Here is a 144,179-nt window from a genome sequence, read left to right on the forward strand (position 1 = left end):
CATTGTCACACCTGCACCCTCCTCTCCTGTCACTCTCTGGCCGGCTTCCCTTGGCCCTCTTCCTGCTCTCTCCTGTGAGGCTAAGAATCTCAGGGTCATCTTTGACTCCACAATCTTCTTTTCTCCTCATATCTCTGATGTCTCTAAGAAGTCAAACTAACAACTGCAACTCCTCAGAGGTAGTCTTCCTTTCCTCCCCTTCCCCCAGAAGCTCACTGTCTCTAGAGCTCTGGTTCTCTATAGGCTATATTACTGCAACAGACTCTTTCTAAATCTGCCTGCTTCTACTCTCAGCCCTCTGCAACTCATCCAGAACAGGACTGCGAGACGTGTCCTTGGCCTCAAGCACTGAGATTGTATCTCTCCATCCCTGAAATCTCTTAATTGGCTCCCAGTGGCTGCAAGGATTAAATTCAAGACGCTTTGCATTGTCCGCAAGGCCTTCTGGGGCCTGGGTCCACAATACCTTCAACTCTACCTCCGTAAATACCTTCGAGCTCTGCACTCCTCCACCCCTAACTCCCTCAGGGTCTGTCACTTCTTCAAGCAACAAGTTGGGGTTAGATCTCTTTCCTCTGCTGGGGCTTCCCTCTGGAACAGCCTCCCTGCCTCTCTGAAACTTGAGGAGAACCATCTCTGGTTCCAGAAGTACCTCAAGACCCTCCTCTTTGCTTCTGCCTTCTGCCTTCGCTCTTCCTCTTCCTTCTGCCTTCGCTCTTCCTCTCCCCTGCTGATCTGTCTGCTTTGGCATCGGGCACCGGTTATGCTCTGATTTTCAGTCCCAGGTCCCTGCCCACTCAGCCACACACCCGCACTGCCTTGTGGCAACCTTTGCACTTGGGTCTGTGTCTGTAACCCTACAATCCCCTTACTTGCACTTATCAATCATCCCCTGCCTGCGCTTTAACATTGCACTTGCCACCTTGCTGGCTGCACTACCAGTTGTTGTTGTTTTATCCCTTGTCAGCACTTTCCACTCCCACCCTCTCCTTTGCACTTTCCCCCTTCCCTCTCCTCTGCACTTGCGCATTCTCAGTGTCACTGGCCCTAGTAAGATTGTTGTTTTGCCCTCCCTTGCTCCCCTTCTTTGCCTTGTCGACCTCTGAAAAACTTGTGTATGAGCGCGATACAAATAAAATATTGTATCATATTATAAGGAAGGGAAAGGACAGGAGTGCTAGGGGGAAAATTAGCAAGTAATGAACCAGGAAATGAAGGGGAGAAGGAACCTATTGTGTCATTGTCATGCTTGTGATACCGTGCCTACCCTACATATGGTGTCAGGAGTGGGTTGCGACTCAATTGAGACAAATTGGGGGACTCTAAAATTTAAAATTTCAGAAACATAGTCACAGAGCCTCAAACCCCTCTAGTGCCACAAAAGAATCCATAGGCTTTGATATTTGTAGCAGCCGAGAAGCCTCTATCCCTCCTGGGAAAAGAGGGATGATTCCCACAGACTTAGTCCTAATACCCCCTGTGGGTTGTTATATAAGATTGTCCCCAAAATCTGGCCTGGATTTTTGGCCTAGAAGTCCTAGCAAGCATTATAGATCCAGCCTTCCGGTGAGACATGAAGGTTGTCTTACAGAACTATGGTGAAACCCTGTTTGAAATACACCGTGGGGACAAAATTGCACAGGGAATACATGAGAGGATCTTTTTCCCCATTTTAAGGAAGAAAGTGAACCATAGGAAACTGAGAGAGGTAGCTTAGGCTTTGGAGAGGCCGATGAGACACGTGTCCCTAAGGCAAAAAGGAAAGATGAACCTACCATCATTCCCGATCTAGCCTTCACCCAGCAAAATGATCCAGCACTCGCAGAGGCTTTCTTACAAGTGAGTCCCGAGGGAGAAGGACAAGAAAAATTGAGTCCCTTCTTCTTTCTGAAACAGGGATTGCTTTATAGAAGGTAAACCACCCAAGAAGGCCTAAGTAAAACTCAGTAATACCCAAAACCCATCGCAAGATCGTGCTAGAGATTGACACTCTCATTTGACAGGGGGACATTTAGGTCAGTCTAAAACCCAAGCTCACATCAGTGGGAAATTCTACTGGCCAAGTATCCATGGTGTAAGGAACTCATGGTGGCCACAGTAAAGACAGACACAAGTGATCAAAGTTCAAAGGTGTTTATTGAATCTTAGGATGGGTGAGATAAACGCCTAATCTAAACCTAAATCTAAGATGGGAGCAAGCTATGACCATCAAATAATATTAAGGCAGTCCTAGAGGTGTCATGTAAAAAAGAAAAAAGGACCTATGCTAAAAAAAACTATTGCCAATCCTTACTACTAAGTTACAAAAAGAGTATGGGATAATGTTCACCAGAAAAGAAAGAAGTGTTCACAAAATGATAAGTCAGGATGGTATGGCTGAGTCTCCCTTCCCCACGTTTTAAGCACGGGAAAAGGCGGGACTCCTCAGCATGAGGTTCACAGTTCCAGTTCAACGATATCAAAAACCTTCAGAGGCTAAGTCTCTTTCCTGAAAAAGTCTCTTGCCTTGGAAAGCCTGCTAATTCACAATGATAAACAAATAAAGATTCTTCTTTGGTAGCCTTGCACTTTGGGCGATTGCTCTTCACCCCTAGGATCTCCCTCTGCCGGGCTCAGATCCTCCTTGCAACTTGGGCCTCCCTCTGTTGGGTTCACTGCAGACTCTCTTTAACACAGTTCACAATCTTGTCAGAAAGCGTGGTTCCTTTCCCCTAGCTTTCTCCTGGCAATGGATCAGAGACTTTCAATTGTACAAGGGATTTGACGTGACCCTTGTAGGACCACACTGACGCTTCACGCCTCCCTTTCTTGGGGCCTTCTGGTCTTCGTAGTTTTCAACAAACAAAACAAAAGGGGCGAGCGAGAGTCCTTCAAATGAGCACTCATACGGCACCTGACCACTCTGCAGCTGGCCCGTATTTGGGCTTTCTTAACAGTTCAAACATACACATACGTTCTTTCTTGCATTCAAAATGTTGCTACTTGCAACCCCTTGGGCTCAACACAGTTCGGTGTGCTATCAGCTTCCTCCAACTCACCGGCTGTGCTGAACCCATTGGCTTCTCTGATCTCTGGAGTCAAGAATAGTACCACGGTAGCCAGCTTGCCTCCCCGCCTGCTTCATCTATGCGGGAGGCCCTAGTGCACCATTCACATCTGCTGCTGCGCACGCCATCTGTAACTCCCGGTCTTATGATTTCCCTTTAGGCGGCTTGACAGGTCTGAGTTGAAAAGGGCAAGGGCACCTCCCCCTTCGTTGTCCCGCCAGGTCTCACCGCATTTCTCCTCCTCTTGAACTGACGGTTTGGTGTAGCTGTCTCCTCGTGCGTTCGGCCTTGCTCAAAGGGTGTTTTTTGTGCTCCGCCTTTTATCCTTGTGGGTAAGATAAAGGGCCGTCAGGTGTGCCTGGTTATTGTCAAATGCCTGACTCTGCCTGACCCGTGTGTTGGGACATGTCAGGAAAATGGCTCTGATCTTAGTTTGTTTTCTGTCACTGTGTAAGAGAGTGATCGTGTTGGAAAAGGGGGGGTAGTACTTCTAAATATTCTACAAGGTAGGAAAGGGGAACAGTGTTACAAGAAAGGGGATACAGCGTCTCAACCCTCAGTGTCCCACTTCCACTCTCCGAAGACCCCTCATCCAGGTGATCCTCCCCCACTGGTCCACCCCCAGGAACTGGATCCAATAGCGATGGCCGTGTCCTCGCCACCTGGATGACAGATCCCCAGGGACTAGCGGGAGAGACACCTTCAGGTTATTCACAATGCTGACATAAAGAACTTCATTCAGACACGTGAAATATGCCAAGAAACCAGCTCACATATTCCCTTACCTGCCCCTCTAAACCCGTTACCGATAATAGAAGTCCCTTTCTCCCGAATTGGGATAGATATTATTATACCGCTGGAAACTACTAGACTAGGTAATAAATATGTACCCGTAATCGTTGATTACACTACCCGGTACCCAGAAGCTTTTCCCATGCGTAACAACACAACCCAGCAAATTTTAAAACACCTACTACCATTCTTTTCTAGGGTTGGTTTCCCCAATGAAATTCTGACAGATCATGGATCCAATTTCATGAGTAAGCTTATATGTGAAGTCAAGGAATTACTATACATTACCACCTTAAAATCTCTGTTTACCAACCCCAAATGGATGGATTGGTAGAGGGATTTAATAAAACCCTTTAAATTATTTTGAGAAAATTGGTGAATGAGGATGGGAAAGACTGGGATTGCATGATCCCGTGGGCCCTATTTGCAATAAGAAAGACCCCTCAGGCATCCATTGGATTCTCCCCTTTTGAGTGTCATGATCTCTGCTTCCAAAAGGTCAGGGTTTTCCCAACTCCCTTGGAAGCAGATCCATAACCCAGGTTCCGAGTGCCAACCAGTCCCAATTGGGACCTTTTGGACCCAGTCCTGGCGCCAGTGGCACCAGGCTCATAAATATGCCCAGTCCCAGCGCTGGAAGCGCCAGGCTCATAATGCTTGGGTGGACTTACCTGCAGCAGACCATGCTGCTTACTTGCCTGCCAGTTGAGCCTCTGATCCTCTTCTGTTTGGAACTACTTTTCCTGTTGGGTGGGGCAGGAGCCACTCCCTAGGTTCAGAACACTGGAACTCTTCTGGAAAGCAGGAACTCTTTTCTTACCTAGGCGTGGCTGTGGAAGGAGACACCTAAGCACTACAGGAGGCTATTTAAACCACACCCGATGGATGAATCTTGCTTTGCGTTATTCTGCATCCTCTGCAGCAGAACGCTCATCGTGTCTTCTGCATCTGATCCTGGGCCTAAGGAAAAAGGCTTACCATCCTGAACCCAGTCTTCAGCAACACCTATAAAGACAAGAAAGAACAGGTTAGCATTACGGTCTTCAGTGACAGCGCTTCACTTACCTGGTCCATCGGCTGTCACCAACGCCTCGCGCTGCATTCCGGCATCTGAAAGACAAAGGCTTACCTACTCTTCGTGCGCTCCGGAGGTCTTCGCACTGCATTCCGGCATCTGAAAGACAAAAGCTTACCAACTCTTCGCACGCTCCGGAGGCCTTCGGCGCTGCATCCCGCATCTGAAAGACAAAACAAGGTGCGTTTAAAGACATTGGGGAACTTTAATACTCACGTGCCATTACTCCTTTCCACATCTAACCCAGTGGATATTCCGGCACCCTGCAGCCGCTCCGAACTTGTACCTGCAAAATAAAAAGACAGTTAGAGCGCATCGTGAAGCAGGCAACAAGCGCTTACTTACGTGCTTCCAGGCGCTTCTATTCATCACACGGGCTCCATCTTCAACTCACTTCAGCCCGTCATCCGCCATCGCCGGAACCCTGAAAAACAAGAGACATCATTACTAAAGACTTTTAAAGACATTAGAATTACTCGAAACTTACCGTTCGTGCAGTAAACGACGGACAGCAGTCCTCTGAAGTCAAGAGGCCTGCTCCCCTTATCCAGTGAAGAAACTGGTTACAGCACCCTGCCCCGAGGCAGATGGAGAGCACGGCGTTCACTTACCTAAGGTGAGAGCGTTAACCTTTGGGGTTCTACAGGAGAAGAGAAAGGGAAGAAGAGAGAGACATTCAATAACCCAGTTCATTAATCCCATATTTTCTATCTGCAGACATCTTACCCTTCGAGTCAGACATACAGTGCACAGAGGTCCAGCCCAAAGAGCCAGCCGTTTGTTACACATCACCTTTGAAGATACGGTATACGCCCAGTCAAGACCGGCGCCTCTACGGGAATCAGGTGAGCGTTACATTGAGTTACTCTATGGTAGAGAACCAAGAGATGTCCTAGACATGCTTTGGGAGACCTAGGAAGAGAGAGAAGAGGCACCCATTCCCCTCTCACAGACAGCTACCTGATTGCAGGAGCACATGAAACTCGTCTGGAGTCTAGTCCACACACACATGGAGAAAGCTGAAGCCCAAAGGAAGTCCACCTGTGACAAGAAGGTGAATTTAAGATCTTTTTCAGTAGGACAGAAGGTATTAGTCCTTTTACCTACCTCTGAAAATAAACTTGTCTCAAAATGGCATGGGCCCTATGAGTTGCTAGAGCAAACAGGAACCTGTACCTATAAAATAGCCCAAACTGATAGAAAGCAAAAGACCCACCTCTACCACATAAATCTCCTAAAGGAGTGGAAAGAAAATCCTTCCGCAGCTTCTCCTCTATATTGTCGTCCTTGGTACCCGAGGAGATAGACAACTCTGAACTTATTCCCCAAGAACTATCTATACAGAAACAAGAAAATTTTAACCATCTTATTATGGCATTCCCCAATGTAGTATGCGAGAAGACAGGTAGAATACATGGTACTTATCATTATAGCAGAACTGCAAAGGGAAACGTGGTCTATTTGAAACCAAATAGACTACCAGAAGCACAAAAACAAATAGTCATTGAGGAAGTTAAAACAATTCTGAAGTCCAACATTCGAACCCTCATTGAGTCCATGGTCCTCCCCTATTTTGCTGGTAACAAATCCCGATCATTCTTGGAAGTTTTTTGCATAGACGTCAGGCAGGTGAACACAATCTCTGCATTCAATGCCTATCCTATGCCATGCATCGATGAGTTAATAGATAAACTTGGAAATGTCATCTTCCTGTCGAACCTAGATTTAACCAAGGGATATTGGCAGGTCCCAGTAATTGGACCTGATAAGGAAAAGAGAGCTTTCTCGACACCAATGGGACTATTCCAATACAACGTCCTCTCTTTCAGACTGCATGGGGGACCAGTCACGTTCCAACGACTTATGGACAGGTACTACAGCCCTACTCCGATTTCTGTGGGGCCTATATTGACGACATAGTCATTTATAGTAAAACTTGGGAAAACCATCTTTTTCATCTTTCTACTATTATGAGAACTCTCTGAGAGGCCGCCTTAACTGCAAATACATTCAAATGTAAGCTGGCTCAATCGGCCGTGAAATACCTAGGCTTCTTTGTAGGGAATGTCAGTGTCCAGGCCCAGCAAGAAAAAGTGAAAGCTGTCCTAGATGCCCTCACATCCAAGACCAAGAGAGACCTCAGGGCATTCCTAGGATTAATTGGTTATTACCGTAGCATTATCCTGAAATTTTCAGATAGAACAGCTAGATTAACAGAGAAGCTGAGAAATGCTTAATCCCAGAAGATTCATTGGAATGATCAGGATGATGCATGTTACAAACCTTGTGTCAGAACCCGATCCTAAAAGTAGTAGACTTTTCCAAAGAATTTGTGTTATATATGGATGACTCTCTCACAGGATTCCGAGGAGTTTTATCATACGTATGCAATGGATTAGAATACCCCATCCTATTCACTAGTCGTAAACTCTTCCCTCATGAGAAGAGCTACTCTGCATTGGATTTATAGGCCCTTGCCATCAAATGGGCAATTGCCCATCTAAGGTTCCACCTTTTAGGGAGAAAGTTCACACTTGTCAACGAACACTCACCTTTAGTATGGAAAAGTCAACGAAAGTACTCTAACACTTGAGTCATGCAATGGTTCTTAGACTGGCAACCCTTCTGTTTCACTGTGGAACACCGAAGAGGTAAAGAACATGGCAACATCGATTTCCTTTCCTGGTTTCCCTGTGAAACAGATGCGGCTACATCGCATAGGGGAAGGGTATGCGATGGAGAAACCAGAGGGGGGTCTCACCTGCTAGTCCCCAGGGATACATCTCTCAGGGTGCCAGGGCACGACTATCACCTGGCACTGACACACTCTGAGCAAGGCGGAACACGATTACGAGCAGGACTTCCCAGGCAAAGGCAAACCTACTTGAGCAGAGCGACGGACCAAAGGGCGAGAGCAGCGGGTCAAAAATCCCAAGAGTTCCATAATGGAGGTTGTTGCCTCTGACAGGCCCCGAAAGCCATGTGGGGAAGGCCATGATCCTCAAGTGAAGGATGCATTGTGTTTCAAGGACTCCAGCGACCCTCCCGGGTGAATGGCAGAGTGGGGGAGGCAAGGCAAAGCCTGTGTTACTAACCTTAACTCATGAAGTGGAAATTGTAAAACTAAGAAAGAAACACACACAGCCGATGAGTTTGCAAGAGACCTGGGAGACTGGTTTGTGTTAAAGAAAGTTTGAAGTGGCAACATTATATGACAAGTGAAGGCTGCATGCGTCTGGTGGAGACGCAAGGAAAGACAGACCTGTTAAGGAACTTTGAAGTAAAAGACAGCTGTCGCGCCGTCGATACTGAGTAACGGAGTGGTCCGGCAAAGGGAAGTAGCCCACTCGAAAGTCTATGTGAAAGGTGCATTGTTTGTACAGATAAAGCAAATGAAGTGAAAAAGCCAAGTAAACAGAATAACCTCCTAGAGAAGGGGAGAGTGGAAGTTGAAATCTTGAACTTTTAGTCGAAGTGGACCTGCAGAGATCTGTAAAGAAAGCCACGCACATTCGAAAGTCTTCGACACCCGAAAGTGGTCTGAGCCTGGCTGAGGGAGACCCGAAGTGTAATAAACTTGGGGAAGTGAGCCCCTTTGTAAGTTTTGCTGAACTTTGTCTAAAGAGGTTTGAGCCCAACAGAGGGGGACCTATTTGAACTTTGTGTTTAAAAGGTCTGAAACCAACAGATGGGGACTCATGTGAACTGTGTTTGAAGAGGTCTGAGCCCAACAGAGGGGGACCTATGTGAACTTTGTGTTGAAATATCATTTGGAGGTTTGGACAAGAGACTTTAACGTGAAAGGCCAGGTGGGCCTCAGCCCATGTTTTGGAATTGTTTAGTATGCTGAAAATCCAAGCCAGAGTGTGTCATCCTGCCTACGAGGATTGCCTTACTCTGTGTGGTCTCACATGGGAGGAGAGCTGTTTTAGCTACCTTTTATTAATTTGAACACTGATTTTCCTTTGCATACATTTCCCCTTTATACACTATTTTGTACAAGATATAGGGAGGGCATTAGGTTTTGTTAGCATAGGCCATTTTCGTTTGACGGACTCTTCTAGCACTGTTTTGTTTATTATTTGATGGTCGAGACTACTCCCATTTTAGTTATAGCACAGAGTAGGAGTTTTCCAACCCCAGAAACTTCAATAAAGGTTTTACACATTGTACCTACTGTGTCAGTGTCATACTTGTGATACCATGCCTTCCCTACAGTATGGATGGACAAGGTGGGGAAAATTGCAGCTTGCGAGTCTGAATGTGGGATTGGGCATCTGTGTGTGAATGAGGGATTGGGCATCTGGGTGTAGACGGGAGCATGTAGGACTGGGGGCATCTGCGTGAATGGAGGGATGGGGCATGTATGTCTGGAGAGAGGGATTGGGCATCTGCATGTGAATCAAAGGATGGGGCATCTGGGTGTGAATGGGGAGATGGGGGCATAAATAGCTGGAAGGATGGGGCACGTGAATCTGGAGCACCTCTCTGGAGTGATTGATGGGGCATTTGCAAATGAATCAAGGGAGAAGGGTATCTGTTCATGGAAGCATGGTGGCATGTAGGTCTGGAGGAAAGAAGGCAGCATCTGGATGTGGATAGAGTGATTGGGCATATAGGGCTGTATTCATCTGCATGTGGGGGGAGGGGTTGGGAGGGTGGGGTCTGGAGGGAGGGCTGGAGCACCTATGCATTGGTCTGGAGGGAAGGGTGGGGCATCTGGGTGTGAATGGCAGGATGGGGCATGAAGGTCTGGAGGGAGCCATGGGGGCATCTAGGTGAGAATGGAAGGTTGGGGTATGTGAGCCTAGAGGGAAGGTTGGTTGGATGTGGGTCTGAAGGGAAGGATGGGTCATGTGTGTGTGTGGAGGGCGAGTTCATGTGGGGGGGTGGTGCTGTGGGTCTAGACGGATGGATCGAGGCTTCTGGGTGTGGGGAACCAAAAATAGTTGCTAATCAACTAAGTTCTCCCCCTCTACTCTGCTCATGGATGGCCCTCACACAAAACTATTCCCTTCCCTGGACTTTTGATGCTAGGTCTAAGCCCAATGCGTTGGCCTGCCATCACTCATCGTGCAAGCCTGCTGGCACAATGATGTGTAAGGTTCAGGCTCCTGATGTGTAGGAATGAACTGCACTTAATTGTGCACTTTCTTCTTGCTGGCATAGGAGAGCTTTGTGGGATGAAGCACTAGGTTTCGTCACTTCACCCTGAGGGGGAGCACCTTCACATGAGGCCAGGGAGGTGAGACCACTACCCGATATAGTCCCCCTGGGGTTGGTATAAGGACGACCACCTAGGCTACAACCCTTATAAACACATCTCACCCCCACATACTCCAGCTCCTCTTTCCTCTTCTACCTTCTTCATAGAAGTAGACCTATGTACTGTGGTAAGGTTGAATATCTTGATATCCTTGAAAGTATTGGGACGAAGAAGAAACACAGTAGCCCATGTAATCTAAATGCTGGGACAAGTGGACCCCACAGAGTAATGAAGATAGGACCCGGTAAAGAAACAAAGGACTAGTGAGCCTGGGGACAGATGGCAACATTGTATAAAGGTCGACAATGGACTAAACACAGGAAGACGGTCACGGGCAGCCACACAAGGTTGCAGGTGTGCTGATCAGCGAACGCGAGAGATTCAAATCCATGTCACCGATCCAGAGGGAGAGCGCTCCAAGGGCGCTAGTGGTCAGCTGCGTCTTATGGCTGGAGGTTTTGTAGGAGCAGATATTTGCTTGCCGCTGTTGAAAATGAGTACGGAATGTGTACAGCAACTGGGAACGCTGTCAAGGAGCTGCAGAGGAAACAAGACGCTGGCCCAGGAAGCCCTGGTGATGTGCTGAGACCCCAGACAGGGTAGGAAGTGTCACAGGAGATCGGCAGGGGATGCTGGGGCGCTCAATAAGAGGGAGCAAGCAGTTGTCCCACAGCCTTTGGGCAAGCACTACATTTGAGTGGCACTGCAGGTGCAGGAGGCATACCAATCCCCTCGTCCTCGTCACTGTGGCAGAATAAATCCTGCTGACCACCAGAGAAGGGGCAAAGACCACAAGCATATTAAAGAGACCCAGGGAGGGAGAATCCTTCACAACAGTGGCAGAGAGGAGCCAACTGATAACCAAAGGAGGGCTAGATTCCCTCACCAAGAGAAAGAGAATCTGAGAGGGAGAGTCCCTCACGACAGGGGTGTAAAGAAGCCCACTGACAACCAAGGGCGGGTTTGACACCCTACCCAAACTGTGAGTTATGTTTCTCATGGCAGTACTTGGCAGGAGAGTGAGATAGGTCGGCCAGAGCAAAGAAAAGTAGAAGCTGGGGTGTGGAACCCAAAATAAGAGTGCAAAACATGTACTCCTTCTCGTTGCAGTTCTTGGCAGGGAAGGGTACCAAGATAGGCAGACAAAAGAAGGAGATTAGTAAGGGTCGTGGACCCCTCCAAAAGCTTGGATATTAAGAGTGAAGTTGAAGAAAAAGAAGACAATTCCCCCCGCTCGTAACTGATACCAGGAGAATGAAGACATTCTCTTGGTAAACAAGACTAGTAGGAAAGTCCAGAAGTCTGGGGAAGAGTCCAATCCCCCAGACTGTGTGAAACCGAACTCTAGGAGAAGGGAGACACTCTCCTGGTCCATCGAGAAGGAGTATAAAAAGTTGTGTTGAGAACTTTACTGGGCCTTGGAGACATTCCCCCAGACTGTGTGAAACCAAATACCAGGAGAAGGGAGGCATTCTCCTGGATCATCCATGTTGCATGTGAATCCCTCCTGGGAGCATGGTAGCTCCCAGGATGTTGTAATGGGTCACGTGGCAGTAGCCACGCGACCAACATAATAAAAGAGGCGAGCCGCTTCCGGCTCGCCAGTCACTCCCATCCTGGCTCCAGCGTCGTTCCTGTTCGGCACCAGGCTGGTGCTGCGCTGTGTGTGCTGGGCCTACGGACGGGGCCCAGCTTAAGGACGGTGCCCCTGCCGGGCAACGCCGTCCGGACGGTGCCCCTGCCGGGCAACGCCGTCCCTGTGGGTCCCCCAGCCATGTGAGGCGGGTTGGGGTTGCGACCCCGGCCTGGGTGCCCCCAGAGCCGGGGCCGCGGTAAGCCGGTTGCCAGCCGGCCATGTGTGGAGCTCCGGTGCCCCGGAGCGGGTGGGATGAGCCCCCACCCCTGAGTATGCGGCATGGGCGCCGCCAAGTGTCTAGGCTGTCGGGTGCCACCCGACCCGAGTACGGGGCTGCCCGGTGATCCGGAGCAGCCCCCAACAATGGCGACGAAGGAACGGGCCCGGTGTGCCCGGAGGATATCATGGTGTGGCGGGCCCATCTATACCTGGGCCCGCCGAGAAGAAGTGCCGTGGCAGACCCACCTCCAACTGGGCCTGCGAAGTGCACATGGGGGCGAGCTGCCTGCCCGTCCCCTGAGGGAGATGGAGGAGGTCCGCGGCATCGGCCGCGTGGGTGGCTGCGCCCCTCCCCGCCTTGGATGCGGACTCTGCCGCGTCAAGGGGGGGAGAGTGAGATGGGCGGCATCGGCCGCGGGAGGAAGGCAAGCAATCGGCCCCCACAACCATCAGGAGGGCAGAAGACGTCCCCCCTTTCCCGTGGGGACTGGAATGCCCGCGGCATCGGCCGCGAGGAGGAGCCGAGCTGCCCCTCCCCCACCTACTGGCTGCGGCGATGGGCGATGCAGGAAAAGAAATGAGGCGGGCCCAACACCAACTGGGCCCGCGAGGAGAAGGATGCCGTCCCCCCCAGCTCCCCGTGAGAGGGGAAAGTGCTCGCAGCACCGGCCACCGTGAAGGTGAGCGGCGGCGGCCGCACTGTGTGGGCGGCGGTGGCCGCATGAGGTGTCCCCCTTTTTCCATCTGAAAGGGGGGGGGGGCTGCCCCGCGGCCTCGGCCGCAAAGAACAGAAGGCGGCAATAAGAAAAGCCTGTGGCAGTGCCCCCCAAGAACAAGGGCCTGCCGCGAAAAAAAAAAAAGAGAAACGAAGATACAGGCCCGAATCCAACGGGGCCTGCAATGGGGAGGCGCTGCCCCTTCCCCGCCCGCAAGTCAAAAGAGTGAGGAGCGGCAAGAGGACCGCCAAAGGAAATCCGGCGGCCGCCAGGGAAAGGGGTGAGGCATCCCAACGCCGGGGCCCGGCGGTGACCCATGCAAGTCGCATGGTGCCCGAAGTGTGATGAGGAGGGGCGAGGCCGGAGAACACCTGGGCCTTCCAGGGTGAAACTATCCATGGGCAGCAGGGCAGATATGGAGGGAGCTACATGTCCCCAAGCCATGCAGGGGTGCAACAGATGGGCTTCAGCGTTTGGTAGTGGTCCGGTGCCCATCCGGGCCCTACAGCTGAGGCACCTTGCGATTGGTTGTACATGATGTCTGCCTGTGACTCCGTCATGAGTGCCCCCCCCTCAGACTGTGGACACGGCCGATGTGGCCCCTGGGCCTCCCCAGGTGCGGCTTTGCCGGCCCCTGAGTGGTGAACTGAACTGTCCTGAGGAGCTGCCCACGTATGATGTCCGACCGGTCTCCTGCAGACCTGCAATTGCTTAATATGGACTCAGTGGCCATCTCCATGAAGACTGGGACCCTGCAGACCCTGGACTTGCTTAAATTGGCCCATTCAAGTGGCGATGTGAAGCTGTGATCCTGCATATTGTGGCCATGCTTTAAATGGTGCCAGGGGGGATCAACAAGGGCGGCGTTCAGCAATAGTGAAACCACTCACCCAGGTTAATAAAGGGTGTATTAGTAGAGTGGTTGTAGGAGTAGTAGTGAGCAAGTAGCGGTATGTGTTTTGTTTTGTTGTTTATTAAAAATAAAATGGAGTGGTGTTGCATGTGAATCCCTCCTGGGAGCATGGTAGCTCCCAGGATGTTGTAATGGGTCACGTGGCAGTAGCCACGCGACCAACATAATAAAAGAGGCGAGCCGCTTCCGGCTCGCCAGTCACTCCCATCCTGGCTCCAGCGTCGTTCCTGTTCGGCACCAGGCTGGTGCTGCGCTGTGTGTGCTGGGCCTACGGACGGGGCCCAGCTTAAGGACGGTGCCCCTGCCGGGCAACGCCGTCCGGACGGTGCCCCTGCCGGGCAACGCCGTCCCTGTGGGTCCCCCAGCCATGTGAGGCGGGTTGGGGTTGCGACCCCGGCCTGGGTGCCCCCAGAGCCGGGGCCGCGGTAAGCCGGTTGCCAGCCGGCCATGTGTGGAGCTCCGGTGCCCCGGAGCGGGTGGGATGAGCCCCCACCCCTGAGTATGCGGCATGGGCGCCGCCAAGTGTCTAGGCTGTCGGGTGCCACCCGACCCGAGTACGGGGCTGCCCGGTGATCCGGAGCAGCCCCCAACAATCCAGAAGGAGAATAAAAGTTGTGTTGAGAACTTTACCATCAGGGAAGGGAGTAATTTCCCTTTATAACATCTGAGACACATGACTATGAAAAATGGTTTTGACAAGCCAAGTCATTCTCCTGGGAAAAGAACACAGCTGCTTTATTTTATAGTTTGTAGTGTGAGGGATAGGAGTAAGGTTTTCTTGGCACAGGACGGAGGACACTTTTGATTTGACAGCTACCCTGACAGTCACCTTATCTCTTTAGTGAAGGTAGGGAAATCCTCCCGACCCACTCATCCAGGGATAGGCATTGTCAGGTTTTCTCTTTCCTTTTACATGAATAAAAGTCTTTAACCCCAGTCAATGCTATCTTTGTGTCAGTCTCCTTCTACACCCTTACACCTAGAATCCCCCAACCTCCTATCCAACCGTAGTGCTTGTCAATAACTGCATTTCACTTTGACTACATATCCGCTTCACATCTTTGGTCCGTTGTGTTGTTTTTTGGGGGCTGTTCCAGAAGTGAGCTGGTGACATAGGAAGCTGGGATGGCAGCACCAAGAACATGGGTACCTGGTGATACCAGACTGACTCCCCACACCACATGGTTGCTTCCCTTGATTACCGTGAGGCAAGGACAGTGCGAACACTGACCGGGGAAGCAGAATGTTCTTGCCACATGATGGAGGTGGAGGCTCTGATGGATGGTATCAGGGATCCAACTGAAGCGACAGCAGACATGCAACAATATAATGTGGAAAGGAACTTGTACCAACAGGAAGCGGGGAAGGATCTAGGACAAGGAAGGGGCAAGATCCAAGTGCGAGCAGGGTGGCAGGAGAGAAGGGAATAGGAGGAGACCATGTGGCAATAGATGAAAAAGCTAGGCTAATCAAGTCAGGACACTGCAGACAGGGAACTGCCTGAATGCCTTAAGATGCGCTCAGCCGAGGGAGAGAGGGTTTTAAGAACCACTTTCTCCCTGAAAATGAGAACAGCAGCACAGCGTTGCTGTGGAGGGCCCCGAGGTTGGCATACACCACACATGCATGGGAGCTGGGCCACCACGCATGTGCGGTGAAATGATCATGACAGCGCCCAGAGAGATCTGCGTTTCTGGGCAGCCAACCTCCTGGGTCTTGCTGGGTGCAGGTGCCAGCAAGGATAAAGATGTTTAAAAGGGGTCAACATTGGGATTTGTTGACCAGGAGCAAAATGCAGCTCCTGGGCATCGGGCATAACCAGTTAGGCAGGAGCTACCTCTGGAAAACCAGGAGCTAATATATATAGTGCGTAGGAAATCTAACTTTGTTCCAGATGCAAACTCTCTAACTTTTTCCCAGTTCTATACTATCCAATGTGTTAGGATGGACGCCACAACCGTAAGGACTATTGAAGATATGTGTATGACTACAAGTGCGTGTAGATCTGAATGGAGATGTGTGGGAGTGTGTGACAGTACTGCCCTTCCGCTGCCTCCATACATCACATTGTAATCGCATACAGAGCTTCGGGACCCATTGGCTGCCTTCCAGCCATTTTACTCTAACATCACTCCTGGTAACTTAATTGTCAGTCTATCCAGGAGTAAATCCGAGTTACTATGTATTTGTGAATAAGCTCCTATGCCTTTAGGAAGTTAATTTATTGAATGCTACCTAAAGAAAAGTTACATAAGCAAGTCATTAAAATAATAAATAAAAACTCTTTCAGATGTGCAGGTGGACATTACATCCAGAGTTTATTGGTTGAAAAAACGAATGTTTATCATGGCGCATCCATTCTATTAAGTGGTGATCTATGTGTTTGTTGGTCGCAAATGGCTCCATTGCCATTTAGTATATGTGATGGGGCAGCCCGCCACAAATAACCACTCTAACGCTGTCAGGCAGTCCAATGGTGCTTATTGGTGATTTGTACAATGAATACGTGGTTAAGGGTTCTTCAAAAATGGTCTTTAGGGTCGAGTCCCAAGATGGCCGCCGAGCAGGGAAGACGTGCGTGAGCGGTGCTCCGTCTCCCGGCTCGGGGCCGACGCAATAAAGACAGACAATAACGCAGCTGTGGTCCCCCGGAAGAAAGGTGTCACCGGTGGAGGATACGATAAAAACGGAAGGGGGACGTAAATGAGGATCCCGAGCCCAAGCACTGCCGTGACCAAGAGGCACCACACCGAACACTGAGATACGGTCCCGCCATTTCAGGCCACGGAGAGCTAGCCGGACCAGGGCTGAAGGCGAATCGGAGCGCTTACTCCTACATCAGAAGCAGCCCGGCAGGCGGCGAGAGAAGGAGATCCTCCCCGACGCCTGGTGCGGTCCCAGTCCTCGGTGACTAACGTGGTGCTCCAAGCCGCCGGCCCACCCTGGGGTCTCAGGAGCAATGGGAGGTGGTGCGGGCCGGCCCCCGCTGAGAGAGGGACCAGCAAGAGCCGGGAAGTGGAGGACCTTGAGCGGAGAGGCAGGCGCGGTGAGGGGTGGCTCGAGTCAGCACGGCCCCCTCTGCCCCCTCCGCGCACAATCGCTGCGCGGAGAAACCGCCCCAGAGAACGGAGCCGACCAGAGGAGCGCCACCCCCCCAGCGACCCACAGCCCGACCCCCAGTGAGGAGTGAAGGCATCCAGAGACACAGCATTCCACCTCTGATCACCGTAGACAGAAGGTGAGGAGGCATCAGTGGGGGATCCCTGGGAGGTAGGGACGCAGCAGCGATCCACAATCAAAGAAGCCACACGATCCCTCCCCCAATAGACTGGGGATTGAGACGGAGAGCCTAGTAAGGGCCAACTCACGGCAGCATAAACCATAATGGCATAGGAGGGGTACAGGAATCCGTGCCCCACCCCCCACATTCAGCACACACAGGCGACAGCCCCCAACGGACCCACAACTAAGCTCAACACACAGTGGGAAAGCGGAAGAGACTCAATAATAGCCCCAACCTGACCTACCGATTCCACCCTACTGCTTGCGAATACGCAGCAAACACCAGGACACGGGCAAGGAGTAATAGCGCGCACACATGTCAAGGTCCAGGAGCAGGAAATCCCACGCAATAACGCAGAAAGGGAAACAGGACCAGAATCTGGCTCAGCTTTGGGGGGCGGAAGTACAAAGCAAAGGGAAAGCGCCCACCCCGGAGGACAAAATTAGGTCCATAAGCGCGGAAAAAGTTGGACTGGATATGGCAACCAAGGAAGACATGAGAGACTGGTTCAAAGAATTTCAGGACCAATTTATGTCCTCAATGCACACACAATTTGAGTCCATGAAGAGCGAGCTGAAACAAACAGTGCAGGAGCTGAAAGTAGACCTAGGCAAATTGGAAGAGAGAACGGATGTCCTTGAGAGAACACTCCAGAACCTGGATGAAGAAACTCAACAATACGCAGAAACACAGGAGCACCTGGCCAGACTCTCACACAATCTGGAGATACAATGCGAAGACTTGGAAAACAGGTCGCGGAGATCAAATATTCGTATCAAGAACATGGTGGAATCGGTGGGGGATAAAGATTTAAAATCCGCAATACAGCAAGTATTCAGAGACATTATTGGCGAAGAAGAGGAGACAGCGATCCTAGTGGACAGGGTTCATAGGGTGGGTCCGCGACGGGAGGGGGAGCCAGGAAGTCGCCCAAGAGATGTGTTAGTAGCTATGGCATCATATACACAGAAGGAGCAAATCCTGAGGAAAGCAAGGACAATGGGCCAGATAAAAATGAATGGAGTCAATGTCGAACTATTTCAAGACTTGGCCCAGTCAACTCTTCAATGACGTAGAGAAATGGCCCCAATCACTAAAGAACTCACCACGAGACAAATCCGCTACAAATGGACCTTCCCGTTTGGACTCCTGTTCACATGGGAAGGCGCACAACAGCGAATAACAACGTGCAAAGAAGGCAGAAGAATCATGAACTTGCAAGATGACACGGAAGGGAGCGCATGACCGAGAGACTCCACGAGAGGGCGAAAATTCTTAAAAGGCTGGCAAACTATTGCACCCAAAGGGCGACGACCCAACAGAGACCGGGAACACAAAGATCCATCTCCCCCGCCGAACCAGGGATCCACCATTTAGAATCACCGAGACAATCACAGAGATCAAGTTAGGTCATGCCGGACCGCGGCGACCAATAAGGTCGGCCAGTTCCGGGAAGCACAGAAACACGACGAGAATCACAAGTGGGGTTTAGGACTCCCCACGTCTAGAGTACCTGAGTACAGAGGGCATGGCACGAGTGGCAATTCGCCGCAGCGATCATAGGGCCCAGAGCCCTCCTCAGGGTTGTTATGGGGGGACGGGGGAAGTTGAGGGACTTGTGGAAAGGGAAGTTGGGGGGGGAGAAGAGTTACGTCGGAAAGCAGAAAGCACACGCCTAAAGACCTCGACGGGTCATGCAAGACTGTAGAACTTGTACAAAAATGGGCTTAGAAATACTTACGTATAACATACGGGGACTAAACTCCCCAGTCAAATGGAAAAAGGTGGAACATTATCTACAAAAAGAGAGATGCGACATTCTGACACTACGGGAGACCCATATTCAGAAAATAGACAAAAAAAGAACCCTCCAAGCAAACACCTTAGTAAAGAAAAAAGGAGTACTGATAGCTTTTGCCAACGCCTTAAACGTACAAATTCAGGAAACGCTATCGGACTCAAATGGTAGATACCTCTTCGCAAATATACGAATTGAAGATCTCCCATTAACAATTGCAACAATATACGCTCCCAACGTGGGCCAAGACGGCTTCATCAGGGATATCATAGACAAACTGTAATCTTTTGCGAAGGCAGAGATCGTCCTGACAGGAGATTTCAACTAAGCATAGGACCCAAACACAGATAGCTCAACTCCAAGATGCATGGGACAGGGCACACCCTCCAAAGCTCTCCAAAGGGCAATGTCAAAACTGGCGCTAGAAGACTTGTGGCAGAGACTTAGAGGCTCAACACCAGGGTATACCCACTTCTCACATGTGCACGGGACTAGTGCCAGGATAGATTACATCTGGACGTCCTCGAGCCTACTGGGGAAAATTCAGGAGACAGAGGTGAGCAACATTTCCCTATCGGATCATGCCCCCCTGTGGATCACCCTCCCCAACATGTGCAAACAAGCATGCCTATAGAGATGAACACTGCCGAGGGAAATAACACAAGACCCAGCTATGCGAGAGGCCATCAGAGAAAGAACCATTGAATACTTTAACGAGAATGATTCACAGGAAATCTCCAAATCAACCCTGTGGGAGGCATATAAAGCGGTGATACGTGGTCATATTATAGCGCTCACGGCACAAAGAAACAAACTGATAAATAAATGGGAGGCGGAACTAGAGGCAAAGAGCATGGAACTAAGAACGGAAATGGCACATAATAACTCCTTAAAAGTAAAAAGATCATATAGACACGTCCAGGGCCAATTGGAGACTCTACACACCAAACGAGCTGAAAGACATCTCCTACACCTGAGGCAATGGTATTATATGAAATCGAACAAGGCAGACAAATTATTAGCCAGACAACTGCGGGGTAAACAACAAGCCCAATCGATAAAAGCTCTGTCAGACGAACAAGGACAAAGATACACCTTAACAACGGAAATGGAAAAGATCTTCCAACAATATTACCAAAAGCTGTATGCCACAGATAATCCAAGAGAGGCGGACCAGTTGTCATACCTGGGAAATGTGACACTGCAGACGGTGACGCAAGAGGAGAAGCAGAGTCTGGACGAGCCTATTACAGAAAAAGAAGTGGAGGAGGCGATAAGGGCACTACCAAAAAATAAAGCACCAGGCCCAGACGGATTTACAGCACAATTCTATAGAACATACACAAGCGAACTGACCCCGTACCTAACAGAATTATTTAATACCTTCAAAGAAGACACGGACATCACCCCCTCCATGAATGAGACAAAGATCCTAGTCTTCCACAAGCCGGGGAAAAATCCGGAAACCCCAAGCTCTTACCGCCCCATAGCATTAATTAATTTGGACGCTAAATTATATACCAAAATCCTGGCCAAACGACTAGCGGCGGTACTCCCCAAGCTAATTCACCAGGACCAGTCCGGTTTTATCCACAACAGAATGACCCACGACAATGTCCGTTGGATCACCCATTTGATAGAAAAGATCGGACACACCAAAGCAGAGGCCATTCTCCTGGCACTCGACGCAGAAAAAGCGTTCAACCGAGTGGAATGGTCCATGTTATTTCACATCCTAGGGAAAATGGGATTGGGAAAGGAATTCATAAAAATGATTCGAGCAAACTACAACAATCCATCGGCTCGGATAGCGGTGAATGGGGAACTCACAGAGTCATTCAAAATCCGAAGAGGCACCAAACAGGGGTGCCCGCTTTCCCCGCTTCTCTACGCCATCTTTCTGGAACCACTCTTCCAGAGGATCAGAGAAGTCCCAGAAATACAGGGAATCGACATGGGAGGCATTACACACAAAGCAATGGCATATGCAGATGATATCCTCCTAGCTCTCTCGAACCCGAAGGAATCCCTCCCTTGTCTGATGAGGGAAATAGAGAACTATGGCTCCATATCTGGATAGAAAATCAACAGACATAAATCGGAAATCTTAACCTTAGCAGGAAGCTATGAAGAAATCAGAAGTCTGGCGGCGGAGCTACAACTGAAAACATCGGAGAAAGGGATCAGATACCTGGGAGTCACCCTCACAAACAAAATCGCCAATCTCTATGCAGAAAATCTCCCCGGCCTCCTAGAAAAGATCAAAGGAGATCTGGCAAAATGGAATCCACTTTCAACTTCGTGGTGGGGAAGAATGACGGCAATCAAGATGACAGTCCTACCAAGACTGATATACACCTTCCAGGCACTCCCGATCCGAGTTCCCCCCTCATTTTTTAAAGCCCTCACAAAGGCAACATCGAGATACATTTGGCAAGCGAAAACCTCCAGACTATCGAGACAGTATCTAACAGCGCCAAGAGAACGGGGGGGAATGGCGTTGCCACACTTCAGACGATACTACGAGGCGGCCCAGCTATGGGTCCTCAAAGAATGGATCCCCGATACATCTCAAAAGATTTGGGAGGCACAAGATAGAGCGGTGGCCAGAAACCGACTTTGCAAACTACTATGGATGAAACCGGAGGATAGACACCAGAACGTACGCATTAGCGAGGTGATGAGTACTCCACTAGATATATGGAATAATTTAACCCAAAACGAAATATTGACAATTGATCTGGCCCCCTTTATGCCGATACTAGATAACCCGGAATTCCAACCAGGCATGGAGAAGGGGTCCTATCACAAGTGGGAGGTCGCAAATTGCACAAAAGTTGGGGACATGTTCGTTGGGCAGCAATTGAGGACGTTCTCGGACTGCAGTTCCCTATTGGGGTTGTCGTCGAAGGACAAATACAAATACGATCAGCTATGTCACTGGCTTTCCACCCCCCGGATAAAACTGGCAGTGAGCAGAGACTTGACGCCATTCGAAAAGTACATCCTGACAAACTCCGGATATAAAAAATTCTTATCAACAATATACAGATTTCTCAACACGCCGACAGAAAACGTCAAATGGGTATATATGAAAAAATGGAAGATCATGCTGGGGAAAGCGATTCCAAAAGAACATTGGGACTACTTATGAAACATCATCCCAAAATGGTCTAGGGCCATCCAGGTGCGAGAATTAATTAAAATTATGGTCCAATGGCACTACACCCCCGAAAAACTTCATAAAATGTATCCGTCCACACAAGATAAATGCTGGAGGGGCTGCCCCACAGCAGGGAACTGGAGACACATCTGGTGAGATTGCCCGAAGCTATCACAATACTGGACGGATATAAAAACCCATATGCAAGCCATGTTCGCCGGGGCCGAAAACCTGCAGGAAGAAGTATGGATGTGTGGTTTGTGGAACCATAAAGACAGGACTATGACGATCCCCCAAAAAAAGAACTTCATGGGACTCTTAACAGCGGCCTGGCTAGAAATAGCACAAAAATGGAAACAGCAATCTCCGCCGACAGGATTGGACTGGCTAAGACGAACCTGGTCCCATATCGCCATGGAAAGAATCACATACAACATTCAGAGAGAAGCCCAAAAGTTCCACTCAACCTGGGGTCCCGCATTGGAACATCTACATAGCGACTATATGCTCCAATGGTGCCCCCATAAAATGTGTATATTGGACATGTTTAACTAATCCAGAACTCTAGAGACTTGTACCGCAACAGAACACTATCTGCATTCCGACGGCAGGGGAGGGGAAGGAGAGAGGGGGAAGAGTTAGGACTGACGTTCGGTCCTTGGTTTGTCAGTTATCATATAACACTACAGAACAAATGGGAAATGTATGTCTGTAACTATGCAAATGCCAATAAAACATGTTTAAAAAAAAAAAAAAGTGGTCTTTAGGGTCTACCGGGTTCTTAGGGGATGTTTGGCTTTAGGGCCGTCCCTTTCTCACTATTGCTTCCCCGGCCTTCTACCCACCTCCCTAACCCAGGCGTCCTTAAATTGGATGTTCATTGCTGTCCAAAGGTGGCCCCTATCTGTCTGATGTTCTGACTAAGGCTGTGAGAGGTTTCCCTAACTTGATGGCTGACTGCCTCCCTAGGGGCCTTTCAGTCTTGCCCTGGCATATCCTGCTTAGTGTTCTGGGGAGCTAGGGATGTTGCCTTAATTTGCTCCGTGCCACCTGATCTCCTTGCGCACACATTTTCGCGTGCCCTCCTCTATACTGGGTGTCACATTGTCCTCCCACCAAGTTCCAATCCCTCTGATCTCTCACTCCCCATTTCCACCTGCAACCTTTGTGATCTTACTTTTCTTCTTACTCCTGTTCTTCTATCGCTCATATCTCAAACTTCCCCGCTACGTCTACCTCCGCGGTTATCTTCTCTTCCCGCCTTCTCCTCACTCTACTTCCTTGCCTCTTGCTATTCTTCTGTTATAATCTCTCTCTTTCTCTCTGCTTCTACCACCTCTTCTATTCTCCCACTCCCTGTTGCTCTTACTATTCTCCCTCTACTATTATTCCTACTCCGTTATTTACACTATAACTCTACAATTTGTTGTCCCTCTAGTCTTATTTTTCACGGCTGTTACAACTACTACTATCCCTACTCCCAACTACTACTAACTCCCACTACCAATATATCTTTACTCTATCACTATTCCACCCATTCTTTACTCTCTGTGGTGGGGCAGAAGGACACGGGCACAATGTTGACCTTTCCAGAGAATATTTTATTAAACTATAAGAAAACTGCATTTATCTGTTGGTGAGGTCTGGTATGCCAGTGGTTTGGGGGTTACTACGAGCTTACCCATTCAGCTCCCAGGGCCTAACAACCCTTCCCTCAGAACAAATAGAGGACTCAGCCAAGGGAAAGTTAGACTGTGGTTTATTACAAAAACCGACAGGGATCATACAGGACATTAAAAAATCTACAGAGTCACTGCTCCAAAACCTGTGTCAAGCCTATTTCTTGCAGAGTGTCGTCACAACATGAGCTCTTTCCCGGAAAAATCCATCCCACTTTCTGGTTGGGTGATCAAAGTGGTATACAGTATAGGTTGCCCCTATGGATCTAAGTTAATTTGCCCTCTCATGTCAGGTTGTGCACCTGCCCCTTCCCCATGAAAATATCTAGTACATTATTGCAGGGGTGCAGGATTACCATTGGCACTTGCCCTCTACCATTCACCCCTGGATTTCTGTCCCCTGATTGGCTGTAATTGGTCTCCACAGGCCTGGCACCCAGTTCTGTTCTCAACACTCTGTACACCTCTTCAAGGTGTTGGGAATGACTATGTGTTCCCAATGTATCTGTTAGCAGTACCACTTTTACCTGTGAGAGTGCTTTCCACGTTGCAACGTTAAATTGTTCATGTTTCACTTCCTGTCTGTGGTGCTGAGAACTGTTTGTCTTCCCACTGCGGGTGAATAACCATTGTCTAGCTCGGCCGCATCACGTGATCGAGTACCATGAAATCGAGCTCTTCTGGTCTGCAATTTATGAGGATTTATTTAGTTTTTCTGCAGATGGCCCCTTGTCGTATTACGTTTGGAATGTGCTGCTTGCCTCTGACCTCGGCTGCAAGCCCTGGCGTGTGAAAGGGAATGCAAGCCCCGCCTCAGCTAACATTTGAGGGTGGGGGGGGGCGGGCTTCAATCACCCAGAAGCCTGTTCCTGACGCTTTAAACTGTTAAAGGGCACAGAAGCTCCGCCCCTCAGATAACATTTGGGGGCAAGGGGCGGGGCTTCAGCCGGTCAGCTCAATGACGTTGCGCGCCTGGTGTGGTTTGTTGTGATAGCGAGAGATGTTAAAATAACCTGCAGCATTTTTTATGCCACAAAGGAGGAAAACTGGTCTGGCCTCAGTTATTTAGGGGTGGGGTCTACACGGCAGGTCATGTATCTTGCCAGGTGGGGGGAGCTGTACCCGACTGCCCATGTTAGTGCATTAGTACGTTCAGCTCGGTCTTGCACTAACGTCAGAACAAGCGACAATGAATGCTTTGCGGGTGCAGCAACAGATACAACAAGAAAGACTCTTCTACGCTGTCCAAAACCAAAACGTTACCCTCTTTTGGTTTAGAGAAGTTGCCATGTATGGTACCATACATCTTATTTGAGTGCTTGCCGCTTACTAGTTTTGTAGCTACAGGTTCCCTGTTATGAACTTTTCTGGGAAAAATATGCCCACACCTTAAAAAAAAGATGAGTAATTTTTGGTGCCCTATGCTGGAGGGTATGTCAAAAGTGGCCTCAAAGGCGGTGTCTTCGTTTGCTCATGTGGATATTATTCTGTTATTTTGTTGGCTTGTGTGCAAGAGTTTAGCACTAGCTTCAACCCTAAGAGGCTACAAAATGTCAACCCAAAAAGCTACAAAAGCAGACAGCAAAATTAAGGGGGTTAAAATGGGGTCTGTCTGATAGCAGAGGTGTGGCGGTCCTTTCCTAGCAACAACACTCAAAACAAACAAAACACGAAATGCCTAACTAAACCGAAAGTACGTCCGGCTCAGTGACTATGCCATCTCCCAGAACACCAGTGCGTGACTGTTTAAGGGAGTTGTAGTTCACAAGTTGGCAGCATGCTCATGCATTGCTATTTTTCACAGAAGTTGCAATACATCTCCCGACAACTATTAGCTTTTGGTTGGGCACACGAACTCGTGACGTCATTCAGTAGGCGGTGGCAGAAAAGCAGGAAATGAAAACTGGTTCGGTTGCGACTGACATGTGAAGGGTTGACAGTGACAGGTAAGTCTTATGGGGCCTCGATTTAACACGTCCCACTATGGCATTATCACCATCCTATCTGGCAGACGCAACTTGTGACTCGTGTTACTATATGTTTGATAATAACGGCTCCACTGTGACTCCACAGGACACATCTACAGTGGTAACGTGAGAGGGACAGTAAAGTCTCAGATCCGTCCAGCCTGAGAAATTAAAGACCGAGAACCTAGAGGATTCTATACTCTTTCTCTACCTGTGGAGTCCCTACGTGAATGGGTTAAATTGTAGAATGTATGTGTCACATTTCATTCTGTGGTTCCTTATGTAGTCCTGATTTTGCTTTGCAGTCTGGGTATTGTAGTTCTGCTTTCCCCAGTTCTGCTTTCCCCATTGTTAAGCCAGACCTACAACTAAAACAATGCAAAGAAAACAAGCAATGGCAATGTCAACAGTTTTGGCGTTTGTGAAGGCATGCTAAATGTTTTTGCCAGGCATTGCTGTAGTGGTATTAACTCACAGTCAATGGTAGCAGCTGCCAAATGCTGAAAGTACATAGACATATAATATCAGGTCCTGGCAAATGCCTAATACTTATACAAAAGGCAGAAATGTTGGCTTTGCCAGTGGTCGTTTTTAACGTGAAGGACATTTATAGTGCTTATAAATCGAGTGCCTGATGGCAGACCTGGTTAAGACAGTTTTACTACACCAGTAGTGCGTTTTCTGCTCCAATTAAGTCATTACCTCGCAGAAGACTGCTTTGAAAAAACACTAGTATGCACTTCGAGCACCGTTTGATGGTAAGTTTTGATAATGTTAGCTCAAAGAGATCCCAGGAGGATGTGTTTTGGCCGGAGAGTGGCAGAAAGTGGGTGATAATGCCTATAGAGATTAGCATGGCCATGGACAGTCAATTGGTGGATCAATAGCCAAGCAACACCTACAAGCTTTGTGTCCCTCCTCGTATGCCATGTCTCCCTAGCTGTACTCTAACGCAATAGTTTCGCCTTATAGGTGGCTCTTTAGCACCGCCTAATAACCTAAACAAAAAAGCAGGACTATAGACAAGCATCTGCCAAGTGGAAGTGGGCATGCTGGAAAAATGCTGAGGGAGATTGTGGTGTCCTATGATAAACTGTGAACATTTTCGTTTAGGAAACTGTGATAGAGGGCTGCAATGCAAAGCCTCGTTTTCTGGTATATGTTTGGAGACACACCAAAGGTACTCTGTACAGTCTGATTTATTACAATTTTAAATTCCATGAAAGTACTTTTTATGGTTAAGTTGGACTCCCCATAGAGAAACCTCTTTTTAGGTGTGTACTGTCCAGAGGACCTCTCTGGACGCTTACCCACATGGCCTCAGGCATGCATACTGCAAATCACAAGGCAGAGACAAGAGATTAAAGCACATCTTTATTCTCAACTTGTAACATGTGAACTGAACTTCCCGCCGCCCGCCCCTCCCCTTCTCGTTGCTACTGGCCCCTTACCACGTGATGTGAGGATCAGCCTTAAAGTGACAATATCACCACCGCGCCCCCTCCCCCCGTACTAAACACAATGATGTACCTTAGTCCATTTCTTCAATCAGTTTTTGAGGTCGAATTCGAGCTCTCTGTCTCTGAGGTCGCACAATCATTCTCTGGTTGGAGCTGTCATCATGAACCTCAGGACATGTCCTGACTCTCACTTCACAAGAGTCTTCGCCGTCACCTTCATCTGATGGGTCCCACCTTTGGGACAGAGGGTCTGATAGGCGTGTTCTCAACAGGATGACACCTGGTATTTTTCTGAAATGAGAGGAGTTTCGGGTAATTCTTCGATGTTCACCTTCAGCTGACACAAGGGAGCCTTTCACACGGGTCATCAGGGGTTCTTCATCAAACACAGCCATGTTCTTTCTGCTCTGAGGTTGTCGCACTATGACTACATCTCCTGGCTCCAGGTCATTGTCTCTGGCTCTTCTACTTTCATCAGCTTCTTTTTTCATGTTCACAGTTTGTCTGGTATCCTGCATTCTCATTTCAGCATCTCCTGGATAACTCTCCTCTAAACTGGTTGTATGTGGTAGTCTCGTTCTTATGTTTCTACCAAACATTATCTCTGATGGCAGCTTTCCCGTCTTGCTGTGCGGTATTCTGGCAGCAGTTGGCACAATACCTTCTCGACCGGTTCCCCAGTCAGCCGGGCAGTTTGTATATTCCTTTTTACGTTGCACATGAAACTTTCAACTGTACCATTGGCCTGTGGCCATAACGATGTAATTCTGCGATGCATGAAACCCATGTATTCCGCAAATACTTTGACGTCTTGTCCAGTGTAAGGAGGTGCATTGTCAGATTTTAGAACTTTGGGGATGCCATATGTGGCGAAAATCCTCTCAAGGGCAGGTATGGTGTGGATTGCTGATGTGGACAGTACCAGCTGTAAGTCTGGGAACCGCGAGTATTCGTCCACTGCTACTAGAATGTGTTCACCCCCTTCCAGTGGTCCAAAGAAATCCACTGCGATTTCGTCCCAGGCATTTTCTGGGAGATCTGTCATGCGCAGGGGTTCTGGTAGAGTGTGGGGATTCAGTACGGCAGATGTGGGTCATTGTTTGAGTAGACTTTCGACTTGGGAGTCTAAGTGAGTGAACCATACCTTTTGCCTGAGCATTCTCTTCGTGAATACTATTCCTCTGTGACCTTCATGTGATAGTTCTAGTACTTTCGGGCGTAGTGTGCAAGGGATCACTATTTTGGTTCCTTTGAGCAGTAACCCTCACTCTGTTTTGGTGAGTTCCTCCTTGACGGCTAACAGGCAGCCAATGTCCTGCTTTGCTTCCTCACAGGTGCTCTCCCCCGCCTGTTTAGCTTGTTTCCAGTGTCCCTTTTCAAGGCATCTGAGTATCACCTACAGACCTTGATCATTTTCCGTCTCCTGTGCTATTTGGTGAGGGTCGAGTACTTTTGGCATATTTTCCTGCATGATGTAATGTATATATTGATCCGCGATGGAGGTGGCGGGCTGTGACTCTTTGCAGGGATGATGTGACAGAAAATCGGCTGGGTTGTGACCTTTCACTGGTCGATGTGTTATTTGAAAGCTGTAGTCCTGTAATCTGAGTGCCCATCGTGCAATCCTCGGCAGCATTTTTCCTTGCAGGTTTCCGTATATGAATTACAGGGCCTGGTGGTCGGTGACCACTGTGAATGGTTTAACGTAAAGAAAGAGGTGGAAGTGTTCACAGGCCCAGGCCACCGCCAGGCCCTCCTTTTCCACCTGCGAATAAGCCTGTTCCATTTTTGATAGTCTCTTGCTGGCGTATGAAACAATATGTCTTGTATGGTTTTCCTTGGAATCCAATTGCGTTAGGATGGCGCCAAGTCCTACCATGCTGGCATCTACTATGAGTTCTGTCTCTCTTTTGGAGATGAAATATTCCATGTTCTTTGCATCCGATACGCGTTGTTTTATTGTTTAGAATGCCTGTTGGCATTCACCGCTCCACACAAACTCTGTGTCTTGCTTTGTTAGTGCTCTTAGGAGTTCGCTAACCGATGCAAAGTCTTTTATGTAACGAGTGCAATAGCTGGCCCACCCCAGAATAGAGCGAACGACCGATATGTTTTTTGGTGGTTCTGCGTCTGTGAGTGCAGTGACCTTTTCAGGGTCTGGGGTCAGACCACTAGATGAAAAGAGGTGTCCAAAGAATCTGTGTTTTGCTTTCTGAATTCACACTTCTCTTTGGTCAAGGTGAGATGAGCCTCCTCGAGGGCCATGCAGACTCGAGTTAGCGTGTTGTCATGCTGCTCCTGATCTTGTCCGAATACTAAGATATCATTGCTGTAATTCAAGCAATTTGGTATGTGTTTTATGACATTGTGGATTTTGGATTGAAATATTTCTGCTGCGGATGAGACTCCGAAACAGAGGATTCTGTATCTAAATAAGCCTAAATGTGTGACAAATGTGGTGATGCAGCTGGAGTTTTTGTTCAATTCCAACTGGTGGTACCCTTTGTTGAGGTCCAACTTGGAGAACACAGTGGCGCCATTTAATAAGTGACCTATGTCGGTGATGCGTGGTGCTTGGTGGCGTTCCCTTAGGATGGCCTCATTTGGTCAACGCATATGCGGATGTCAGTGGAATCTTTTTTTGGTACTGGGACAATCCGGGATAGAGGATGTGGGTCCTTCGGCAGGCTCGATAATATCTGCTTCAAGAAGTTTGTGGATTTCCTCTTTCACTTGCTTCTGTATATTTATGGGGTTACCCCGATAGTGTTGTGCTACAGGTGGTACTTGAGGATCAATGGGAAATTCAATTTGCCTTTCTCTGTTTCCCCAGGCCCTTGAATAGTGCCAGGAATAGTTGCTCGATCTTGACAGCTGGGTCGACATATTTGTGGGCCATGAGCCTGTATAACACGTGGATGAGGCCCATGTCAATAGCGGCTTTGTAGCTCAGGAAGCAACTGCTTTTTGGTGGCTGCCTTCAGTACATGCATCGGGGTCCTTTTGTTTGCCCTTTGTAGGAGCACACCTCCATAAAGTATCCCTTGCACGGTAGGGGTGTTTTGGACCCATACAGGTAAATGTGGACTTCTACTGGTCGAAGGCGGGTAGCCTGTGGTAGACTGCCGTATACTTCCTCGCGTATCACATTTACGGTCGCTCCAGTGTCCACTGGGAATTTGGCTGCCAAGTTGTTCACTTGAATTAGGAGGATTGGACTGTGTTCTTTCGCTGTTGGATTCCCAAGTGCATATAGATAGCCCCTTTTCTTGGGCTCATCACAATGTTTTTCCTTCCTTCGGATGTCCTCTTCTGAGGATGCACTTGATCTGCTGTTTGGGAGTGTTCAACCAGGTTGACACATGACAATAGACTACCTAAAGTACATAGTCTTGTATTTGCAAACTTCTTAAATAGATAGAGTGGTTTCCACTAAAATGACGAACCCCATATGAAATATATTGTGTTTTTTAATAAGTAAGCGAGAAGAAATTGGTGATGCACCATATTTATGCCTGCATTGTTGATGTTCTCTCGGTTCTTCTTTTTTAACAAATTTCGAAATTGGTCTTTATACTGAATAAATTAATATAGAAGATGTCATGTTGTGATTGTTTGTTAGTTTTTGAATGAGATGGTTCTGTTCTCTTCTGCTCTTTGCCTTGTGCATTGGTAAGTGAAAGCTCTGTCCACCACGACTCTGTAGATCACCTCGCCTGACCTGGTAGTACAGAGAGAGGGGTAGCCGGTTCTCAATTTTGTATTTCTCAACCAGGTAGCGTACATGCCTCCTGGGCCTTATCCTTGATCTTGATGACGTTGGCTTGTTATCCCGCCAATCTCCTGACTTCCTCTCTTGAGGTCTTGTGTCTCCTCTTTCTTCTCTTGCCCGCCGTTGAGGTGGCTCATATGGGTGGTTCGACTATCTGGCCGCACTCTGTGCTTGCCACTCTTTACCTGAGGGTGGTCTCCCTCCTGCTCCTTCCCCTTTCATTTGACTCCGGTATATACAACACACCACTTTAAAGTGATTTTCTCCCCCGCAGGCTGAACACTGTTGACCCATTGCGGGGCACGGACCTTCGTGCAGGAATAGCTGCATAACAGAACGACTGACCATTGCCTTTGGTCGTAAAGTCCAGTTTATTGATGCTGTCACATTTGCCATGGGTAATTTTGATGTCGCCTAGACTTTCAATTTGGGATGCCAGGGCTGCATCTGAACATGCAAGGCGTAGTATTTCTTCTAGTGAGCAAGATTTTTGCAGCAGTCGTTTCAAAAGTCTGCACATTCACAGCCAGCGATGATTTGAGACCGTAGGGCGTCTTCATTGGAGTAGTTATTGAAGTTACATTGTTTCATTTTTAATCTCAGTAGCATGACGGATTTGTCCATGGATTTGTCTTTAATCTGTTTCGTCGTGTGGAGTAATATGCCTCTCATAATCCACATTTGTGTGAGGGGTGAAATAGTCCGTTAGTGCGGATTTGAGGTTGTGTAGGTGTCTGTTGAGTCAGTGGGGAGTTCCTCCCCTATGTCCCTGACATTTGGGCCAATGGACAGTGTGAGGAGGCTGTGCTTTTTTTCTTCATCCACAGGACCAATCGTCTTAATGCATACCTCAAAATCTCTGACCCATCTTTTCCAGCGTGGTCCCAGGCTGCTGGATTCAGTGAGGTTGAAGTGTGTGGGCAATTGAGTAATGAGGCCATCTTGAATCTGGGACGGTAGTGTCGGGCCGGAGTGAGAGGATCTGTGAGCGTATCATCCCCAGACATGGTGCTCAGTAGTTGCTTGTTTCTCTGAGATGGTTTGAAGATCTGTTTTCTTCCCTTTCCCTCTCTTTATTTTACTCGAGTGTTCGTGGTCCCCTTGCGTAGCATGAGTGATTTGCACTGTTTCTGGGTACGGTTGGGTTTGATTTGGCCGCTTGATCTCCTTTTCGTGGTGGAAAATGGCCTTTGTTCCCGTTTTGTGCTATTTTGTGCTGGATGTGTGTTGCTGGCCACGTGGTCAGATACTTTTGTGAATGTGCGCCTGCGGCGCTTTTCGCCTAGTTCACTTATGCTGTGCGTACTAGCCTTCAATTCCTTCCGCGCTCTTAATGGGCTGGGATGCGCGCAGTTAACCATTTGGTAAATACCTTTTTATGCGCACATGTGCGCTTGTGATGCCGTAGTTTTGTAAAAATCTGGGCTGGGCTGATGCCAGGGCCTGGTTTCCCTCTCCGTTGGCCTCTCCTTTGCCTCCGCATGTGGGCTTCACGTCTGTGCACTTCAGTGTGCATAGACCGCTCTCGCACGCCCTATTCAAAGTGGGAGTTGAGCAGGCCTTGTTAATTCCTTTGTCGGCACTGACGCGTCGAGACCGCTCCACGTTGGCCGCTGCTGCTTCGGGCGTTTCTTGCGCCGCGTGCGAGTGCTTCTCCCTCTGCAACTAGCTCGGTCACGAGGAGGGTTTATTGCACGCGGGTTCTTTGGACCTCTTTGTCGCCAATGTCATGTCCAGAGGACCTCTCTAGACGCTTACCCACATGGCCTCAGGCATGCATACTGCAAGTCACGAGGCGGAGACAGGAGATTAAGCCACGTCTTCATTCTCAACTCGTAACATGTGAACTGAACTTCCCGCCGCCCGCCCCGCCCCTCCCCTTCCCGTTGCTACTTGTACCTCCCCACGTGATGTGGGGATCAGCCTTAAAGTGACAATATCACAAGGTGGATTATAACTTTGGCAGTGTTCCATGAATCTGTGCAAAACATTCTTTAAAAAAAAAGACCTGACTGACATATTTGGGAAATGCTTGTGCGGTTTTATCGAGGGGGAGATGTTTGTGTTTTTATAGGGGGAACAAAAGCGCAGATTAAGGATAAACCGAATGTTTTCCCCTTCATTCTCCATCAAAGAATTCTTTATGCATGTCAATATGCCCCATTCCATTCGGGTGATGCTAGTCCAGTTCTGATCTTAACTTTGTATTCTTGGACTTGTAGACCTCGGTTTAAAACGGGGAAATCCGGAACTACGTGTCCCAGGATGCAAAGTTAAAACCAAGACTATACTTGCATCTCCCAAATGGAATGGGGTATGTTTGCATGTATGATTCTTTGGTTACGCCTGCAACCTGAACGGCTGTACTGGTCCAGAAAGTGTGTTTTCACAAATGTGTCGTAAATCTTCAAAACGATTTATTTACTTATTAAAGTCTGAACAAATCAGTCAGTTATCCGGGTTCATATATACCATATTTACCATCCTCTTGGCTATGTTGGGTTCGGGTCCGTCTATTACTCTTCCAGGTTACAGACTTGGGGGCAGCCAGATTGGCTGTTTGAAAAAATAGACAGTCTGATTGCGGGATAGCAAAAGTTTTCAAATAACTGCCATTGCAGAACTTGGTAATTTATCGTGTACGTGCATACCTGGAACTAAAACAAGGGCAACTTGTGGCTTTCTAGAGGTGCCTACGACCCAAAGGAGCATGAGGGGGCCACAGAGGTGTCAACTGTGCCCCAAAAACCAAACAAAATGTTTATCTGTTACCAGTAGCTACGAGTCTTGACAAAGTAGCCAATAGCCATGGCCAGAGACAGATAGACCTATAGACCCAAAACGGAGCAAAGTGGCCCCTGAACCTGACCGCAGGCCAGGACAAGTGGCCACCTTGGGTTGCATGGTGGGCCTGGGGTACGCATTGTGGTGCGTCGGGAGAAGGACACAGACTCTGCTGATTCATTTAACTGGATTCTGGATTAAACAAAATAAGAAATGCCTACCTTTTGCCTATATTATGAGGCGTCCATTCCTAACAAAACTAGCTACAGTGCTTGTCAGTCGTCAGTGAAAAATCTTAAATGAATCCACCCACTGTCCAAAACTAACCCTATCTGACCCTACCACTATCCTAATAACTAAGGACAGGAGAGTGACTGCCTTCCCCGGATGTGTTTGCTGCTTGTGAACTTCAATTGAATATGTTATCTTCAAATAGTCTCTGGTGACTACTTTTATCAATTCACACAGTTCTTTCAATAATTTTGTTTTTTTTTCTCTCCCTTCGCTTGGTTTATGAATTTCCAGTCTTTTATTATTTTCCTTTTGACTTTTCCTACTAATGATACTGTCTCTCTTTTTCCCTGGTAGGGTTATCCGATATTTCTGAATTTCTCCCTTAATATTTTCTTTGTTTCGTGGTCTCTCTTCTTTTCTTAATCTTTCCTGATTGACCTGAGAATGGAGATCCCAACACTTGTTTCTTCTGGCCATTAACTTTATATTCTCTCTTTCACTGGGACGGTTATGAGTCTTCCAGTAATAATGCTCATTAGATTCCCTTGCTTTTAATGTTATGGTATCTTCCTTCACACTTGGATGAGTATGAGCTTTCCGATAATGCTTCTCCTCAACTTTACCAGCTTTTAATTTTGTATTTCGTTTCTCCACACTGGGACGAGTATGAGCATTCCAACAATGGTTTGCCTTCACTTCACTGGCTTTTAATGGTATAGTCCTTTTCTCCACACTGGGACTAGTATGAGCGTTCCAATAATGGTTCCCTGTCCTCCTCCCGGGTTTCCCCTCTTCCGTGGTACATTTGGCTCTTAGGGATAATGTCACCGGGTTCTCTGTCTCCTCCTGGTCATCTGTCGGCTTTGTGAGGTTGGCAGTTGATTTCCTGCACATCATTTCTTACGTGCCACTGTAACTGAAGGGTGTCCAGTCAATTGGTCGAAAAAAAACTGGTAGACTGCAATTTGGTCGACGCAATTTGGTCGAAAACCAAATGGTCGAATTTTTTTTTTATTTATATATTTATTTTTCGGGTTTTCGTTTTGTAAAAAAAGGGGTTTTTAGAGAAAAAAAGGGGGTTGGGGGGGGACACCCCCCCAAAAAAAAAAGGGTAAAAATAAAAAATTCGACCATTTGGTTTTCGACCAAATTGGTTCGACCATTTGTCTGGTCGACCAATTTTTTTCGACCAAATGTCTGGTAACCTAACTGAAGGCACTCTTGTTTCCCCGTTACCGGGTTATTCCGGTGCGCTTGAGTGGTATCAGCTTTGTTAATGGGACCATAGGTCCATCACAGGTTGCTTGTGGTCACGCCACCACTCTTCTCTCATTTGTCTCCCAGCATGTAGGACGCTGTGCATCCAACGGTACTTCTTTCCTGCTCGTCCTTGCAAGATGCCAATCGTCTCTCTCTCTCTGATTCCTGCTCTCTCCCGAGTTGACAACGCAGATTGTCCAGTCTCTGATTAACGCTGGCGAGCGAGCCAATTCTTAACTTGCAGACTTCTCTCTGTCCTCCCCAGACTCCTCCCCTTTCATATCCTACGTAGCCATGGGATTTCCCTGGCACAAATCCAAAGTCCTTTCTCTCTGTTCTCCATGACTTCTCTTCTCCATAGGTCATCTTCTTTGTCCCAGTCAATGAGGCTATCTCAGTTAAGGAACACTCGCAGTTTCCTCTTAGCAATAGCACATATTGACACTTCCTTCATGTAACTCTTTACAGGATATGTTTGACGAGATGATATTGGCAGGTTCTCTAGGGAGTTCCTCAGAGAAATAGGAGACCTTGTCCCTAAAGGGGAAGTCTCTCCCGGTGAGGTCCCACTTGCCTCTGCCCTTAGGAGGGTTTTGCAGAGAAAGTTCAACTCCCTAGCCTCACAGGCTGGGGCTCTCCCTTGGGGAGAAGGTACAAACTCCCTCGATTCACCGCTGTATTCATGGGATTTATAAAGCCCAACCAGTAACAGAGCGCTTCACATAGTGGTGCACCATAGAGTTATCATTTAGGGTGCTTGGGCAGCAGGTGGGCTGGGATGGATCGGGTAATTGGGAGAGGGTGAAGTTCCAGATAGGGTGATTTAGGGTTGAGCTAATGATTAGCAACATGTTCTATGTAGAGTAGGGTCTTCAGATTGTTCCTGAAGTGCATTGGGAACTTGTTCCAGAGGCACGGTATGTTGCATGAAAAGGACAATTTCCTGTTTTTTTCTCTTGCAGTTCTTAGTTTATAGCCTGGTGATGGTGTGGCTTCTGGTATCTGGAGATGTCAAACTTCATTGGCCCGGGCAAAGGTGGCTACTGACCACAAGCTAACGCCAGTGGCCCAATGACCCATATGGGTAAGCTTCCACTGGGCCTAGCATGGGGGTTAAGTGACCAATGCACTAGGTAGCTTGACTGGCTAAGCTGGGCTTGGGGCATGGCCCAAAGCCATGTCCCAGGCAGGGTGGCAACTGGCCAAAGCAGTGGCTCAGTTATGGTTGCTTTACAGTGGCGGCGGCTCAGTTATGGTTCCTCTAGAAACCATAACTGGCAAATTGTTGGTGGATTTTTTTTTGGACCTCAAAAATAATGTCCGTTCAAGCACGTTTTTTACTGAATTTCATAGGTTTTTATCAGGTCAACTATTAAGATCCATCACGTTCTATGTTTATGCTTTAAAGCTATATCGGTTGCATGAGAACCAGAATAGGGTCACAAAGGGTCTGTCACAGACCGTGGCTTGTTACGTATGATGGAGCCATCTGACACAGGTGGAGATTTTGTAACATGGATAGTCTGATGATCGGTTAGGAAGTATATTGGTCAAATGTCACTGACTGAATGTATACCCCTGTCTTATATATTATGCTCATTGTGTAAACCCATATAAAAACCCTGACAAATCTGTGTTTGGGTCCATATTTTTGAGACGGAAATACTCTGCCAGTTTCTGTGTCCATTTCTTTACAGCTGTATCAGATACCTGTCTCTCCATCCTCCACCCTGCTCCTCAAACCAAGACGTTTAAGACACCACGACACCCCCTCCCTGCCCGACATGTTTTCTAGTTTGTTTCTTGCATTTGCTGGACTCTGTATTTTATTTTTTGCCTCACAATGTAACTAGCGCCTAGATACCCACGGGTTCAGCACACTACAACAAATGCAAAAATAAATAAATAAATCGTACTGCAGATTGTGACAATGGTCATGGAAGCTTTACCCAAGTTCGTCTCTGGTGGATTTTCACCCACCCTGCTTGGTAACACATGTAGCTTCTCAAATGTTTCGGAGTTGTTTAGCTGCATCAATACGTTTCATTTTGATTGCTGAGGCACACAAAGCTAGTGAACGATATTAACCCCCACTACTTGCCAAACATGTTTGTCGATATTTGCTCCCTGGCCTACAGTTTACATATTCCCATGCATAGGTGTCATGGCCTGGGCATTCTGGTTGCTCTGATGCCTGTTGAGGAGGGCAACATATATGTCACGGGACACAATCTGTCAATTGCATGCGCTTTTGCAAATCCTTGTCCCCTCGTTTCCACACTTGGCCAAGTCATGTGATGCAGGGAAAATTGTTCTCTTGTCGTTCCCTTAGCTCTCAAAATTGTATGAGCCCTGCAAAACATGCTGTATGTGGACAGCACGTGCTACCAAAAACTGAACAGCGCCAACAACATGATAAGCCTAAACTTGGGTTGAGAAGGCAGAGACTCATTACCCATCCTTCCCAATCCCCCAAGATGTGTTCAGGTGGGTACGTTTCCAACCTTCACACTTTTCCAAAAGGTATTACCCTCTGCAAAGTCCAGTGGACGCTTACCCCAGATGGGTCATTGGGCCACTGGCCTTGGCCTGTGGTCATTAGCCACCTTTGCCCGTGCCAATAAAGTTTGCCATCTCCGGATAACGGAGGACGCACCATCATCAGGCTGGAAACAAAGAACTGCAATAGAAAATACTGGTGAAACTAAGGGTACTTTGCTAGACAAATCTAATGCACTCCTTTTCATCACTAGACAAATGTCATTTTTGTAATGAGCATCGTACCACTCTTCCACAGTCTTGCAAAATAGTGCACCAAACATATGTTCATGCTTCGCAGAAAAGCTTTTGAGTATACAAAACGTAGACCTATTGGCTTGGCAAAACTTGTGTCATATTTTCTTACAACAGGAAACACATGTGGCACTTCTTCAACACCTTTATATGTTTGTTATCTTAGTGGGAATTGTTTAAATAAGGTCTAAGGCCTATTGGATGGGAACCGATTCAAAAGGAACGTTTCAAGACAGCCAGGAGGTGTTGGTGGGCGCGGGGGTCTAGGTGGAGCACCATATGAGACAAGTCATTGGCTCGCTTCGCTGTAGCCTGTTGTCTCAGTCCTTCATTTACCTTTCAGAGCTCAGAGGGAGGGGGGCTGAGAGAGACACAGGCACCACTGAGCTCCAGGTCCATGGGGTTCACTGGTTCAAATAGGCAACCGCCTGAAGCATGGATTGAGGCCCGGTGTGGGCAGATGCAGCCAGCAGCCCCTCATCGAAGAGGTATCAGGTAATATTATCCCCATATATATGGTCGCCGTACATAATATCGCCGGGAAAAGGTTGTGGCGATATTATATGGGTGGCCATATATATGGGGATAGGGGCAGCCAAAAAGAAAAAAGAAAAAAAAGGGTTTGGGGCTTGCGGGCGTGTCCCCCGCATGTTCCATGCAATAATGTCCCCACAAAAAACGGCCATTTTTCGGCGATATTTTTGCATGGCGATATTTTTGTGGGGACATTATTACATGGAACCATCGAAGATGGTGGCTCCAGCTGTGGGAGCGTGCCGGCCTGGGACAAACCAGTAGATTGTGTGGTTACCGCTGCAAAGGGGCGTCACACCAGTGGTAGAAGTGTACCAAAAAAAGTAGTGGAACTGTGACCCCAGCCGCTAGCAAAGTGCAACATGTTTTGAAGGGTTGCAGCCATGCTGCTTGACAGCCAATTGAGTAGAAACTGATTTAAGTTTAGCTGTAACTGCTATTGGGTGTCAAAGTGGAGAAATGTACTGAGCTGATCTGCTGGAACACCAGGGGTAACTCCTATCCCTTTTGAGGGAGACGGACTGATGAAAAACATCGACCAATACCTCCTGGTGGCCTTACAGGAGACCTGGCATACTGACCCAATTGTTGTGGACGACTGGCATTTTCCTTACAGACTAGCAATCCAGGGCGACCGGGGTCCCCCAAGGGAGGGCTATTGCTGGATGTTAAGGAACTAATGACTATTGAAGAGCTAGTTTCAAACTCTCTGAACATTCTGGCCAGAAAGGTATCTGGCCCGGTAACACTCAATGGCAACAAAATCGTTTTTATTGTCGTCAACATCTACGACCCACCATATAGCCATGTACGTAGAACTGTCTTGGTGGAAGTGGAAGCATTGATGGTTAGCCAAATAGGAAGCCTCCTCTGTAGCATATGTGGAGATTTTTACTCGAAAATCCCTAAGGAGTTTGTGTCATTATTACAGGAGCGCACCTCATCCCTGATGCTAGAGGAGGGAGATCTTCTTGAAAAACATTGCAAACGGGGACTAGAGTGGGCAAGTGTAACATATCCCTTTGGATTCACAATGACCAATGGCTCGTTTCCATTAGATTCCCCACTGCAGTATACCAGGATTGGCCAAAGTCCTGTAACGTTTTAGACTATGCCTTTTTGGCTAATATAGCTACTTCGATTGCTGATATTGTGGTTATGCATAGGCTTGCGAGTGATCGTTTTCCCTTGGTCCTTAGCCTGAATGTATTGCCCCCGCCCTTGTTGCCAATTCTTCCAGGGGAACTGGTTATTAACGCAGCACAAAATTGCATCACTTGGAATAATCAGCGCCTCAACAAGGTCTCTACTAACATATAAGCTGCCCTAGGAGTCTTTGTCAAGCATAGCCAAGAACGAGCCGCCAAAAAACTGCCAAACTCCCCTTAAGCTGCTATCAATGAATTCAGCTATATGGTTGCATTGATCATTGCAGGGACCTTCGCTAAGAGAAACTCTAGAGCTCGTCAGACAACACGAGCTACGCATTACCATTTGTATGATGTGTATATTGTGAAAAAAGAACCCTGAGTGAACTCTCAAGATCACCTCTTAACCAAGCCGCTCTTGCTTACAGTACTAAACTAGCTAAGAGTAAATATCAAAAATGGCTGAAGGGCCATAGATACCACCTAGCGTGTGCCTACCAGCGATCTTTGGTTGGGCTGGCGTTAGACAAGGATGCAGGGAAATTTCAGAGGACAGTTTAGGGACATAGTCCAGTACAACGCAACATCATTGTTGTCCCTGAACTGCTATGGGCCGCTTTCCTTACTAAAACCTTAGGAAACGGAGGGATTCCCCTGCTTATGCCACCCGTTAAACCGGCTAAAAGGAGTTGCTATAAAGGACCCTCCCTCCACCCACCCCCCTGGATATCTTGGAGCTGATTACAGGCAGTAACTCTTAGAGAGAGCCAGGCCCAGATAGAATCTGTAGCACGTTGATCAAGAAGGATGCTACCCACTGTGCTGTTGAGCTCAATTGGCTGTTCCATTGGATTGAAGAATGCCAGACCATTCCAGCATCATGGCACGATAGTATGATTGTGCCGATTTGGAAGAAGGACGGCCATGAGGACCCAAGTAACTACCGCCTGTTTTCAATGCTAGATGCCTCATCCAAGGTCTTTTCCCGCCTATTACTAGGTGAGCTATGGAAGTGGGCAGAAGTTGAAAATCTTATCCCCTTAAATCAAACTGGTTTTCAAAGGGGATAAAGTACTACTACGTTGCATTAACATCAGTTAGACAACAGGCATGAGGTATTCGGAGAAGCATAGTCAATGTGGCATTCGTCAACTTTAGCATCGCTTTTTGATACTGTGAATACGCGCCGACTATGGAAAAAAACTGTCATACTGGAACATTCCTGCTGGCCTGCTCTCAATGATGCTTGTCCTTCACGAGGGGAAACGGGTCGAAATTCGGCTAGATCAAACTGGGAGCACTTCATGTTGGATCGCCACTTGCCAGGGATTAAAACAGGGATGCAACCTGGCTCTGCTTCTTTTTTAGTTTGTACCTAGCGGATATGGTGCTGTCGTTGAACAATCCCATTTCAATTGCACCTAAACTGGGCACCTCCCTATTATTATGGATGGGGTATGCTGATGATATAGTTCTCATGGACCACAGGCCTACTTGGAGTGCTGGAGGACATACTCGGACAGCAACTTCCTGGCTATTAACATCAATAAGATAAAGGTTATGGTCTTCAGCCCCCTTCATACTAAAATCAAAAAAACGGGGTGGAAACTGGACGGCATTCTGCTGGAGGTGGTCCACGAGTACAGTATCTTGGCATTACACATGATTGAAATTTATCTGGCACTTGCCATATGGATCATCTTAAATTGAAAGCTGCCCAGTGTTATAGGGCGCTTGAGTAAGTTGGCAAAAAAGGGTGGCGGCCCTTCCAACTGCAGAGTGTTGCTGTCAGGCAAATGTGTCAGTGTACTGCATACCGATACGTGGGGGTAGAGTCAAAGGCTTCCCAAGCCAATAGCGTGACAGGAGGACAACGTCAATGTGTTGTGATAAAAAACAACACAGAAAATAGACTGTCACCACTGTATACTAATCCTTCACAATGCAGATTTAATGTATGCATATATGCCAGATTATGGCACAAAAATGTCTTCCTGTTTAATAAATTTATAATGTTTTATTCATCCACGGTGATTGTTTGTTCTGAGCTAGCAGTTATCTAGCTCCTTTTGCAAGGCTATAGCGACCTCCTGTCACGCTATTGGCTTGGGAAGCCTTTGACTCTACCCCCACGTATCTGTATACTTCTCAACCCTCTCGAGTCAGGCCCCCTAAAAAAGAGGGTTCGCCCATTTTCTTTCTCTCCTCTTCTAGTGTACTGCATACAACATGAACTGCATCTGCAAAGGAGACGGCCTTGTGAAGATATGAAGAAGGTACCTGTGAATAAGGAGGAAGACATGGATGCACAAGCACATATCAATACACCATGCAGTGTTCAATACAACAACATTCCCCACTAGGGATGTCCACACAGTTTTGACTACAGACTGCCCACACAGCTCATGGGAGCCCAATGTCATTGTGTAAGTCACTGTCACTTGGTCACACCCTTTGCAAGCCCATGGAAAGGGGAAGCAGGAGGGGTGTGTGTGTCATGAACCCAAGCATCTAACCCAAAGACAGAACAAGCCTGCATGTGCCCAGCTGGAATACGCAGTGGATGCCCACGGGAGCCACACAAGGCAACACAATGTAAAAAAAAAAAAAATACAAAAATACAAAATGACCATGTGTGGACCAGGGCTGGCGGGGAGGCCCCCCAGGAGGTTCGAGGACAGGGTGCACACCAACAACCACCTGCGTGGATGTTGCGAAAAAAAAATAACTCCATGGACTCATGGCCTGCACGGCTACGCCAATGTGGGAGAACTGCTGTCACTCTCTTCACCCTCTGCTGCTACATCAGGAGGTGGCGGTGCTATGGGAGGCAGCCCACGCAAAGCCCTGGTATGGTCCTCCATGGCAGCAAGCATGCGGGTGTGGAAGGTCTGGTTCTGGAGGATGATAGTACGGAGATCCCCATGCAGCACCTCACGGGTTGCCTGCATTTCTGCCCGCATGGCCTCGCGTGATGCCCGGATCTCCTCACGAGTTGCCTGCAGCTCAGCTGAGAGCGAACGTGTGAGCTGCTCAGCTGCTGTTCTGACCTAAAATTTCGGGAAGTCTCAAGTTCACCCAGACTCTCCCTGAGGAAATGGAGTTCTAACCTCAGGGCTTCCCTGTGGCCCTGTGTCTCTACAGATATGGGTTCGCGCAGAGTCTCCAGTGCCGCCCGTCGGTCCCTGTTGGACGCCAACATGTCTTCCCTGTGTGATTGGCAAATGGAGTCTGTTTCCTGCTGTTGTTGCTCCATCTGCCTTTCAGGGGGGAGAATGGAAGTGGCCTCCCTCTCCATTGCCTGAGCCATAATTTCAACCGATGCTCCCTGTTGTGCTGCTATACTGTAAATGGAATTTTCCCATAGAGTATTGCCTGGTGGCGTACGGCCACCGCGTCGGCGGGCACCACACCTGTTTGGGGCAAGGCGATCTGCACCTTGCTGTGCTGGGACTGCCTGAGGCTGCAGGACTGCATTCCCCCTCTGATCTGCTGGCCCAGGAACAGGATCAGATGTAGTGGAGTGTGACCCTGCATCCGTAACCACCAAAGGCGGAGTTACCAACACTGACATCCCCATAGAGGGGCCTACCCCCGGAGCAGGTGGCTTGGACAGAACAGCATCCCCGCCAGAAACACTCACCTGCGACAGCACATAAGTTCCACTGTCCGATTCAGCACCTGAATCATAGAGGTCTGGGGAGGTGCACCCAGAGACACCCGTGGACATTATGGTCTGCAGGAGGATAGGGTTTTCACCCACTACCACACCACGTCATCCACTGGTGCCCGGTCATGGCTGAGATTCTGTTATGCTCACCTGGCTCCCACAGAGGCGTCGATCTGAACTGGACAGCTGCGGTCTCCACCAACATGAAGCGTAGGGCCGAGATGACGGACTGGACTGGCCCACCTAGCTTCGTTTGCTTGGCCCGTAGGAATATCCTTCTTCAAATGGAGAAAGGGAATTAACCACCCGTGGAGTCGAGTGTAAATTCCCCCCACCCCCGCTGTTCTCCCCACAGATCACCTTTGATGTCCCCTCCTATAGTCTCACCTGATGTTTTGAAAAGATGAGCTCTCCATCCTGCATTGCGTGCAGGGGCGCGTTGATAACCAGTTGCTTCACAGGCTCGAAGTAATCGGTGAGTTCCAGAACAATAATGACTCCAAAAAATATGTAGTTCGTAAGAGTTCACATGTCTGACTTTCACACTTGTCTGATTCCTTGCAGTTTGCAGCTTGACCCCAGCGAAGAGTTCCTCGTGGTAGCTGACGAAGTTCAGGTAAGGATTTGGCTTATCCTACACAGTTCAATAAAATAAGGCCAGAATGTAAGCTGCCTGTTCCCTTATTCAGGTGTGGCGAGAAAATATGAAGTTCGAGGAATTATGCTCCGGTGGTAACATTAGGTAAGTCTATTGTGGTGAGAAGAGTTCCCCTTATTGTCCCGTTGTCTCACCTTGTCGTCCTTTTGTTCCCCTTAAGGGGCGGGGTGAGGCGAGGATGCAATGGAGACTGCGCCGACCCATGAAGAGGAATAGTACCCCCGGCGGTAATCGGGTAAGTCTATGGGGGTAGTTACTATTGCCTCTGTTTATTTCTGTGGCTCACCTTTGCTGTTCTTGTGTTCCCCTTAGGTGCCAGAATGCGGCGGAACATGCAGATGGATGCGGTGGATCGTGAGGATGCTGCGAGGGCCGGTGAGATCAGCACGGCGCTGCAGCAGGCGAGGCGGCACGCGTAAATGCTTCTTTCTTCCAGTTCGAAGGTGCAGTGGATCTGGAATCCAGGTTAGGATCGAAGGTTTGCTCTTATTCTAACCTTTCTCCTTCTGTTCCTCCCTTTTTCTAGGAGCTGCAGACTCGAGGCGGGCGTGGCAGAAGACTGGATGCAGGCTTGCAGACACGGTGAGCGTTACGCTGCTGGATGCAGAATAACGCGAAGCGTGTGCTGCTCTTTGGGCGTGGTTTAAATAGCCTCCAAAGTAGTCCAGGTGAGTATTCTTCCCCAGCCCCACCTGAGTAAAAAAATAGTCCCTAGGTAAAATAGTCCCTTCCAAGCCTCATTTGGCTTGGAGCTCTGCAGCATGGTCTGCACCAGGTAAGCGTGCAGCATGGTCTGCATCAGGTAAGTTTACTCTATGAGCCTGGCGCCATAGGCGCCAGGACTGACTCTCCATATGAGCCTGGCGCCATAGGTGCCAGGACCGCACCCAAACAGCCCCTAACAGGGGCTTTTGGGCTTGCTCAAAACAACTTGATGCCTGCTTCTGGGGTTGCTGGACCTGGTCTGGTTCCCTGCGGGTAGGCATCATGATAGATTCCTCCTGGTCTGCACCATCACCTCCACCTCAACAGCATCAAGTGCGTCATCACCTGCAGAAACATGAAAGACAACAAATGGAAACAGGCATGAGCATCATAGCACACACATAGGCCTGACAAGGCAGAGATCCAGTACATGAACAACACATGTCCCACACGACTATAACCCTGGCATGCATGCACTGTCAATGAGTTGGAAGGGGAGGCAAAAAGCAGACACTGAGGACTCCAAGATGGAAAATCAACACGTGCTAGCACTGGCATCACAGATTAGCCTGTGAGTGGCATGGGCAATCCACATACATGACACATGCCAGCACACAGATGGCACGTAGCATAGCCATGGTACATTTGACAAGTACAACCATATGTCAGTGAATGAGTACTGTCACCCATCCATGTGAGATGGACATGATGAGATGAAAAATGCAAAATAGTGTGACAAAATACGCATGTGCCACACAGTGCAACACATCCAGTGTGCAATTAAACAGTGATGGCAGGCAGATGGATACATCAATGGTTGGTCACTTCAACATGACAGGAAACAACAAACAGGCCCCACAAATTAATGTGAGCAGGCCCTTACTCAATCAGCCTGAATGGTCAAATCATTCCCATAACAAGGTAATACATGTGGGCCAATGTGGGTTGTAATCTATGCCAGAAGCATGTCACATATGTGGCATTAGGGCAGAAAAATGTGTTGCAAAAATGGGAGGATTGAAACAATCAGGCTGAATGAACACTGAAAAATCAGAACAATGTTGTTGCAAGATGACAGTTCATGGGCAACTGCAGTAATGTGGCGCTAATTGGCTACTGTGGTCAGAAGGGATACTGTCATACCCAAACCCAAGGCCGGTGAATGGAGGAAGCACATGGGTGACCCATACAACTCAGGAGTACACACCCTCACCTGGCATTCAATCATTACACATCACCCAAGAAACATACACATGGATTACACAAACTTGCATGGCCACTCACCGGACAATGCCTCATAATCTGGTAGGTCTCCCACGCCTTGGATCTGTTCCTCTGTGACGAAGGTTAGATCAACATACTCATGTTCAGTGAGTTGGTCGTCCTCTGGTGGAGACCCACCGCCAGTCACCAGAGTAGAGGCATGATTGGAAGCCAGCAAGTTCTTTGCTCTGCGTTTAAGGTAATTCCACCGCTTGTAGCAATCATCAGCTGTGCGCCTCATAAATCCAAGGGCACTAATGTGGTCCACGATGGTCTGCCAGTGGGCCCTATGGTGAGCAGCCGTAGTCTTACAGCCTGCAGTCACCAACATTTCACGGCTATGTGCCGACACATAGGCCACAAGTGCATCAAGTTCGTCGTCATTGAAGCTAGGCTTCCTTGACGTGCCGGAGTGTGTAGCCGTGTCTTGGGTCTCAGCCTGTAGTGCAAGAGCACCCTTCTTCTTCTTCGTGTAAGGTGGTGCAGATCCTGAGTGGCTTACTACGCTCTGGTCAGTAGGGGCAGAAGCTCAGGTGTACTGCGTACTAGAAGCCTGTAAAGGCATAATGACCATAGGTCTTGGTGCAGGCATTGGCTGCAGGGTGATGTCCGCAGGGCCAACGTCGGTGTGATGTACCTGGACCAACACTGTCCCGGCTGGGAGACTCGGAGCTCGGGTGGATTGAGCTGCAGCTGCCCCTGTAGCCTCCCCACCCTGCCTTCTTGGGGCAGCAGATGACATTGCTGCCCCAGATCCACGTGGCCTGGTGACAGCAACTTTCACCGCCACACGTGGATTAGACTTGCTGACCTGGAAGTCAGCCTGGGAGTCATCCTGTGCCGGTTCAGGTGACAAAATGGGCTGGTCCAACAAGGGCTGAGCTGGGATTCTGTCAGCTATGTTTCCCACATCCATTGGGGGGGGCATAGGTGGCCCCGATTGTCCCTCCACACACGGGGCTCAAGGGTCACCCTGCAAATACTGGCCACGTCCCCTACCGTGCCCGCCACACCCACCTTTTGGAGGTCGGCCACCTTTGCTTCCCTTACTGCTTGGTCGCCTCCCAACAATGGCATTGATGTTGTTGTGCGTATGGGAGTTGCGGTAAACAATTGTCTTGGGCAATTGGGGTGAAAGGGGTAGGGCACTAGATGGAATTCGTACCCTAGTGCGCTAGCAAGGCTGTATGTGACCCCTGGGGGAAGATGATGGGTCACGCAACACACAGGCACCTCAAAAACAAAAAAAAACGTGCACGCAACCCCCGGTAGACCACGCACGTGGAAAAATGAACACGCACTACGCTGTGGCACCCAGAAACACAAAAATAAGCGTATGCGTGTTACACAGAGCCTACAATGACCTCTGAAGGGGTACGCGACACACGGGGGCAACCACAGTTGGAAAATACGTGCGCCACTCACCGTCTGCCTTGAAAAGGAACGTGAAAAAGACACGCGTGTGCGTGTTGGCAACACCTCTGCCAAAAGAAGAAAAGAACGCAGTCTGAGGAAACAGGGAGTACGAACTGGAAATGTTGTGAAGTAATTGCGTGTGAACTGACAAGAAGTACAAGAATCACCCGCTCGCTCTCCACAAAAAGCGCGTACAAGAAAATAGCGTGATACTTGTACCTTTTAAGCCAGCCCACACGTGCAACATCACTTACGCGCTTACGCGCTAAGGCCCTTTCCTCCAATAGCACAGTGACGTGCAGTTTTCTCACGTGCTGATTCACAATGCACCCATGTTGTGGGGAACGCCCGCGCGCGTAACGTCACTTACGCGCTTATGCGCTAGGGGCCTTTCCTCGGATTTCATGCTGACGTGCACTTTTTTCACATGCCAAATCACTCCGTATAAAGCTGGCCAGGCGAAAACACACGGAAGACCACGCTCCTGCCCAAAAGGCCATTTCCTGCCTCCAAGAGCCCCGAGCACGCTCCCACCAGCCATCTGCTGCTGCCTGCCTGCTGCCCAAGTGCCCTGCTATTTGGTGCCTGCACGTCAGCCATCTGCAGGGGTCCAGTTGCTATGTCATCCCCTGCTGCAACAGAAGACTCCCGACTGGGATACCATCGCTCCACAGCCCAGCCCCAGGACCCAGGTGCCCATCCACGCCTGCCTCGGGGGTCGCCATGTCGGGGCAAACACCATCTGAGACCACTGGTGACCCCCAGCCAGAGAGGCAGAGGGCCACCAGCTTCAGTGAGAAGGAAGTTGGTGTCCTGGTGGCGCATGTCCTGGGGCATTTTGATGCCCTCTTCGGAACATCACGCGCCAACAAGGAAGGACGGGAGAGGATCTGGGAGGACGCAGTGGTTGCCACCAACGCAGAGGGGGTGGCAACCCTCGACATCAAGCACGTCCGGAAGCGCTGGAAGGACTTCAGGTCCAGGACCCTCTACAAGGTCCGGCACCTCACAAAGGCAGAGGATGCAGAGGGGTGCCGGGTCAGCATGAGCAACATCCAGATGAGGGTCCTGGAATGCGTAGGCCCAGCGCTCCATGCCCAGATCCTTCGGAGGCAGACCCGTCTGGAGTTGAGCGGTAAGTGGCCAAGCATTGCTTTGTGAGACAGGGCATGTTGCAGTGTGCTGGTAGTCTGATACTTGCCTGTATGTGTGACATAGGCCATGTATGGATGTGTGTGTGCAGGGACATCATGGTCATGCATGTGAGACCAGTAATGTGTGAACCACATGGATGGTGCATGTGTTCCATTGCAACATGGGGAAGCTGTATGCGGAATGCACACATGAATGCATGCCAGTCTCTGTTCTTGGACATGGAGGGGGGTGAGGGATGGGTGCTGCTCTCATGTACATGTATGGTGCACATGTGTGTGTGTTTGAGAAGTGTGTGTGTGACTTTGAAACACCATGGCTGCATGACACATGTCTGTTAAGATGTGTAGATTCACTCATGCAGTGCGGTCACCGTTGTATCCACTGTGTCTATCCACTGTGTCTGTGGTGTACAAGCCATGATGCATGACCCTCCGGTGATGTGTGTGCATGGGATCAGTGTGAGCCATGATGCATGTGAGTTTGATGGCAAAATTGTGGTTAAAAGAGGCCCTTGTACATGGATGCAGATGTTGATTGCAGGCGCCGTGCCTGTTTCTGCATGTGTGTTGCGTGCATTCACCCATGTATTGTGGAGGGACAGGATGGAAATGACATTTGACAGTGCCACTCATGTGTTATTTCTTCCTGTCTAGGGGAATATTGTACTGTACCCTGATGCTTGTGTTCTATGTCTCCCTCTATGCAGCGTCAAGTGACGAAGAGGGCGGAGACGGCGCTGTGGAGCCAAGCGGCAGGGATGCCTCCACCGGGCGGCGACGCAAGGCCCAGCCACCCTCCCAGGAATTGCCATCATCCGGTAGTGAGGGGACTGGTGCCGCGTCTGCCACTACGGCTGTAGCGGAAGGGCCGGGTGAGCCCTCACAGGGGCTTGCAATGGCAGAAGACGGTGTGGAGACATCCAGGTTGGTGGTCTCCACAGAGGAGGAGGAGGAGCCCGCTACTGAGCCACACATGGGGCCTGGTGGGGATAGTAGCACTGGTGCAAGTGGTGCAGTCCAGGGCCAGGGTCAGGAGGCAGCACAGGTCACCGCGGAGGGGCCTGTGCATGTCGCTGTCCTTGACCCTGTGACTGCACCACCATGCACCAGCAGGGATGCCCCATCCCAGGCCCGTCCGCAGGTAGGGGGGAGTGCCACGTCATCTGCTTCTCCACTACCTGCGAACGAGGGGTCCCATGAACGTATGGGATCCGTCCTGATTGGTGTCGCGTTGCGCATGCGTGACATTCGTGATGACGTGCATGCTTCCAGGGTGGAGCACGCACGCCATCACGAAGAGCAGCGTCGCGACATGGCACTGTTGGGAGGGGTCCTGGTCGGTGGGTTCCTACATGTGTCGCGCACTCTGGCGGACCTCTCCTCCTCTGTGGAGACTATGCGCCAGTCGTTCTCCATGCCGTCTTCCGGCCAAGATTCCACCAGGGCCCCCTGTGGACCTGGACTGACCAACAAGCCAGCTTGGTAGAGATCCCATCCCTGCCACAGTCGGGAGTCGGCGGTCCAGCAGGGGTGGACACCACAACAACTGGAGACCAGCTGATGGAGGATGTGCAGGCATCATCAGACAGGGCACATGGACAGCAGCAGCAGCAGGCTCTAGGTGGGAGCAATGATGGCTCTGGGCCATCGACATCAGAGGGGCAGGTATCGGCCAGAGGGCAGGAGGACCCTGGAATGGGTGTATCTTCCGTGTGGCTGCGGTTGGCCCAACATATAGATGCGGAGCGGCGGCGGGCAGAAGAGGCACGGCTCACAATGGTCAGGGTGGAGAACTCCATGCAGAGGCCACTGAGGCGGGTGAGGTGCCTCAAGGCTATTCGCAGGGAGTTGGAGTCCAACATGGCATCGTCCCTGCGAACCCTCGGGGCCATGGAAGAGGACCGCCTCCAGGACATTGAGCAGGAGTTCGATGATGCCCTGGTCCGGGAAATCGGAAAGTGAGCCGTCAGACTAGCCCGCCGCCATTGTATATAGTTTTTAGTGTTAGGTTTCATTTTCGTTTTCCTTTATTTTGGGTTGTTTGGACTTTGCACCACACATTTGTATATAGTTTTTTTATTAGGTAGTTTTTTTCATAGGTTTCTATTCTTTCGTTGGGCTCATGGACCCTTGACAATTAATTGTACATAGTTGGACAATGGATTTATTGGAACTTTTTCTTTGAATTTCACCATGGATTAATGGATTTTGCTTTTTACGTTTCCTTTGGATTTGCTTTGGTGGTGGGAGAGTTTGTACTATTTTTCTTTTGGATTTCTTTGGATTGGTTATACTTTTCATGTACTCATCTTTTGGACATGCTTTTCATTTCATGTTTCCAATTTTTTTAAGCTTTCATTTCATTGCTTTATTTTTGTCCAAAATACATTTTGATATTTTACTTCCATGTGTGTAATTCGCTCTTTGAGTTCATGCATGTGAAAATGTGGGTTTACACAATCAATGCCAACCAGTGTGTGTGTGTGTGACGGACATGTGTTGATGTACATAGTTGACTTTTGGTTTGTGTCTTGAGCTAGGCATGTCAGTGTGGGGTGGATTGGGAAATCATTGTGTCTCAAGACTGGGGTGGCGTGCTGTGGTATTTTGGTGGAGATGTGGGCCATGATTGTGCATCTTTATGTCATGTGGGGGGGACATGATTCGGGGCCTGCTGGCAGGTGCCCGTCAATGCTGGGTGGGTGGGGGTGCTGGGGGACATGAGTCGGGGCCTGCTGGCAGCTGCCCCTCACTGCTGGGGGTGGGGGTGCTGGGGGACATGAGTCGGGGCCTGCTGGCAGGTTCCCCTCACTGCTGGGGGGTGGGGGTGCTGGGGACATGAGTCGGGGCCTGCTGGCAGCTGCCCCTCACTGCTGGGTGGGTGGGGGTGCTGGGGGACATGAGTCGGGGCCTGAGGCTCACTGCTGGGTGGGTGGGGGTGCTGTGGGACATGAGTTGGGACCTGCTGGCAGGTGCCCGTCAATGCTGGGTGGGTGGGGGTGCTGGGGGACATGAGTCGGGGCCTGAGGCTCACTGCTGGGTGGGTGGGGGGGTGGGGGACATGAGTCGGGGCCTGCTGGCAGGTGCCCCTCCCTGCTTGGGGGTGGGGGTGCTGGGGACATGAGTCGGGGCCTGCTGGCAGCTGCCCCTCACTGCTGGGGGGTGGGGGTGCTGGGGGACATGAGTCGGGGCCTGCTGGCAGGTTCCCCTCACTGCTGGGGGGTGGGGGTGCTGGGGACATGAGTCGGGGCCTGCTGGCAGCTCCCCCTCACTGCTGGGTGGGTGGGGGTGCTGGGGGACATGAGTCGGGGCCTGAGGCTCACTGCTGGGTGGGTGGGGGTGCTGTGGGACATGAGTTGGGACCTGCTGGCAGGTGCCCGTCAATGCTGGGTGGGTGGGGGTGCTGGGGGACATGAGTCGGGGCCTGAGGCTCACTGCTGGGTGGGTGGGGGGGATGGGGGACATGAGTCGGGGCCTGCTGGCAGGTGCCCCTCACTGCTGGGGGGTGGGGGTGCTGGGGGACATGAGTCGGGGCCTGCTGGCAGCTGCCCCTCACTGCTGGGTGGGTGGGGCTGCTGGGGGACATGTGTCGGGGCCTGAGGCTCACTGCTGGGTGGGTGGGGGGTCTGGGGGACATGAGTCGGGGCTTGCTGACAGGTGCCTCTCACTGCTGGGGGGTGGGGGTTCTGGGGGACATGAGTCGGGGCCTGCTGGCAGCTGCCTCTCACTGCTGGGTGGGTGGGGCTGCTGGGGGACATGTGTCGGGGCCTGAGGCTCACTGCTGGGTGGGTGGGGGTGCTGGGGGACATGAGTCGGGGCCTGCTGGCAGGTGCCCGTCAATGCTGGGTCGGTGGGGATGCTGGGGGACATGAGTCGTTGCCTGAGGCTGACTGCTGGGTGGGTGGGGGAGCTGGGGGACATGAGTCAGGGCCTGCTGGCAGGTGCCCCTCACTGCTGGGGGGTGGGGGTGCTGGGGGACATGAGTCGGGGCCTGAGGCTCACTGCTGGGTGGGCGTGGGTGCTGGGGGACATGAATCAGGGCCTGAGGCTCACTGGTGGGGGGTGGGGGTGCTGGGGGACATGAGTTGGTGATCACTAGTGCAAGGTGACATGTGGGCTGGCTGGGGGGCATGCCCATGGTGGATGGGCTGTGTGCGGGACATGACCAGGGGTGCTGAGTAGTCCCCTGTGGTGTGGGCTGCCTGCAGGGGCTGTGGAGAGGGTAGAGGGCACACCTGGGAGGACCCACACTGCCAATTCACATGTGGGACTCTCCGCGCACCCCACTGGATACACGTACCCCGCTCTGACAGCGAAATCACGTGTGAAACTGCCCGCGAACCCCCGAAATACACGTACCCCGCACGCACAGCGCCAATCGCGTGTGAAACTTCCCGCGAACCCCAGTAATACACGTACCCCGCTCGCACAGGGCCAAACGCGTTTGAAACTTCCCGCGAACCCCAGTAATGCACGTACCCCACTCGCACAGGGCCAATCACGTGTGAAACTTCCCGCGCACCCCCGAAATACATGTACCCCGCTCGCACAGGGCCAATCGCGTGTGAAACTTCGTGCGCACCCCCGAAATACACGTACCCCGCTCGCACAGGGCCAATCGCATGTGAAACTTCCCACAAACCCCAGTAATACACGTACCCTGCTCGTACAGGGGCAATCACGTGTGAAACTTCCCACGCACCCCCGAAATACACGTATCCCACTCGCACAGGGCCAATCACGTGTGAAACTTCCCGCGCACCCCAGAAACACACGTACCCCGCTCGCACAGGGCCAATCGCGTGTGAAACTTCCCGTGCACCCCAGTAATACACGTACCCCGATCGCACAGGGCCAATCGCGTGTGAAACTCCCCACGAACCCCAGTGATACACGTACCCCGCTTGCACAGGGCCAATCACGTGTGAAACTTCCCGCGCACCCCCGAAATATACATACTCCGCTCGCACAGGGCCAATCGTGTGTGAAACTTCCCACGCACCCATGAAATTCACGTACCCCGCTCACACAGGGCCAATCGTATGTGAAACTTCCCACGCACCCCGAAATACACATACCCCGCTCGCACAGGGCCAATCGCGTGTGAAACTTCCCGCAAACCCCAGTAATACACGTACCCCGCTCGCACAGGGCCAATCGTGTGTAAAACTTCCCGCACACCCCCGAAATACACGTACCCTGCTCGCACAGGGCCAATCGCGTATGAAACTTCCTGCGCACCCCTGAAATACACGTACCCCACTCGCAAAGGGCCAATCACGTGTGAAACTTCCCACGAACCCCCAAAATACACGTACCCCGCTCGACCAGTGTTCCAGATCCACCAACCAGCACAGAGACAATGATTCTTTACCCTGAGCCGCCGTGTAGGCCAGCCAGCAGCCGTCCATCCAGCCTCGCTTGCCGAATTGCCTGCTGACTGATACCCACAGCTGTCTCCCATCTTGAACTCTGTTGCAGGAGCTGCGAGGCATCCTGGAACAGACTTGATGCTGTCGAGCATCAAGATAATCTCAAGCACCAAGTACATTGTGGTTCTGTCCCCCGGGTGCTTCTCCGAAGGCCCCTCATGGCATTTACGACTCTTTGCTCCCTTGGTGATGAAATCAAATAACCTTGAACAGTTAAGACTGATTGCTTTACCGACTATCCTCCTGTCAGTATCAAGAGTGCATCCCTTTCCTTCGTGAAGCTGTCAGTCCTCTGAATTCCTTTACATGGTGGGGTGTATTTTGCAGTGTGCTAGAACTGTCTGTTGTCATAATAATAAAGGAGCTATTTTTATACAACCTTGACTGGACAGTCCCTTTTACCATTGGGTAATAATTGTATTTTCACGTTGTTGCAACTAACCAACGATCCACGAACTTGCAGAGATAAGCCTGTAGAGGAGCGGCTAAATGCCTCTACAGGGAGTCCCGCCCCCTCCTTCCAGTATGTTGGGAGCCTGAGATTGTGCCAAACTTGAAACCAGCAGTTGTGACCATACCACAGCGAATATTCGAGAAAATGTATCCACTGAGAAAACCATACCAGATGTATGCCCTAAGAGATGGGTTCTCCTAACGTGAGGAACTGGCCGAAGGAATATGAGAAAGAGCAAAAGAGGAGCTGGTGACGTCACAAGAGATGAACGTGACGCCCTGAGAAGGTTGATAAAAGAAGAAGACATATGGACTTTCTAGAAACTAGTGACAAAGTAAAAAATCAAGCACACTTTCATATGCAAAAAGAAGATTGTACATGTGAACAGCACTGTAGAACATACAAGCCATTTAGTAATTGTAAAGATGCAGCAACGAAAGAAGACTAAGTGACCTTAGAAGCTGGAAATACATAGTGAATAGACTGCAGGTGGAGCCGCCATTGTATAGAAGCTAGACATCGGTGTCATGAATTAGTAAGCTCAGACTCGCGGAGAAAGAATGATTGAGAGTTGTGTTGCAACAAAGAATTAGCTGAGATCGCGGACTTGAATGGTGAAGCTGTTTGGCCTGGTATCAAAGTTGAAGCAAGCCAAGGCCGGTTATCTATTCTCAAGGCAGCAAACATGAGGAGATGAATCACTCCTTGTTAAGGTGCAAAGAAAGACCACCATGCATAGCAAGTTTTATTCAGTTAAGACATTTAATTATGCAAAATTGACCATGTCATGGTCTCCTGTCATGTGAGTCAAGGATGGAAATAGAGTTGGGCATGGCCTTCCAGGACTATGATAGCGCATGCTCACACTCCCTTATATTCCCAGAGGCACGGATACTCTGCAAGGCCAAGTTCAAAGACAATCTTCATGGCAGAAGGCATGGATGATGAGAGACGTTGGGCTAATTAGGCGGGGAGGCAAATTTATGATCACCTCCTAGCACCTGGGTATGAGCTTACATGCTACGAAATGAGCCGAATGTTGCAGACTGGCACAAGCATGCCAACCAATTGTAGCGGACCATATAATAAAGGGCCTTATAGTCTGAGAGCCAATGAGATACTGTGTACTTAATAATGATGAAGATGACTTGCACTAGAGGAGGGCATAAGTTGTCCACCTGAGAGTAGATATCCAATCACAACCCAACCCCTTAAAGAAAGTATACTTCGATGTTCCCCTTTATCCTATCACAACCCGTCATAGTTTTTTATTTGCCACGTAGTATGATGTCACCTATGGCAAATTTTTAGTATGAAGATGTGTTTTTATGCAAACTGTTGGAGAGCTTGTGCAACGTCAGTTGATATCTGTTGTAACTCCCTGTTTTAGATCATTGATATTAAAACATAAATACTTTGCCATCTTCCTGAGTTGGTTATGTTATTTGGTGTAAGAGTTACTCTGCCTCCCATCCACTGCATGACATGCTACCCAAAGGGCCATATGTTCAAGCCTGCCGTTCCGTCCAAGTTACCAAAATCGGACAAGGAGGTTTATAATTTACTAGTGTTTCCAATCTGTTTTTTATCCCATCTGGTGTACTAGAGGTATGGGGCTGATTGATGGTTTAGACCACTGGTGCTCTGGAAGTAGATTTGTTACATTGGTGGCAAGTGGTCGGATCAGTTGGAGTCTTGCGCACAGCTTAGTCACCCAACGATAAAAGTACTGTTGCAAGCAACGTTTAGTCACTGCTAGAATTAGTAATAGTCATGGATCTTGACATTGAGACTGTAAAAGGCATGACCATGGATGTCCTGCGCATCTTATGTCAAGCAAAGGGGCTTCCCCACAGCACTAAGATTAATAAACCTGAGTTGCTGACCAGCCTGCAAGCTTGGGTAGAAGCGAGGGCAGCTGGGGAGAAGACCCCAGGGGACAGGCTATGCCCTGTATACCCGAATGAACAAGACCTTCCAGTCGGGGAAAATGACGAGGAGGACCGCATGAGCAGTGTTTCTTGCCAATCATCCTTCCAGGGGGGCAAGTGTGGTTTCTCAACACTCAAGAGTGTTAGCAAGGACAGGGGCTAGTGCGGCATCCAGCAGGTCCCAGGCCTCATCACAGTCTCTAAGTGGCCCAGTAATTGTTCTGACTGTTAATGAGATAGCATCTAGAAAGCTCCTGCTCAAGGAGAGGAGACTAGCGCTAGAGGAACAGAAACAGTGGGACATGGTCAACATAGAGCTGCGCAAGCTGGTGCTTGAAGAGAAAGAGGTCAACAGATCCACCTCTAGCAAAAGCAGCAGTAGTGGTTCAAACCAGAGTTGCTGGGATAAGCCCCAGAGGCACATCCCCAAAGACTTAGTGCAGGCTTATGAAGTGGGGAAGAATATTTTTGACTGGTTTGAAGGAATTGAGCTGGCTTTTCGGGGATCCTGCTTGCAAGGGCTTACCCAAGCAAGCCATAGTGAATGTTGGACTCGTGGAAGTGGCCATCATTAGTGTGAGCCACTTAGAGGAGGACTTCCAAGTAGGCCAGGGAGTGGGCGAATGTGGATTTGTTACACTGAGTAGAAACGGTACTGTGTCTCCAGAAGAGATGCCAGTTCCCAATAATGCTCAACTCTATCTAGAACATGTGTATATCAATGGACACAAAATTCCTGTAGTCTGAGATACGGCGGCTAGCGTTACTGCTGTCACCCAGTAGTGGGTACAGCCAGGCCAGTATACTCATGGGCCTGATTGTAGTGTAAGTGGGTTTGATGGAAAGAGTAAGTGCCCCTTGGCGATAGTAGAGTTCAGCTAGCGAGGTGAAACGACCCATCGCTGTGTAGCGGTGTACTCAGGAGTCCCCCGGCTGGCCCATAGAGCCGAGGTTTGCTCTGAAGTACTTTAAGACGAGATAGCTGCACCTTGAGATGGATGGCAGTGCAGATTTATTACTCCAACACCAATCAATAAGGACAACTCAATGGTTTGGCAAAGGGAGTCCGTTTAATGACAAGTACAAAAAACGGGGAGTCATGGCAATCAGCAGTGATGCAATAGTCTGTCTCGCTTCAACTCCAACGAACTTCAAACAAATCATAACTTTTATACTCAAAACGCATCATAATTGACGTGTAACACTCAAAAGTTAACATGCAATTCCATTGGCTAGGAAAAGGTAACTTTAATATAGGTACTATATCTGTATATGGTAACGGAGTGAGGGGATTGGGTAAACACTGTCAGGTGGGCATCTAAGCCCTTCCTTCAAAATGACTACTGTAGACGTCACTAAAAGTAGGACCTCCCATTGGTTATACTAACTATAGGACCCTAGATTATTTGGTCCATTGTGATTGGGTTGGCACCAACCCCATGCATACATTTCCACTTTACTTAGCAGAACGCAGAACGGTAAGCCAGGTGCCCCCTCAGCTACCCAGCCTTCCTCCAATTAAGGTTACAATCAATCATCGCTTTAGCAACTATGTGTCAACTATTTTACTGTTGTTGGCCACGAAACTGCATCCTCTGTCTGGAAAAGTTCTGATATATCTGTCTGGGCGGATGCCAAGCGTAGGTGTGAACCTGTGCTCCTTCTCGTTCGGCTGGTCACGTACTACCCACACCGTTAATTTGTCTATGTTGTCTCAATTTGTGCATTTAATTCATATTGGGCTTGCCACCTGCCTACGCCTCTTTATCTCGACCTTTCATAGACAGGATATTCTGTTCTTAAGTCTCAATTATGTGTAGCTACTGTTCGTTCCTTCTATTGGTATGACCATGGCTCTCCGGGCATGAGTTGCATCTGCTGAGTTTCGATTCAGCCGTCTTTTCTCCTTTTGCTTAGAATGTGAATCTTGTCTTGTTTGGTCTCTAGTAACCTGAGTTGATTCTGCTTTTCGTGCAAAGTGAAATCGCACTTATAGCATTGTGCTTCGTTTTGAGGTAGATTATGTACAATGGCGCTTTCTGTGCTATTCTTCTACTTAGCATAGCAAGCCGCACTGTTTTCTTAGCTTTCTTGCGGTTCCAAGCATATGTACAGGCGTTATCTGGTTGAATATCTTCATCCTGCTTACAGCTTAAGCTTCTTTGTGTTTCAACATCGTTCTCTTCCTTTGGGTTCACAATATCTTTATTCATGGTGTTTCGTCTCTGTGTGTTAATTTTTGGTTGTCATTTCTTCTATCTGTGAGTCTGTCCGGGCTCTCGTGACGTCACCATTCATCTTCCATTAAGGCCTTTTTGGTTTCATCCGGGACGTTACTTAAGAGAAATCTTCATTTCGTCTAATTTGTTAGTAGGGTTTTCTCAATGGATACCTTACTGTCCATGGTTGTCTGGGTATTGGTACTTCAATAGGTGTTGCTCTTCTGATGGGTACTGAGCAGAGCCCTACTGCGGCTCTTTGCTGGTTTATTTGCTCATCATAAGTCACATATTTTGGTGTGAACGTTCCTGGTACTTCAAAAGGTGCGATTGGAGTGCAGGCTTTATTTGGGACCTCCTCTACACTCCCCACTCTGGGCGATTCATCAACCACTTTCAGCTCCTTTTTTGGAGGCAATTCACTTGATTATTCTATATTTATCTTCACTCCATCGCCTGGGTTCATTCCTTCTTCATCTTCTGGGTCTATACATGATGGTTTGAAGAAGTGTCTCTTTGGAGTCCATATCTTTATTACTCCTTTCAGGCTTCCTGCCGTCCTTACATGTTCGTCTTTATTCCATGTCATTAGTTGACATTGTCCATTTGGGCTACAGTAAACCCATATTCACACATAGTTTCTGTGCTTCCTGGGATAGAGAAACTTTGTTCCTTCTGGTCTGTGAATGCTGGCCTTCTCAAAGTCTCTTATTTCTTCATCAGTCTGGTTTTTGGGCTTCCATCCTGGCTTGACATCAATCATGATCTTCATCCCAATGGCTTTCTTCGCAGTTTTCTGGCATTGCGAGATTATTATCTTGATAACACAAAATCCTAGTAATATCATCACTGGTAGGGCTCACAGAAACTTGAATATGTCTGCCATCTATTGTGGGACCCAAAAGAATAGTGATCCAAACCAGCTGTCATCATCAACTTCCTCAGTTTCGTCGATCATCTGGTTCTGTAGCTTCGTCAGCATACCTATGGCTTCTGTTAAAGTTCAATTTTCTTTGTCGTGAGAAGGTATAAATGTGCAACATGATTCCCCAATTTTTGCACAAACTCCTCCATCCATAGCTGTGATCATGTCAAGGACATATCTGTTCTGGAGAGTCATCAGTCGGATGGCTCTTAACTCTTCCTTGATTGTATTGAATCATTTTATGGTCGTGTTGATGGTCTGCAGTAACTCCCATCTGGTTATCTGCACCCATTTAGTATTTACTCCAACTTGGATTTAGCAGAGAAGTAATTTTCTCTCTTCATTCGAGTTATCAGTTCCACAGATCTCTTCTTTCTCAGGTGAGCATCTGCTTTCGGGAAACTGTCAATATTTAGGTCACTTTTCAGGATCACCAATGCTGGAACGTGGACGTTCACTATCGTGCATATGCCTCCCCAGTCTCTTGGCAGTCTGATGTATGCTTTGGATCCACATGCCCAATAATGATCCATAATTACTGCAGTTCCATGTACCATTCCTGGAGCATCGAAAATGTGTCTGCAGTTCTGATTCTCTCCCATCTTTCTTATGCCATTATTCCTGAAGCACAATTTCGGGCTTTCCAATGGTACTATCTGTAAGGGTCCTCCTCTGTCTTTGACCCATGTCAGTAGTTTTGCAAGCTTTGGCCAGTCTTTGTGAATTTTCAATTGCTTCCTTGCAGGCTGCGAGGACCATCCATGCTCTGAGGATTACTACTCCTTTCTCCCATCCGTTTGGTGAGAGCATTGTTCCCAAGATCTGCATCTGGCCTCTGTTTTTCCAATTTTTAGCTTCTTCTGGAGTTTTCCATTGGACATTTAGTCTCGGGTTCACTTCCCATCTTATTCCTGCTCCTTTAACTTCAGGCTTCTCGTTCCTGATCACATGATTCCTCGTATGAGCTCTATTTCGTGTCTTGATGTCTTGGACATAATCTTCTTCATCGGGATGGGCTGTTTCAGTTGCCCATATTAACGAGGCATCACTTCCCATGAACTGGCCTCTGGTCTTGCACATTGCTATGTGTGAGAGACAGTGTGCTGTCGGGACATCAATTTCTACAGCTACGAAGATCTTGGACTTCCCCATGCTGTTTGTCAGGAGTGCACAAACAAAGCATTCCCCTTCTGAATTCCGTCTTCCAACTTCCTTCATGTGCTGGTACCAAATGGTGTTTCCCAGATGTGCTGTGCTGTCCAGGTAGTCGTTGAATTCGTTGTCATCTCCATGCATGCTTCTCTTGATTCTTAGTGTTTTCCTGTAGTTTGCTATTACTACACCTCTGAATGCATCTGTATGGCTCTTGCTTGCTGGGGGATTTTCAGGTATCCCGGTCCATGGTGCAAGCTTCCTCATCTGCACCATTTGAGTGGACAAGAGTCTGGCAGCTCTTTCCATCTCCTCATACATCCTTCTCCTGCTGGTTACAAATGCCCATGCCAAGCTGCCTGACACTGGTCCGGTGTATGGTTGTATTGTAGAACTGGTACTTGTCCCTGGCGTTGGAACATATATGCTTGGCAATACAGTTTCTGCAGTTTTGTTCTTCAGTTCCTCTTGCAGTTTCCTTGCTCTGGCTATGTGCAGAAATAATTGGTCTACTTTCAGTTGTGTCCGTGCATAGAGTTTCTCTGAGGTGGCCCTTGTTTTCTTAAGAGGTTCTGATATGACTGCTTCTGTTGGTTTTTCTCTTAACTCTACTTGTTTTCTCATAACATCTTCTGTGAAGTTTCTTATGGCAGGCAGTCTCTTCTTTTCTACTGTTTTGGTTTGTGGTTCTGCAGTAATTGACACTAAGCTTGTTTCGTGTGCATTCAGTGTTTGCGTGCATGTAGTTGTCAGTGATTTTACTTCACTCATTCTGTGTCGACCCTGTCTCCGGCTTTTTTGTTTGTTCATGACCACAAGTGTGTGTGTGTCATTGCTAATCACATCCATTTCAGGTTCATTCACTCCACCATCAGATCTTCTAGGGACTGGAATGACTATGTAAGGTCTGGGTGCTTTTGTGAGTTTTATGCGTGCATCATTAGGTGGGTTAATGACAGTAAAACAATAATGAATATGATGCAAAGGTACATTATGCCCCTGTAGGTCAGGCGGCAGCATTTTCTTCCAGAGAAGCGGGGGTGCCTCTCTTCTTGTGGGAGGACCAAATTGCTGCTCTGGACCCCCATCTCGATCATTCGCCAAATGTCAATGTTATTAGTCCCTTAACCAATATCGTCTTCCGCGTTCTGAGTTTAAGAGTGTCAGGTGTACCACAAGTGTCCCCCCCTCTCGCGAGTGACAAATTGTCTCTTATGTCAGGATACAGTTCCTTTGCTAGACTATGGGAAAAATCAAAATAAAATAACACTGTAGTGAGTCCCTTTACTGTGCATGTTCAAAATAGGTAAACTCCCAATCCACTCCTCGGATTTGTTTCAGTCCTGAGGACATAGTGTACGTTGATCAGTATGGAGAAATAGGGAAAAATAACAACAAATATAACAAGTATAGTTCTTGCCACTGCTCCCTTGATCTGTCCCTCGGCGAAAGGCTTTTTAGAATCTCCTCACATAGCTCCGCTGATGGTTAGAGAGTTCCACTTGGAGCACAATTCCCATCTGTACAATATTAGCTGGATCTCTGATAAATGTGAGGACGTCAACATTGATTGGTCTCCCCACTAGGTCTGGAAAGTCAGTGACTAGGTGAATATCACACTCACCTGTGTCTCTGCAGTGGCGATGGACGTGCCTCCCTTGACGCAGAGTCTTCACTTCCCCTGTTTCACCCGGAGGAATACCTGTCAAATACAAGGTGTACACTCAGACCTGAATTCACCCGATTCCCCTGGGCCCTTCCCTTCTCTTTACTGTGTGCTGTGATGTCCCCCTATGGGCTTACCTTGATCTTTAGTAGGGTGTGCACTCCATCCTGCATTTGCAGGGGCGCGATTCACTCTTGTGATTGGTGCCAATGTCTGTAGGCTGAGTTCAGATGCCAAACGCTGTTTTATGCCTTCACAGCGAGGCCAAGAGTTCTAGGCACCAGTTTCTTCACTAGCTAGAAAGTCCTTCCACAAGTGCACGTTGCGCAGGGAATTTTGAGTGTCCAAAATGTTCCGTATTGTCTTTGTTTGCCAGTATTTTTGTGGGTGAGTAGCGCTGCGGGTAGAAGCTAGCTGCTGGTAGGTTTGCACAGCGCCTTCAGTTCGAGCGCACCTGGTCATGTCCCTTTCCCTTGCAGGAGAAATTATGTGGTATTAGCGCCTCGAGTCCGGGTTCAGCGCTACTGGAGACTTGGTGGTTAGGTAAGTTTGCACGGAAGCTTTTGGTAAGTATGCACCGCGTAGAGAGAGAGAGCGCAGGGAAATAAGTGTCTGCGTTATTGGAGCGAGCGCAATGAATAATGTCTCTTCTTTATTTTACAGGGGTTTTTGCGCTCGTACAACTAACCTGGATTCCAGCGTTGCGGGAAGATTCTGTGAGTATGCGCAGTGTTACTGATGTGCGCGTGTTAACGCTGTTCTTCTTTGTTCTTACAGGTGCCGGTGTAGAAGTCCTCTCTTGACTGGAGATAGCTGCGGTGTGGAGTAAGAACCAGGTAAGCTGAAGCTGAATGATCCGGAGCGGGTAAGCAGAAGCAGGATGATCCGGAGCAGTTAAGCAGAAGCAGGATGATCCGGAGCGGGTAAGCAGAAACAGGATGATCCGGAGCAGGTAAGCAGAAGCAGGATGATCCGGAGCAGGTAAGCAGAAGCTGGCTCATCCAGAGCACGCCAAGTGTGTTGCTGATACAGCTCACAGTAAGCAACACGAAGCACTGGAAGAATCTTGGGTGTGGCTTATATAGCCAGCCACACCCAAACACTAGAGAGCTCATGAGTTATCATGCACTTCCTGTTCGGCAACAGGAAGTGGTAACCAGGAAGTTACTACAAACACTAGGAAGGAATGAAAAGAGGGTTTTGTTATGGGTTCTTTGTGTGCCTATGCCAGGCCTGCCAAGCCTCCACCCAGCTTGCCCCAACTACCTGACTGATACCCATGACAGCGATAGAGGACATTGTGTGCCAACCTGCTGTCTTCTGGTGACAAGGACATCTGTCCTGTTTTTGCTGGAATTTGGGATTATGTGTTCTTTTCCTTAATGTAAACAATGTCTGCATGTCCGGTCGCATGGAGTGTGACTAGAATTACGATTTTATTTAGAAGATGGCTTAGGTGTTCTGTATTTGCTGGATCTCGAAGAAACGTAAGTGTGTCTGTTGTTCTTCCGACAAGAGTTGGACAGTCTTCGATTATACGAAAGAACAATGTGTTGATAAGCTCATTGATTTCCACCTGTGTTTCGGACATTTGGTTTCTCCTCACTGTACTCAGGGAGTAGGATAATTTGTTGGGCAATGACAGTGAGCAGTTGTCTTATTGTCTTTTCGTTTTCAGGATCTTGAAGAAAGTCTGTGACACTGGTGAGCATCCCTACCAATGACGGGTATGATCTTAGCACTAGATCAAAATAGGTGACCACATCCTTGGCGATGTCCCTACTGCGGGACACCATAAGAGATTCCGAATAGGGTCTCAGTGTGGAACGAGTCAGGATACTGTATTTGCTTCCAATGTAAGTGTCCTCGGTCAAAATGTGGCATATTGTTTTCCCATCAAGGCTTAAGTACGCCTCAGTCCAAAGTTCAGCAGTTAATAGACTGTGTTGTGCCTTGTATGTGCAATGTTCTTCTTCACCCTGCAACTAGGAAGCACGGAGTGTCTGTTTTTTATCTCCTTATCCCCTTTTTTGCTTAGAGGAAGTGTCCAATTTAAGCCACAACTTGCAAAAAGTTCTTTGTCTGGCTGGTCATGCTTCCTTCTTCCGTGTCATGGATCTGGTCTGCACGTGCTGTGGTTCTTCCCCGTCGCTCGTCGATTCCTCTTGTTGGGGTGCAGGCAGGGGGCCTTCTCAGATGTAGGGTTTAATATCGCAGAGAAAAATCCAAGCTCTCCTGCCTTGTAGTTTCACTGCACACGGAGTGCAGTCCTCTACTGTAAAAGGACCGTTGAACCTTGGCTCGTCCCACCTATTCCTTGTATGATTCTTCACAAGGACGGCGTCTCCAGGGAAGACGGGTGGAACACGTAGACCTTGAACTTGGTCTGTTGTAGTGTCTCCTTCTGTGTTCTGTGCTGCTCTGCACCCTTTTCATCGTCGTTGCAGCTGGCCTGAAATTAAAGTAAGGCAAGATGTCATGCAGTTCAGATAGTTTTGCATTTTCAGACCCTAAAACCTCTCCTGTTGACTGGGCATCACATCTAGCTCTATCTCAGGGTGTCAGAGGAGTTCTCATTCTTCTTCCTGTGGCTATCTCATGTGGGATAAGATGATGGTTGGACCCGGGTTGGTTCCGAAGTGCATACAGTGCCAGTGGAAGGCAGTGCAACCATCCCTTCTTTAGAGTAAGCTTCGACTTGGCTATCCTTTTGTTTAACAAGCCGTTGAGCTTCTCATAGAACCCATTACCTTGTGGATGATACGCCGACGAGAACTTGTGCTTTATACCAAGCAGCAAGCTAATCTGTTCGGACACTGCATTGACAAAGTGAGGGCCATTATCTGATCTCATGATCTCGCACACCCCCCACCTGGGGAACACTTCTCTCACTAAGAATTTGGCCGCACAGGTAAAGTCTGGGTGTGTACATGGACCTGCCTCAATCCATCTAGAGAATAGACACACCACAACAATTGAATATCTGTACCCGTTACATACTTGAATCATGTGGACGTAGTCGACATGCAAGTGCTGAAGAGGCCCATTTGGCCTTGGGATGATTCCTCTCATTGCCTTTAATGTGTGCCCAGCTGTGAATTGCTGACCACAAAAGTGATGGGTGGAAGGTTTCGAATGAATCTAAACCACTGACAATTGCTCTGGGCAACCTTCCACACCACCGTTTTTTAGCCTGTCTGCGCCATTGCAAAAGGGGACCAGCCATGTGCAAATCAGTCAGCAGCTGCCGCCACCGAAGGTAGCAGCCCAGCCCGAACTGCTAGGCCAGATCCCTTCTGCAAAGAAAACCAAGCAACCCCAGACATGTTTCGGCCTTGTTGGACCTCCTCAGTGAGGTGCAGCCTGGTTCCTTGTGGCGCAGCGAGCAAGGGACCCACGTCAGCCGTGAATTGCTGGCAGATTATACAGTTTACCATAAAGAATGCAACGTGCTCAGCTAAATTCGGTATGAACCAGTCTTCTGCAAGCGTTGCTGCAAGATTCTCTTTTGTCATATGCGCCGGGTAATGTACTGCTCCAGCACTATTTTTAATAGGGCTACAGGCATTACTGGTTTACCAGTGCTGTCCTGTCACCACAAGCTGCCAAAGGGGTTTAAAGAACACCCTCGACGTTACCACAGGTTCTTCTCTTCCTGTGGTGGCTCCGCTTGGAGTTCCATTAGCTGTGTTTGTCCCAAATTACTGTAACTTTCAGGTGCAGTTCGTGTAACCATCATTCGCTCGTTGGCATGGATAACTTCCACTGCCATGATTGTCTCACGTTAGGATGCCATATGCTTGGCTTCCGTGTCTGCTGCTTGATTTCTGCGTGAGATAAAATCTGTCCCTTTCATGTCGGCGGCGCATTTCACGACCGCTATGCCCACTGGGAGCTGTAGTGCCTTGATCAGCCTGTCTAGTAAGGCTGTTTGCTGCACTGGTGAGCCGTCTGCTTGGAGGTAGCCCCTCCTTTTCCAGCACGCTAAACCTGCGTGCACTGTCGACATCACATAGGCGGAGTCACTGTACACCGTTACTTCCTGGTCTGCGTGATTCTCAATGGCGAGTATTAACGAGCAATAATTCTGCAGCCTGTGCTGAATAATGAGATGGTATTCTTGCACTAAGAAGCACTCGAAACTCTCCATTTGTTGTGTGCTTCATCACAGCAACGCCTGTGTATCTTTGCCCATCACTTTGGTCGATCATTGAAGACCCGTCAATAAAAACGATCTCTCCTTCTGCCAAGGTCTCGGGAGGATAGCTCAGCGGCAACGTGCTTGCCTTGGAAGCAAGACGACATGGAGCAACACAGGTTCGATCCCTGGGTCTGCGCTTAGAAACCTCTGGATATTAAGTGCGTTATAAATAACCTATCATCATATCATAAGGCATTTTCTTTTACCCTGGGGATTTCATCATAGAATTCTTCATAAATTGCACAGTCATGTATGGGCTCTCCTTCTGTGACTGGCTCTGCTATGAACATAGCTGGGTTTACTATTTTACATCGGACTATTTTAATCGATGGATTTTATATGATCACTTCATAAGCAGAAGCTCTCTGAAATGTCAATGTGCCCTTTGGTTTCTCTAGAATGGCAAATAGTGAGTGCTCGATGTACAACGTCATTGAGCATCCCATTACAATGGTTGTAGCCTTCTCTATGGCGAACGCTGCAGCAGCTAAACTTTGTTCGCACAGGAAATTACCTCTCATTACTGGGTCCAAATTCCCACTGTTATATGCCAGGGGCTTGTACCCCAACGTGGTTCTCTGGGTGAGTACTGCTGTCATAACACTGCCATTTGTGTGCGAAAACAGGTAGAATTCCTCTGCATAATTGGGAGTCCCAAGAACGGGAGTTGTACAAATAGCTCTTTTGAGTTCAGCAAACCCTTTCTCCATGGTCTCAGACCATTCAATCTTTTCTTTCATCACTTGGGCCTCTTTATGGCCTGAAGTAAAGGCTTGGTGTAAGAGCTGTAGTTGAAGACCCATGCCCTGACATAGTAGCATAGACCTAAAAAGCTCTGCATCTGCCTTCTCGTGTGTGGCTTAGCCGTGTTAAATATGGCTTCAGCCCTTTCTGGGGTCACTTTCTTTCCCTCGTGTGGGATCAGCTGGCCTATGTACAGCACTTCTTGTTGACAATATTGTAACTTTTCTTTGTCAACCTTATATCCTTTCTCAGCCAGTATAGTCAAAAGCTGAACAGAATTGTGCCTGCATTGTTCTTCTGTTGTGCTACAAATTAAGATGTCATCCATGTATTGCAGGACGACACTTTCTAGTGCAATATTGCTCAAGTCCATCTGCAGTACTCTGTTAAAAATAGAAGGAGACTCACAGTACCCCTGTGGCAGCCTTGTGCTTTTCAGATGCATTTGTCTGAACGTGAATGATGTTAGATCTTGTGAGTCACGGTGCAACAGGAAAGAGAAAAATGCATTTTTCAATTCCATCACCGTGAAATTTTTTGCCTCAACGGGTATGTTACATAGAATTGTAGACGGGTTAGGGACTAGAGGGAACTCGGCCTCTACAATATCATTTATTGGGCGTAAATCCTGGATTAAACGCCAAGACCGCCCTTTACTTTTTTTCACAGGGTACACTGGCCGTATTGCATGACGACTCTGACGTCACTAAGATGCCTTGCTCTATCATAGCCGAAATTGTCTTACAAATCCCCTCATCTGCCTCTCTGGACATGGGATATTGCCGTGCTCTTGGGAGGATTGCTCCTGGTTTCAGTTTAATCTTCACTTCTCCAACCCCCTTCAAGAGGCCTACGTCATAGGGTCCTGTTGTCCATACTGAGACAGGCACCTTGGCCATATTGTCATCAAAATATTCAGGACGATTTAGTGCCAATATCATTCTTTGAGGTACTTCTCTTTTAATCACTTTAACCCAAAAGGTGAGACTCACTTCCACCATTCCAACACTCCCTGTGTTCTCATTCTGCTCGATCTCTCCTCTGCCTTTGACACTGTCAACCATGCCATCCTGCTCAACTGTCTCCGTGATAACCTGGGTATCACTGGTCAGGCTCTGGCCTGGCTGACTTCTTTCCTCTCCGGTCGACCCTCCCAGGTCCAAATGGGCTCCTTCCTCTCTGACATCTTTTTCTCCACCTGTGGTGTCCCCCAAGGATCCAACCTCTCTCCCTGGCTTTTCAACCAGTATCTGGCACTCCTTGCCCACCGCATCGCCGCTCTCTGCCCCTACTTCCAGTGCTATGCAGACGATACCCAGCTCATTTTCAGGCTACCCTCGGCCTCCTCCTCTCCTTCCCTCATCTCCGACTGTCTGTCTGCTATCCAGGAATGGTGTGCGGCCAATGACCTCTGCCTCAATGCCAGTAAGACTGAGATTCTACTCATCGGCATACCCACTCCCTCCTTCCCTGCAGCTCTCTGGCCGGCCTCCCTTGGCCCCCTTCCTGCCCCTACCTGCAAGGCTAAAAACCTCGGGGTCATCTTCGACTCCACACTCTCCTTCTCTCCTCATATATCTGACGTCTCTAAGAAGTCACACTACCAGCTGCACCTCCTCAGAGGTATTCTTCCCTTCCTCTCCTTCCCCCAGAAGCTCACTGTCTCCCGAGCCCTGGTTCTCTCAAGGCTGGATTACTGTAACAGCCTCTATCTTAATCTGCCTGCCTCCACTCTCCGCCCTCTGCAACTTATCCAGAACAGAACTGCGAGACTTGTCCTTGGCCTCAAGCCCAGGGACCGTATCTCTCCAGGACTGAAATCTCTTCACTGGCTCCCAGTGGCTGCGAGGATTAAGTTCAAAACGCTCTGCATTGTCCACAAGGCCTTCTGGGGCCTGGGACCTAAATACCTTCAACTCTCTCTTCCTAAATATCTTCCTTCACGAGCCCTTCGCTCATCCGTCTCCAACTCCCTCATGGTCAGCCGCTTCTCGAAGCAACGAGCTGGGGGTAGATCTCTCTCCGCAGCAGGGGCCTCCCTCTGGAACAGCCTTCCTGCCTCCCTGAAACTTGAGGAGAACCATCTCCGGTTCCGGAAGCACCTCAAAACCTTCCTCTTCGCTTCTGCCTTCTCTCTCCCTCTCCCCTGCTAATCCTGCTTAACTCCCCACTGAATTCAGCACTAAACCTGCATCTGGGCCACTCTCAGCAACCTCGGTCCAGGGCCCAGCCACTCTCCACTTGCACTGCCTCCCTGGCTCCCCCTGCACTGTGGGACTGTCACTGTATCCCTACAGCCCCCTTCCCAGCACTTTCTCTGCACTTACCTCGCACTTGCCACCAGCTGGCCCTTTTTATTTATTATTTATTATTTTTTACGCTACTTACCTTGTACTGCACTTCCCCCCCACCTCCTCCCCCTGCACTTCCTCCTTTTCCCCTTACCTCTGCACTTGCGCGATCTGAATGACACCTGGCCTAGTAGGATCGTTTGTCTGTCTTCCCCTTGTTTCCCTCCCTCCCTGCCTCGTCGCGCCTTGAAACACTTGTGTATAGGCGCGTTACAAATACCATATCATATCATTGTGTCTCCCATATCTGGTTGATCTTCAAACAGATCGTTATCGGTGACGTCAGTCAATCGATAGCCTTCTTCAATGGCAATTACTGCGCACCATTGTCGGCCCTCGTCATCATAACCATCAATCAAGGCCACTCTCCCTCGCACTGCAGCCGTGTGTATCATCAAGGGAAATACTTGTGCCTTCTCCTCATGCATCGGTATTCTGGGTCTGAATAAGAACTCATTAGGGGTTCTAATGATTTTGTCTGCAAGGCCTGGCAATCCTGCCATAAGCACACGCATACAATATGCGAAGATTTCTGGCTCTAATGGTATGGCCCTTATGGCTATATGTCCTGCGTATGCTCTAATCATTTTGCATACATTTGAGTAGTGCATTCCTGGAGTGGAACATACTATGCCCTCCTCCGTGAACGAGATTGTCATGTTTAATTTTGTCATTAAATCTCGACCCAAAATGTTTACTGGGGTCTGCCGAGAATATAATAAAGGTACATTAATTTCACATTCTCCTATGGAGACTGGAAGTGCATTTGTGAAGGGAACACGACTGGTAGCTTCTGTACAACTCTGAGTATCTATGGCCTCGCCGGCGAAGGAAAACTTGCCTTCACGTATGCACGAGCGTGTTGCACCCATGTCAACTAAGAAGGAATATTCTTTATCCCCTATAACGACATCCACCCTAGGTTCCCTGTGAGGGTCTGGTGTCACTGATAGGATAGAACACATTAGGGTACCCAGTGAGCTGTCCTAGTTTATATACAAATTTCGCCCACTGTGCGCTTGTGAATTTCCCCCATTCCCATTGTTACTTCCTATTCCAGGGTTTGGAGTCTGCCCCGTGCTCATCGTCTGTGGTAATTGCAACGGAGCCTGTTGGGATTGTCCTTGTGGAAAATTTCCCATGCTCTGAGGTTGCACACCTTGTTGCATTCCTGGCGCTTGTTGATGCACTGTGTGATTCTGTGCAACACCCTGTTGTAAAACTGCAGGTGGGTTTGTCATGACTGCTCCTGTCCCTTGGCCGTTCTGCATCATGCCTTGATTTCTGCATGTGCGCGCCAAATGCCCTGTCATCCCACACAACCAACATACTGGCGGTGGTTGGATCATTTGCCCATTTGACATGTCTTGGTTACCATTTTGCATATTTTGAAAGCCTCCTTGATTATTTTGGAAACCTCCCTGATTGCTCTGCCATCCTCTTCCCCTTAATCCTCTTCTCCTGGTATAAAACCCTTTATTGCCCTGATTATTCTGCTGTGGACTAGCCACCTTCTGCATGCTTGATTCAGCTGTGCTAATTATCATGGCTCCCAGAAGAGCATATTTTGACAATTTCTTTTGCACCAATTTTGCTTCCTCACCCTTTCGAGCAGCTTCCTTTTTGCAATTCTATTCTTGCAGCAGTCTACAATAATGTGCGATGGTCAACTGTATTTCTGCCCAAGGCTTGGCTTCAATTCTCACCAATTTCTTGAGTTTCTGCACCAGTTTGGGCAGCTCTTTGCACAATATATGGTAAAACACAGGTATAGATTTTGTCCAAGATTCATGAGTCTCGAGCACCCATGCGTCTTGAAAATTCTGTATGTAAGTTAACGGATCTTCAGACTACTTCATTTTTTACGTCATTATAGCTCCCATATTGGAAATATCTGGGTACAGCACTCGTAGCGCTTTCCATACTGCGGCTCTACAATTGTTAAATGGAGCTCCGTCGTGCGCAGTATTGTGGTTACGCCAGGGTAGCCTGCTCGTGCCCACACATCGTCTGCTCTCTCACCAAGTATGGTGATTAGGGGACCCTTTATGTCCCCTATAGCTAACGTGTTTCCTCCTGTCATTTTTTCTAACTCATGTATCCACTTTCCGGCTCCCGATGTCAGCATTGGCAGCTTGTTTTTCAAATGTTCTCGATCCATGTGTGGCCATGGAATATATTGCGGTCTTACTCCCCCCTTCTCCAGCAACGGAAATTGGGATGCATAGCCCTCTCTCTCTTCTCTCATTGTTCTTCTGTCTATTGCAGGGGTAATAGTCCTGCATCATACACAGGAAATAATTCTTCTATATCTTCCCAGTCTACTACTGGATCAGGTTTTGTAACCTCTCTCCCCAGATATTCAAGATCGCATGCTCTCTATCTTCGCTTAGGTTCTATATCGTCATCGAATTCTTTGCGTTTCTGTTACGCTCACCTGGTCTTTGCGGGAACGTTGGGGCACGGTTGGAGCCCTCCCTGGGTCTAGCTCCCTCTGGTCACTTCTCTTCCCCAACTGCTGCCTTGCCAGGGATCCTGAAGGCTGGGCTTGTTCCTGTTTGTATGTAAAGATGAGCTGTCCGTCCTGCTTTCTTCAGCAGGGGCGCTGCAGATGGACACAGTTGTGTCACTGGTCCAAGTTGTGGAGGTCCAGATTAGCTTATAATGATGGTTGTCGTCCGTATTCTTGTAACAATACTGTCTCAAGTTAGATTGTTTGTGATGGTATATTGTTCTCTCTCCCCTGCAGATGATGAAGATGACCCAGGAGCGCGTGATGGAGAAAAGAGTCTGCTCCGGATGGTCCAACCACTGGTAAGTAGGTCGTTTTTAGGAACTGCAGCAAGTTCGTGACTAGTGCTGCTTTAGCGAGTTAAAGTCTGTGTGACCGCTCACCTTGTGTCTCTTATTCTCTTGCAGGCGCTGCAGAGCGGCGATGGCTGGCGGCCGGTGTCGGACTCCTTCAGGTTGCCGGAGATGAAGATCCGCGTGGAGGCTGCGCCCGATGAAGGCCCTGTGTTGGTGAAATTCGGAGCAGGTAAGGATGCTGGGCGGTACCTGCGGAGGATTCCGGAAGGCAGGTAAGGTGTATGCGGCTGCGGCAGAGTCGGGAGCAGATGGCAGCGCTTCCAGCGATGGTGTGGCCTCAGATAAGAGAAGCGGATGCCGAAGCTTCTGACGATGGTGCGAATTCAGGTAAGGCGTGCGTGCGCAGCGACTGTAGAGTGGAAGCAGATGGCAGTCTTTCCGGAGATGGTGTGGCAGAATTCAGGTAAGATGGTCGAGGTATCCGGAGACTGGAGATGCATGTGTTGAACCAGGTAGGTGTTATAGGGTTCCGGAGACTGAAGGCGCACATACTGAATCAGGTAAGAGTCCTCTGAACGGCGGTAAGTGTTAGGCTGCTCTCAGCAAACTAACGCGAAGCGCCAGTATGCGGGTGGGGTCAGCTTATATAGCTTGGCCCCAGCCACTCCACTTAGGCCCTGCCTTGTGGCCCCACCTAGCTCCTCCCTCTGTCTTCTGCATGTGCCTTCCCAGTGATAACAGGGCCCCGCCCGGCCTTGCTGCACGTGCCTTGGGTGTTCTGTGTGCCATGCACACTTTGAAATGAGCTTGGTGCCATAGGTGCCAAGGGTTGCCAGACATTTCGTCGAAAAAAATTGGTCGACCAGACAAATGGTCGAACCAATTTGGTCGAAAACCAAATGGTCGAATTTTTTTTTTTTTTTATTTTAACCCTTTTTTTTTTTGGGGGGGGTCCCTCCCCAACCCCCTTTTTTTCTCTAAAAACCCCTTTTTTAACTAAACGAAAACCCGAAAAATAAATATATAAATAAAAAAAAAATTCGACCATTTGGTTTTCGACCAAATTGCGTCGACCAAATTGCAGTCGACCAGTTTTTTTTCGACGAGTTGACTGGACACCGTGCCAAGACCGGGTCCATTGGGACCCTGCATGAAGTGAAGTACTGGGCTCCTGCCCAGTGGCCATGACAGTTTCCTCGCCTCTTCTCTGACCCTATCTTCTTCCTTTCTCTTTTCATTTCTACATTCATCTGCCCTTTGAATTTCCTCATCTCTTCGTCTCTTTATTCTTTTCTCGCGTATTTGTTGTTCTTCCTCTAACCTCTGTTGTTTCTGTCTGTCTTGTTCATTGGCTGCTCTTGGGTTGCGATCGAGCGGTCTCTCTTGTTTTTCACGATATAGCTGTTCTCCCCTTTGTCTGTCTTTCTTTCTTATTCTTTCGTCTCTTAACTCCTTTTCTTTTCCCTTTCCCTGTACATCCTCTATCCGTTCCCGTGGTTTTGCGTCATCAATGCCTTTGCCATCAAGTTTTAATAAAATTTGCCCTCCCATCCATTAGTCTTTTGCGAATGCTATCCCATCAGTTCTATCTTTGTTTCCCTTCCATCTCTTCCCTTCTCTCTCCTTGTCGAGAGATGCACTTGTCTGTGCCTGATCTCTTCTTTCGTCATCACGTCTCCCTTTTTCCCCGTGGGATTGTGGAGGCAATATTATTATCCTTATCTTTCCCTTGATTTTCATCACTACTGTGTGTAGGTGACTCATATGCGGGGTTGCTATACCCCGTGGCTGCCTTGAGTTCTCTCAGTGGGTATAATCCTCGTCCTTACTTTCTTCAACTTTCGTTTCGGTTGCGGCAGGTGTCTCACCCCACTCTGTGCATACATTAAGTATCCAATCTGTTGGCGGCTCTTTCTCCTTTCCCTGTCCATACATTTTCCAAAGCTCCAGAACAGCGAGGCATTTTTCTAGCTTTTTGCCTGTGTATGGGGCATGCAAATATATCGTCATATGGTGCAAGACGGCTTTAGATAAAGACCCACCTTTTCACCATGGCATAAACATCTTGTGGGCAGTCCCTTTAACCCACTCTGTACTATATTTCTTCAGTTTGGGTGCGTGCTGCGGCAACTGCATAAATGTGTCAATGGAGTTATGTCCTCCATGCTTTAATCTATTCCCTCTCCTTTTATATAACACTGGTCAATATTTTCGTGTGCCTTAAACAGTTCCAACAATATGAGCGAGCACCAAACACTGCAAGCTCCAATCCAAATTTTTTACAAAATTTTATACCTTCTGATTTACTGAAAAAACATCAATTCATATGCGATTTTATCTCAGCTATTAAATCGCATACATTTTAAAACGGTTTTCTGCCACACTCACCTGGGTCTCTGCGGGAGCGATGAAGCCTTCCGGACCCCTTCCCCACTTTCCCGGGGTTAGTAGAGTGGTACTACAGGTATCAAGAGAGAGAGGTGAGATGCTTAGTCTACCTGAATTTGGACCCCGAACACTATTTCTCCCTCCTCCCCTTGTGTGTACTGTGATGGTGAAGTGTAGGAGTATGGCTCACCTTTAGGATTGATAAGGCAAACTCTCCATCCTGAACTAGGCAGGGGCGGTGTGTCTCTGGGACCCTTGGATCGGTACTTCGTTAGACCCTGGGTAAGTCTCTGTTCTGCCACTCACTGTGTTCCTTCACCCAGTGATGATATAGCAGATAAGTTCGGATTCCAGTTGCTTCACTGGTGCTGTTTGCAGGTAAGTTCGGATTACAGTTGCTTCCCTGGATCTGGTGCCTTTGTAGGTAAATTCTGGTTATTCTGTGTGTTCGCTGCAAATTCTTACAATGCGGCGAGTACTGCGCGCGGAAGGAAATTGCAGATACTAATTCTAATCCTGTTCTTTCTCCACAGGTTGTTTTCAGAAGAGTCAGCTGAAAGAAGACGTGAGCGAGAACTCTGAATGCTGCTTTGAAGTTTCCAAGAAGATTGGGTAAGTGATGCTGCAGATTGCGTGCGTGCTTGCAAGAAGAAGTTGGTTTTCAGCGCGAACGCTTACAGGTACTGACTTTCTTGTGTTTTCTTTTTCTCCCAGGTGCTGAGTTCAGGAACGTGCGTGCAGAGGAAGCCAAGGTAGGTGCAGGTCGAGGATCGCGGTGAGCGTGTTGCTCGATGCCACAGATGCAACACAAAGCACGGGTCTGTCTTTGGGCGTGGCTTATAAAGCCAACCACGCCCAGAGGCTAGAACGTGCTACTGTATGCACAGGAAGGCTGCCAGAGACCATCTTGGGTATATAGGAAGTGTGGCTGAACCAATCAGATACCCCCATGGGGCCGTGGCCAACTGTGATGTGTACCTGATTGTGAGAGGGTGGAAAGGGAGTGTTGGATGCCTGCAAGGCATGTTTAGTCTGCCAGGCTCTAACCCAACTTGCCCCTGCCTGCTCTCCAGTATATGTGACATTTCTCTAAGAATTTCTTTTATTTACATATGACGTCACAACAAAAAACATGTAAGACAGACGCTTCACAGACTAGACAGCTGTTCAGTTATCTCTGCCTCTAATCATTACCCCTTCATGGAGTCTAAACATAACCCTTTCACGACGTCTTTAACCGTTGTGGTAGTCTAATCATTCACCCGTATCTGGGATTTTGGGTACACGTTTCTTCTAGCCGCTTGAATTAAAAGCGTAGGAATAAGTTGAATCCTCTCACTTCTCGGGTGTCTGCCCCGGTAACCTCTCTCTTCTCAGGTGTCCTCCCCGGTAACCTTTATTTATTTAATTATTCCCGAGTCATTATCCCCTTATAGATATATATATACAGTCTTCTCTACTTCTAACTATATTTAGTTTTTTCCCACCTCCCTCCGTTACCTTTTCCCATTACTTGTTCTAAAGCATGCACTTTTGCCAGAACATTAGTCTTTTTCACTCACCATTTGCATGTTTCCTCTCTGGACCCTCAGGATCACCGCCTTCGTTACAACCTTCTTCGGTTTTTCGCCCGTTCTGCTGCCCGTAGGAATGGGAAGGGATGCGTGGGGAACACGGATTCCTTCAGGCCCTGTCTGCAGTCTCTTTTACACTACCACTGTCAACGGGGAGCTTCACGGTCTACTCAGCCAAATGGCAAAGGACTTGTGATTTTGCCCGAAGACCTAGAGTTACTTTATGTCGACAGTCAATGGGTGTCTTATTCAAATCAATAATCGATAATCGATAACCATCCTCTGCTACCAAGTGTACTTAGGAGACCCCATGCCGGCCCATAGAGCCGAGGTTTGCTCCGAAGTACTTTAAGATGAGATAGCTGCACCTTGAGATGGATGGGGGTGCAGATTTATTACTCCAACACTAATCAATAAGGACAATTCAATGGTTTGGCAAAGGTAGTCTGTTTAATGACAAGTACAAAAAACGGGGAGTCATGGCAATCAGCAGTGATGTGATAGTCTGTCTCGCTTCATACAAATCATAACTTTTATACTCAAAACGCATCATAATTGACGTGTAACACTCAAAAGTTAACATGCAATTCCATTGGCTAGGAAAAGGTAACTTTAATATAGGTACTATATCTGTATATGGTAACGGAGTGAGGGGATCGGGCAAACACTGTCAGGTGGGCATCTAAGCCCTTCCTTCAAAAATGACTACTGTAGACGTCACTAAAAGTATGACGTCCCATTAGTTCTGCTAACTATAGAACCCTAGATTATTTGGTCCATTGTGATTGGGTTGGCACCAACTCCATGCATACATTTCCACTTTACTTAGCAGCACGCAGAACGGCCAGCCAGGTGCAGGGTGCCCCCTCAACTACCCGGCCTTCCTCCAATTAAGGTTACAATCAATCATCGCTTCAACAACTATGTGTCAATTATTTTACTGTGGTTGGCCTCGAAACTGCATCTTCTGTCTGGAAAAGTTCTCATATCTCTGTCTGGGCGGATGCCAAGCATAGGCGTGAACCCGTGCTGCTTCTCGTTCGGCTGGTCACGTGCTACCCACACCATTAATTTGTCTAGTTTCTCTCAATTTGTGCATTTAATTCTTATTCGGCTTGCCACCTGCCTACGCCTCCTTATCTCAACCTTTCAAAGACAGGATATTCTGCTCTTAAGTTTCAATTATGTGTAGCTACTGTTCGCTCCTTCTATTGATATGACATTGGCTCTCCTGGCATGAGTTGCATCTGCTGAGTTTCGATTGAGCCGTCTTTTCTCCTTTTGCTTAGAATGTGCTTCGTTTTGAGGTAGATTAGGTACAGTGGCGCTTGCCGCACTATTCTTCTACTTAGCATAGCAAGCCGCACTATGTTTTCATAGCTTTCTTGCGGTTCCAAGCTAATGTACAGGCGTTAGCTGGTTGAATATCTTCATCTTGCTTACAGCTTAAGCTTCTTTGTGTTTCAACAACGTTCTCCTCCTTTGGGTTCACAAAATCTTTATTCATGGTGTTTCGTCTCTGTGTGTTATTTTTTGGTTGTCATTTCTTCTATCTGTGAGTCTGTCCGGGCTCTCGTGACATCACCATTCGTCTTCCATTAAGGCCTTTTTGGTTTCTTCCGGGACGGTACTTAAGCAATCTTCATTTCGTCTCATTTGTTGGTATGGTTTTCTCAATGGATAACTTACTGTCCATGGTTGTCTGGGTATTGGTACTTCAATAGGTGTTGCTCTTCTGATGGGTACTGGGCAGAGCCCTACTGCGGCTCTCTGATGGTTTATTTGCTTATCATACGTCACATATTTTGGTGTGAACGTTCCTGGTACTTCAAAATGGGCGATTGGAGTGCAGGCTTTATTTGGGACCTCCTGTACAGCAGTGAAAGACTCCATCCCTGTCCCATGTCTGTTTGGTAATGATCTTCCTGATCCCTAGATAGTCGGAGCGGCTACACGATCGAGGGCCAAAGAGATCGCCAGATTGAACACTCTGAGAGTCTTAGATCCTGGAGTGCTTCCAGAGGGCTTGTTGGAAGGACCGGCATGGCCCGTAGCCCCTAGTCCACTTTACAGACTGCTGAGTCACCATCTCCTGCAGGAGAGGGGCCAGTAGCCACTGCGGACCCTACTTTGGTAGCAGGGGACTCAGTGACTTGAGTTGCCTGGCACAGCGCAGGAACATGAGGTGGAGGACCAGGTGGGCGCAGATCTGAAGGGCCTGCCAAAGCTGGATGAGTATGCATCTGTTGAGGCCCCAGATCACACTGACTTCTTCACAGCCCAGAAAGAGTGTGCCACTGTGGCGGGTCTGTGGAAGCAGGCAGAGGAGCAGGATAAGGGTGAGGCCCCTGGCCTGTTCAAAGTGTACTCGGAGGATGGACTCCAGTACAGTGAGCCAAAAGACTCTGAGGGTGAGGGCACCAGGAAGTTGGTGATTCCCCAATGCCACCAAAAGTTCCTTTTGGATTTGGCTCACCAAATTCCTTTAGCGGGTCACTTGAGAGTGACTAAAACATCAGACCGGTTGTCTGCGCACTTTTACTGGCCGAAGTTCGGCGTAAAGTTTAAGAAATGTGTCCGGTCCTGCCTGGTTGGTTAAGCTTCTGGGAAGTCAGGTGGTGCCACCAAGGCCTCCTTAATTCCACTACGTGTGGTTGGGCGGCTTTTGAGAAAATAGGAATGGATATTGTGGGTCCTTTGGATCCTCAAACCAGCTCAGGGAACAGATACATCTTAGTGGTGGTAGACCATGCCACAAGATACCCAGAGGCTTTCCCTCTGAGGAGCATCAGACCCCCCTTTGATGAGTGGGATATTCTCCCATGTTGGATTCCCCATGGAAGTCATTTCTGACAGGGGATCAAATTTCATATCAGTGTATATGAAGGCCATGTGGGAACGGTGTGGAGTCACCTCTGGGTTCTCTATATCCTTCCATCCACAAACAAATGGGCTTGTTGGGCGTCTCAAAAAGACCCTGAAAGGCATGATCGTTGGCTTGGAAGGGCACCTCAGGAAAAATGGGATATTCTCCTGCCATGCCTTCTGTTCGCCTACAGCGAGGTGCCACAGAATGGAGTAGGGTTTAGCCCCTTTGAACTACAGTTTGGACACCCTGTAAGAAGTCCACTGAGTCTAGTGAAAGAGGGATGAGAAAGCAAACCCTCATCCCCTACACGAGATGTGGTGGACTATGTACTCAGCCTTCATTCTAGAATGGCAAAGTACATGGAACAGTCGACAAAGAACCCAAAGTCCATTCAGGAGCTGATGAAGCACTGGCATGACCAGAAGGCCACAGTGACATTCTATTCTCCAGGCCAGTGGGTGTGTATTATGGAGCCTGTCCAACCCAGTGCCCTTCAGGACAAGTGGACTGGGCCTTACTGTGTGCTGGAAAAAAATCAGTGAGGTTAATTACCTCATTGACGTGAAAGGACCTAAACAGATGTGCAGGGTCTTTCACGTCAACCGGCTAAAACCCCATTATAGCCGGGATGACTTGTTCATGGCATTAGTGACTGATGAAAGACTGATCCCCTCCCAGATCTCCTGCACACTGAAGCCACAGATGGGTCAGTTAAAGGTGTCAACCTTGCAACAGACTTGTCAGAACAGCAACTGACAGACTGTCGCCGGTTTTCTCTGATTCCAGGTTGCGCAGATTGGTGCACCCATGATGTGGACACTGGAGACAGTAAACTGGTGAAGAGTAGGATTTACTGGCTGTTCCACCAAGGAGGAAGTTTCCAAGATGCAGTCCCTAGGAGTGATAGAGCCATCCCACAACCCCTGGGTTAGCCCAGTGGTAATGGTTCCTAAAAGGACCAGTGGTGGGAAGACTGAAGTTCACTTTTGTGTGGACTTCAGGGAGCTCAATTCTATCACAAAGACAGTTGCTCACCCAATTCCTCGGGCAGATGTACTAATTGACAAGCTCAGCGCTGCCAAGTACATGAGTAGCTTTAACCTCACAGGGGGGTATTGGCAAGTCGACTTGACAGATGGAGTGAGAGAGACGTCAGCATTCTCAAACCCAGAAGAACATTATCAGTTCACTGTGATGCCCTTAAGATTAAAGAATGCCCTTGGCACTTTTGAGCAGATGGTTAACCAGGTTTTGTCTGGTCTGGAAAACTGCAGTGTCGCCTATTTAGATGACATTGCTGTGTTCAGGCACACCTGGGAGGATCACTTATCCCACCTGAAACACGTGCCTCAGGCACTGCATAATGCAGGTCTGACTATCAAGGCCACAAAGTGCCAGATAGTGCAGGGCACAGTGACTTACCTAGGCCACCTGGTTGGTGGGGGAAAGAAACCTTCTCTCGGACCAAAGGTACAGGCTGTGAAGGATTGGAACATCCCCACCACACAGACGCAGGTGAGAGCCTTTCTAGGTCTCACTGGGTCCTACCAGTCGTTCATCAGAGGGTATGGGACCATTGCCATGCCCCTCAATGATGTAACCTCCAAGAAAATTCTGAAGAAGCTAACTTGGACCCCCGCCTGTCAAAGCTCCTCTCAGGATTTAAAGGACGAATTGTGCAAAGGCCCAGTTCTGAAAGTGCTATGGTCAAGAGTTCATTATCCAGACAGATGCCTGTGATTTTGGGATTGGAGCAGTGTTAGCGCAGCTGAACTCTGAAGGGGTAGAGCAACCTGTTACCTACATTAGCTGGCGATTGACAAAAAGGGATAGGAACTGGGCTGTCATAGAAAAAGAGGTGTACGCAGTCGTGTGGGCCGTAAAGAAGCAAAAACCCTACATCTTTGGGTCTCACTTTACGATCCAGACAGACCACCGGCCTCTGCGATGGGTAATGGCCATGCATGGGGAGAACCCTAAGCTTTTGTTTTGGTCCATATCCCTACAGGGATTAGATATGGACATCCAGCACATGCCATGGAAATGCCAATGGTCTCAGCCGGTACTTTCACCTTGATGTCTAACCAGACCCTCAGTAGGGTGGTGGTTCACATCTTGAGGCTGGGGGGCATGTGACGAATTTGACCAATCGCACAACGAGTGTGCACTCGTCTGAGCTTTTTTGATCAACCTTGAAAAATGAGTGGGGCTAAACTGTGCACATTTTCCTATGCTCGCCGCACAACAAACACATAGTCATGTTCAGCTGGAATGTGACAGCCACGGGTACATCAAAGCATCTCAGGAAGGGGGAATGCAACACCTTCCTCCTGCCATTTCCAGCCTAATTAAATATCAAAGGCGCCATAGATCCGCCCTGTCTATTGTCAAAATTCTGTTGGTGGCAGTGAATACTGATGAGAGTTAATTGAAACAAGCCTGCAAGAGGCCCAATTGCAGAACTGACAAAAGGGAACAGGAAACCAACACCTCTTTGATATGCAATGTGTCATCATGAAGCTAGATCCCACCCCTTTTTATGAAGGGCAGTGAGTTGCATGTCTGGGACAACTGTTTACAGTAGGCAACGACTGCTGGGGGACCCTCTTTCAGAGGGAAGAAGTATGTGATTTGATGGAGACAGAAAGATTGTTCTCGCCACAAACCTCAAGGGAGACCTGCCCTTTGATCAGGAGCCACAGAGAGCTCAATTAACCAGAGAGACACTTTTATCCGCAACAGACAGGAAGATGGGTGGGACTTAGTTGTAGATTTTGTCACCCCTTACCTTTTCTGTTGCAAAGCACTCTAGTTATGACCTCACACATAACAGAAGATTGTTGGTAATGAACATGTATTGGTTCATTAATGTACCAATCACTGGGGCTCATTTGGCTTTAAAAGAGGGCTGAGCCCCTCTCTTAGCGGATCATCCAACGACTTTGAAAGGAGCAAGACGAAGGACTCATTTGGACTCTGGCTGACATGATAAAGGGCTAGAAAGGGAGGTGGAGGCCAAAGAGAAAGAGCATAAGCACAAGAAGATTTCTTTAATAGCATTGAAGGAATTCCGTCTGGCCAGAACTAAATTGGAAGCCCACCTCGCCGATAGGACATCCCAGCCCTTACTTAATATTAAGCAAATTTATTACATCTGCAGAAAGAAAGCCAATTGTATGTTTGCCTATGAATTGGTAAAACTCAAGACAAAACAGGGATTTTAACTGAATATTTTGAGACCATTCTGGGAAGAGGCAACCTAGAATCAGAGGAACAACAAACATACTTAGACTCAGTGGTCATGTACAAATTGGAAGAACAGACTCTCCTAGGCTTGGTATAGGTTATTACAGCAGGGGAGATTAATATTGGAATCAAGGACCTCTGAATCAATAAAGCCCTTGGGTCAGAAGGCTCCATGGCCCTGTTTTATAAAAACATTTAAAGCATAACTTGTAGTTCCACTAGAGAAGCTCTTTAATACCTTCCAGACAGCAGCTAACATAACTCCAACAATGAGCGAATCTGTTACATCATTTCTTCTGAAACCAGGGAAGGAGACAAATGACTGTGTCTCATATCACCCCATTAGCCTATTGAGCATCAATGCTACTATATGCTCTCAAATCCTCTCCAACCGTCTTCCCCGGTCCTACCTTTCTTGGTGAATATGGACCAAACGCGATTCATAATGGACTGGTGTGCACTAGACAATATTAGAAGAGTTGTAGACCTGGTGGAGCGGAGACAAGACATGGGGATCCCTAAGGGGTTGTTAGCACTTGATACCAACTAGGCATTTGAAAGGCTAGACTGGTACTTTGTGCATAAAGGGCTGTGACGAATCCAAGGAGATCATCTCCTCTCCCTAAAGAGGATCCAACCGCTTTGGGACCAGGGAAGTTAGCCCGCTACACTTGTCACCGCCTAGGGGACCTGGGTAAGCAGGATCCCTCAGGAGTTGATTCCCCCTAAGGGTAGAGGAAACCCCCAGAGAGGGGTATAATTCGCCATTCCTCCCAAGACACTAATACCTTTAAGGCTGCATGAAAATGCTATAAATCCTTTAATATTGATTTTAGGAGGAAGGTAAACTCTAAACTATCAAACAGTTGCAGAATGCAAAGAGACCTTCTGTCTGGGGAGGAGAAGAGATTCAGATATATATGCACATTCAGCACTAGATCACCGACTGCCATGTCAAGAAAGCAGGTTCGAGGCAGGCAAATCCACTAGAACTCACAGTGGAAAGAGTCCTGCAGAAAGGGAGGCTCACACGACTATATACATGATTAGACATGCTCTGCTCAATATCCATGGACAACAGCAGCAATGCGAGAAAAGCAGCCCCTTAGAGGAGCGTCATGGAAAGAACCAATCAGGATACAGCTTCCACGAAGCCTGCAGAGCTAAACTACGCCGACACATCCACAGGAAACACGTCCAGCAAGGGAGAGAGGACGCCAGACGCACAATCCCTGCCCACAGTGCGAATTATGGAAGTGTGACTAGGCACAGCAGGCGAGCAGAGGAGAGGAGCTGCCATGGTCGATGCAGAGTCCAGTGAACAAGTAAGCAGCTCCTCATTGAGAAGATGGCAGAGTAGACTTCAGATCCAAGCACTGCTCAATCCAAACAGGTACTTCAAAGTCAATGTTTTGATTCTAGGTACATTATTGAGGACAGCCAATGTATGGAATCTATGTGCATTACTGAGTGTAGCCAATGTATTGATTCTAGGTGCATCCCTGAGCATAGCCAATGTATTGAATTTAGGGGCACTATTGAGCGTAGCCAATGTATTGATTCTCATCATTGAGCTTAGCGAATGTATTGAATCTATGTGCAATTTTAAGAAAAGCCAATGTATTGATTCTAGGTGCATTACTGAGGACAGCCAATGTATTGAAACGAAATACATTACTGATCGAAGCCAATGTACTGATTCTAGGTGCAGCATTTAGGACAGCCAAGGTATATAATCTAGGTCCATTTTTGATCATAGCCAATGAAGTGAAGCTGAATATGGTACGACTGCCCTCTTATCCTGCCACTGTGCAGCCCAAAAGTGCCAGCCACACCACCCATGCAACGCACACACTGCACACTGCCTAAGTATCACACATGCCAAAAGCAAAGCCACACGACACACAAACCCCACATGCCCGCCACAACAAACATCCCAGACACTGGGCGTGTTACTCCTCAGGTTACAACAAGCTAGTACATACAATCAAAGCACACTCAGAAAGCCGAACGCACAAACACCAGTTTCTCCTGGTTCTGCAAACATCAACAGAAGAGCACAACCTTTATCCTATCCCCCTTCCCTCGCTAACCTACCCCACCCTCTTTATTACAGAAGCACTGGAGTGCCTAGAGACCATGCTAATGCTAAAGGTGTGTGATATAAATCAACTTTTAAAAAAAAAATTTTTATTTAATACTGGCATAGCATGTTACAACATAGATGACATCACAATATCATTGTAGAAATAAGTCTGTTATGTATGAAAGGGACATTGGCCGGTTCTGATCAATTAGGTACGGGGCATGGAGGGGGGGGGGCTGGAGGGAGGAAGGGAATTGGGGGCTAAGTAGTCTTTGATGTGGTTGCTTCAGTTCTCTTATATCTCTTCTGCATTCAGCCCCACATGTCCTTGGGTCTGGAGGTAGTTTGTATACCTCTTACATATGTCTCTTCACATTCTTGTGTGTTTACCAGGTCTCGAAGCCAAGCTTCGTGTGTGGGTGGAGTCTTGGATTTCCATTTCCTGAGGATGTTCCTTTTGCCCACTGCTCCTCCCACTGCAAATAGTCTGCGGGTTTTGACAGATGCCTTCCCGATGTCCCCCAGTAGGTATTTTAGTGGCGTAGCCGGGATGCTTGTGTTTAGTATCTCGTTCATGGTTTCTGCTATTTCTTCCCAGTATTGCCTGATTGGTGGGCACTCCCAGTAGGTTTATAGTGAATATGTCGAATGCAAAAATGTCGACAAAAATAATGCAGAAAAAAAAATGGAATGTTTTTTTTAAAAAAAAAATTTAATGGGGGGGTTCCCCCCAGCCCCCTGTTTATTTTTACTAGCTAAACCAAAAAATACATACAAATAAAAAAAAAACATTCAAATTTTTTTTCGGCATTATTTTTTTCGACATTTTTGCATTCAACCATTTTTTTTCCACATTATAAATGGATACCCTCCCAGTACATGTGTATCGCGTTTGCGTTTGTTGCATTACACTTGGGACATGTCTTTTGCTTAGTGGGATTCAATTTTGAGATTTGGCTAGGGGTAATATGTAAGTGGTTTAAGATTTTGAACTGGATAAGTCTGAGGTTGGCACACACGGAGATGGATTTAGTATATCTGCAATAGTTCGTCCAGTGTTGCTCGTCAATCTCAATGTTTAGATCTCTTTCCCATTTAGTTTTCATTTTGTTTTTGGATGGGGTGTTGCTCTGTGTTGTTCTATATAGTGTCGATATGCTGCCTGTGAAGCCCTCCTCTGTCAGGGTGTCAGATAGGAATTTTTTCACTGGAGGTGCTGTCGGGATGGACAGCCATTTCTTCTTGCAGGCTGCCTTAAGGCGCTGGTGGTGTAGTATTGTGGTTAGTCCGGTCCTGCCCTATTTTGGATCTCTGCAGCTGTGAGAAATCGGTCCTCTGGGAATAGGTCCCCAATCCTGGTTTGCTTTTCCGGATCCCATTTCATTTGTATCGTTCGATCCATGGTGGGTTCAAGATCAGGGTAATGCCATAGGGGCAGGTGTGGCCAATATGGAATGTCGCATCCCACTCTTTTGAGGATCTGTGTCCATGCCTGGACTGTAGATGATAGCGGTCTGCTAGAATCTTTTCCTCAGCTATCTTGGAGAATATCATGCTTTTAAGGTTCAGGGGAGATGCCACAAACTTTTCAGCATGTATATGTGCGAATTGTTCTGCAGTGTTGTTCCAGTATTTAGCGAAGTGTGCTTGTGCAGCGTAGAAGTATAAGAGAAAATCTGGGGCCGCCATTCACCCAGTATCATAGCTTTCGCATAGTTTGGGCCAGCTGATTCTAGCCGGGCGTCCTCCCCATACAAATCGGGAAGACATATTTTGCAATGTACGGAAGAATTTCCCACCTGGCCAGATCGGAATACCACTAAATAGGTATAATAGTTTAGGTACCACTAACATTTTCAAACGGGATATTCGTCCGTACCGTGCAGTGATAGTGGCAGTCTAGCCCATGCATTGAGTTTGCCTTCCAGTTGCGTCAAGTATGGAGCATAGTTATTGCTGTACAGGGTTTTCTTGTCTAGTGCCATTATGATGCCCAGGTATCGAGCTGTGGTTGGGGACCAGCGGAGGCCGTTCATAACTGTGGTTTGGGTCGTGGAGCTGGTCAGAGGTATTATTTCTGATTAGGCCTGGTTTATTTTGTATCCTGAGTATTTTTTTAATTCTGCTATGTCTCGCAGCACAGGTGGTAAATGTACATCTGAATCTCTAATGTACAACATTGTGTCATCTGCGTAGAGAGAAATAAACTGCAGGGATCCCATGATACGAATACCTCTCCAGGAATGTCTATGTCGTAGGCATGCCGCCATTCCTTCTATTGTCAGTGCGAAGATTAAAGGGGAGAGTGGGCAGCCTTGTCTGGTGCCTCTTTGTAGCTTGAAGTTAGTTGATAATGTCTTGTTAGTACGTACTCTGGCCACAGGGTTGCTGTAAAGCAGTCTTATGAGTTGGAGGAAACCTAGGCCGAACCTCATTTTTTCAAGTATTGCGTACATGAACTTCCATTAAATGGAGTCAAATGCTTTTTCTTTATCTAAGGTAATCGCCACAGTTTTGACTCGATGATCCAACTGGAAGGTGATGGAGAAGAAGCGTCTGAGGTTTAGGGTGGTGGAGCGGCCCGGTATAAAGCCCGATTGGTCCGGATGCACTAGTTTGGGCATATACGGGTTCAGTTTATTGGCTATGGCTTTTGCGGATATTTTGGTGTCCACGTTGATGAGGGATAGAGGTCTATAAGAGGAGGGAAAGTGAGGGGGTTTGTGTGGTTTCAATAAGACCGTGATGATGGCTTCTCTCATTGATGGCGGCAGTGTTCCCGTCTCCAGGGATTCTTTCCATACTTCCAAGAGGCGTGGGGCGAGTGCTTCTATGAGGAGTTTCTAAAGGTCTGCCGGTAGCCCATCCGATCCTGGTGCCCTGCCTGCCCTGAGGTCTTTGATTGCTTGTTTCAAGTCTTCTAGGGTCAGTGGAAGGTCTAAGGCAGTTCTCTCCTCTAGGGTAAGCGCCAGGAGCTGAAAGGACGTGTGTAATGCCCTGTTCATACGTGATGCTGGTGATTTGTCTGTGGCCCTGCTCAGACTTGATTAGATTTTCCAGCATCTTGCCTGATTTGTTACTCTCTCCATATTTTCTGGCTTTGATCGGTTGTGCCACTGTTAGGCAGAAACCTGTGCAGTTCCCTTGGGGACCACTGCAAAAGATTTAAGACTACAGATGTTGGCAGTAAACCCACTTGGTAGCAGTCTGTACCACCCAGATTTACCTGGTAGCTGTGGCTGAGCAGTCAGACTTCCCTCAAGAAGAGTTAGGCAGTATGCAAAGTATACACAATAGGCACTCAGATACAATAGCACAAGCAAACACTGACCAGAGCTTTGGTAACAAGGTATATAATTATTTATTTAAAAACACACTTATTGAAACACTCCAGCACTATTATTGTAAATCACTCTAAACACAATTACTATTATTATATATACACTCCTTATTCCTTATCAGACACGTCTTAGTTAACACCACTTATTTCCAAACAGAGGTGAGCGCTTAACTATAGATGGCACTCCAATAAGTTAACGAAAAAGGGAGGTAAAAAGGCAGAATGTAGGAAAATACACCACACTAATACTTAGGAACTCTTAAGCAAGGCAGGAAAGTCAAAAGTGACTTGTGAGCCTAATTCCATAGGCCGGGCCCACTCTTGGAGAGAGCAGGGCACAAATGCACCCAAGATCACACAATGACAACAGGCTTAAAAAGTCTTGAAGGGAGTTTGGAAAGGTTTTAGTTAGGCTCAGAAAAGTTTAGCCAGGGTGTCCCAGGCTAACCCAGGGTCGAAAGCCGGGGGCTAAATCTACCCCGTACAGTCGGTTGCAAGGGAAGCCAGGCGGAACACGGTACCTTATGTGGAAAGGATCCTCCAGCGGGGGCAGTTGTTCCTGGCAGCGGGTGCAAGTCACGGCGTCGTCCAGAGGAAGAGAAGATCTCGACGTGGAGGAAAGATGAAGGTCGTTGCACTGCCAGGGAAGAAACCAGCCGCAGAGTTTTCCGGTTAAAGGTACTACCCTTTGATTTGCGGTAGTGGTAAAACGTGGTATCCCGGTTGCCAGGGTGCTTGGCACAGGCAAGGCGGCCACGAGATGTTCCAGGAAGCGAAAAAGGAAGCAGACGGGTTATCCCCACCAGTCGAAGGAAGAAGACTCTCCGGGCTGGAGATCTCCTCTGTCGTTGGGAAAAGTGGTGAGACGGTTCAGCAGGGCTCCACCGGTGGTGTCGTCGTAGCAGGTCGGCTCAGCTTCTCCCTCGTCGGATTCTTAGGTCCTGTGGCGACTTCTAAAGTTCCAGTCCCCAAAGCCCTGCTTTTATGCAGAAAACCCCCATTCACTCAGCCTAGCTGTCACTCAAACATGCTAAGTGGTGAGCCGGCCGGCTCACCACTTGGGCCAATCAGGACGGAGTGCGACTTGAGTTGCCTAGGCAACTCAGTCCAGGGTGCCTAAATCCCCCTCCACCCCTCCTAAGTACCCCAGACAGAGTGGCACCACTTTGGAGGGCTTCTGTGGAGAGGCCCACCAAAAAGTGGAACAAAGGGCTCAACTTGGGTTGGAGTCACAGAAGCGAACACAAACGCCATTTTAGAACCGAGTTCTGGCAAAAAATACCAACCGGAGAATCAATATTAAATAAATAAACCAGCGATATGTTCGAGGCTATAGGAATTAAAAATTAAAGTTGGTAGCCTCGAACAATAGGAAATCCCATAGGGATATATTCGCGGTCGAATATAAAAAGTAGTATCCACTGCCACCAGCCAAAACTCGATCAGGCGGGACGGAGACGTGCCCCCTCGACTAGCAGACCCCGGGGCAATCGAATTGCCCCGGCTAGTACGTCCACAATATGATGGTTTGTACTGGTTCTGTTCAGAACTTGAGACTAGTAAAGTCAATGGTGACTTTACATGCCCTGGGAGACAGTAGTCAGTCCCAGGGTATGGAGTCTATACTGGGGGGTCACTATGACACCCCTGTGTTACTGCACTGAGGGTGCTGTGTAACACACATCACAAAAACACATGAAGCCCTACGGAGTAAAAGACCCCATAACCCATTAAACACATATAGAATCAAAGAGATACACTCAAATCATGTCCAAGAGTGAGGGTAAAAGAGTCTCACTCTTGGCAGGAGAAAAAAATAAACCCCAAAAATCCAGCAAAGCTGCTGGGGGACTCACTAGGTTAGGAAATTCAGCCTAAACAGAGAATTCTCCCTAACAGCCACATACCAGACCTCTTGTTCCACCAGCGTAAATTCAGCCAGGGTATTATGCAGCGAGGTCATGGTTCTTGGTCCTGGTGACTTTGTGTACGCTTCTTCAGCCATTTTGATGTGATCATCGACGGTAGATAACTGGTTACGAATTCCTCAAGGTGTACCATGCACTTTGGATATCATATATCCTCTAAGCCACACTTTGAAGGTTTCCCAGATCGTGTTGTGAGAGCTCACCGACTCTTGGTTACATTCAAAGAATTCAGTTACCTCAGTTCGAAGTGGTTCCAGAAGTGAGTCATCTCGGAGGAGATCCGGTGGCATTCTTCATAGATGGTGGTCTGGTTCTGGTGTCCCTATCTGGATTTCCAGCACCACTGGGGAATGATCCGAGAGGGTCCGGGGCAGTATAGTGCATTCACTCAAGTCCAGGATGCAGCTGGTGGAGCTGCGCCAATAGTCGATTCTAAAGCTCGACCCATGGACAAATGAGTGAAATGTGTAGTCTCTGATGAGGGGGCGTAGTTCTCTCCATGCATCGGCAAGTGGTAGTAAGGTCATGGCTTGTTTAATGGTGGGTGCTGCTTTTGTTTCTGTCCGTAGAGCGGTGGATGTTCTGTCGAGTGAGGGTCTAGAATGGTGTTAAATTCTCCTGCCCATATTACTCTCGCCTCCGCCGTTGGTGTTATCATTGTGATAATCTGTTGATAGAATTCTGGTGTGTCAATATTTGGTCCATATGTGTTGATTATGATCGTGTCTTGTCCTTGTAACATGCCCCATAGTATTACGTATCTGCCTTCTGTGTCCACTTCGGATTTAGTCACCAGCGATGGACCAGCGTCAGTACTCCTCTCGACTGTGATGAGTAGTTCGTGGTGAAAACCTGTGAGCCCCAGGGGCGGCCAAACGAGGCAGAGATTTGTTCAGTAGTATGAGTCTCTTGTAATAGTAGGATGTCGATTTTGTGTCTATTGGCATAGGATAGGATTTTTCTGGCCTTGATCGGGTTGAGTAGTCCCCTGACGTTCCAGGAGAGGAGTCTAGTACTTTTTTTTATGTGTTGTGATGCCATTTAGGAAAACCTCCTCGGGACCATTGCCTCTTCGTTGTTTTGATGTTCTTCATCACGTTGTGCTGTTGCCAGGTTTTTTAAAATTTTATTATAACAACTGTAACCATTAACTATGACTTTTCCCCAATTTGTTTTTTTTCCTTTTTGTGGTTTCTTCATTTCTGGAGTAAGGCAACTGGCCTTTTGTCGTGGTGGGTCTTCTCTTTTACAGGCAACAGACCCGTTGTGTGTTCTCCCCCCTCCCTCACCATCCCCCCAATCGGGCGGTGTATCCCAACTTGTCAACTGCAATTTTGCAACAATGGAGGCTGTGTGGTCTGTTTCCACACCTGAGGTAGTAGCCTCTAAGGGTGTTGGGGGTCTCTACGGTGTCTTGTCAGTGCTAAGTCTAAATAAGGGATCTTGACTGAGCGACAGAATATTATTTGTGCCTTGCTTCCTTCATGTATCCTCTGTGGCGGGGGGGATATTCCTTTCGATGTATGCTAGAGCGTCTTCCGGTGTTTCAAAAAACTGGGTCCTGCCAGAGTGTTGAATTCGAAGTTAGCGGGAAACAGCATAGCGTAGACAATCTTCCTTTCCCTGAGTAATCTTTTCACTTGGTCGAATGAGCGTCTAGCTGATTGTACCCCTGTTGAAAAGTCTGGATATATGTGAATTCGATTGGAGTCGTATATCAGGGGGGCCTTTTCTCTCGCCAGTTTTAGGATTAGGTCCCGGTCTCGGTAGTTTAGCAAACGTGCTATGATAGTTTGGGCTGGAGCCCCAGGTTTTGGAGGAGGGGCCACTGCTCTGTGGGCTCTTTCGATAAGAAATTGGCTTGAGAATTGGGTGTCTGGGAATAGTTTGTGAAGGACTCCTTCGAGGAATTGCTCCATTGGGATGTTGAGTTTGGCTTCTGCGATCCCGACCCCGCGTATGTTGTTGCAGCGTGATCGGATTCGAGATCCTTATACTTGGCACGTAGGGTTCTGATGTCTTTGTGTATGTCATCAATAGCTTTGCCTTGTGAGGTGGCTGTGTCTTCCAGGGTGTTCACCCTCTCCTCTGCCTCAGTGACTCTGGTGTTTACCTTTCGTATGTCGTCTCTTATGGATGGTATGTTGTCCCCTATATCGTCGAGTTTATTATTGATGCCGGCGAACCCCTTTTCCATTGCCACCATGTAGGGGGCCATGCATTGTTCAGGAGTTTCTGCCATGGGGCTCTGTGGGGAAAGTGGTTGGGTTATCGCTTGTTCTGAATTTGTGGAGTTAGCGAATGCGTCCATCGGGCATTTTTACGTACTCTTTGCTCCCCCCGTCATTGTGGAACATCAAACGTTGGCTGTATCTTGTTGTTTAGGTGCCAGTAGTTTAGGTGCGTTGGGGTCGAGCACCTATGAGGGGGGAGTGAGCGCTGAAGGATGTAATGAGTGCGTGTTTGCACTCTTCTGTCGTTCAGAGGATACAGGCAGGGACTTGAGTGGGGGATGCTTTAGCTGGGGGAAGCCGGTGATACAGGTGGTCCCAGGAGTCTGGTGTGAATATGTCCCACTATGGCTGTCGTGGCTGCCTGCTGTTTTTCTCTGGTCCAGGATGGCTGGGTGCTCTGCTTCTGAGTAGTGCGGCACTTGTTGTATTGGTGAGGAGGGGGGCTCAAAATCTTCCCCCGGCGCCGGCCCACACGTTGTTGCAGTGGGTAGGTGGTGCCCCTCAGGTGAGTTATTTGTGCTGTGGGGGTGGGGGGAGCACATGCCGTTCCCAGGAGGGGCTTGATGTGGGTAGATCTACGGATTCACTGTTGGCGTGTGAATCCGCTCATATGCGCTCCCGCTTGTCCCCTCCCCACGTACCTTGCAGTTCTCTGTGCGTGCTGGGCCAGATGGATTGCGGCTCCGGGGGGACTCTTCTCGTGGTCCTCTGCAAGGGAGTCGGACAAGGGAGTCGGGCAGTTGTCGGGGAGCGGGCCAGTATGTGCGTGGTCCGAGCGCACAGATTGCCGGTGCCCACTGCAACCCGTGACGGGGGATTATGGGCTCCCATGCAGCGGCAGTTGTTTTTTTGAGTGGTCCTGTGTCTCTCCCCCGGAAGCAGCAGCCCGCCTAAGAGGATTTGAGGGGCTCCGGGGCAGTTGAAGTGAGCGGCGCCTGTGGATGTTGTTCACGGGCACACGAGATTTGGCGCGCACTTCGGCAGCCGTTGGTGCTCGTAGGCATAGGATCTAGGTGCTGATTACAGCATATGCAGGGCACGATTCGGGCTGGAAGTTGCCGAGGATGTTCTCGGGACTCTCCGGTCCGTATATCTGCATCAGATGCTGTTAGGCGTGGAGGGTATCTGCAGGATTATTCAGGCAGGGTTTGTAGGCTACGGAGCTCCTGATTCAGGCATCCATTTTCCACGGCGCACAACAGCGCCCCGATATAAATCAACTTAACATAACATAAACTGCATGCTACCAATGGTCTTGCATGCAATAACCACATTCTGACATCCAAGATCATGGTAAGCTTTGTGACTTCCATAATCTCTATCTCTACCTGAGAACCTCGCCTAGCAGGGTGCAGGAAGGCGTCAGTTGTTCCTCTGTGTGCCTCTCCTTGTCACCAGGCAGTGTGGGGATTACAGAGCATTCACAACACTCCCGATCCTGCCAGGAACCCCACTTCCGAGGCCCTGTCTCTCCTGGAGACAGAAAAAACAAATGGAAGGCTACTAAGGAAATTAGGCAGTTAATGTCCAATGTTGCACAGTTTTCAGTTTGAGCTTGGATGGAGTTCCTGTCCTGAGTTGTGGTATTAGGACTAGAACAAGGATGAGGGATGTGGTACGATGTCCTTTCATCATGGAATGTTTTGTCACAGGGTTTTTTACTGTGAATTTTCTTTTGAAAAAACCAATTGAATTTTTTAGGGGGGTTAGTAAAATATATATATGGGGTGTGGGTGTTTGGGAACAAATACAAATGCAAGAAAATGAGGGAGGTTGGGGGGAAACCCCCCAAAACATTTTTTTAAAAATTTGATGGGTTTTTTCTTAAAATAAATATCGTGGTAAAAAACCCTGTGAAAAAACATCCCGCGATGAAATGACATGGAACCGATGGATGTATAGGTAAAGCCAGGTTTAAAGTTGGATTTCTAGACTTCTAAACTATATTAAATTCCAAACTAGACTCCAAACTATATCAAACGTTTGAAGTATAGTTGAAGGTAGCACCACCACTTGATCAAAATTAACTTGCTCCACTACATTTCTGTTTAAGCAGCTTGTTAGTCTAAGTACTTGCATCAAATGTTGATGCAATTTTGATCAAGTGGCTGTGCCACCTTCAACTTGACTGCAAACCTTTAATGAAATGGTCTGAAAATGCAAGACGAGTTAGATTGCAAACTATACATGCAACACGTATGGCTCTAGTTTCTTGGTTTATAGATAATGATCAGAATATTTATCTGCATTCCAAGGCTTCAATTTGGGGTAATCCTAATCTTCACCTGTCAAACAAAACTCTATATTGGAGTATATTGGAGTAGTTGGATTGTTAAAGGTATTTTAAGGATAGAGGACATTATACAGGACAAACAGATGGTTCCCTTTTTAGAGTTGCAGAGGAAGTTTGGTTTGGGAATGAGGGAGTTTGCTAGGTATAACAAAGTGAAAATACTTCTCTGTCAAAGGCTAGGAGCTGTCACGACCCTCGCCCAAAACCCTCTCTGGCAAACGCATTGGCCAGGTGGAGTCAGGACTCGGGCCTCTAGAGCCTGATTCAAAAGCCCTCATGGGGCCAGTCCTGGCGCCTATGGCGCCAGGCTCAAACACCATGAAAAATAATGTGCTTGGGAACTACTTTATTGTATTGTCAGGCAAGATGGAGGCATCCACATAGCTTGGTTCCTAAGAACCAAGCTATGCGGTCTAGTGTTTTGGGTGTGGTAGCCTAGGGACTACTTAACCTGGACTATTTTGTTGGAGCTATTTAAACCACACCCGAGCAAGACAACACGCTTTGCGTTACTTTGCAGCTTGCAACGTGACGCTCACTGTGTCCAGCTATTCCCTCGAACCTCAGAGAAGCAGAACCTGCAAGGAGACTGTCTTGAAAAGGGGAAAATCTTCATCGGGACCAGCCCTTTAACAATGTTTGCCATAAAATGCATCATGTGTCTTTAGCAGTCTTGTTGACCTGCCCTATGGCAGAAAAAACGTCTTCATAGCTAAAATTCTGCCATCTCCAGTGGTGGCCAATACTTGTAGCAGTGTTGCGCTGGGTAGGGCTTATCAATGGGCCCCACTGGGCCAGAAGTTTTATAGCAGCGCTGGCATCAGAACCCATAGTGGCTAGCTTATTGCTCACTGGTTCTATGTGAAAAGTGTTTAAAGCACCCCCGCTGCTCCCGCAATTAATGAATCTAGCCCCCTAGCTACGCGCAATTTGCTGATGGGCCATATAAATTGACTCCATTTGTAGCAGCTTGGTAGTAATAAGGAAACATTGCCTCGTGATCAAATCTATGTCTAAGTGTACTTCTGCCATGATGTACACGTGCATTACGTGTTTGCAATTTAAGTGTTGTCTTACTACTGGAAAATCTAGCATGTTCACAGTTTCTACCTTGTGTGACTTAGAGAATACCCTTCTCCAAGTGGGATGCCTACCATATACAATATTCGTTTTTGATACAAACACCATTCTACCATCCGGCAGTGGCTGTTGCATAGCGGAATTGTATGAAATGCATTTAGTCAAGTTACAGTCCATAAAATCTTGGCGAGAACACTTGCTGCAGTTCTTTGGTCAGAAAGAACATGAAACATCAAACAAATTGTTGGATCCATTCACTGAAACATTTGGGCCTAAGATTTCATAAGCACCAGTCATATGAGTCAGTGACAAAAGATGCCTGACAATGTGCCAGGCCAGTACGTTAGCAGTTCCATGTGGATACTCATTTGTAGCACTTTTCTAATGAATAACTCTAAATGTCTACAATCAAAAGGTGACTCTTTGCATCAGTGTGCTGGAGACAGCCGTCCCCAAGAAACATGAAACTTGTTGGTTTTAACAAAGACCGTGTTCCCACACTGTGTCATAAAATCAAGTATCAAGTCAGTCATGGTTTCATTTACCCGCCTTAAGTATCCTCGTGTTTCAATTGTTATAATCTCTAATCAGAGCTAATATACTCGGCAGCATTTCTTCAAATTAAGAACCTTAACCTATGCACAGCTAACTTTGTGTGCGCACTCATTTTATCTCAAAATATATTACGCTCCTGCTTGCATAACCCTGCTGCCCCAACAATTCATAAATCATTCTCTCGGCTACATTCACTCTAGTAATTCTCAATAAAAAAACTCTGGTTAAAGCAATTCAGTTGGAAGAGCAAAACGTTTCGTTTTTGCACAGATTCATCTCAAAATGCATTCAAAAACCATTTTTCAATGTGTTAGCATCCAAGTGCTGTGTCACACAGCTGTTTGTGGTGCATGATGTCAGTCCGCAACCTATTACGGTTGCTTTGTCCACAGTCCTTTCAACAAAAAAAAGGCATAACAAATCAAACAGGTTATTTAAAACCATCAACGGAATCATGAGAATGTGCAGAATCAAATGCCTGAAAATATGCCATGTCCGCACCGTGACAGTTCTGGAAAAGTTATTACTTTGTTGGGCACTTCTCGCAGGTTGCAGAACAAATGTCCTCACGCGTGTAACGCTCACCTGGCTCCCACGGAGGCGCTGGTCTGGTCTGGGTTGCTGTGGGCTCTTCAAGCGTGATGCGCAGAATTCGGACCATCGATTGAACAGGACCACCAAATCTTGCTTGTCTGCCCCGTAGGAATATCCTTCTGCAGATGAGAAAGGGGATTAACTGTCTGCTGAATAGTGTGCTTGCTCCCCCCTTTCCCTCTTCGTTCTTCTCTGACTTCCTCCAAAACCCCCGGTTTAAGCTCACCTTATGGTTTGGAAGGATGAACTCTCCATCCTGCTTCTGGTGCAGGGGTGCGCGTTCGTCCAGTTACTTCACTGGTTTTCAGAATGGCGCTGGCACATCCACTTGACTTTTCTGAGCGATACGCCATAAGTATGAAGATGCAAAAGTTCAAGTGTGAGCCTCCTTTTATGTTGTTTTTTCTGTCCTTTATTTCAGGTGTAGAACAAAGGCGATGCGTTGAGGGGTTAAATTGCCGGTGGTATAATCAGGTGAGTTAGTGATGAGGGCGACTCCTCTAAATGTCTTTATAATTCCCCTGTAATGTCTTTTGTCCTTTCCCCATAGGGGCCGGGGTGCGTTACCTGCCAAAGATGCGGCGCCGACCCGAGATGTGGAATGGTTCACCAAGAAAAGCCGGTAAGTAATATGGCTGAAAATTCGGCTTTCCTCTTGTGTTCCCTTGCTCACCTTTTGTCTCTTCTTCTCTCCCCTAGGTGCAGAGATGTGGCGACCGGTGCTGAGAGCCGCGATGGAGCCGGGCGGCGTCTCGGGAACAGGTGAGTGAAGCGCGGCGCTGCAGCGAGCAACGCACTGCTTTTGAATGGAAGTCTTCCTTCAGGAATGCTGGCATGAAGATTCCGGATGCAGGTAAGAAGGTTGAATAAGTTCTTGGTTTTCACCTTTCTCTTCTCTTATTCCCTTACAGGTGTTCCAGGTTCGAGGCGGGCGTGGCTGGAGTCCAGGTGCAGGAGCAGACACGGTGAGCGTTCAGCTGCTGGGATGCAGAACAACGCGAAGCACCTGTGGCTGTCTGGGCGTGGCTTAAATAGCTTTGGAAGAAGTTCCAGGTGAGTATTCTTCCACAGCCCCACCCAAGTAACAAAATAGTTCCTTCAGAAAAATAGTCCCTCCTAAGCCTCATTTGGCTTGGTTCTTCATGCAGCATGGTCTGCATCAGGTGAGTGTGCAGCATGGTCTGCTTCAGGTAAGTGCACCAAACACTTCCCCTTATGAGCCTGGCGCCTATGGCGCAAGGACTGATGTCCAACATGAGCCTGGCGCCAACGGCGCCAGGACAGAGTCCAAAGAGCCCCTATTAAGGGCCACTGGGCTTTTACCCGGGGGCGTGATGCCTGCTCCCGGGGGTGCTGGGCCTGGCCTGGTGCTCCGGGGGTAGGCATCATGACAGCACTCCCCCCCCCAAGGCCCCTCCCAAGGTAATTTTCCCAGGAGGTTTCGGTTTGTTCGGGAAATTCCGATGGAACCTTTTTACTAGCCGAGGTGCATGTACGTGGTCGCTGGGTTCCCAAGATCTTTCCTGAGGCCCGTACCCCTTCCAATCAATTAGATAGAAAAGTTTTGATTTTGAGATCTTAGAGTCCAAAATGTTCTTCATCTCGAATTCAGGCTCCCCATCTATCTGGATTGGTTCTGGTGGCTTTATTAATCTGGTTCCTGGTTTCAAAAGCGACACATGAAAAACGGGGTGAATCCGCATGTTAGCTGGTAGATCTAGCTTGACTGCCACTGGGTTAATTATAGCTTTGATCGAGTAAGGGCCTAAATACCTTGGATTAAAAGTCTGAGGTCCCTTGAGCGATAAGTGTTTGGTAGCCAACCATACTTGATCCCCTATTTGGTATGGAGGCGCCTCCTTTCGATGCAGATCCGCATTCTTTTTGTATTTCCCTTTCGCGTGTTGTAAGTGTGCTGTAGCATCCTTGAAGGCTTGAGTAATCGTAGAATGCAAATGGTCCACTGCGGGCATTTCGAGGCTCAAAGGTGAGTCCAAGTCTGAAGTACGAGGGTGATGTCCATATAGGGTATAAAAGGGGCTCTGACCAGTTCCAGAGTGTATCGAGTTATTGTATGCATATTCAGCCACCCATAAAATATCCTTCCAATTACCCTCCGTTTGGTGCAACATACGTCGTAGATATTGTTCAAGGGTCTGGTTCGTTCTCTCCGTCTGACCATCGGTCTGTGGGTGGTGGCTGGTTGAGAGTCTTACGTCGATTTGTGCCAGTTGACAACACTTTTTTCAAAAATAAGAAATAAACTGGCTTCCCCGATCGGAGATTAGTATGGACGGGAATCCATGCAGACGGATGATATTTTCGAGGAATTCCTTGGCAAGAACAAAAGCTGAAGGTAATCCTTTCAACGGAATAAAATGGGCCATCTTGGAAAATAAATCCACCACAACCAGAATAGTATTGTATCCATTACAAGAGGGCAGGTCCGTGATAAAATCTAGTGACAAGGTGTGCCAAGGTGCTGGTGGAATGTCTAAGGGTTGAAGAAGACCGGCAGGTTTTGTTTTTTGACCTTTGTTTTGGGCGCAAACTCCACAGGACATCACGAAAGATTTAATATCCTTTCGCCAGGACGGCCACCAGAATTGTCGTTTAATTTTTTCCTCTGTTTTGGCAATGCCAGGATGTCCTTCCATCAGAGTATCGTGATGACGGGAAATAACCAGTTCTTGCAATTCCTTTTCTGGCAAAAATAAACGTCCTTGGAAGTAAGGTAAGCCATCTTTGATTGAAAAGGCAGACCCCCTTTTGATCCAATCCTGCAAGGCTGAAGAGTCCAGGAATAGTTTTACCCGTGCTTGAATGTCTTCAAGGGTTTGTAAAGTGGTTATCCCCAAGATTCTTTGTTCGGGAATTATCGGCACAGGTTCTGAGTTTGTATCCATTTCTCCCATTCCAATTCGAGATAGCGCGTCCGCTTTGCCATTCTTACAGCCGGGACGGTAGGTGATTACAAAATCGAACTCAGCAAAGAATAAAGCCCATCGGAGCTGTCGTGAAGACTGAGCCTTGGCAGTTTTTAAATATTGTAAATTTCGGTGATCAGTGATCATGGTGATGGTATGCCTGGCGCCAAGAAGATAATGCCGCCAAGCCTTAAAGGCGGACTTAATGGCTAATAATTCCTTATCAGTGATTGCATAATTTATCTCCGGCGGCGAGAACTTTCTGGACCAAAATGCTACGGGGTGCAATTGGTTGGTTTCGGGGTCTCTCTGAGACAGGACAGCTCCCATGGCTAAGCTGGATGCGTCGGTTTCGACTATATATGGGAGATCAGGACGCAGGTGTTTCAAAATAGGTGCAGACGTAAATTTAGCTTTTAATTCCTGAAAGGCCTGTTCAGCTTCCTCGGTCCATTCAAAACGTTTTTTCTTCCGCAAGAGTGCAGTGATGGGTTGCACCACCCGTGAACATTCCGGGATAAACCTGCGATAAAAATTGGCAAAACCAAGCATGCTTTGGACACCTTTCACCGAACTAGGTGATGGCCATTTGAGGATGGCATCCACTTTCCGTGAGTCCATTCGGACCCCTTTAGGTGTCAGGATGAATCCAAGAAACTCAACCTCGGTGGTATGGAAAACGCATTTTTCCAGCTTTGCAAACAGTTTGTGCTGGCGCAATTTCTCAAGGACGGCCCTGACATGTTTTCTGTGATCAGATTCCGAAGAGGAGTACACCAGAATGTCATCGATATACACGACAACACAGACATCGATGAGTTCCCGAAGGACATCGTTCATGAAGCATTGGAAGGCAGCAGGCGCATTGCACAACCCGAAAGGCATCACCTGGTATTCGAATAGTCCATATTTTGTACGGAAGGCCGTTTTCCATTCGTCGCCTTCTTTTACTCGTACCAGATGATAAGCCCCCCGGAGATCTAACTTGGTGTATATGCAAGCGTCCTTCACCTGGTCAAGGAGTTCAGGGATCAAAGGCAGAGGGTAACGATTTTTAACAGTTATCTGGTTCAATGCGCGGTAATCGATACAAGTTCTAAGGTCACCTTCTTTTTTTGGCACGAAGAACAAAGCCGAGGATGCCGGAGACTTTGACGGGCGAATGAAACCATTGGCTAGGTATTGATCTAAATATTGTCTCAAATGCAGATTCTCCGGCTCAGTAAGGGCATAAATCCTGCTACAAGGGGGTTGTGCACCGGGCACCAGATCGATTTGGCAATCGTACGATCTGTGAGGAGGTAACGTGTTGGCCTGTTCCTTTTTGGAAGACGTCCTGAAAGTCTTGGTATTCCAGAGGTAGTTGCATGGAGATAGAGGTTACTGATGCTAGACTGATCTTCAGATTTTCTGGGTAGCAGGTTCGTGCACACTCCGGAAAGGTTATTCTCTTCGCTCGCCAATAAATTCGAGGATTATGTGTCTCTAACCAAGGGATTCCGAGAATAACCTGAAACTGTGGAGCCTTGATTACATCAAACACAACTGCCTCCCGATGGCCGTCCGGACCTAAAAGTGTCACCTCAGCTGTGGAATGTGTTACCGGTCCCGAGGCAATTTCGGTTCCATCAACTGTGGTGATGACATCTTTGCTGGTTTTAGGACGCAGGGGAAGGTTAATCCTGGAGACCAATTCACGATCCACGTAGTTTCCTATAGCCCCACTATCGATGTATGCCTTTATTGCATGCAACCGCTTAGGCTGTTCCGGATCTACGAGGACCATTGGCACAGTGAAATGCGAGGTCTGAGAGTTCATTTTCAAGCTTGGCAAGCGGACCCCTACGCTTGTCGGGCGGGGTCGTTTCCCGATACAGAGGTTTCATGGATTTTATCAGCGGCTCCTACCACCTGCCTGGGCAGCCTTGCCGGGCAATCTCGTAGAAAGTTCCAGAGGATCCACAATAAAGACATAAGTGCATCTGCCGTCTTCTTTCACGTTCCTTTTGCGTTAAAGGTCCTTTAACTCCTCCGATTTGCATTGGCTCAGAGGCTTCAGCCCCCTTGAGGTTAGCGTGGGTCTTGACTAACACCCGGGTCTCAAACTTGGACCGATCTGCTTTTCTGTTTTGCAGTCTGTGATCCAATTGGACCACTAAGTCTATATATTCTGAGCATTCTTGGGGCGGATTTACAACTTGGGCCAGGACATCTTTAAGTTCTCTGCGTAGACCTCGATAAAATAACGTGATTCTTTTATCCTCTGGCCACCCAGTTTCCACAATTAGTCTATTAAAGGTTGCAATGTAGGAAAGGAGGTCTTGATTGCCCAGTCGCAGAGATAGAAGTTCGTCATCTAGAGCCTGCCCCTGGGAGTGACGAGCAAATAACCTTTCCATGCTTGCTTGAAATCCTTGAAAATCATGAAGAATCGGGTCATCTTGAGTTACCAGTGGAACTGACCAATCGGCAGCACTGCCGCTGAGATATGACAATACAAAGGCTACCTTGGACTGGTCATTAGGGAAGGCCCCAGGTCTGCACAGGAAATGCAAACGACACTGATTCATGAATACTGTGAATCGTTTGGGGTCCCCAGCAAAGCGTTCGGGTGGGGCCAGCGGCATGTTTACAGGTAGATTAATCTGCACCGGGTTACTGGAAAGCACAGGAGCGGGGTTCCCTCCGGAACCGGGTAAAGGAGTTTGTCCAGCTTGACCTTGCAAAAGCTGTCTAGCCAGGTCATCAGCTCTTTCCTTTGTTACAATCACTTCCCTCCTGAGAGCATTAGTCTCTTGACGAGCGGCGTGTACTTAGGCCCGTAATTCCCCCAGTAGTTGGCCCAACTGGTCAGTCTCGGAAGTTTCCATAGCGCCTGGGTGGGAATTTCTAGGAAGGCTTCGCGTTCTGTAACGCTCACCTGGCTCCCACGGAGGCGCTGGTCTGGTCTGGGTTGCTGTGGCCTCTTCAAGCGTGATGCGCAGAATTCGGACCACCGATTGAACAGGACCCCCAAATCTTGCTTGTCTGGTCCGTAGGAATATCCTTCTGCAGATGAGAAAGGGGATTAACTGTCTGCTGAATAGTGTGCTTGCTCCCCTCTTTCCCCCTTCGTTCTTCTCTGAATTCCTCCAAAACCCCTGGTTCAAGCTCACCTTATGGTTTGGAAGTATGAACTCTCCATCCTGCTTCTGGTGCAGGGGCGCGCGTTCGTCCAGTTACTTCACTGGTTTTCAGAATGGCGCTGGCACATCCACTTGACTTTTCTGAGCATTACGCCGTAAGTATGAAGATGCAAAAGTTCAAGTGTGAGCCTCCTTTTATGTTGTTTTTTCTGTCCTTTATTTCAGGTGCAGAACAAAGGCGATGCGTTGAGGGGTTAAATTGCCGGTGGTATAATCAGGTGAGTTAGTGATGAGGGCGACTCCTATAAATGTCTTTATAATTCCCCTGTAATGTCTTTTGTCCTTTCCCCATAGGGGCCGGGGTGCGGTACCTGCCAAAGATGCGGCGCCGACCCGAGATGTGGAATGGTTCACCAAGAAAAGCCGGTAAGTAATATGGCTGAAAATTCGGCTTTCCTCTTGTGTTCCCTTGCTCACCTTTTGTCTCTTCTTCTCTCCCCTAGGTGCAAAGATGTGGCGACCGGTGCTGAGAGCCGCGATGGAGCCGGGCGGCGTCTCGGGAACAGGTGAGTGAAGCGCGGCGCTGCAGCGAGCAACGCGGTGCTTTTGAATGGAAGTCTTCCTTCAGGAATGCTGGCGTGAAGATTCCGGATGCAGGTAAGAAGGTTGAATAAGTTCTTGGTTTTCACCTTTCTCTTCTCTTATTCCCTTACAGGTGTTCCAGGTTCGAGGCGGGCGTGGCTGGAGTCCAGGTGCAGGAGCAGACACGGTAAGCGTTCAGCTGCTGGGATGCAGAACAACGCGAAGCACCTGTGGCTGTCCGGGCGTGGCTTAAATAGCTTTGGAAGAAGTTCCAGGTGAGTATTCTTCCACAGCCCCACCCAAGTAACAAAATAGTTCCTTCAGAAAAATAGTCCCTCGTAAGCCTCATTTGGCTTGGTTCTTCATGCAGCATGGTCTGCATCAGGTGAGTGTGCAGCATGGTCTGCTTCAGGTAAGTGCACCAAACACTTCCCCTTATGAGCCTGGCGCCTATGGCACCAGGACTGATGTCCAACATGAGCCTGGCGCCAGCGGTGCCAGGACAGAGTCCAAAGAGCCCCCATTAAGGGCCACTGGGCTTTTACCCGGGGGCGTGATGCCTGCTCCCGGGGGTGCTGGGCCTGGCCTGGTGCTCCGGGGGTAGGCATCATGACAACGCGTCACACACGTTAGCAGCATTGAGTGCGGTGCAGGACAGGTTCAAAGTTCACATATCACCCCGCAGTGACTCGCTTTCTCTGAGAATGCGTCTGCTTGACTGATCAGTGTCACCCGGCAATTGCACACATCTACCCCAATCATGGCACGCTACTGTCTTGGTTTTTTTGCCTAGGCAAAATACAAACAGAAATGTTAGGATTTCATCAAAAGTACAATATCAGTGTTATCCACGTTAGGATGTCATCAAAACTACAATATCAGCGTTATCCACCCCTTCCCTTAACACCACCCCGCCTTCAGAAGACTCATCAGGTAACTACACACTTTATCATTGCTACTGTAATTATTTGTCACCCTTCTGCGTGTTACTGGGGGCTTATTTGCACTCAACCATACAGGGTGTAACTGCCTAATCACAAACTCATTCATGCAATGCGAACATAGTTGGTCAATGGTACTTCAGACTGATCTGTGATTTTACAAAAGCAATATAATAAGTACCCAGGTCGCACTTCTCAATGGATTAATGCTTTTCTTTGTCACCAAAGCGATCACGAATGCCAGGTGCCAACTTGCCTCCAGTGTTTCATGATCTTGATTTAGTTGCCCTGCTGCCATCACTCCATATTTCAAAGGTAAAGTCCTGCAGTCCAATACCGCCTGTAGTTGCAGAAGCAGCTTCATTACAGCCATTGTCTATAAAGCCTCTGGTTTTCGACTTGACATTTTCCCAAAGGGTGTCTGCTGATTTCTTGGGCCACCCCTTGAGAGCAATAGTCTGAATCAGTTCCTTTAGTTGCTTCAACACAACATTCATTCTTGCACTAAGCCGTGAGGCTTCTGGATCATGGCTATTGTGCAGTGTTCATGTTATACTCCAAAGCCTGCTCTGCATGTTGTCTCTTGCAAAACGGCTACCATTGTCAGTTTTGCTTCCATCTGGAACGCCATAATGTCTTTGTCAGTTACTCCAACCCTGGCAATGTAGCTTCCATTTATCTGGCTGTGTATTTCCACTTCTTAAAGCGCCTAGAGGTTTCTTCTCCAGTGCACAGCGCTTTACTTCACTTCACATCACATGGGGCACTGGGATGCAGCTTGCACGGCAATGTCTCTTGTAATGGGCAGCTGTCTTTTCTTAGCCCATTCACAGGTGCACAGTTTCCCCAAATGTTCAGATGCGTGATGCGCCCAGCCTGCCATTTGCATGCAGCATTTCTTTTTCTTCCAGTGTTGATACTGGGCAATTTCCTTGCTTCTGATCAGCTCTGTTATTGCATGCCAGTGTCAGAAAGCATGCGTACATTGGCATGTGTAAGGTAGATTGCGCTCTTTTTTATCTTCTTACTCACGGCAATTATTGCCTTCAGTTCAGTTTCAGCATTCTGGCTTTGCACCCCCACCTCTTTCTTTGCTCACACTGACAGTGTCTCTCACGGGGGATGGAATGCAGGAATGTCGGCCATTGTTTATCATTCCTGTGCACATGGCAGCACCATACGCATGCGGCAAGCTTGTCCTATAACTCATAAACTGGGGCAGCTTCAATGGAAGGCACTCGTTTCAGACAGTTCATCCAGATTAACTGTTTTCAGCGCTGCTTCAGCAACTCAGAAAAGCTCCCATATCTGCCAGCTTCTGTAAACACCATTTTACTGAACAGGAGCACAGCATTCTGCTTTTCTGCCTTCCTCCCACAGCCATTTCAGCCAGCCCATAACAGGAATGTCTGTGCCAGTTATCTTCAAGCCACAAGCACTGCACAGCAAGCCAACACGAACTCTCATTTTCAAAAGAGGCACTTTTTTATCATTAGCTTTTGCCACAAGCTCCACACAGCAACATCATTGTAGACAACAATTTCCCGTTCAAAAGGATCAATTTTAGTCATGGGGCCCAGTGTGATGTAATTCTGCAAAGCGTCCTTAGCCTGCTGAAAGACAGACTGTTGCTCTAGGTCCCATGTAAAATCATGTTTCTTTCTGGTGACTTTGTAGTTTGGCTTCACAAACTCACTCCAATGCAATGTGCGATCTTTCAAAAGAACCCACAACCCACTGAATCTTTGTGCTGTCTTATCACACACAGATTTTTCATTCTGTTGTACCATTGCCAAACCAAAACCAATTATTTCCTTTACAGCGCCAAATGCACGATACCTGCAGGAATAACCCACACTCTGTTCTGCTTGTGGGCTGTTAATTTGTCAAAAACATTATCACCATGTGTCATAGTCAACATGTCACTATAATTTCCAAAACATGCATCACTTAATAGCAACAAAACTTTGTCTTTAGCAGCAAATCCATGGCATATCGTGGGAACATTCACATACTCTAGGGACAATTTAGAAAATATAAATTGTCTTTTCCCCCAAACCATTGCAAACTGATTCTGCAATTTCAAATCAATGCAACCATTTTCAAATGCCAATGCCATTCGCTGACTTTTCACCCTCGTGAGTCTTTCACCCATTGTAAACACGGCACAGCTAAAATGCAATGCAGGCAATTTAGTGTGTTCCTTTAAACAGAATGCACCACCAGCACATGGAATTTACAGTTGCCAAAAACAAACCTCTTCAAATCTTTCCACACAGATGTTACTCTTTCTCCTAAACTCGGCTCATTCCCACGTTATCTTCAGGAATGTCAACACTTCAAAAGCATAAATTTTAAAAAGGCGAACCTTCGCCTCCTTATTTACAGCCCCCCACTCGCTAGCACACTGGGGCTGAATCGCAATGGTTAAATCACTATTCACAATTTGCATGTCAAATACTTGCAACTTTTTTTTCTGCCCTCATGCCAAAATAGGACGAGAACTTTTGTCTCACTTTACAATCCAAATTACAACTTTGTCAAGGGAAACCGCATGAAAAAATTCTTTCCTAATTGAACATAAATCTTTCTTCGCCTGTCATCGGAGCGCTTTGAACATAGCCATTACCCGCTTGCTCATCACCTTCTGCTCCCTGGCATCATTCCCAAGCAGTAAGTCAGCCACAACTGATTTACTGAAGGGGAAAATCTTAACCACACAAGCTATTGGCCGCGGCAGGCCGACACATAAGTGCTGTCTTTTTGATGTCTCAGAGCTGCAGTGAGACGACCAAGGAAATGTGACAGCCTGCTCCTCACTCTGCACTGTGTTCTCTCACACAATTGTTATTTCACAGCAAGGCACTGCTCTGCACGATCCCACCAAAGCTTGCCACCAATTGTCTTGAAAAGGAGAAAATCTTCGTCGGGACCAGCACTTGAGAGCAAAAATTACCCAATTCAGCCCAAAATACAGGTTCTATTGTGCTGAGCAATGAACTCATGGTAGTGAAAAATGACACCTTCAAAATGTTTAGCATTTATTAGACAAAAAGCATAAACAGTAAATTTAGCAGCACTTTGGAATTCAAGTTAGAGAAGATTACAAAGCTCATTAGAGCAATCACAAAACTTAGAGAAACACAAAATATAGAGAAACATAGAACTTAGAGAAACATAGAGAAACACAGTCTTACGTCCCTTAATCAGCGCTAGGAGACCCTGGCCCTCATAAGCTAGCTGTTGCCAGCCTCGCTCAGATGACAGCGCTGCAGGGTGCCGATAGAGCATCAGGTTCCGGACACTCGCTCTTGCTTGAACCAAGTCCACAGATTGATCTCCCACCCAGTTCTGGGTGAGTGCACCTTTTGTGCTCTCGTGCCATCAATCAACATGACGCACATTGCCAGAACCTTCCCTGTGCAAAATATAGGTTTGCCCATGGAAAGACCCAGCTCAGTGAATTTCCACTGTGCTCCCTTCGCTGCCCCTCCCAACTTGGAGCCCATCTGCGAAAGCTCAGGAATGTCTTATCAGTGCCTTCTCAGGGAACGAGGATTTGTTTATATAGCCATGCAGAGCTACAGAAAAGGCAGAATATTCTAAGTGAACCCGAGATGAATTAACCCCATGTGAGCAAGCTCTACCAGGCCTGACCTCATAGCTTAGTGCCCATAGCGCTTCAAAGATCTAAGCGCTAAATAGGTGCTATAATGCTCCAAACCCTCCAATAATGTCTCTATTAGTTACAGAACTGGGGCCTCTGCCCTGTCTGTCTATGCACAAAGCACAATGTGACCTGCCACCCCTACTAGGCCTGCATATTCCTTGTAGCTCACTAAAGCGTAATAGAGGCGCTACCACACATTACTGTCCGCATTACTTTCAGCATTTAGCACATACTTTGAATAAACTATTGGCTTCCAGCTGCTAATGCTGTCATCTGAAGCCCTAATTGGCAAGTATGGCACTTTGTATTTCACGAGGGTACAGATAACAAGGGGTGTCCTGGGAAACTCTCTGCCAGACATGAGTCCTGGTTACAAGAGCCTTACCCAGAGTCTTTAGCTCACTATCTTTCACAGAGAAGAAATATCCCAAACATATCAGTCTTTGTCCTGCCCTGGGGCAGTCCAGCACCGAAATGCTAGGCAATTCTCCTCTGAACAAGAGTACCAACAGCAACCCCAGACACGTGTTTCGGTCTGGTTGAACCTCATCAGTAGGGTGTAGCTGTGCCTTTCTAAGAATAGTGAGCAAGGGGTCCACGTCTGGATTCCCCTAGTAACTTAGGGTGAGAACCAAAGTTACTTGAAATATGCAGATAACAAGGGGTGTCCTGGGAGACTCTCTGCCAGACATGAGTCCTGGTTACAAGAGCCTTACCCAGAGTCTTTAGCTCACTATCTTTCACAGAGAAGAAATATCCCAAACATATCAGTCTTTGTCCTGCCCTGGGGCAGTCCAGCACCGAAATGCTAGGCAATTCTCCTCTGAACAAGAGTACCAACAGCAACCCCAGACACGTGTTTCGGTCTGGTTGAACCTCATCAGTAGGGTGTAGCTGTGCCTCTCTAAGAATAGTGAGCAAGGGGTCCACGTCTGGGTTCCCCTAGTAACTTAGGGTGAGAACCAAAGTTACTTGAAATATGCAGATAACAAGGGGTGTCCTGGGAGACTCTCTGCCAGACATGAGTCCTGGTTACAAGAGCCTTACCCAGAGTCTTTAGCTCACTATCTTTCACAGAGAATAAATATCCCAAACATATCAGTCTTTGTCCTGCCCTGGGGCAGTCCAGCACCGAAATGCTAGGCAATTCTCCTCTGAACAACAGTAACAACAGCAACCCCAGACACGTGTTTCGGTCTGGTTGAACCTCATCAGTAGGGTGTAGCTGTGCCTCACTAAGAATAGTGAGCAAGGGGTCCACGTCTGGATTCCCCTAGTAACTTAGGATGAGAACCAAAGTTTCTTGAAATATGCAGATAACAAGGGGTGTCCTGGGAGACTCTCTGCCAGACATGAGTCCTGGTTACCAGAGCCTTACCCAGAGTCTTTAGCTCACTATCTTTCACAGAGAAGAAATATCCCAAACATATCAGTCTTTGTCCTGCCCTGGGGCAGTCCAGCACCGAAATGCTAGGCAATTCTCCTCTGAACAAGAGCACCAACAGCAACCCCAGACACGTGTTTCGGTCTGGTTGAACCTCATCAGTAGGGTGTAGCTGTGCCTCTCTAAGAATAGTGAGTTACTAGGGGAATCCAGACGTGGACCCCTTGCTCACTATTCTTAGAGAGGCACAGCTCCTCCCTACTGATGAGGTCCAACCAGACCGAAACACGTGTCTGGGGATGCTGTTGGTACTCTTGTTCAGAGGAGAATTGCCTAGCATTTCGGTGCTGGACTGCTTCAGGGCAGGACAAAAACTGATATGTTTGGGATATTTCTTCTCTGTGAAAGATAGTGAGCTAAGCTAAAGACTCTGGGTACGTCTCTCGTAACCAGGACTAATGTCTGGCAGAGGGACTCCCAGGACCCCCCTGTTAATTTACTTTGTATTTCACGACAGAGACAAAAGGAACATCATTAGCAGCAGCATCTTACCTGCAGTCTTCATCTTTAAACACTCGCAGCTACTGAGAACAGCTTCCTCAAATCTGCACGCCTCCCGGACAGAACAACCTGAAAAAGAAAGACAGAGGCAACATTAAAGAAATCAGTAGAGACATTTACAAATTCCGAACTGCTCAAAAGGCTTACCTGACTGGTCGCCTCTGGACATTCCACTCGCGTTGAAGAACACCGCGACCTACAAGAAAGGAAAACACAGGTTAGCAAAGGCAAGACTTCGCAGCTCTGCACATAGCGCTTACTTACCGCATCATAGCGCTCTTAATGCGCCATCATTTACCAGCGGGGCTCAACCAAGCCAGTTCGCCGCGCTGAAGCTCTGCATACCCAAGGGAGAAAAAAAGAGAGATTTTAAACAAAGAAAGCCATGCAGGATAGCAACAAAACTAAAGAACAGCAATAAGACCTACCTGAACAATATCAAACGGGCCGGCGTCAGTGAAGTAACTGGACAGAACTCGCCCATGAAAGACAACGCGCCCCTGCAAAGAAGGCAGGACGGAGAGCATGCCTAATTCTACCACAAGGCAGAACCTTCCCCGCAGACCACATCAGGGCAAAGCTGAGAAGCATACCAGTGAGTAACCCGGCTCGGTGGCGTCCCTGTGGATACCAGGTGAGTGTAACAGGAATGTTGTCGGGTTCACTGGACACTGAACCTGTTTTATGTAAAGTACTGAAGTCATTTTCACGCGCAGTATCTACTTACGTGAACCTAATTCCTCCAGAAGATATTAATGTTAAGTCATGGGATAGACTGAAAGAAAAATGGGAAAATGAGTTGCAGTGCTCAATTTCGGAAGACAAATGGAGGAAGATACTACAGGCAGGTTATAGGAGTAAATTGGATTCGAACTTACATCTAGTTCATCATAAAGTTCTGGGTGGTCTGTATTGGACACCTGTGTGTATGCGTGGATTTGTTCTCCTAGATAATGAGGTAAGCTGGGGTTATGGGTAAGTGAGAGGGATTATGGTTCACATGATGTGGAATTGTTCAAGATCAATGAGTTTCTGGGGGGATGTGTTAGATCGGTTGGATACAGTATTGTCTGTAAGCTTTCCGAGGACACCCTTGTCAACAATTCTTTTATCAGATAGAGGAAGATGTATGACTGCTAGAAGGTATAGGTGTTGGATTAATAAGGCTTTAATAGTGGCAGTGAAACCAATTTTGCGATTGTGGAAAACTAGGAAAAAGCCGCAGGTGGAAGAATGGGTCAATGATATGCAGTTGTTATCAGATTTTGAAAAGTATATGTATTATAGGAGGAAATCAGGAAGACATTTATTTGGATATCTGGTCGCCCTTTAATGATTTGTATGGTGTATAAAAGTGGGTTTAGTGAATGACATCTGATAGCTGCGTGTTCATGCAGGTTATGACAAATTTAAGGCATGCTGGTTGTGCGGTGTGTCTGTTTTATGTGGGGTGCTTAATTTTTGTTAATATGCTCATTGGATAATTATAATCTTTTAGGAATTACTCATTTAACTCATTGATAGTTTGTACTTTCTGTAAATACTAATGTTACAACTTTTGAGAATTGTTACCTATTGTTGATCCTGTTATATGTTTTATTAGAAAATATAAATAAAGTTTAAAAAAAAAAGAAAAAAGCAGGATCAGCAAATTATCATCCTCTTTCAGAACACTTCTACTCAGATGATTTTCCCTGCCTGGTGGACCATGGTGATGAATATATCCAGTCATGCAACTTTGTAAACTGTGAACATCAATACCCTATGCACAAGTGCAAAAAAGACCTTTTGGAAGCCAGTTAAAAGGGGCAAAAACTCCAACCGTATCCAGTTCTGTTTTTTCTGACTTCTAGTCCTGGATTTAAAATTGGAAATTCCAATCTATAAGACTCAGAATGCAAAGAAAGTAATAGAACTTGCTGGGTATCTTCTGAATATGGGGCAGGTTGGCATGTATGCAAAATTAGCCCCATCGGTGAGTGCACCAGCCAATCAGGTTAATCCAAAACTGGTCTGAATCTCACAATCCAAGCCCAGGTCTGGAACAATCCTTCTGCCAGAAACACCCACTCTCGTGTCAGTTGCAGCCCACCCTTTGCCCACTGCCTTCCGCCTCTGCCCTGTGACCTGCCACCCTCCACCTGAACCACCCTCTTCCCGCCTCCTCTTCCCACAGGCTGTAGGCTCGTGGTGGCATGCATTTTTTGTTTTTTTAATTGATATCAACACCACAAGGGTTTGCTTTGGAGTGCTAATAGAAATAATCCCCAGGTATGGAGGCTGTACCCGGTGGTAACAGGTAGGTCCTGCAATCATGATTATTAACCTGGGCTCTGGCCATTACAACCCCGGTCCTACTCAAACAATCTGAACCCATATAGGAGAAAGCGGACTAAGGTGCCACAAATTGATGCAGAGAAGAGCCAATGTGACAGAATGACTCCAAGATTCATGGATGCCCGATCTTACGTAAATGACCATAGGCTGTGGTCATTCACTTGGCTCTTCTTCCTTCTTCCTCTTCCTCCCTCTTTTTCTCTTCTCTCTTCTTCTTCTCTTCCTTTTCCCTTTTTCTTGCCACCTTACCTCGTCCTAAAGTGATTGGAACAGCTTGGATGACCTTTCTTTTCTACATTATTTAGCCAACTCATGATGTTCACTCTTGCAAAAATTGTATAAAAAAATTAAGGCAAGTCAATAAAAAAAAAAAAAATACCACCCGGTTCAGCCCCCAGAACAGGTGAATATTGCTATAGAAATACGTATTTTCTTGAAACTTCTAATAAAATAATTTATCAGGGCTGGGGAAGTTTGGGAGGTACAGAGATTAGCATAGGTTGTAGTTTAAAAATCAGGACTCAAATCTTAACATGCAGGAATTGGTTTCTACTGTCTCGGATCATGTACCTTGTAACACACATAGGGAAGAGTACAGCTTAATTAGTCACATAAGCTATCGTCGTACATGTCTTACCAAATATGAAGATAATGAGGTGAATTTGAGATCCCTGGAGCAAAAGAGAAGCCCAGAAGACCCCCACAAAAGCACAGATAGGTTCCCGGTCCTGACGAAGGCGACAGTAATCACTTTGTCACTGAAGCAGTCGACCATCATAAAGGGGATATTCTTTAGGGTGCAAGATACCCGGCTGAAGAACTGCTTAGTTTCTTGAATCTCTGCTTTTTACACCCGAGTTCCTGATGTCTTGCACACTCCAGCAAGGGAACAATAAATGGAGAAATCCACACTGTTGACTGTAATATCAGAACTCGCATCAGGCATTTTTTTTACAAATTGTTGCACGTGAGATTGTTCACTCCCGACAGTGTGTCTATTCGAAAATCCAATTGTTCTGCAACAGTTATTTCCTGTAACAGTTGTTTTTATTTTTTTATTTGTCACTTTTGACTTTACATAGCAAGGAATCACATTCTCTCACCCCTTCTTCACAGGGGGTTGTTAGATGAGTCTTACCTTTCTTCCTATCCCTTTTAGACCGATGGCACAGCAGATTGTACCCAACAAAGGGAAAGTTGAGTTCTTCTTGAGGGACAGACAGTTATGACGATAGCTGGCAGCTTTCAGAAATGGCACACACCGAATAGTCTGGTTGAAAGAAGAACTCACTTTCTAGTTAAGAGGAACCACCATTGACTTATACGCCTTCTTCCCTCCTATAGGATAGTATTTTCCTTTTTAATTTTGGCTAATCGGTGTCAGATTTACCTATTGCCAGCTGTTATCATGTATATGGTAGAGGGCCGTGCACATGAACTCACGACGTCACTGCCAACAATACATGCTAGATGTATCCTTGCTTTTGCAGAGCAGTATGGTGCAAAAGGATTCTCTCAGCATGAACTGTTGGGCAGTACATGCCCTCCTAGGCACGCAAAGCACACTGAGCCGTTGTAAAATAAGGGTTGCGGTGCATTAGTAGTGCACCACAGCTTTACAATACCTGGCCAATGATGTGAATATATGATGCAACTAATTGGCAAGTGGGCAGTGCCTATACAAAAACAATATTATTGGCTTTGTCGGTGCACTTTAAGTGATGCAGATGAATTTATGGGAAATTATTTTTGGCATAAAACATGCTTGGTTAATTAATAACTGTTAATATTTGTGTCTCTTTTAGTTGTCGTGTCCTCGGGATAGTGGACACGCCTTTCTCATCCATCCAATGAACTGCTGCCCAAAAGAAGATCTGCGGCTCGTGCTTCCTCCTAGAACTTGCAGATTACATACATTAATGAGGTGATGGCGCTCTCAAGATTGCCGGCAAGTTTAGAAGATGTCTTTCACAACGTATCAGCCTTCCCACGAAAGAGGCTTCTTGAACTCCGTTCCAAGCTGCAGCATGCGCCCGCCACAAACAGCGGCACAATTCTGGAAGCCATTGTTCTCAATGTTTTAGGACAAACATCATCTGCTTTGGAGTTGCTGAGGGACCTTCCAAATACCAAAGTGGCCCAATATTTAGTGAAAAAAATAGAAAATGAGGGATTGCAATGCAAAGACACCTTGTTAGTCCAACCACATGACCCTGAATTTCTGCAGACTGTTGATCAGGTTCTCACTCTCCTGCAAAAAGAAAATATGTGGACAGATACTGATCAGCCACACACACTAATATCTAGAACAGACTCTCATCCCACCCCACTACTGCCAAGAGTAAGTAGCCCTGGAATTCCAATTAACAGTGGTAAAAAGAAGGCAACCCCAGTTTCTGGGTCTTCACGCTACTCGAACAGTGTGGATTCCTTAAATAGTAATTTGGCAATTAGCCAATCTCCTACTGCTTTATTTCTCACTGTGCCTGGGTGCCACACCCACCAAAAGAGAACATTGAGCAAGCTGTGTGAGGACACTACAAGCTACCCCATACAACCTACTGATGGAGGACATGGTCTGATGCTAGGCGAAATGGATGATAGCAATGTTTTAGTTGTACATAATATACACTCTACGGAAAAGACAGCATCTGCTTCTGTTGATTCAGTACTTACCGCAACAAGCATTGAGCAGTATCCAGTGGAATGTACAGACATATCTTCTCCGATACAACTTGTGATTGGAGTAACTGAGACACAAAATATCTGTGCCAAGAATCCACAGGAGACATCATCATTATTACCTGCTCCTTTACTTGAGAACACATGCCCAACCTGGCTGCCAGTAGAAGGGGCATCTCTTCCTAAAGACATGGTGGACAAAGAGAAAGTACCGTCTACTCCCAGCACGCCAATAGAAGACGCCAGTTCTCCAAAAGAAAGGGAAGTCAAGGAGCCACCAGCCTCTGAGCCCTTGCACGCAAATACTCTATCAACTGAGCCAGACAGTGGTGAGAACACATTTTTCAGTTTCGTTATTTTACATGGCAAGGGAGATGAGGAAATTGCCTCTTTGGTGCGAGACACCTTGGAAGGTATAGGGATTGCTAACGGGACCACCTTCCATGATGGGTTTTTACGTCCTGGATGTTCTCTTCTGAACTGCCTGCAAGAGGCAATTGTTAATTCTGCATTCACTGTCTTGCTCCTATCAAAGCGTTGGAAGTCTGGTTGGCCCGATGCGCAAGCCAATGCTGCTGTAATGAACGCAATTGAGAATAAACCTAAGTACAATACAGTCATTCCATTCCTTCCACGTGAGGATCGACTGCAGAAACAAAAAATGCCTTTGTGGTTGAAGTCCCTGAATCCCCTGGATGAGAGCTTGTCCAATTTTACTAACACTGTGAAGAGAACATTCAATCCTCAGGAAATTAAAAGGCAGAAACAAATCTGGCAAAAGGAAGAAGAAATCAGAGCATTGCAGAGAATAAATGAGGATGATGAAGTTAACAAAGATCTGGCCAGACGAAATCATGAGGTCATTTCGGAACTGATGTCGCAACGAAACTGTTTTCCCCCTCACCCCTCTTATCCGTGGCCACATTCTATGGATGGAGGAGCAGGCATTTTTCCTCCAGGTGTGCCTCCATTTCAGCAGTTTCCCTGCACACCTGGCACTCCAGGGTATTATCCACCATTCCCATTCTGTCCCTTTCCACCTAGCCAAGTATATAATGTGCCGCCTCCTTTCTATCCACATGGTGCTTACGGTCCCGCTCAGATAGTGTACCAACAGCAAGCTGGTGCCCCCCCAGGAACACAGTATGCATCTGCAGGGCAACACCAAGTGATCCAAATTCAGCATGCAAGTCGTGTGCAGATTGGTGACCAAAACCAAATGAGGGTTGAGGGGGCAGAGGAGGAAGCAGAGAGCACTAATGAGGATGAGCAATGTGTATGACTTTTATCAGATCTCATGTGAAAAGGTAATTCAATAACAGGTTGAAGCACATGAACTTGTGGAGAGAATCTATGGCTGTTGGCAGAGACACGCAGATGGTGATACAATAAAAGCATAAACACCAATCAGGAGACAACTCAGTATGTCGAAGTCACAGCATGCAGGAAGCCAAAGGAGTGATGAAGTTGGAGCAAGTTGTACCAAACAAAGGTATGCCGAGAGCGTGACTCCAGCCTCCTGGGATCCGCTCACAGGGTGGAACACCAAGTAAGACTGTGACAAGTGCTTGACTTAGACCCAAAGTAGGTGGTCATTTATCACTGACTGTTAGACAGTAAGAAAATGAAGCAAGAAAATGGAGTTGATGAGAGTCTGTGACTCCAGCGGAGATCCACATAGCAGGGTGCTTGCCGACAGCTGAGAGCCATCAAAAGGATGGAATGCTAGCTAAATCAGGAGACTGCGACTTCATGGTAGAACATTTTGAAAAGTGATCCGATGGCAAGCAAGGATACCAGGAAACAAAATGATGAGATCATGTGATCTGTGTACATATTCAACATTTTGTTCCTTGTAGAAAGTACCTTAATATGGGGAAGATCCTCATGAAAAAAGAAGAAAGAGTGACTCCAAGCCAATCATTGTGTTATGTTCTGCACTGACAGGCAAACGCCAATGAAATGGATCTGGTCAAGAAGATAGCCAATAACTGGGTAGGGCACCATGTTACATTTTGAGAGAATGTGATTACATACTCGTCCGTGTGTACATTAACCATAGAAGAAATTAAGAGTCTTGCTCTTTTAGAAATCTGAGATCATGTCTAGCAAATGTCTCTAGGCCATTCTCTGCCAGTCATCCAGCACATTCTGCCTGGCTCCTACGTATTCTGTGAGAAAGTCCATGTAATGATGAATGTGACACTGGGCCGTTACATGCAGGGCTCCAAAATGTTCAATGATTAATATCATCCCACAATACAGCACTTAAGCTCAGAGGTATTGGTTCATAGAAGCGTTATTGACAACTGTGTAATGTGTAATCACTAGTAAGGACTTTATGTACTTTGCTTACTTGGCTGCCATTTTGTTGGCCAACTTCACCCAGTGCTGTAGCCAATGAGGTGCCATCCTTTACACAGATACATAGCAGCAGTGCCCTAATGTTTATAGTTGATTTTTTGCAAAGATTGTAGTTATGTTTGCTTTGCATGTCCTTTGGCCCTTCAATGAATTAAAGTGCATGATTGATCTTTTTGAGCATTTGCATTAAATGGCCAAGGCTTTCTTTGAGTAATTTTGCATAAGAATGTTTGTTTGTTGTGAGATATGAGCTGCAACTCCAAGCTTAGTACTTGAAGACAATCGTTCTACATTGTAGCACATTGAAGGTTCACTTCCTCCCATAGCACTTTTAAGCCTCAGTAATTTGGTCCTGCTACTCTACATGGCCAAAAAAGGGATGGAGAGCAGATTTAACTGTTTCCTTCCTTCTTCTATCCCAATTATGCCTCCTTCTGTCTAGTGCATTCACCAATTATACAGACAGCTTTTTAACTTAGGCAGTGACCAAGGGCCTAGGCCAAGTGTTTCAGCCCTGCTGTGGGATGAATCTGATGCTAGAACGTGACTGGAGTATCCGCCTTACTCGAGCTCCTCTTCCTATGGAAGGTCTAGAGTTCCAATCTAAGAGGTTGTTGTGTATTTTGCTGCTATAATGGTGGATTTCGGAAATCAATACCAGTGCCTTGCACAGAATTAACATTCTGGGTATGCTTGAAAATTCGGAATAAATTTGTGATTTAATGCTTTGCCGTGTAAGTGTACCTTTCGTCTTCCTGCCTGAGCTGCATCTAGACTTTGAATATTCATTCCTGAATTCCTGGAATTTCTGGTTGTATTTGTTTTTTTATAGGACATAGTAACTGCGTAAAAGCGTAACATTGAAGGGAGGTAAACATTATAGACAATAATGAAATATTCATCTATGTGAGGGTTCAATCACATAAGCACAGCACATGGCAGGGGAATGAGTACTATTAGTAATCTACTTAAAAATAATGACTGCACAGTAAGGTTTTTTCAAGGGTCCTCTGCTAAACCAAAACAACACTTGAAAGATGCAAAAACACAATTTATATACCCGTGCCTCCCAGACACAATAATTACTCTTCCTGAAAAATATAATTCAAATTTGTCTAATTTATACAACACATTTAAGGTTTATTTTATTTACCTTCTGAAGATAAGTACGTTTTCACGTCAAATAACATTTTTTAAACTTTTGAATCATGTGTCACATTCAGTATTTGTCTCATGTTTTATTTACTTATACAATATGGATAAAATGTTGCAAGAAATCTTAATCTGCCCTCAATAACCAATATCAAAATGGTCATGGCTGATTATACGTAACCAGGAACTATTGATCAGTAATCCAGTCAATGGAATGCCATAATAATTTGAAATGTGTGTCACTTAACTGAGTAATATTAGACATTTTTTCCCAAAATTAATATTTAATGATCTTCTCCCACAGGTTTTGTTCAGATCCAATTCATATGTTGTTGGCATGCTCAACCCAATAGCTAACTTCCGTCTAAGAAATGCATACGATTGTCTTAAATTGACCTTGTGAACACCTTGTTGCGTGAGTGAGTTCTTACTCTTCCCTACAAACAATCGTCTATTTTCAACAAAGTGATTTACATACATACATTTTTTTTTAGCAATTATAAGAGTCACTCGGCAAAAAGAACACTGGCCAAAACACATCTTCAGATCAGGGGTATATTCATGGGTGGTTGGTTGTAGTGGACATTCCCATTCCGTTTCCTGAGCAGGCAGGACATGCAGAGCAGAGGTGCTCATTTGGTTTTATTTTCTCAAGTGTTGTTCCAGAATGACAGATGCACCGAGTCGTGAGAGAAGGGGGGACTAGGCACTACATTTGCAGATTAGGCTTCCAACTATTTTCTATTACATGAATGTCCTGTTCACCCCATACTATGTTTCTAGACAATTCTGATCTATGAATGTCTCATCAAAGCAGGTTCTCTCCTGCTCATCCAGAACCATCAAGGACCACATTGATACCCTTGCTCCAGCCTTGGCTGATTTCTGCAATCACGCTTTTGCAACTGGACCCTTCCCTTCCCCCCTTAAGAACGCCCTTGTTCACCCTCTTCTTAAGAAACCCTCTGCCGATCCTTCCTCTCCGGCTAACTGTTGTCCGATCTCAATCACTCCTTTCATGGGCAAACTCCTGGAAAAGCTGGTCATCTCCCAGCTTAATCTGCATACCAAATCTTTTGGTTGTCTCCACAACCACCAGTCTGTCTTCACAGCTGCCAGAACCATGGAAACTGCTTTCCTCCAATCTTGATTCTAATCTTCCTTCTGTCCTCGTTCTCCTCGATCTATCCTCTTCTTTTGACACAGTCAACCATGCCATCCTGCTCAATCACCTCCGTGACAACCTGGTATCACTGGTCAGGCTCTGGCCTGGTTGGCCTCCTTTCTCACTGACCGACCCTCCCAGGTCCAACTGTGGTCTTTCCTCTCTTCTATCTCTGTCATGACCCCTGGGCAGGAGCCCAGTGTTTCACTTCATGCAGGGTCCCAATGGACCCAGTCTTGGCGCCTTTGGCACCAAGCTCATTTCAAAGTGTGCATGGCACACAGAACACCGAAGGCACATGCAGTAAGGCCGGGCGGGGCCCTATTATCACAGGGAAGGCATGTTCAGAAGACCGAAGAAGGAGCAAGGTGGGGCCACAAGGCAGAGCCTAAGGGGAGTTGCTGGGGCCAGGCTATATAAGCCGGCCCCACCAGCATACTGGCGCTTCGCGTTAGTTTGCTGAGTGCAGCATAATGCTTACCGCCGTTCAGAAGACTCTTACCTGATTCAGCACGTGCGCCTTCAGTCTCCAGAACCTCCAGCACCTACCTGGCTCAACACGTGCATCTCCAGTCACCGGATACCTCAACCATCTTACCTGGAATTAGCCACACCATCGCCGGAAACACCGCCATCCGCTTCACACTCTGCAGTCACTGCGCACGCCTTACCTGAGGCCACACCATCGCTGGGAGCGCTGTCATCTGCTCCCGACTCCACCGTAGCTGCCTTCATTTTACCTGTCTTCCGGAATCCTCTACTGGTACCGCCCAGAAACCTTACCTGTTCTGAATTCCACCAACACGGGGCCTTCATCGGGTGCAGCCTCCACGCGGATCTTCATCTCCGGCAGCCAGTAGGAGTCGGACACCGCTCTCCGGCCATCGTCGACCTGCCACGCATGCAAAGAGAATAAGAGACACAAGGTGAGCGGTCACATAGACTTTAACTCGCTAAAGCGGCACTTCTCACGAACTTCTGAAACTGCCTACTTACCAGTGGTGGGGGCATCGGGCAGACTCTTTTCTCCATCACGCACTCCTGGGTCATCTTCATCACTACAAGGGAGAGAGAACAATATACCGTTATGAACAATATTCCTTTGGACAGTATTGTTACAAGGATACGAACAACAATCATAATCATAAAAGACTTACCGTCAAGACGGAATGGTCGCAGCCGGTCTGGACCTCCGCAATTGGGATCAGTGACGCAACTAGGTCCATCTGCAGCGCCCCTGCTGAAGGAAAGCAGGATGGAGAACTCATCCTTACGAACAAACAGGTGAGCTTGCATGGGTAAAGTTCTACGCACTACATTTTGGCACGAAAGGGCAGAGGGGAACTACGACTCCACCACGCTTTCCTCACTGCCTCTCATTTTATCACAGGAACAGGTCCAGCCTTCCGGACCCACGGAAAGACAGCAGTTGGGGGAGAGAAGCGACATGAGGGAGTCAACTCCGGGGAGGGCTCCAACTGTGCCCCAACGCCCCCGCAGAGACCAGGTGAGCGTAACAATCTCTCTCTCTACTTGTGATGTTCCCCAGGGGTCTAACCTTGCTCCCTGGCTCTTCAACCACTACCTAGCACCTCTTGCCCACTGCATCGCTACATACTGCTCTAACTTTCAGTGTTATGCGGATGACACCCAGCTCTCCTTCAGGCTCCCCTCAGCCACCTCTGCTGCTTCTCTCATACCAGATTGTCTGGCCGCAATTCTGGAATGGTGTGCCGCCAATGATCTCTGCCTTAATGCCAGTAAGACTGATATCCTCCTCATTGGGACACCTGCTCCATCCTTCCCCTCTCTCTCTGGATGCCCACCCTGGACCCTCTTCCTGCTCTTTCCTGTGAGGCTAAGAACCTTGGTTTCATCTTCGACTACACCCTCTCCTTCTCTCCTCACTTCTCTGACATCTCAAAGAAGTCACACTTTCAGCTGCACCTCCTCAGAGGTATTCTGCCTTTTCTCACTTTCCCCCAGAAGCTCACTGTCTCCAGAGCCCTGGTCCTCTGTAGGCTGGACTATTGCAACAGCCTCTTTCTAAATCTGCCTGTCTCTGCTCTTCCACACTTACAACTTATCCAGAACAGGACTGCAAGCATTGTCCTTGACCTCAAGCCCAGGGATGTTATCTCTCCAGCTCTGCCATCTCTTCACTGGCTCCCTCTGGCTGCAAGGATCACGTTCAAGACCCTTTGCATCGGCCACAAGGTTTTCTGGGGCCTGGGACTGCACTACCTCCAACTTTATTTTCCTAAACATCTTCCTTTTCGAGCTCTCCGCTCATCCACCGCCAACTCTCTGAGGGTCAGATGCTTCTCCAAGCAGAGAGTGGGGGGGCATATCTCTTTCCTCGACTGGGGCCTCCCTCTAGAACAGCCTCCCTGCCTCCCTCAAACCTCCGGTTTTGGAAGCACTTCCTTTTCACTTACGCTTTCTCTCTTCCTCTCCCCGGCTGATGTCCCTAACTGCTCCACGCATTGGTCACCTGTCCAACCACTGAACTCGGGCCCAGGCTCCTGCATGTCCAGCTGCCCTCGCACTGCCTCAGGGCCCCCCCATCACTTAAAGGTCTGTATCTACAACCCTACAGTCCCTCCTCACTGCACTAATGAGCCACCGTCTGGCAGCACTTATTGAGTTACCTGCACTTCTCCCTTCCCCCCACTAGCACTTCTCCCACCCCTCTTCCCCGCATTTGTCCGATCTGAATGACACAAGGCCTAGTAAGATTGTTGTTTTGCCCTCCTTCTGGTTCCCCCTCCTTGTCTTGTCACGCCTAGAAACACTTGTGTACAGGCACGTTATAAAAGACATATATCATATCATGAAGTGTTGTGTGAGAGAATGTTATCTTCTGTATGTTTCTGGATGTGTCAGTTGGAAGATGGGTTGACTGAGAGAGGGTGCCTGTGGATGTTGCCCCAAAGTTACTTACCTGATGTCTCTTTATGTGTCATTGTAAACTGTACATGAGACTGGCACTGAAGTAAAGATGTTTCCTGTTCCTACACTAGTCTCACTGTCATCTGTGGCCAAGATTTCATTACAATAAAGTGCTTCATCTGGTTACCATTGGTTTGGAGATATTAGTGTTCTGACTTGAGTGTCGTGTAGACCGATGAGTCCTCTGTCCCCAAGTGACGCACAGGGGAACTTAATAGAAACCCGATGTGCGACCTTTGAGGCCACAGGTGGGAGATGTCTTCCCAGATCCACGGAGCCTCTGGAACACCGATGCTGCTGTCGAGAAGGAACGGGGTTAAGTACCAGGCAATCACAACACAGTCAGATAAACAAAAAGGATCTAAAATGTCTTACCTATTTGGTGTAAGGGTAACCCAGGTAACCTAGTAGAGAGGCTCGAGGCTCAGTTGATGCGGCGGTCCCTGGAATGGTAGAACCGCAGGTTAGCGTGGATGAAGGGCTAGCCACCTGTAGGATAGAGGGCTTGACATGAATCCCAAACAAGGGAAAGGGCGTAGAAGTTCAGCAAGGTAATCAGGGATGATCCAAAGGCAAGTCGAGGTGAAGTCCAAAATCCGGCAACAGGTCAACAGTTCCAAGCAAAGGTACCAAAGGGGTGTCCGAGGGAGTCCGAGGTAGAGTTCCGTGATCAAGACAGCAAGGAGCAAGTAGTAACGCCAAACAGGGTCTGAAGCCAGCTGAGAAGCAATGAGTGTTCTGTCTCTCAGACCTTTATACTGTGAGTCTGGGAGTCATGTGACGTCTCTGGATCATGTGACGTCCAACAAGGACACGTGACTCTGGATCACGTGACCGACGTGGTGACGTAATACCGCCCCTTCTGCCATACGCTCTCCAAGGCAATTGCCAATGCAGAAAGGGCTGCAATCGAGCCCGTACCCCAAAGCTGGTACGGGGTTTCCGGTTCTTTGGGTTAACCGAATCACCTGAGCCTGGAACCGTGGGAGGGGATGGTGGAGATATGTGAGCAGTGTTCTGATGTGTAGCGAACTGGTGTGCAGAGGATCGTCTAACATAGCCCCCCCCAACGGCCCACGACCCCGTGGGCTGGATGGATGATCCTTATGGAAGTGGGTCACCAGCCGAGGGGCGTTCAGGTCCAAGGCAGAAACCCACGAACGCTCCTCCGGGCCGTAACCCTTCCAATCCACCAGATATTGGAGCCTACCCCTAAACCATCGGGACCCTAAAATGGCCGACACCTCAAAGACATCAGGAGAGGACAGGGACACCGGTGCAACAGGGGTACGAAGGCGGACAGAATCGGGGCAAGGCTTGAGGAGGGACACATGGAAGACAGGATGGATACGCCAAGAACTATGAAGCACCAGACGAAAGGCCACCGGATTCACTACCTGTGAGACTACATACGGGCCGACAAAACGAGGTAGCAGTTTCCGGCAACCCACTAGGCGAAGGTGACGTGAAGACAACCAGACCCTAGAACCCACCACCAGAGGGGGAGCAGCCAGACGTTTGCCATCCACACGGGCCTTCATGGCAGCCTTCGCTTCCGTGAGATGCACCACAGTACTAGCATGTACAGCAGACAGATCCCTAAGACACGTCGTGGCCGCAGGATTCGAAGAACTAGAAGCATCAGGGACTGGCAAGACCTTGGGATGTTGGCCGTAGAGGGCGTAGAAAGGAGAATAACCTGTAGCTGAATGAGCCGCGTTATTGTACGCAAACTCAGCAAGCCGCAAAGCGGCCAACCAGGAGGTCTGATGTTGCAATATAAGGCAGCGAAGATACTGCTCCATAGATTGATTCGTCCTTTCGGTCTGCCCATCGGTCTCAGGATGATATGCCGAAGAATACCTGGTATCAATGCCCAACAATTTAGTCAACGACCTCCAAAACCGAGAGGTGAACTGTGATCCTCGATCGGATATAATGACCGAAGGGAGGCCGAATAACATGAACACATGTTCAAAAAACAAGTCCGCCAAGACCGGGGCCGAAGGAATACCTTTACATGGGACAAAACGAGCCATTTTTGTAAACGTGTCCACCACTACCCAGATGGAGTCAAAGCCTCGTGATTTGGGGAGATCGGTAACGAAATCCATAGTCAGTGTATGCCAAGGCCTGGGAGGAACTGGAAGCGGAAGTAGCAACCCAACCGGTCGGCCTCTCCGATGCTTAGCCTGAGCACACACTGCACATGAATTGACATAGCAGTCTACATCGCGCCTCATAGAGGGCCACCAACACCAGCGCTTGAGAAGATCCAAAGTGCGCTCTTGACCGGGATGGGCATTAAAAGGGGCATCATGAGACCACTCTAGGGCCAGATTACGAGTGTCAGGTGTGGGAAGGTATAGACGTTCATGTACGAAAGGCAACCCATCAGAAAACACGGGGTCCCATTCTCGAAACTGGTCGGAGTGATTGCTAGTCCAAGATCGGACCGAGTCTAACAACGACAATGAAGGTGTACAAAGACATATAACATGACTCTTTCCGAGAACAGTGTCAGGAAAGGTTGGCAACTCGACCCCCCCTGGGGAACGTGACAAGGCGTCTGCTTTTCCATGCGCAGTGCCAGGACGATGCATAATACGAAAATCAAAAGAGGAAAAGAAAAGATGCCATCGGACCTGTCTGCTATTAATGCACTTCAATGAGGCCAGATCCTGTAAATTCCGGTGATCTGAGTAAACCGTGATGGGATGTTTGGCCCCCAGAAGATGATGGCGCCAAACACGAAAGGCATCCATGACAGCCAAGAGTTCTTTCTCCGTAACAGTGTAATGAGTCTCAGTACTGGAGAACTTACGGGAATGGTATGCCACCGGATGTAATTTGCCCGTTGTGGGGCACGTTTGTGACAATACCGCACCAAGAGCAAAAGAAGAGGCGTCTGCCTCTACTATGAACGGAAGATCAGGATTGGGGTGCTGGAGTACCGGTGCGGTAGTGAAAGCGGTTTTCAGAGCCTCAAAAGCCTCCTGATGTTCCCTGTGCCAATGATAGGGTACCTGAGGACTAGTCAGAGCCGTGAGCGGCGCAACAATAGTGGAAAAAGAAGAAATGAAACGTCTATAAAAGTTGGCGAATCCCAAAAAGGCCTGCAAGGACTTGAGTGTTTGAGGTACTGGCCAATCTAATACTGCTTTGACCTTGGATTCGTTCATGGACAACGCCCCAGGGGTGATATGGAAACCCAGAAACTCAACAGACGTTTTATGGAACTGACATTTCTCAGGTTTGGCAAACAAAGAATGTTCTCTCAAACGGGATAGTACTTCCCGAACATGCCTTACATGGGTACCAAGATCACGAGAAAAGATTAAGATGTCGTCCAAATACACAACCATGTAAACGTCCAGAATATCCCTGAATATGTCATTCATGAATCGTTGGAACGTGGCTGGGGCATTACATAGGCCAAAAGGCATGACCAAATACTCGTACAAGCCGTAACGAGTACAGAAAGCCGTTTTCCACTCGTCTCCCTCGCGAACGCGTACTAAATTGTATGCGCCACGTAGGTCAAGCTTGGTGAAAACGGAAGCATGAGTTAAACGGTCCAGAAGTGGGGTGATTAACGGGATTGGATATCTATCCTTTTTTGTGATAGCGTTAAGACGCCGATAATCCACACAAGGGCGTAAATCCCCCTCCTTCTTGGGTACAAAGAATATGGGACTTGCTGCTGGTGAAGTGGAGGGACGGATGTGTCCTAAACGTAAGGCATTCTGTACGTACTCTTTCAATGCTTGTTCCTCCGAAGGGGACAAAGAATAGATCCTGCCCGAAGGGATAGCGGAATCAGAAAGTAATTCGATTGGGCAGTCATATGGTCTATGTGGAGGAAGTACCTCGGAAGAGCCTCGATCGAAAACCGATTCGAATGCATTGTACTCAGGAGGAATCCCAGACACCAACCCCCCAACCGTATGCGAATGAACAATCTCTGGATCATCAACAGTGAGCTGAGCTAATGCTCCTAAGGCCCGAGAAGGTGTGTCAGGGGCTTGATGGACCGGGAGACAGTAATTCTGACAGACTTCGGACTCGAAGAGTACAGTGCCTGACTGCCAATTGATCAGTGGGTTATGTTCACGTAACCATGGAATACCTAGTATGATACCGAATTGGGGTGTGGTAATTAAATCAAAACATATGGTTTCTGTGTGTGTTTCTTGTATGTTCAACAAGAGGGGTGCAGTTTGGTGTCTAACAGGACCAGAAACCAATGCAGAGCCGTCTACGGCTTGGACATGTCCCGGTCGTGTTTTTACCACTAAAGGTAGGTTGAGGGAATGGGCCAAATCGATATCTATGTAATTACCAGTGGCACCTGAATCAATGATGATATTGACTGCATGAAGAAGGCCTGTAGAGGGACATAGAGTAGCCTTTACAGAGACGGGTTGGACACGAGCAAAGGCAAGAGAGGTACCCGGAGATGATGACGGGACACTCGACCTGTTCTCCGGATCTAAGGTCGAGCCATCCGAAAATCCTGGCTCTTCTTGGGACGTCGAGGACACTCTTTCACAATATGTCCAGTGGTGCCACAATAAAAGCATGCATTGTCCACCCTTCTACGTTCCCTCTCTGATGTTGTGATAGGACTACGTAAACCTCCCACTTGCATAGGTTCTTCTGTACTGGAAGCAGGAGTACTAGCAAGAGTAGGATGGGAAGAGACCCCCAACTCAGCTCTACGCTCTGATCGTCGTGCATCTACCTGCAAGACGAGATCAACCAATTCCTGATACTGAGTAGGCATAGAAGGGATCACTGATAAAGCATCTTTCATGGGGTTACTCAACCCCCTATAAAAGACCACCGCCCGCTTGTTTTCTGGCCATGATGTTTCTGCAACTAGCTGATTGAAACGGGTGATGTATTCTATCAAAGTCCTTCTACCCTGAGTCAGTTCCAAAAACTCCAAATCCCTGGACTGCGCCTTGTGTCGAGTATCGAATACTCGAGACATTTCTAGAACCAACAAATCAAAGTCGTAAAGGACTGGGCTATTATTCTCTAGCAGGGGATTAGCCCAAGCGGCAGCCGTTCCGGCTAAATGGGAGAGGGCAAAGGCGGCTTTAGTAGTGGAAGTAGGAAAAGCCAAAGGTCTGCATAAGAAGTGTAACTTGCACTGATTAACAAAGGTTCTGAATTTCTTGGGGTCACCTTGATAGCGTTCCGGAGCAGCCAGAGGGGAAGGAGATAGGAGGATCATTGGAGTCGGGACTGTAGAAGTAGCCAAGGGAGGGGGTGTAGTGAAGGAGCTGGCATCTCCAAACTCAGGGTCTGCAGGAAGGGAATGCTGAACACTTTGTATGGAATCCAACCTTTGGTGGATCACTGTGTTCGCGGCTGCCATATCTGCCCTTAATATTGTAATTGCCTGGACTAAAGCAGCTATGGGTTCTTCCGTGGATCCCTGCATCGTCAAACACGACTATAAGGCTTCTCAGTCTGTTCTGACTTGAGTGTCGTGTAGACCGATGAGTCCTCTGTCCCCAAGTGACGCACAGGGGAACTTAATAGAAACCCGCTGTGCGACCTTTGAGGCCACAGGTGGGAGATGTCTTCCCAGATCCACGGAGCCTCTGGAACACCGATGCTGCTGTCGAGAAGGAACGGGGTTAAGTACCAGGCAATCACAACACAGTCAGATAAACAAAAAGGATCTAAAATGTCTTACCTATTTGGTGTAAGGGTAACCCAGGTAACCTAGTAGAGAGGCTCGAGGCTCAGTTGATGCGGCGGTCCCTGGAATGGTAGAACCGCAGGTTAGCGTGGATGAAGGGCTAGCCACCTGTAGGATAGAGGGCTTGACATGAATCCCAAACAAGGGAAAGGGCGTAGAAGTTCAGCAAGGTAATCAGGGATGATCCAAAGGCAAGTCGAGGTGAAGTCCAAAATCCGGCAACAGGTCAACAGTTCCAAGCAAAGGTACCAAAGGGGTGTCCGAGGGAGTCCGAGGTAGAGTTCCGTGATCAAGACAGCAAGGAGCAAGTAGTAACGCCAAACAGGGTCTGAAGCCAGCTGAGAAGCAATGAGTGTTCTGTCTCTCAGACCTTTATACTGTGAGTCTGGGAGTCATGTGACGTCTCTGGATCATGTGACGTCCAACAAGGACACGTGACTCTGGATCACGTGACCGACGTGGTGACGTAACACCGCCCCTTCTGCCAAACGCTCTCCAAGGCAATTGCCAATGCAGAAAGGGCTGCAATCGAGCCCGTACCCCAAAGCTGGTACGGGGTTTCCGGTTCTTTGGGTTAACCGAATCACCTGAGCCTGGAACCGTGGGAGGGGATGGTGGAGATATGTGAGCAGTGTTCTGATGTGTAGCGAACTGGTGTGCAGAGGATCGTCTAACAATTAGTCATCCTCCGTGAATTCTGCCTCGTCTTTGCCACTTTAGAACTGCTGCACGCATACCACATCCAGCTACAGCTGTGATTCACCTCATCCAGTCATCTGTTTTGTGGGGGGGTTTCTTCCCCCGAGAGTTTGCCGCTTTGGGTTCATCATCTGCAAGGAGGCAATACAACTGCCCGTTGCATTTCAGGGAGCTAGCTGGCCTTCTACATAGATAGGCTCTATCTCTCACACATTGATTCGGTAATATCAGACCCTAGTCGTAACCCCCGCTGATTGAGGTGCGGATGGATACCTCGAGCCTCAGTTTTAGTAATACTAATGCAAGGTTCTTTCTTGTGCCCATTGGAAGGACAATGAGCTCTACTGCTAACATACAGTCCTGGCTCACCATTCTAAACAGAAATGGGATTGCCCTCCAACTTCATTAATCAGTCTATCTTCTGGCTTTTTCTTAGATTCTCTGCCCTCTTTCAGGACCCATGTGATTAAGAAGACTCTGCTAGCCCAATGCCTGCTTTTCGCCTTTGAAGAATTGCCCTTTTTTACCTGTCTATATGTTTAGACCTGATGTGCAATTGCTTGTCCTTTCACATATCAATGAGGCCGACCCCTACTCATCGGTTTGTCCAAGTCTACCTTGCTTAACTTGAAGGCAGTAATCCACCACGTGGTACCCTTCGTTCGCAACACACAAGCCTATGATCAAATCCCACCGGTTTCGCATCAAGTGCATTGGTTATCATTGGAGGCATGGATTCAATTTCAATTAGATTGCACTCTTTTTAAGCGTGTATAACTTATGTATTTCTTTTTCTTTTTTATTGTGCACATGGCTAATCATAACCTTAGCACATCAAAGAAAAACTATTTACAAAACAATCAGATAAAATAACATTAAATACAATAAAGATTTTCCATAATAACTTACTAGAAAGTCTTAATTCTATTAAAGACTCGGAGACGAGCATTATGCTTCTCTTTCTTTTATTCGACAATAAAGAAAAGAGCTCAGCAGCCAGATATTTGTGCACCAAAAGTGAGTGTGCCATGAGTAATGTGCAGAAAACAGGTGCACCAAATATATATAATAAACATAGCAATATAACAGTAATATAACAGTAATATCTTAACATAAAAGGTAAGAGTCTCTGAAGAAAACTACATTTCCCAGGGAGCTTGGCTCCAGTTCATTTTGAGGCCATCAACATGTGACCTAGTCCACCATAGTAGTTCATATCCCCTGCATAAACATTCCTAAACATGATGACACTTCCTCTTTCTGGGCTGCGAACTTAGCTGTCCATAGTAGGAGATAAATGTAGCTAACTTGAAGAAGAAGAACTTGTGTCGGGCCGTGATCAGGCGGACTTGTCTGCAGACGCTGTCAAGAAAAAGGAAAATTTTAGTCTCTTGTATATGACAACCCTAGATCCCTTATCAGGGTGGGAGAAAATCTTGGAGTTATTGTGATAGGGTACATGTAAATTTCAGAACATTAATCTTTTCATTACATCTTACTTAACATCAGGTAACATGTTATTTTCTCGCCGGGTGGGATAATGCTCGCCTCCGAGTCTTTAATAGAATTTAGACTTTCTAGTAAGTTATTATGGAAAATCTTTATTCTATGTCAAGACCGGAGGCTCCCATTATGCTTGTTTAAAGCTTACTTACCACAATAGATGCCGGCTGATCTACTGGCTTTAGGTACAATTGTTTGAAAATGGATTCACTAGCCCAGTCTGCCATCCTCATATCATCTTTTAGGCGAACTCCTGCCTGAAATGCTTTAGAGGCCGTGGCTCCTCTAACTGAGTGGGCTCCGAAATGCTTGGTGTCTATCCCTGCTCGAGCTAGCGTCCACCGGACCCAACGTGCTAAGGTTGGTGCTGATACTGCTTTGTGCAGTTTACGCAGGGCGATCAGTAGCTGGCCGTTAGGGGAAGTTCTGAGTGGAGCCGTCTTTCCTTCGTAAACTTTCAAGCATTTTACCAAGCAGAGCTTCGGTTGATCTCTAAAGGCGGGATAGGAAATCGCCCTGGAATTGCACTTTGTTCTTCTATGAATATGGAAGACAATGCCATCAGGAGAAAAAGTTCTGCCTGCTAGATCTAAAGCTCGGATGTCGGAGACTCTCCTGCAGGAGACCAAGCAGAGTAGAGTAGTGAGTTTGCCAGATAGGGCTGTACGGGATAGTTTTTTGTTATTAGGCCATGCCAGAAAAAGGTTCAGTACTTTATTAACGTCCCAAAGCTTGTCATAGCGAGCTGGAGGTGGGACGGTAAGCCTTACACCCTTGAGCAACCTGCAGAGGAGGTGGTGTTCTTCTGCTGGTACTCCTTGGAAAAGGTCATGACCTGCGGAAATTGCTGAACGGTAGGCGTTCACAGACCTGTAGGCGAGCCCTTTTTCGGCTAGGGATGCTAGAAAATTCAAAATCTCTTCTATAGATGCTGAAATTGGATGTAATCCTTTCTCATCACATCAGGAGCTCCAGATGCTCCAAGAGTTGGAGTATCTCTTCCGGGTACTAGGAGCCCAGCTCTCTTCGATAAGGTTGATCGCTTTGTGAGACATGCCTGGGACTCTCCATCTTGACCTGAAGTCCTCCAGGCTGCTAAGGTCAGAGATCTGCTGAGGAGGAGAGGATGACGTTGACCTGATGGATCTAATAGGAGATCCGGAAACTGGGGTAGTAGGATTGGAGAATCTGTAGAAAGTTCCAGAAGAACTGGATACCAAGTCTGAGATGTCCAGACCGGCGCTATAAGGATCAGATTTGCGTGCTCCTGACGGGCCTTCGCCAGGGTCCTCGCTATCATAGTGAAAGGGGGAAAGCCATACAGTATTCCCTGGGACCATGACTGTAGGAATGCGTCTGTTGCAACTGCTGCTGGGTCCGTCCTCCAGCTGTAGAAGGCTGGTAGTGGGAGTTGAGTCTGGAAGCAAAAAGGTCTATGGACATCGGACCCCAAATCTCCTGAAGGCGGAGGAAAATCTCTCTGTTGATTCTCCAATCGCTGTAATCTGTTGAGTGGCGTGAGTATCAGTCCGCTACCGCATTTGAGAGGCCGGGAAGGTACTCCGCCGTAACTGAAATCTGGTGATCCAGACTGAAATGCCAGAAGTCTTTGGCTAATTCTGCTAGGGGTCTCGACTTGGTGCCACCCAGATGGTTGATGTATCTTACTGCAGAGATGTTGTCCATCTTTAGCAAAATACAGCAACTCGCTTTGTCTTTGGCAAAAGAGCGCACTGCAAAGGAACCTGCAAGAAGCTCTAGACAATTGATATGAAGGTCCAGCTCCTGTGGGGACCAAGTCCCTCCCGTGGCTATGGGACCGCATCTCGCTCCCCAAATGGAGCGACTGGCATCCAACTCGATAATAATATCTGGAGCGGAGCCGAAGATGGCTCTGCCGTTCCAGGCTTCAATGTGAGAAAGCCACCAGTTGAGCTCTGTCCATGCTTGAGGAGACAGCGTCAGTAGTTGAGAATAAGAAAGGTTTCTCCTTAAGTGTTGGCTTTTTAATCTTTGCAGCTCCCGATAGTGAAGAGGGCCGGGAAATATTGCTTGGATGGAAGATGAAAGTAGCCCTATCACTCTTGTTAATTCCCGAAGGGAGAACATGTTCTTCTGTAAGAGTCTGCGTATTTCTCTTTTGGTAGAGTGAATCTTGGCTGATGGGAGTCGAAGCTGCGAATTCTGTGTATCCACTATGAATCCTAGAAATTCCATATTTCTGGATGGAAGTAGAACTGACTTCTCCCAGTTTATAAGAAAACCTAGGCTGTGCAGCAAGTTTATTGCCAGTTCGGTTTGTTTCTGAACTAACTCCTGTGATTGGGCCATGAAAATAATGTCGTCTAGATAAATTATGAGACGAACACCTTGCGCTCTTAATCGAGCTACTACAGGTCTTAAGAGTTTGGTAAATACCCAAGGCGCCGAAGAGAGTCCGAATGGGAGACTTGTGAATTCCCAATCTTGGTTTCTCCAGGAGAATCTGAGGTAACTGATGTGTGTTTGATGAATCGGTACTGCGAGGTAAGCGTCTTTTAAGTCTAGGCACATAAGCCAGTCGTTCGGTCTGAGAAGATCTCTGAGCATGTGTATACCTTCCATTTTGAAATGGCGGTAAAGGATGAACTTGTTGAGCGCTCTGAGGTTTATGACTGGGCGCACTTTTTGCTTCCTGCGTACCAGAAAAATGGGACTGAAGAAGCCTCCCTGACTTGAGCAGGGGCGAATCGCGTGCTTCTGATGGAGACTGAGTATTTCGCTGTCTAAGGCGGTTTGGTCTGATAGAGACATTACTATGGGAGCGGGGCGACATGTCTGAACTGGCTGTGTAAAAAACTCTAGGTGTAGACCCCGAGCTGTGTCCCTGACCCAGGCATCTCCCGATAAGGTATCCCAAGCATTTGCAAGCATCCTTAACCTCCCTCCTATAGGTGTTAGTGGCGCTGGCGCAGTTATCAGTACACTGACCTGTGGGTTGTTGCTGGGCTGGGTATCTGGCTGCTCTTCTCCAGTGACGCCCTCTACCACGACCTCTCGAGGGGAAGAAAGTGTCAGGGCGTTCTTGCCAGGAATTATGCTGACCTCGAGATTGTTGAGGTCTCTTGTCGAAGAAGTAACGGCCGGAAGAGCGACCTCTTCCTCGTCCGGCCCTGGAGAAAACCTTGGTTGCAAATACTCTTTTTATTGAAGCCTGTGCTTTGTCTAGCGCCGTGAATGTCCCGACAAATTTTGTCATCTCCTTCATGAAAGGGTCTCCGAAAAGCTGGCCTTGGGCCGTTGGGCCGGATTCTGTGTCTGCCAGTTCGGTTAATTTTGCATCTATCTTGTATAGGATGCCTTTCCGTCGCTCTGTTGAAATGGCGCAACTGGCGTTGCCCAAGAGGCAAATAGCCCTCTGGACCCAACCGGACAGTATCACTGGGTCGATGGGGTCCGATGAGGAGATGGCTGCATTCGCAAGATCGGAGATTTTTGCTAGAGGACCTGCTATGTCCAATACTTTGTCCTGGCAGGCTTTCCAGGCGCGATCAATACCCTTCCTGGGGTCTTTAACGTTTTTCCCCAAAAAGGTAATAATTTTAGAATCGAGCTCCGGAGTCAGAGCTACTTTATCCGCAATGCCTGGTCGTGGACATTCAGCACGTAGTCTGGCGCGAACTTCATTATCAAGCGGCTTGCGCAGCCTAAGGTGGATGTAATTCGACGTCTTGGAAGATGGTTCCCAGTCGGTGGACCTGGGGTGTATTAAGTCTTCCGGGGTAAATGTACCTTCAGTAGAAGGTTTGGTCCCGATTGTGTCATTAGGGATGGGGTCTGCCGCAATCCCTGATGCAGAGGGTCTTGAATCCTCAAAATGAAATTCCTCATCTGAAGAGGAGTGAGAAAGATCAGCGTCGTAGACGTTTTTGTTAAGATCTTCTTCTTCCGAGCCCTGTCCGTGTCCCTCCGGGCTTGAGGGTCTTGTTCCTCTGGTTTCCTCCTCGGGTAAGAGGGTAGATGGGAAGGGGTTACCTTCCTATTCATGAAGGCTTGTTCCAGCCTTGAGAAGGCATCCGTTACGGCAGCTGTGGCATTAAATGGCTGGCTCGGGGGGGGTCGTAGAGCTTTTACTCTTGCGAGCCGGTATACATTCCCCTTCTGTAAGGTGCTTCCTTTTCTGTGTTCTCTTCCTCCCATGAGGGGAGGTCCCTCTGAAATGCTCCTCCATAGTATCTAGGCGATTTTGTATGGGAATGAGCATATCCGTTACAGCTTTCTTAACACTGGTCTCCACAGAGGATCCCAGAACCTTCTGAAAACTATTAGCCATTGCCACTTCATCTATGTAACAGTGATCTCCCTCAGCCTCAGACCAAGCCTGATCTGATTGAGGCGAGTACTGTTCTGCCATTATAAAATAAATGCACCTTACTCATTTTTATTTATTTATTTATATATTTTTTCTGGGCTTCCGAACGCCTTCTCTCACTGCCCAGTAATGTTATTTCAGTTCAGCTTTGTAATTGTTCTTAAATGCTGAATAGAGAATTTCTTTGCTATATGCGCGGTGAAAAATCAGCGAGAAGAAACGGTCGCTCTTGTCTGAGGGAAGGTTCCGTCGCTCGAGCTGCAACAACCGTTATATTATAACGGGCATGCGCGCTCGAGCGCCAGAATGTAGAGGAAAGGAACCGGAGAGCAAGAGCTCCCCTGGCGGCCTGCATGCGGTGCAGCGTGGTCCGACTAGGCCGCGCCGGATCCCTAGTACCTCAGGAGCGCAACGAAGTTGCGGCAAGGCCGGCGCGAGCCGTCGGCGAATCCGCTGGACGAGAGGAATCGTGTGAAGCGGTCTCTGAGGTCAGAGGACTGACGTCGGAGCCCAACATAAAATTACAAATTATTATTATTAATTTTTTTTTTTAAAGAATATTGAAAGTAAAAGTCTATAACTATGCAGTAAACATATTATGACATTTTTTAACGTTATCTTTTAAATTATAAAATGATGACGTAAGCAGTGCTAAACATGAAGTACTTATCTCTTGCTGTGAGCAGCAAAGAAAGAGGAAGTGTCATCATGTTTAGGACTGTTTATGCAGGGGATCTCAACTACTATTGGTGGACTAGGTCACATGTTGATGGCCTCAAAATGAACTGGAGCCAAGCTCCCTGGGAAATGTTTTCTTCAGAGACTCTTACCTTTTATGTTAAGATATTACTGTTATATTACTGTTATATTGCTATGTTTATTATATATATTTGGTGCACCTGTTTTCTGCACATTACTCATGGCACACTCACTTTTGGTGCATAAATATCTTGCTGCTGAGCTCTTTTCTTTATTGTCGAATAAAAGACAGAGAAGCATAATGGGAGCCTCCGGTCTTGACATAGAATTGAATACAATAATAAAAAAATAGGAAGTGGCAGATTACCACTTCTGCATCGATCCATTACCATCAGTATTTTCCAAAACACTCTTATATACACAAAATCGATTGAGACACTAGAATACCTTTACATGCCAATTTAATATCTTGCAAGCAAGGCCAAAAATTCACACCAAATATAAAAAGCTGCTGCAGCAACTACCAAAGAGTCTGCTAAATAAATTGCTCCCCAAAACTGATTGCAGCTGAGCAGGTCAAAGTTAGACAGTAAATTGGAGTAGGCCTTTACATTAAATATTTGTAGCTCCTGACATTCCGTTAAGATATGCTGTCTCCACCTTAGATTACTGCCTTTATCTTCAACAGGGCTGTGTAGCCAACACCGCAGGTACTCCCTCATGGGAAGAAATTTGAAACGCAAATAAGATGTAAATCGTCTGAGTTTCACCTAGCTTAGCTTTGTTAGATATGAGCGAGGGATGTTATCCTTGAAGCTCTGAAGGATAAATGCACTGCAACTTATTTACGTTTTTGACTTTATCCACTGAAGCAACCTTTTGCACAGAATGGTGGGTCCTTTAGACAAAGAAAGCATTTGCTCAAATGTGAAGGCTATATTAATCATGTGTGGCGTAGCGGTATCCCTCCAGCTTTTTAGGAAGCTCTTATTAGTAACAGGGTTGTTCCTTTCTGCCACTTCTGTAACCATCTGGACTGTGCAGGAACTTGTCGAGTCTCAGTAGCAGTTGCCTTCCAGAGTCTGCCCAAGCTCAGTTGGATATACCCTTATTTGATCCCTTAAGTAACAAGTACGAGTATGCTCGTCCTTTTTGCATAGACTTGCATAATAGCCTGGCACTTAGCTCGGACCTACTGTTTTTGGAATTCTCTCCAGTTTCTCTGCCCCTTGCACCATCCTTGCTACAATTGCTCAATGGCCTTTAATACTTTTATCTTTGCTAATTCGCTTTGCCATTGTTGTTTCTGTTAAATGTTTGACTCAGCATTGTTTCAGTTACAATGTTTATTTTATTGAGTTTTGTTCTTCTATTGTTTTGTTTTATTACATTGTTTTTTAGTGTAATTATAATCACAATCAAGGAGATTAACTTATAGGTACAACATCAAACACGTCTGAGCAAATAGGGAAGCCAATGTAAGGTCTTCAGGTTTCAAAACGAACTTATTCTTACAAACTAGACCACTCTAGGGCTCCATTATGGGTTAGGATAAATGCTCTGGACTCATGCGTTTGGTAGTAATTCCAGGAAAAGGACCAAAGTGGCTAATTTTATTTGGCAGACGAAATTGTCAAATGGGATGGAATTTGCCCCAAATTCTCCAATTTCCCTGTGAAGCACATATCAGCCATGAGTTGACTGGGCTTCAGCCTGCCCCTGAAGCGCCCCCCTGAAAATTTTGGGATATGGTGACTCGACCAGGCTGACCTAAATAGCTGTTGCCGGACAGAACCGGACACATATGTTCAACAGCACCTGGGTTTCGCTGTTAAGAAAGACCCAGCAATTACTAGCGTAAATCATTTCACTGTTAGTACCGGCATTCAAATGCATAATCTTTTAGCTCACAGCAGTCCATAAGTGAGTGATTTCAGACTTAAAGGAGAGAGATAACTGCTTGTAACATTTAAGCTGCACTAGAATAGTCTCATTAGAATGCATAAAGAAGTTAGATGCCCCACACAAATACGTTGGCCCCTCCCCACCGCAGGTGAAGTTAGCACCTCTCCCAACATTTGAAGGGTTAGCCCCCCCGAAATGTAGGTTTTGTTGTGCCCCTGAACACAGGCTCGCCCAACATACACACACACAGAAACACCCAGCCACCCATACATTTGGGTGTGCACCCTTTCACCATACACACACACAGGAAGCCACCTATACATTTAAGTGTGCCCCCTTTCACCATACACTCGACATGCACATCCAGCCAACCATAAATGTAATTGTGCTCCCTTTCACCATACACTCACACAGGCAGCCATCTATTTAAGTAAGTGTGCACCATTTCACCATACACTCACAGGCAGCCACCTATACATTTAAGTGTGCACCCTTTAAATATACAGGCACACCCAGGCAGCCTTCCATACATTTAAGTGTGCACCCGTTCACTGTAAACTCAACACGCACACCCAGCCACCCATACATTTAATTGTGCACCCTTTCACCATACACTCACACATGTCATGGGGTTGAGGGGAGCCCTATTACTTGAAAAAAAAATGGTTTCTTTTTGAAGTCACTCCGACTTCATAAAGAAATTATTTCCGTTATGTACTGAACCATAATGGAAATAATTTCTTTATAAAGGCAGAGTGACTTCAAAAAGAAACTTTCTGTTACTCTGTACTCTGTAACATAAATAATTTCTTTATGAAGGCAGAGTGAGTAAAATAATGTAAATAAATTGGGAGTTTTTGTGGGTTTTTTGTCTAGGGGGCCCCCCTCCAAGGATATTTGGTAGAGGGGGCCGCAGGGGCTGCAACGTCCCCCGTTACGCCAATGTATATGAGGTTAAAGCTGCAACTTCCACTGGCTTATTGTGGATGACGGATGTACTCACTAATGCAGAAGTGTGATTTACAACTGTCAATCAACATAAACATAACATGACATACAAGCGAAAAAGAATGTTGCTCATGAAATTCGGGCTAAACCAATTTAGGACCAAGGAAGTGATAATAAGATGGCCTAAATATAAGAAGTTGGATCCGAAATGTAGATTCTGTGATCACCACGAAGAGAATATTAAACATCTGATTCTTATGTGCAAAGCTTTCTCAGACCATACCTAATAATGGAAGAATGGTGGAGGAATGTTTTACTGAAGCCAACAAAAAACTAATGTACGCTCTGACCTTTCTCTTGGAAACCATTGATGAAGAACTTACTGAGTTAACACTTTAGAAATTACTATTTGACATCGAGATTCGTTTTTCTGTGTATTACGCTTGCACAAAATTGTTTATTTTGTAGTTTTACTGTGTTTTATTTCATGGTTGGTTTTCTTGTTCTTTTTAAAGGTTTTGTATAAACCAATAAAAATACTATATAAAAATTTTAAAAAATAACATGCATATGTCATGTCTTGACATGAGACACGTGTTTAAGTGAATCACACCGAAAGCCTCCATCAGACCCACCAGAGCTCACCGCACCAACATGATTGATGTCCCCACGTTTCAAAGATCCAGGGCGGGAGGAACCAGCTTCCAACACCTCGCACCAAAAAACTGGAACTCCCTACCTACCTCACTAAGGAACGAAAAATCATACCATACCTTCCGTAAAAACCTCAAAACCCTCCTATTCCGCTAAAGTCTGCCACATTCACTCTCATGCTTGCATTGTATCCACAGCATAGCATAACCTTTAAGCTCAATGTTTATTACCAATGTGAAATGTACTATGTAACTCGGTTACATCTGTAAACACATTCCTATGCTTGTGTTCATGACTAAGTCTGCTGTAACAGCGCCACGATGCCCCAGGGCAGCTCTGTGCGCTTTATAAATGCAAATAAATAAATAAATAAATAAAAGTGTATCTTTAAACACAATCATCATTTATATTTATCTTTGATTCGACAGGTGTTTATTATCTAACTACTGTTAAGACGGATTTCTGAACTCTGACCTGGTGGGCAGAGGTTCAGAAGGCCAGACTAGTTTCTTGGAACAGGGTAACCTGCTGGATAAGCTAGACCAATCTAGGCACCATTGGCAGCGGTCAAGACTAGGAGGGGTGAGAGTGACTGAAAGACCTCAATGAGCACACAGAGTAAAGGACACTTACAAATCACTCCCAGTAAGGTGTATATATATTAAAAATACAAATACACTTATTACAAGACCTTTGAGTTTCAACACACAAATAAAATCACAGTTACACTTCTAAGGCAACACAATCCTATCAATATACATATATACAAAACCAATGGGGTCCAAAGGGCTAATACACGAAATGGATACACAACCTAAAAAGGGAATGAAGCAGGTTGTGCAAATAGTCTTTAGACCCTCCTGCATCAAACACAATCCTAACTGAAAGGCAGTCCAATCCCTAAGGAGAGTGGAGCCTATTGCTCATATGTACTTGCAATGCTGGCGCACACAATAATGCAGATGGGCAAAACAGGGTCTCTTGAAGGGTCTGTAGCAGCACAGGAATGTGGGTGAGGTGATGCAGAATAAGTTCCCACTATTCGTGGAGGCTCTCCCCAACAGGGCAGAGCAGGTTCCAGAGTTTGGGGAATAGTTCGCTAATTTGCACTAACAGTGGAAAAGAGAAGGGCCCTCAGGGGCCACTCATGCGTAAAAATAGATGGATGCACCGGTAAGGGTTGCAATTACTCACTGACCCCCGGTGCACTCCGGACCAAACTTCAGCAGTCGAGTCCACTTCAGTTGCAGGTTCAAATGCGGCAAGTTCGCGGCTCTGCAGCTTTTAGCGACGAAGATACAGCGTTGATTCCCAAACGGAACAGTGGCGATTTCTCTGCTCCTGGTGGATGGATCAGACCAGTTCTGCTGTAGCAGGCTTCAGGGCACAGCTGCAATGAACTTGTAAAGTTTGTCACGACGGCTGGGCGACACAGTAACCGCGTATACTCTGGATCGGGCGCATTCACTTTACTCCAGACCTGGGAACACCAAGTGTACAAAATTCATTGTGAGAGTGCCGTGAACACAGAGCCTGCGATGTACCAAGTTTCAAGGGCCTGTTCGAAACGGCAGCGGTATCAGGGCAAAGGTCCTGTGCAAGCTTGTCAGCCCACCGGTTGGCCCAGGGTTACTTCCGAAAAGGCTTACTTGCCGGTTTTGATGACGGTGCCGAGAATAGTTGGTGCCACCATTCTAATGGGTTGAAGCGTCTTTGCAGACCTTCTACGACCAGATGCAGAGGGTTTCAGAGGGACGACAGCGGGCTCAGGGTGCCAAACCTTCCAGCGTGTCACCAGCGGTTCCTTGAGACAGTTTCTTAGTTTCAGGATGCTTGGATCCTATCCTTCGTTCAGTGAGAACTCCAGAGATCGACATGGTATGGGTGTTTGGAGCTTTCTTATCCAAAATCTCCTTCGCACCAAAATGAAGAGGACCCAGTTGGAGATCTTCTCACATACAGGCATACCATACATGGACCAATCATGGACCACGGTGGTCCCAGGCATTCACATCACACCAGACTCTCTGGCACCCAGGATGTGTATTGGAACTAGACAGTCCAGCCTACATCCTGGGGGCACACACTCAAGGCATGCACAAGCTCGCGAAAGCTTGGCGCTTCGCAGGAAAATGCATGCCCAAATAAGGTCTGCTCAACCTGGGGAAGGTGAAGGGGCAAGATGGCCAAAGGACAGGACAAAGAACCTTGTGGCATGGTCATTTTGGAGCCAGGCCACCTAACCGTGCCAAATGCAGTAACCGCGGTTTACCTGGCAGAAAAGAGTTAAAAATACACTAAAAGATAAGCTGCCACCAGCCCTGTCCAAGGCACATCTGCACTTCTCCTAAAAAATCCTTCGAGAGTAACTAGGTCCTTTAGAAATGACAGGAAGACCCAAGCACACTATACTGGAAGGGACATTGTGCACTTGTAACATGTTGCAGAAAAGTTGCAACATTGACAAGGACTAAGGGAAACAAAGTCTCCCAGTACTGACTGTCTTTAAGGGCATGTCAGTTTCCCCATAACAAAGTGAGCAAAAAGCCCAGAGGAGTGCAGCAGAAGGCTGTGCTCCTCTGTGTCAACTCCTGGATCCTCTCGCCCTTCTAAACCCCCTTCCTCCTCACCTGAGTCTTCTGTGGAAGATTTCTTTCTTCGGTCCTTTTTCTTGGGAGTCCGTTTTTTTTGTGAAGAGAAATGGTCGTCCCCGAAAAGAAGCCACCCTGGGACCCTTAGAAGACTGGGTAACAGGGGACCCCCTTCCGGTTGAGAGGAAAAAAGCAGAGCTAAAAAAACCTCTCTTAGTGTTGAACGGCTGGTACCGAGGGAGGAAGTCTGGCTCCTTCTGGAGATTTTGAAAAGTTCATCAGGTGAGTAATACAGGCGATAGAAGACGTCCCAGGTTTGGATGGAAGTACTTCGGAGAAGTGGAGCAGGAGGATAATACACGGTAAACCGCAGACGTCAGGGAGCGGAGCGGAAACCCACAGGACACCGCCCCCGGGAAAACAGAAGAGGGAGAACGAGAAAAAGGGGGGGCCAGGACCGAAGGCGGCCCAGGACCCACTTAAGTAGAAGAGAGTGAACGGAAAGCATAAAGAAGCACAGGAGCGAGTGAGAGAAAGAGAGAGAGAGAGAGAGAGAGAAAGAGAGAGCAATGCCACTCATGCCACGTGAAAATACCAAAGAAAACAGCGGGTGAGCGACAGAAGGAAAACCAGCGGAAAACAGTGGAGCCCTGGAAAGGGCAGAACGGCAGAGAAAAAGGGGAGAAAATCCCACAGCGAAGGCTCAAGCACAAAAACTGCAGAAGGGGAAAACAAGAGAGCGAAAGCACCCAGAGCAGAAAGCGAAGGGTTGCAACACACCGGTCAGGACCGAGGGGTGTGGCTAAGTACCGGAAAGAAAACAAAGGAGAGAAAGACTAGACCGTAGAATCGGAAAGTGCAGGTACCTAATGGAACAACTTAATGGCGGCAGAGCTTCCATCTACTCCATACCTGCCAAGGAGGACTGCGTAGGCAGCGCATGACAGTATGCCCCCTCTTAAAGGAGAGCCCCCCGGTTTTCCTGGGTGAGCTCGGTGGTACAGCTTGGGGAGTCTAGGCGCATGTAAATAGGCAATTAGGTTCCCAAGAATCCTCCGAATGGGGGTATCCCTTCCAATGTACCAAATATTCTAAGCGCCCTCTCTTGTATTTATAATACTAGCCACTTCGTATTCATCAGGGGCCTGATCTTCAGTGATTGGCAAGGCAGGGGTCTTACGTTTGTAAGGATCTTCTTGATACTCTTTCAACTGACAGGAATGAAACACAGGATGTATGAGTCTCATCTGCCTGGGCAGTCGTAGGCGGTAAGAAACTGGATTGATCCGATCCACAATTAAGAAAGGACCCAGGTATCGTGGAGTGAGTTTAGACGGATGCAGCCATCGGGGAAGATATTTGGTTGATAACCATACCTTAGTACCAGCATTCCAGGATGGGGATGGTAAGTGTTGAGGGTTCTTTTGTTGACAATACCGTTGCTGACTAGATAGTAAGCTGTTGGTGGCTGTCCGATGCGCTTCAGTTATGTTGAACAGAATGGCATCAACGATGCTATAGCTGAGGAGTGTAGACTCAACTCTGGAATGAACCGGGGATGAAACCCATAGGAGCAATAGAAGGGGCTGAGAGTGGTGGCACTATGGCGGACATTGTTCTATGCGAACTCAGCTAAAGGTAGATATGACACCCAGTCGTCTTGTTGGACATTCACAAAACAGCGCAGATATTGCTCCAACGATGCATTGGTTCTTTCTGTCTGACCGTTGGTCTGCGGAACTGTTGGAAACCCTGTTCAGAACATAACACATAGCACTCTACACCCACTGACATCCCAGCATTCCAGGGTCAGTGATGTCACCAGCACTCAGCGATACACTACAAAAGAAGGCTATTTTTAAATAAATAACAAAATTATTAGTGCTAAAGTGCAGCACCCAATGTGGCATCCTTGTTCAGGTGGGAAATATTGTATGGCATACGGAAACTTCTGAAGAACCAAAGAAAAGCGTTACAATGCTCACGTTAACAAATATATGCAATAGTTAACATATAAAATGTTATAACTATTAATAAATATCAAATATTTTCAAAAGGGAATGAATATCATATATTTTCAAATTTGGCAGGTAATCGAACCCGGGTCAACTGCTTGGAAGGCAGCTATGGTCACCACTATACCACCAACGCACACGGAAGATTCAGGATGGATGGTATACTCATCATTCGAATACTCATCATTCGAATAATCCAAAAGCATGCGGGAGAACAAAAGGTAGATGTACTAGTTTATCTGCGGCTCACTATGAAAGGAAAAAGAAGACAAACGCATGCTTTATTTCTACGCATACAAAATAGCTTGTCTGTCCATTTGGTCGAGAGTAACCCATCAAGCCGTGTATGACTCCCACGTGGACAACTTGTTTATCAAAACACACCCTGAATGTACACAGGATCAACTATAGCCATTCCTACTCTCTCCCGGCATACAGGGGGCTGTCCCAGGAATTTCCCTACGTACCAAACCTTTCTCGTCTAGTCCATCCATAGGATCTATTGCTAATCACGACAGTATGATGGGATATTACCCCCACAACTCCACCCCCTGGTTGGTTAGGGCTCTGATATATTTGGCCAATAACAAACCCACTTCCCTCAGCGGGCTCCCCTTGGGAGGGGCTCAGCTACGTTAGCTTCAGCCCACACTTGTTAAACACTGATGGCTCCTCCTCTTCCTGCAAGCTTCCGGCCCCTGCAGTTGCACCCATTGTCTGCATACAGTCCAAGATGGCTCACATCCATGTGCACCTAAGTGGCTGAAATGCAGTTATCTTT

General features: G+C 47.7%; 1 protein-coding gene across 1 annotated transcript; it reads left to right on the forward strand.

Annotated features, from left to right (window-relative positions):
* The first annotated feature begins 25,453 nt into the window (after positions 1 to 25,453).
* Positions 25,454 to 117,225, forward strand: LOC138573603 (TIR domain-containing adapter molecule 1-like). The gene is made up of 2 exons (XM_069649351.1): positions 25,454 to 25,533; positions 113,808 to 117,225. Exon 2 carries the CDS (start codon positions 113,930 to 113,932, stop codon positions 115,964 to 115,966), a length of 2,037 nt encoding a protein of 678 aa, XP_069505452.1. The 5' UTR covers positions 25,454 to 25,533; positions 113,808 to 113,929; the 3' UTR covers positions 115,967 to 117,225.
* The last annotated feature ends 26,954 nt before the right edge of the window (positions 117,226 to 144,179 follow it).

This window comes from Ambystoma mexicanum, chromosome 1p (assembly GCF_040938575.1).
Source record: "Ambystoma mexicanum isolate Mex_15411 chromosome 1p, UKY_AmexF1_1, whole genome shotgun sequence".
Taxonomy (NCBI): domain Eukaryota; kingdom Metazoa; phylum Chordata; class Amphibia; order Caudata; family Ambystomatidae; genus Ambystoma; species Ambystoma mexicanum.

Excerpts from the sequence above, each read along its gene's own strand:
- LOC138573603 (XM_069649351.1), top strand. The coding sequence starts at position 113,930 with ATGGCGCTCTCAAGATTGCCGGCAAGTTTAGAAGATGTCTTTCACAAC.